General features: G+C 41.1%; 2 protein-coding genes across 2 annotated transcripts; one reads left to right on the top strand and one right to left on the bottom strand.

The window, feature by feature from the left end:
• Positions 1-29,949: 29,949 nt before the first annotated feature.
• UBAP1 (ubiquitin associated protein 1) lies at positions 29,950-81,987 on the top strand. The gene is made up of 7 exons (XM_065878794.1): positions 29,950-30,133; positions 57,817-57,857; positions 65,404-65,528; positions 70,892-71,815; positions 78,843-79,025; positions 80,123-80,224; positions 80,837-81,987. Exons 2-7 carry the CDS (start codon positions 57,824-57,826, stop codon positions 80,975-80,977), a joined length of 1,509 nt encoding a protein of 502 aa, XP_065734866.1. The 5' UTR covers positions 29,950-30,133; positions 57,817-57,823; the 3' UTR covers positions 80,978-81,987.
• Positions 81,988-83,247: 1,260 nt separating this feature from the next.
• On the bottom strand, positions 83,248-143,795 carry KIF24 (kinesin family member 24). Its single transcript, XM_065879374.1, has 13 exons — positions 143,603-143,795; positions 123,823-124,470; positions 120,582-120,771; positions 115,455-115,552; positions 111,446-111,661; positions 108,329-108,416; positions 100,639-100,760; positions 99,708-99,813; positions 93,966-94,037; positions 92,143-92,252; positions 85,948-88,152; positions 84,511-84,604; positions 83,248-83,983 (listed from the first exon to the last, which is right to left on the bottom strand). Exons 2-13 carry the CDS (start codon positions 124,443-124,445, stop codon positions 83,843-83,845), a joined length of 4,065 nt encoding a protein of 1,354 aa, XP_065735446.1. The 5' UTR covers positions 124,446-124,470; positions 143,603-143,795; the 3' UTR covers positions 83,248-83,842.
• Positions 143,796-144,179: the final 384 nt, after the last annotated feature.

Below are 144,179 nucleotides of genomic sequence, written 5' to 3'. Positions count from 1 at the left end.
GGGTGGGGGCTAGAGGAAGAGACAAAGGATGAAACATGATTCAGGAAATTGTAAAAGAGGAAGATGAGAAACCCTAGTGCTTCTGGGAAGGAATGTCAAGATGTACCCCTTTGCCCAAGTGATTCAAAGAGCCTTTCACCCTCCTCCCTCTCTCCCTTCGTTCTTTCCTCCCTCCTTCCATTCTTTTTCTTTTTAGCAGTCTGGCTGTACAGGGATTAAAAAATGCTGGGGATTTAATTTCTCTAATTACTTGGAAGACCATCTGTGCCCTTCTTTGACACATAAGCCCCTGCTCTGGTGAAGGGACTGCCTGCTAATCCGGCCAGTCCTCTTCTCCAGACTTCCTTACTCCCCATTCCCTACCATCTGGCTATGGGATCACTTTTGTCAGAGAGTAGGGCTGGGAGATGGAGCTCTAGGCAGAAATCCTTCCCATCCAGCTGTGCCCCAATACCCTGGGCATTGGCAAACATCAGGGGACCATTTGACATCCTCCCACTCTTGGCCACCAACCAATATCCAAGAGCTGCATCTGGGTGGAAACCGACTCTGGCTGAAGGAGTGTTTTTTTCCTCTCTCCATAGAGACTTCTGCACATTTATCTCCCTTTTGCAGACCTGACTTCAGTTGAAGCCTGAGTCATCAGGGTGAGCAAGGAAATATCTTTTCTGCACTCAAATGCAGGTTAATGACATTTTCTGCACTCAAATGCAGGTTAAAATTGATTCTCTATAATGAAAAATCATGAGCAAAAATGAATTTTTCAGATTCCTATTTAGAATGACACTGATTGTGGGCTGTTTGGGAAGAGGAGAAAGTTGGTTTAAATTATTGCTGTTTTTTTTTTTTTTTTTGCCATTGAGCAGCAAACTCCTTTCGACTTCATCTACTCCTCCCTACTCTCCCAAGAATATGGGAAAGAAAGAAAATAGCTAAAGATGAGGGCAAGAGGAGTAGAAAATGAAGTTTCCTCAAAGGGTGGCCCACTTTTCTTAACAAATTCTCTTTCTTGTATCTCACTGTTCACTCTACCCAGCCATTTCTCCGACTGATCTGCAGCCTACCTCCCCACACCCAGCCTTCTGGAGCCCCCTTCTTTACTTGAATAAGCCAAGTCCCTTGGTTCAGGGCTGGTCCTGGCACAAAGTCCATTATGTGGGACCTTGCTTTTCCCTCTGTCTGGATTTTACAGAAACTTCATACTGTTTCTTTTATAGAAACGTCATCCTGTTTCTGAGTGTGACGTGTCCAGGGAATCAGCTGTGAGCTCAAGAGGTTAGAGCCCTGGTCCAGGAAGATCCCACATGCCGTGCGGAGCCGGTTTTCGAGGAACCACCATACTGTTTTCCATCGTGGCTGCACGACTTTAATATTTGCAAGGGGTTCAGGCAGATGAGGGTCGAGAGAACACACACCCACAAGGGCCAGGTCCATCAGCATGCCCGTGGCCACAGGAGCCTGTGGGCAGAGCTGGGCTTGGAGTAATAAAGTGATAAACTACGAAGACTGGCTCCTGTGTGATGGGAAGAACCCCTCCTCTTGCTCTCCTACTCCAGTTACCTCTGGTGGCCCCAGAGATCTGGAGCCTCTGAAATGCTGAATGTAATCAAAAGCAACCAAAACATCGCCACATTAAAGCCTTGCTTAGAACATAGTAAGCATTTGAAAAATGGCTAATATTATGTATTTCATTACACCATGCTTTATTTTTTCTTCATCTTCTAATCAATGACAGAAGAAACAAAGAAAATAGGAGGCCACTCACTTCCAAGAGAGCCCTGGATGCTCTGCAACCCTGTTAGCTAAGATATCCAAGCTACTCAGGACACCCAGAGCAAGTAATTACTTCTTTCTACTGATGGGAAAACTGAGAAGGAGTAGAAATTTAATCTTCTACCCAGTGGAATAGCATGCTGTAACAGAAAGAGCATGGGATTTGAAAGTAGGGTTTTGACCTGAGTTCAAATGCTGTTTATGCTGCCTAATTTGTTCATGGTGTTGGACAAATTCCATCACATCTTTGAGTCTTTCTGAGAGATATTAATACCTATCACACAGGGTTATTGTGAGGAGTAAACAAGATGATGTATTTGTATGCCAAGCACATCTAAGTAGTGGTGGAATCTATTGCTTTTGCCAATTCCAGTATTTACTTTCCCTTATTCTAGTAGCATATTTTGATTTTTCTTTGGAGAGCTCCCTTTCCCCCACTGCACACTCTAATGGTGGATCTGGCAGTCAAGGTGCCCTTCTGCCCAGGACAAGTGGGCTTATGACCCAACTTAGGCTAGCCAGACCCTTGATTCCTGTAAAGTGAACCCTTTGCAGAGTGAAACAGAGATGAAAAATGGTTGGATTTGATTCTTCCCAGGTGTCATCTACATCCTTGGAGCCACCTGGTTCTTGTCTTTTCTAAGGCCTGGTGGTCCAGCTGTTCTTTCAAGATTGTGAGCACCCCGTGTCCTTCCAATGACTTCCTTTTTCTATATCATATTAGCCAGAGACAGTTTCTGTTACTAGCAACCTCGGAACCCTAATTGCTGCACAGATGTTAGGTAAATGTTAGTTCTCTCTTATCTGCTTGCCTCCTCCCAGCAATCCCCCGTACTCTCATGTCCTCCTCACATACAGAATATTCCAATGCTTCAGGACAACCTAAACAGTGGACTTTTGTTGTACTTAGACTGGAATTAGGTCTAGACCATTGACTAGACCATTGATTCAGTTGATGTTACCAATCCATCAGCAATTCCTTTTTTTTTTTTGCCATACGCGGGCCTCTCACTGTTGTGGCCTCTCCCATTGTGGAGCACAGGCTCCGGACGCACAGCGGCCGTGGCTCACGGGCCCAGCCGCTCCACGGCATGTGGGATCCTCCCGGATCGGGGCACAAACCCGTGTCCCCTGCATCGGCAGGCAGACTCTCAACCACTGCGCCACCAGGGAAGCCCCATCAGCAATTCTTATCAGTTCTACATTTAAAATCTGCAGGATCAAAAATAAAATAAAATCAAATAAAATCTGCAGGATCTGATCACCTTCAACTCTTTACTACTTCACTAGCATAAGCTACCATCATCTCTCGCCAAGACTACTGTAATCATTTCCTAAGTGCTCTCCATGTTCTCATTCTTGCCCATTACGATCCATTCACCACCTGGAAGTCAATGTGATCTTTTAAAATTATAAGTTAGATCATGCCACATCCAGCTCTCAACTTTCCAACGATTTCCCATCATGTTTTGAATAGCACCAAAGTCTTTCCGTGACCTTTCAAGACTCTCTATGATCTGGCTCCTGGCCACTTCTTCGATCTCATTCCCTTCCACTCTCATCCTTGCTTACTGCTCTTCACCAACACCGGCCTTGTGCCCTTTGAGCATGCCAAGCTTGTTCTTGTCTTCGACATTTGCACCTGCTGTTCCCTAGGTGTCCCCCTTCTCATGAATTTGCATGGTCCTCTGCTCTCTTCCTCGCACAGAGTGGAGGCACAAAAGATAGATACTTGTTGAATTAATGAATGGAGTTCTGATATATCAATAAAATGGAATACTCTGAAACTGTTGGAAAAGAATAAGGTAGAATGTGCTAATATGGAATGACCTCTAAGATATAATGTAAAGTAATAAAAAAGAAAGAAAAAATATACAGTACATTGTGTGTAATAGGCTTCCTCCTGGTAAAAAGATGTACTTACGGAAATTTACATAAGAAATTGATAACATCACTCTACTATCTACGAGGGAGACTTTTCACTGCATATCCTTTTGTTCTACTTAATTTTTAAAATCATATTCACGATAAAATTGCTTCTTCAATAAAAACTAGTAATTACAAAAATTAGTAGTGAACTAGAGAAAAGAAAATATTTAATAAACCTAGGACAGAAATTGTTATAATTTGGTACCATTAAATTTTGTAATATCTTTTTTTTTTTTTTTTTGGTCTGCTTGAGTTCATAGTGCTAACTGTAATAAAACGTGTTGACATATAGTGTTCCTTCACTTTTTTTTCTCTCACAACTTTTAATTTATCTAGATATGGTGAAAAATTAATGTACAGTGATAACCTAGGTCAAAAATAAATTTAATCAGGAATGCTCTTCAGACACTTGCATATTTTTATAGTATTTTAATTTAATTATTTTGTTTAATTTAAAAATTTTAAATTTAATTTTGTAATGATTTTATGAAAGGAGTAATTACTTTAGGAACTGATAAACATTTCTCTTGAAACTTCTTTAGATATTAGTCAATGATTTTTCCCCTTTCAATTCAATTTTTTTTTCAATTCAGCTTTTTATGCTGAAGTATTTTAAGGTAATCTAGACATTCCTAAATCTCTTTTCTTGCATCCCCAAACGATCTAATTCTCAGTTTCTATTCACATTTCTCCAGTTGTACCAAAAATGACTTATACAGGTGGTCTCTCCAAAGTAGAATCCAATCACAGATCAGATTGCAAATCTTTGAATCTGGTTGTTATGTCCCTTAAGGCTTTTTAAATCTATGAGAGTATTTTTTTAAAATAAACTTTATTTTTTAGAGCATTTTTATGTTCATGGCAAAACTGGGCAGAAAGTACAGAGAGTTGCTATGTAGGCCCTGCCCCTCCACATGCACTGCCTCTTCAACTTTCGACCTCCCACACTGGAGAAGTTTTCTCTTTTTTAATTTGATAAACAATATATAACATAAACTTTGCCTTTTTAACCATTTTAAAGTATATTTTTCTTTTCTTTCTTTTTTTTCCCCCCTTTGTTTAAATGACACTGGCTAGCTAAAGAACCCAGGCCAGGTTTCCTGTAGAATGTTCCACTTTCTAAATTATTCTGATGGCTTCCTTGAGCTGTCATTAAATTTGGTCTTCTATTTCCTGTAAGTGGGAGTTAGATTTAAAGGCTTGATTAGTTCAAGTTAAACACTTTTAACCAAAATACATCATGGGTGATATTGTATATTGCCTCCCTGTCACCTCCCTGGTTTGTCCCACCATTAATGAAAGTAAGACTTACCTCAATCACTGGACTGAGGAAGTGACAACTTGATCCCTTCACTTGAAAATTACATTTTTCTTCTCCTTACCATCAGAGTGGGGTTGCTTTGGACATGCAAAGGTACAGTTCCCTATCAACCACTCACTAATGATTAGCACCAATTAATAAACTTTGCCTGAATTAATAATATGATTAAGTACTGGGAAATGATGGTTTTTCAACTACTTTCTTTTTATATACCTTTATTAGCAAGCCATCTTTGATATAGCAGAATATTCTCTCATTACTTGGGCAATTTAGTTTCAGTGAAATACCTGGAAAGGTAGGATAAATGTTTAATTCTTTCTGTTTAATTTGTAGCTGCTTCAAATGATAAAAGTACTTTTCTTCTGGCTTTATCTCTTTGGATTTCATTTTGGATTTTTAAAGATTCATTATGTTTCATTCAATAACAATCATTATATTTTCAGTTCTCAAATTGACCTAGCTTTGGCCAATAGGAACTCCTTCAAGATCAACTCCTGTGGGACTTCCCTGGTGGTCCAGTGGTTAAGAATCTGCCTGCCAATGCAGGGGACATGGGTTCAATCCCTGGTCCGGGAAGAGCCCACGTGCTGCCAAGCAACTAAGCCCGCGAGCAGCAACTACTGAGCCCAAGCGCCACAACTACTGAAGCCTGTGCACCACAAGGAAGAGTAGCCCCTGCTCGCTGCAACTAGAGAAAGCCTGTGTGCAGCAACGAAGGCCCAGCACAGCCAAAAACAACAACAAAAAATTAACTACTGTGAGCTCTTTTTTTTAAATAAATTTATTTATTTAGGCTGTGTTGGGTCTTCATTGTTGCATGTGGGCTTTCTCTACTTGCGGCGAGCGGGGGCTACTCTTTGCTGCAGTGCACAGGCTTCTCTTTGCGGTGGCTTCTCTTGTTGTGGAGCATGGGATCTAGGCACGTGGGCTTCAGTAGTTGTGGCTCGAGGGCTATAGAGTGCAGGCTCAGTAGTTGTGGTGCACAGGCTTAGTTTCTCCATGGCATGGGGGATCTTCCTGGACCAAGGATCAAACCCGTGTCCCCTGCACTGGCAGGTGGATTCTTAATCAGTGCGCCACCAGGGAAGTCCCAACTCCTGTGAACTTTTTTTTTTTTTTTTTTTTTTGCGGTACACGGGCCTCTCACTGTTGTGGCCTTTCCCGTTGCGGAGTACAGGCTCTGGATGCGCAGGCTCAGCGGCCATGGCTCACAGACCCAGCCGCTCCGCGGCGAACCCGCGTCCCCTGCATTGGCAGGCGGACTCTCAACCACTGCGCCACCAGGGAAGCCCTCCTGTGAACTTTTGATATAACTTCATTGATATTTGAAAACTTCCTTGATTTTCCATGTAACATGTCCTAAGCTCACCTTGTAACCTCCCTGACACAGGAATGTAATCCACTATTTTTCTCTGTGTTAATATGCTCTTTAAACATATTTATAATTGCTACATTGCAGTCTTTGTTGGTGAAATCGGACATTTGGTCACTCTCATAGGCAGTTTCTGTTCCCTGATTTTTTCTTTTTTTGGCTCTTTCTGACTATCTCTCTGACTACACTCTGCTATTAAACTCTGCTAACTGTCTGCTGATTACTCTATTTTCCACAATGCTCGGGCATAGATTGCTTCACAGAGCAATCCAGTCAAATTTGGGCTCCTTTGAAGGGATAGTTCCTGAGGTCAGTGTCTGAGATTTGTTCTTAGCCAGGAAGGATATTTGCAGTTATCTCTTTTCCTATTTCTCTCTGGCATAGTAGCTGGTTTATATCTGAGCCTATTGTCAAAGAATCTATCTCCTCGTAGTTGTCTTTTGCCACAACTTCCACTGGTTTTGCGAGCACCCTTAGGATTGAGTTTCTCCATAGTTGGTTGCAAATGAAGGGATTAGAACTCACTTATATGTTATAAACTACTGTTCTATGGTGTGCTTCTCCCCTGGTCAAAATCTGTGAGCCACATCTCTGGTGCTGGATGTGGACACAGTGGTGCACTTCTTTCTGAGTGACAACCCCACTTTCAGAGCTGAGCGCTCTGTGGATGAGGGGAAGAAGCAGGCCTGGGTCTCCTTGGCTTGCCTCTCTGCCTGAGACCCCTGCCCATGAGCCACAAGAGCAATCAGTATCCCTATCTGCACCATGAGCAGTGAGTGGGGGCTGGGGATTATAAAGGAATCCCACACCTCTTGGCTGGCCTCACCCAGAATATAGCCTCAGCAACAGGTAGCTGGGGGCAGAATGAGAAACGCTGATGTATTGTCCCTTCCAAGAAATAGCCCTCTGACTGAGAGCACCTTGGGTTCTCGACTGTACAGTCTGGAGTAGAGTTTCTGTCTCACTGAGTTGGGAGGAAGGGGACAGAGAGTGAGGTTCTTGGTTCAAACACCACAGACTGTGACCACTCTTACTGAGTTTTAGTAGATTTTTTTTGAATAAATATTTCTTCATTTGCTTTATGCTCTTAGGGCCATAACCAAATACTTTAAGTTTTTTAAAAATAATTTTCACCAGCTGCTACTGAGATCCTCATGCTCTCATGCCAGAAGTGGAACCTCTAGATCATTTACATTTAATGTAAGTACTGATATGGTTTAAACATACCGTACTGTAATTCGTCTTCTACTTGTCCTGTGTGTTCTTTGTCCTTCCTCTTCTCTTCCTCTTGCTCTTCCCCCTCCCTCCTCCTCCTTCCTTTTTCTCCTCTTGTTCTCTGTATTGTTATTGCGATATATTTTATTCTATATATGTTATAAACTACAAAATACATTCCTATATTTTTCATTTAAAGAGTCAATTATCTCAAATATATTTTAAAATGAGATATCTTTTGTTTGTATCTACATATTTACCATTTCTGGCTCTCTTTTTCCCTTTATGTAGATCTAAATTTCCATCTGGTATCATCATACTTCTAACTAAAGAATTTTCTTTAACAGTTTTGGTATTATAGATCTGAAGGTGATAAAATTTCTCAGCTTTTTTTTTAATGTACGTTTCAAGTGTATAGCATCACAGTTCAACACCTGTATATACCACTAAGCCTATTACCCTCCATCATCATACAGTTAACCACCTTCTTCCTTTTAGCCCACTCCCCAACCCCATCCCCTCTGGTAACCAGTAATCTGATCTCTGTATCTATGAGTTTGTTTTTGTTTTATTTTGTTCTGTCTGTTTGGTTTCTTTTTTTTAGATTCCACAGGTAAGTGCAATCATATGATATATGTCTTTCACCTTCTGATTTATCTTAATTAGCATAATACCTTCAGGATCCATCCATGTTGCCACAGATGGCAGGATTTCATTTATTTTTATGGCTGAGTAGTATTCCACATCTTCTTTATCCATTCATCCATCAATGGACACTTGTGGCTGTTTCCATATCTTGGCTATTGTAAATAATACTGCAATGAACGCAGGGGTGCAATATCTTTTCAAATTAGTGTTTTTGTGTTCTTCAGATAAATACTCAGAAGTGGAATTGCTGTATCATATAGTAGTTCTAGTCTTAATTTTTTGAGGAATCTCCATACTGTTCCACAGTGACTGCACCAATTTACCGTCCCACCAACAGTATATGAGGGTGAAATCTCTCAGCTTCTGTTTGTTTTTAAAAAGTCTTTATTTTTCCTTCATTTTTAAAATTAATTTTTAAATTTAAAAAAATTTGGAAAACACAGATAACATAAAACTGATCATCTTAACCATTTAAAATTTTTTAAAATTAATTCTTATTGGAGTACGGTTGATTTACAATGTTCTGTTGAAAATTTTAAATTTTTAAGCAGGTAAAATACATATAACATAAAACTTACTATCTTAACCATTTTTAATTGTACAGTTCATTAGTGTTACGTATATTCATGTTGTTGTATAACCAGTTTCCAGAACTTTTTCATCTTGCAAAACTGAAACTCCATTTTCTCATTCCCGCCAGCCCCTGCCAGCCATCATTCTACTTTCTGTCTCTATGAATTTGACTACTCTAGATACTTCATGTAAGTGGAATCATAAAATGTTTGTCCTTTTGTGACTGGTTTATTTTACTTACCATAGTGTCTTCAAGGTTTATCCATGTTGCAGCATGTGTCAGAATTTCCCTTTTTTTTTTGGCTGCACTGTGAGACTTGTGGGATCTTAGTTCCCTGACCAGGGATTGAACCTGGGCCCTTGGCAGTGAAAGCACAGAATTCTAACCACTGGATTGCCAGGCAATTCCCAGAATTGCCTTTTAAGGCTGAATAATATTCCATCATATGTATAATCATTTTTCAGTGTGCTATTTTTACTTCATTAAAATAAAAATTATTTATTTATTTGGCTATGCCAGGTCTTAGTTGTGGTGGGCGGGATCTTTTAGTTGAAGCATGTGGGATCCAGTTCCCTGACCAGGGATTGAACCTGAGCCCCCTGCATTGGGAGTGCAGAATCTTAACCACTGGACCACCCGGGAAGTCCCTTTCCTTCAATTTTGATGGATATTTTTTGTGAGTAGAGAATTATGGGTTGCCACTAAATGCTTCATCAATGTCATTCCATTGTCTGGCTTACATAATTTCAGATGAGAAGTCTTTGACCTTTCTTATATTTATTCCTGTGGATTTTCTTTTTCTTTTCTTTTCTTTCTTTTTCTTTTTTCTGATTGCCTTTAAGATTTTTGTCTATATTACTCTTTTTCAGTAATATACTTTGGTGTGGTTTGTCTTTATCCTGATTAGGATTTATTGAACTTTCTAGATCTGTATATAAATGGTTTTTCTGAAAAAGTGAGAAAATGTGGACATTATATATTCAAAAAAATTCCCCAACTCCTCCTTCTGGTACTCCAATTACACATATGTTAGAACACTAGATATTGTCTCACAGAGCAGTGAGATTGTTCACTTTTTTTTCTAGTCTTTTTTTCCCTTGTATTTTATTCTGTATAGTTTCTATTGCTATGACTTCAATTTCACTGATCTTTCCTTTTTATGGTATCTAATCTGCTATTAAGATCATCCAGTTAAAATTTTCTTTTTGAATATTGTAGTTTTCATGTCTAGAACATTTTGTTTTTCTTTTACGTCTTCCATCTCTCTCCATTATGTTCAAACTTTTCTTTAAATGTTTGAGCATATTTAAAATATTTATAATAATTCTTCTAAAGTTCTTGCCTGTTAATTCCACCATCTCTGTTTCTAATGATTGATTTTTTAAATTGAAGTATAGTTGATTTACCGTGTTGTTTAATTTCTGCTGTACAGCAAAGTGATTCAGTTATATATACATATACATTTTTTATATTCTTTTCCATTATGATTTATCACAGGATATTGAATATAGTTCCCTGTGCTATACAGTAAGACCTTGTTGTTTATCTATTCTATACATACTAGTTTGCATCTGCTAACCCCAAATTCCTACTCCACCCTTCTCTCACCTCCCCTCTCCCTTGGCAACCACTAGTCTGTTCTATGTGTCTGTGAGTCTGTTTCTGTTTCTTAGATAAATTCATTTGTGTCATATTTTAGATTCTGCATATAGGTGATATCGTATGCTATTTGTCTTTCTCTTTCTGACTTACTTCATTTAGTATGATAATCTCTAGGTCCATCCATGTTGCAGCAAATGGCATTATTTCATTCTTTTTTATGGCTGAGTAGTATTCTGTTGTATATATGTACCACATCTTCTTTCTCCATTCATCTGTCAATGGACATTTAGGTTTTTTTCACATCTTGGCTATTGTGAACAGTGTTGCTGTGAACACAGGGGTGCAGTTATCTTTTGAAATTATAGTTTTGTCCAGATATATGCCCAGGAGTGGGACTACTGGGTCATATGGCAACTCTATTTTAGTTTTTTGAGGAACCACCATACTGTTTTCCATAGTGGCTGCACCAACTTACATTCCCACCAACAGTGTTGAAGGGTTCCCTTTTCTCTACACCCTCTCCAGCATTTGTTATTGTAGACTTTTCAATGATGGCCATTCTGACTGGTATGAGGTGGTATCTCACTGTAGTTTCTCTTTTTTTTTTTTTGGCGTGTTGGGTCTTTGTTGCTGCACGTGGGCTTTTCTCTAGTTGTGATGAGTGGGGGGTCACTCTTCATTGTGATGCTTGGGCTTCCCATTGCGGTGGCTTCTCTTCTTGCAGAGCACGGGCTCTAGGTGCGTTGGCTTCAGTAGTTGTGGTACGTGGGCTCAGTAGTTGTGGCTCACAAGCTCTAGATCACAGGCTCAGCAGTTGTGGTGCAACGAGCTTTGTTGCTCCGTGGCATGTGGGATCTTCCCAGACTAGGGCTCGAACCCATGTCCCCTGCATTGGCAGGTGGATTCTTAACCACTGCACCACCAGAAGTCCCAATCTCATTGTAGTTTTAATTTGTATTTCTCTAATAATTAGTGGCGTTGAGCATCTTTTCATGTGCCTGTTGGCCATCTGTTTATCTTCTTTGGAGAAATGTCTATTTAGGTCTTCTGCCCTTTTTTTTTTTTTTTTGGCCACATGCACCACGTGGCACGCAAGATCTCAGTTCCCCAACCAGGGATCGAACCCAGGCCCCCTGCAGTGGAAGAGCAGAGTCCCAACCACTGGACTGCCAGGGAAGTCCCAGGCCATTTTTAAAAATATATTTATTTAATTAATTAATTTATTTTGGCTGCGCCGGGTCTTCATTGTGGCACGCAGGACCTTTTAGTTGCAGCATGCGGGCTTATTAGTTGTGGCATGTGGACTTAGTTGCAGCATGCATGTGGGATCTAGTTCCCCGACCAGGGATCGAACCCAGGACTCCTGCATTAAGAGCATGGAGTCTTACCCACTGGACCACCAGGGACGTCTTTTTGATTGGACTAATGGCTGATTTTTTTTCTCCCGGTTCTGGGTCACACTTTTCTGCTTCTTTGCATGTTTTGCATCTTTAAAAATTTCATGCCAAAGATTGTGAATGTTACATTGTTGAGAGTCTGGATTTTTTTTTCCCCTTCATATAGCATTGACTCTTGTTTTGGCTTGCTATTAAATTACTTTCAGATAAGCTTGATCCTTTCAAGGCTTATTTTTAACATTTGTTGGGAAAGGTCTAGAGCAGCTTTTGCTCTAGGGCTTGTTCAGTCCCACTTTAAGGTGAGATCCTCTGGGGCTCTCTACTAAATTCCGCAGGTTTTCAATGGGTTCTCTCCTCTCTGGTTGGAAACTGAACTTCCTTCAGCCCTGTGTGACCTCTGGGAATTGTTCAGCCAACAGTTCTCTTATAGTCTGACAAAGACTCTCTTTGATTAAACTCTAGCCAGGCTCCTCTGAGCTCTCTTATTCATGGACTCAATTTTGGCCTATAAAATCTATAGACTCTCAGCACAAATTATTTTGTTCAGTCCCCTTCCCCGACATTAAAAGTCTTACACAAACACTAACATTGTTTCTAACAGCTCAAGAGTGCATCCTTAGAATAATTCGCCTTAAAGTGCCCGAGAAAGCTCAAAGTTACCAGAGGAATTTGTTTTATCCAACACCTGACAATAGGCCCTTGACCGCTCTTTCTTAGAGCATGTGTTTCAGGAAAGGGGACCCCTTCCAGGGCCCGAGAGTGGGGTCTTGTCTAACACTCAGAAATGAATTGTCTGAGGAGACACACGTGCTAAGAAAGCAAGAGACTTTACTGGGAAGGGGCGCCCGGGCAGAGAGCAGCAGGGGAAGGGAAACCAGGAGGACTGCTCTGCCACCTGGCTCACAGTCTTGGGTTTTATGGTGATGGGATTAGTTTCCAGCTTGTCTCTGGCCAATCATTCTGTCTCAGGGTCCTTCCTGGTGGTGCAGGCAGCCGCTCAGCCAAGATGGATTCCAGCAAGGAGGATTCTGGGAGGTTGGTAGACCATGTGGACTGGCGTCTCCTCTCTCCCTTTGACCTTTCCAGAATTCTTCCAATTGGTGGTGGCTTGTTAGTTCCTTACCAGGACCTCCTATTCTAAGATAACTTAAAATACTACTACCCTGCCTGGCCAGGGAGGGCGGGTTTTAGTTAGTGTTTCCCCTAACACATGTACTAAAAAGGGCTTACAATTATGAGTCTTTCTTCTGTCCTTTTGAGATGTATCTATATCTTTTATAACCCCAAAGTGTCTTTCTCAAGGGCTGAAAGCTATTCCTTTGAAATGTAATCATCAGGATAGATAAGGCTCTCCCAGGCTCTGTTGAAGGATAGACTTAGATAATTGCCAGCTAACAGACACAGCTGACTTAACTGGCATTTACCCTGACCAGGCCTTTGTAATTTTTTAACTCCCTTAGTCTTTTCAGGCCTCTACCTTTCTCCCTGCCTACTCCCTCATTCTCTCCCAGTCACCCCTGTACCAATCAAAGTTAAGCTTGGTTCATGCTGGACTCCCTTCCCTGTTGCAACAGTATGTTACAGATGAAAATTTGTCCTTCCCACTTTAGCTAGCATCTGGCTTTGTTTATCTTTGACAAGGTATTTATCTAGCCTTACAGAGTTTCACCCTAGTCACACGCAGCTTAGTGTGTATTCAACATCAGATTCAATGGGGCCACTATGTATATTTCTGGGTCTCCTTTTCCATGGTGCTTCTGATGGTTAAGTCCTCCCATCTGGCCTCTTATTATTTTGGGATCCTGATGAAACCGTGCACCTCAGATTGGGACTTGAACCGATGTGCCAGGACTTGAACCTTGCCAAAACCTGTAGTCTTCCAACTGAGACCACACACCTGGTTTCAGGACTTAATGAAGCTCAGGTTCTTGATGTCTCATTGCAGAAAGAATTCAGTGAGAGACAAAGTGATAGGTAAGGAGTAAATTTATTTAGAGAGAAACACACTCCACAGACAGAGTGTGGGCCATCTCAGAAGGTGAGAAAGGCACCAGGGTATGGGGCTGTCAGTTTTTATAGGAGTGGGTAATTTCATAGGCTAATGAGTGGGAGGAATATTCCAGCTATTTTAGGAAGGGGTGGGGATTTCCAGGAATTGGGCCACAGCCCACGTTTTGATCATTATGGTCGGTCTTGGAACTGTCATGGCGCCTGTTGGTGTGTCATTTAGCTTGCTGATGTAAGTGTATACTGAGGCTCAAGGTCTAGTGGAAAAAGTTGACTTGTCTGCCATCTTGGACCCAGTTGGTTCTAATCAGTTTATGTCATGTCTTCGGGTTATGTCATTCTTTCAAAAGTTGTGCTCTGCCTCCTTCCCTCCTGTTTCACTACCATTCCTATTGCTACCAAGGAGCCCTGTTCTGAAAATACAGAAGTAGCCACCACTAAGCTTCTCAGTGATGCCAATGCCCCTTTCCCCAGAGCATTTCTCAGGGTCCTCCTGTGGAATGGTCATTCGGTGAGTTTTCTGGTTTTTACATGCTATATCCACTTCAACCTTCCTCTTCTCTGAGCCTTCGATCCCTACTTGCACCATCTCCCATGGCGGTTCTGACATTTCTACTTCATATACATAGCTTTCTGCAAGAACCTTCCTAGCAACATGTTAGCACTGTCTCTCAGAGTCCTTGTCAGGGTGTTAAAGCCTGTGTCCTAGGAAATGCTCCCATATTGATAACCTCTCCCTCATCTAAATTTAGGTTCAACTTCTCCCAACATAGATGCAGCCTCAGAATTCTCAAAATGCATTCCCATTTATATTCTCCTGGCTTCTGTCAGATCATATTAGTTATGTTCTCCAGCTCTTTTAGGCTCCTTTACTCCCTTGTCAGGTCCTGGACATTTGTGTTGTTACTTAATCCCAGTTATTGGTCTAATGGCCAGGTTGGGATGTTGGGGTAGATCCAGATGGGGAGGCACATTTGTAGTAAGGCAGAGATTTCTGCATCATTTTCAAGCAATGGGGAGAACTAATCTTTAAGGAGTGGGTAACTTATAAAGGCCCAGAGGTACAGGGGTAACTGGAGGTTCAAGAGGTACAGGCAATTAGATTTTACCATCCTATGCCTCCGATTTCCACTCCTCAATCAGGACTCTAACCTGGGTGTAGTCAATTTGCCATGGTTGAGATTTCAATTCTCTGGAATTCCTGAAAATCTTTTTTTTTCGCTGTACGTGGGCCTCTCACTGTTGTGGCCTCTCCCGTTGCAGAGCACAGGCTCCGGACGCGCAGGCTCAGCAGCCATGGTTCACGGGCCCAGCCACTCCGCGGCATGTGGGATCCTCCCAGACCGGGGCACGAACCCGCGTCCTCTGCATCAGCAGGCGGACTCTCAACCACTGCGCCACCAAGGAAGCCTTGAAAATCTTATAATTAAGTCCTCGGCCTGATCCTGATCCTCAAGTTTTTTCTGCCCTCTGGCTACAGGAGATGATAGTCTCTTTATAGGTGGCCAAGAAGACCCTTTGACTTTCACACTTAACCTTTATAGTCTTTCTCCAAAGTATTTATTACTCTCAGTGACAAACATCCTATTCTCAAATGCCTGGTACATTGTTCTCCCCCACCCCCCATGTATTCCTTTCCTCAGGCAAAAACATTCCAATTTAGTATTGGTGAAAATTTTTTTTAAATTTATTTAATTTTTGGCTGCGTTGGGTCTTCATTGCTGCGCGCCAGCTTTCTCTAGTTGTGGTGCGCGGGCTTCTCATTGCGGTGGCTTCTCTGGTTGCGGAGCACGGGCTCTAGGCATGCGGGCTTCAGTAGTTGTGGCTCGCAGGCTCTAGAGCACAGGCTCAGTAGTTGTGGTACATGGGCCTAGCTGCTCCGCGGCATGTGGGATTTTCCCCGACCACGGCTCGAACCCGTGTCTGCTGCATTGGCAGGCAGATTCTTAACCACTGCGCCACAAGGGAAGCCCCACTATTAGTGAAAAATTTAACAACTGCATTACTACCACAGGCTACACAATGCTGCACCTACCACTAGTGATGGAATCCTCATTGCCAACAGGCTGGTGAGTGATCCATCTCTGAAATCCCATTTTAGAGTTTGCTTTCTTGGCTCACTCCTGGCACCAATTATTGTCAATCAGCTTCCCCAGGAAGCAGAAAGTTGAATCGTGGAAGCTTATTGGAGAAAGCTCTTGGGTTCATTGTGGGAGAGTGAAGGAAGCAAGGCTGGGCAGAATTTAGGCTGCAATGTATTCACAAAAAAGCTTCAGTCTATTCCAGGCAGAGCACTGGAGCTAGGATGGCCCTGTGGAATTGTCCCTATTTGTGTTAGGGGAAACACTGACTGAAACCGCCTGCCCTGGCCAGGCAAAGACAGTAACAGTTTGCATGAGTTATTTTACGACAGGAGATCCTGGGAAGGAACGTGGAACTAAGAAGCCACCACCAATCAGAAGAATTCTGGAAAGGTCAAAAGGACAGAGGAGATGCCCGTCCACATGGCCTACCAACCTCCCAGAATCCTCCTCGCTGGAATCCATCTTGGTTGAGTGGCTGCCCTCACCACCAGGAAGGACCCTGAGACAGAATGATTGGCCAGAGACAAGCCGGAAACTAATCCCATCACCATAAAACCCAAGACTGCAAGCCAGGTGACAGAGCAGTCCTCCTGGTTTCCCTTCCCCTGCTGCTCTCTGCCCGGGCGCCCCTTCCCAGTAAAGTCTCTTGCTTTGTTAGCACGTGTGTCTCCTCAGACAATTCATTTCTGAGTGTTAGACAAGACCCCACTCTCAGGCCCTGGAAGGGATCCCCCTTCCTGCAACATCTGAAGCCAGGGTAACAAGGCCTTTATTACGAGGCCCTTGCACCAATCAGTCTTTGAATGTGGGCTGCCCTGGGGAAGAAGGCATGATTTTAAATGAACCTCAGGTAAGGTTGTATGGGGAGCTTAACTGCAAACTATCAGTCATTAACACTGCTAGCAGCTGGGAGAATGAATGTTTCAGTTTTGAAGGGTGGAGATATGGGGAGCACACCAAAACAGTCCTAAAATATACTTCCTATTCTTTGAACCATTTACAGTGGGAAAGTATTCGTGCGTTTTGTGTAATAAAAAATGTTCAAAGGCATTTTAAAATAAGCAAGCAAAAAGAAATTAGAAATTAACCATAATCTTTCCACTGATTTAACCACTGTAAATATTTTGGCATATGTCCTTTCAGAATTTCAGATTCAAAATTATATTGTGCATGTGTGTACAATGTTACCAAAAAAATGAAACCATATTGTATACATTGCTAGTAGCTCTTTTTAAACTTAGTAATGTTTTAGAATAATCTTTTCATATTTACATACTCTAACATCCTTTTTTAGACTTTATTTTTTAGAACAGTTTTAGATTTACAGAAACAAATTGAGTAGATAGTGCAGCGTTCCCATATTCCCCCAGCTCCACTATTATTTCCCCTACTATCAATTTTTTTAAAATTAATTAATTAATTTTTGGCTGCGTTGGGTCTTTGTTGCTGCGCGCAGGCGTTCTTTAGTTGTGGTGAGTGGGGGCTACTCTTCGTTGCAGTGCGCAGACTTATTGCAGGGGCTTCTCTTGTTGCGGAGCACGGGCTCTAGACACGCGGGCTTCAGTAGTTGTGGCTTGCGGGCTCTAGAGCACAGGCTCAGTAGTGGTGCATGGGCTTAGTTGCTCCACGGCATGTAGGACCTTCCCGGACCAGGGCTCAAACCCGTGTCCCCTGCATTGGCAGGTGGATTCTTAACCACTGCGCCACCAGGGAAGCCCTCCCCTACTATCAATATTAACACGCTGCATTAGCGTGGTACATCTGTTACAATTAGTGAATCAATATTGAAGCACTATTACTGGCTAAAGTCCATAGTTTACATTAAGGTTCATTCTTTGTACAGTTGTGTGGATTTTGACAGACCCATGTCATGTATTCACCATTACAGTATCCTACAGACACGGGCCTAATAATGCTATGTATTTCCCCTATTCATCCCCTTTCTCCAAGCCCTGGAAACCACTGATCTTACTTTGTCTAATTCTGTCTTTTATAACATCCTTTTTGATGGCTGCATAACATTGTCTCATGTGGATTTGTCCAACTTACCCTCTATTAAGGGACTCTGATGTTACCGAAAGCTCTGCCTCTTTGTACATGGTGCCGAATCAAATCTTGGAGACAGTTTTCTTCTGGTTGGTTGTTTTTTTGTTTTTGGCCGCGCCGCATGGCATGTGGGATCTTAGTTCCCCAACCAGGATAGAAGCTGCGTCCCCTGCATTAGAAGCACAGCGTCTTAACCACTGGACTGCCAGGGAAGTCCCAGACAGAGTTTTGGGTGAAGTAGAGAAGGATAGCTTTATTGCTTTGCCAGGCAAAGGGAGACACAATGGACTTCTGCCTCAAAAAACTGTGTGTCCCAACCCGGGAGGATTTGATTGAGGGTTTTATGACAATGGTTCAAAGGTGGGGTCTCTGACAAGATTAGGGCATGAGCAGGGCTTGCATGCCCTTAATCTCATCTCAGGTGGTCAGGTCTGCTAATCTTTTTTCCATTGCGGAGCACAGGCTCCGGACGCGCAGGCTCAGCGGCCATGGCTCACGGGCCCAGCCGCTCCACGGCATGTGGGATCTTCCCGGACTGGGGCACGAACCCACATCCACTGCATCGGCAGGCGGACTCTCAACCACTGCGCCACCAGGGAAGCCCACGTCTGCTAATCTTGATGAGCTTCTCTGGTCCCTTTAATCTTGCCTCAGGTGGTTTCTTGGCTGCTCCTCCCTTGATTAGCAACTTTTCGAATCTGCCCTCAGGAATCCAGGGAAGGTCGTTGAGGTTGGAGTCTTGCTTACAAGAAACAGGGGACAAAAGGGCCTCTGTGCCTGGGAGCCCCACCGCTCAGTTTCACTGATTTTGTTACATGACTTAAAGACTAGAATGATAACACCAAACCTTGGATTCACACAGCAGCAAATCAAATTTTGCCAACCTTGGGCACATGATTGATTCACTTGCCCACATACTCACACTTAACTGTGTGTACTGATGTTTCATAATCTTTGGGCAAAGGAGCCTTTTAGATCTCACACACTATCTTGGAAACCAAAGAAAACATCTGGCATTCACTCTGATGGAAGAACCAAAGCAAAGCTGTAAACACCATCTGTCAATTTTGCCTTCCAAAGGAGCCTTTACAAATTTCTGGAGGTTTGCTTTGCCAAATCTTTGTCACAGTTAGCAGCACCAAAAACAAAATCATTGAGGTTTCTAATGATATTCTGGGTCAGGAGGCTGGGCTCCCAGAGCTTTCTGTCGCGCAGGTGCACATCCATATAGGCTACCTCTACTCTGCTTCATAGGTGCCTATATCTACCTCCTCAAGCCAGTCAGCTATGCATGGATGTGCATTTTGTCCTCTGCACAGAAGTACCTGGCTGAAGATCCAGAGAGCTGAAATTCAGCTGCATTCAGCCTGCCAAATTGTCAACCTTGGCATTGCATCCACTCAGAGAGGGTGACTTTTTCCATCTTACACAAAGGCACAGTTTAGTTTAGTTGCCGGCCTTGTCCTTGAGCTTGCTGAAATTAACTCTGTTGTAGACTGTCTGTCTACATGTTTGTCTTCCTCCAAAAAAAAAATTTTTTTTTTTTTTGGCTTGCAGGATCTTAGTTCCCCGACCAGGGATTGAACCTAGGCCACAGTAGTGAAAGCGCTGGGTCCTAACCACTGGACCTCCAGGGACTTTCCCAAAGGTTCTTTTTCTTTTTTTGCAGTACGCGGGCTTCTCACTGTTGTGGCCTCTCCCGTTGCAGAGCACAGGCTCCAGACGTGCAGGCTCAGCGGCCATGGCTCACGGGCCCTGCCACTCCGCGGCATGTGGGATCTTCCCGGACCAGGGCATGAACCCGTGTCCCCTGCATCGGCAGGCGGACTCTCAACCACTGCGCCACCAGGGAAGCCCCCCAAAGATTCTTGATGACTGAAAACTGGTCTTATTTAATCTTTGTTCCCATTGCAGTGCAGGGTTTGGTTTATAGTTGACATCAGTGCATTAGCTAAATGATTACTAGGGACAGACACTTTTAGCTCAGTGCCAGGACAGTCTACCTATACCATTAAGATTTTGTAAATAAAATTAATTAATTATATTTTACTATTACTATTTACTTTTACTCTTTTACAGAATGACTCTTCCCATACCTCCTGCTGTGTTTTTACTAGGTTTTCTCCTGTTTTTCACATTCATCTCTCTTACTGATTCTGTGAACTACACAATAACTTTTTTTTTTCGGTACGTGGGCCTCTCACTGTTGTGGCCTCTCCCATTGCGGAGCACAGGCTCCGGACACGCAGGCTCAGCGGCCATGGCTCACGGGCCCAGCTGCTCCGTGGCATGTGGGATCTTCCCAGACCGGGGCATGAACCTGCGCGCGTCCCCTGCATCAGCAGGCAGACTCTCAACCACTGCGTCACCAGGGAAGCCCCACAATAACTTTTTGAAGTTGGTCATTACATTGTCATTCTCAAACCAATTCTCTGTTTTTCTCCTGAAAACTACATTTCCCAGCTCCTTTGCCAACTGAATACTAGCTAGATTCACTGCCAGCTAGGCACTGACAGGAGAGGGAGGAAGGGAGAAGTCAGGGTGGTTCTTCCTCTTTCTTATAACTGTGGGAGCATTTTCCAGCAGGGCCTGCTGTCTTCTACACGGTTTCTATTTCCCTTCTCCCTTCTTTCCAGGTCCTGCTGCCCATACACCTCCAGACAAGTCCTGCTCCCTCCAGAGACACAGTTGATATTTTGGTGTGTATCCTTTCAGGTTTTTATCTATGCATTTTATTTACTTGTTTATGTTTGGCGTTGGGCCTTCGTTGGTGTGTGCAGGCTTTCTCTAGTTGTGGCGAGCGGGGCTACTCTTTTTTACAGTGTGCGGGCTTCTCATTGCAGTGGCTTCTCTTGTTGCGGAGCGTGGGCTCTAGGCATGCAGGCTTCAGTAGTTGTGGCATATGGGCTCTAGAGTGCAGACTCAGTAGTTGTGGCGCACGGGCTTTCTTGCTCCACAGCTTCTTGGACCAGGGATTGAACCTATGTCCCCTGCATTGGCAGGCGGATTCTTTTTTTTTTTTTTAATTAATTTATTTTATTTTTGGCTGCATTGCTGTGCGCGGGCTTTCTCTAGTTGCGGCGAGAGGGGGCTACTCTTCATTGCGGTGCACGGGCTTCTCATTGTGGTGGCTTCTCTTGTTGTGGAGCACGGGCTCTAGGCACGCGGGCTTCGGTAGTTGTGGCACACGGGCTCAGTAGTTGTGGCTTGTGGGCTGTAGAGTGCAGGCTCAGTAGTTGTGGCACATGGGCTTAGTTGCTTCGCGGCATGTGGGATCTTCACGGACCAGGGCTCGAACCCGTGTCCCCTGCAGTGGCAGGCAGATTCTTAACTGCTGCGCCACCAGGGAAGTCCCTATCTATGCATTTTAATGTCTATCTATATGTACTTTTAATTTTTCAAAAATGAATACAATAGCATTGTTCTGCAATTTGCTTTTTTATTCCACAATATATTGTGATAGTCACTGCCAAATTGCTCTACAAAAATTTTTCACCAATTTATACTGTCATCAGGAGTGTATACTCACCATAGTGAAATATCACCTCACACATGTCAGAATGGCTATCATCAAAAAGAACACAAATGGGACTTCCCTGGTGGTGCAGTGGTTAAGACTCTGTGTTCCCAATGCAGGGAGCCCGGGTTCGATTCCTGGTCATGGAACTAGATCCCACATGCATGCCTCAACTAAGAGTTCTAGGGCCACAACTAAGGACCCCATGTGCTAAAACTGAGGAGCTGACAAGCTGCAACTAAAGAGCCCACCTGCTGCAACTAAGACCCAGTGCAACTAAATAAATATTTTTTAAAAAGAACACAAATAGGGCTTCCCTGGTGGCACAGTGGTTGAGAGTCCACCTGCCGATGCAGGAGACATGGGTTCGTGCCCCAGTCCAGGAAGATCCCACATGCCGTGGAGTGGCTGTCCCCGTGAGCCATGGCTGCTGAGCCTACGCATCCGGAGCCTGTGCTCCGCAACGGGAGAGGCCACAACAGTGAGAGGCCCGTGTACCGCAAAAAAAAAAAGAACACAAATAAATGTTTGTGAGGATGTAGAGAACACTTGTACTCTGTTGGTGGGACTGTAAATTGGTGCAGCCACTATGGAAAACAGCATGGAGGTTTTCTCAAAAAACTAAAAATGGAACTATCATATGACCCAGTAATTCCACTCTTGGGTATGTATCAGAAAAAAATGAAAACACTCATTTGAAAAGATACATGCACCCCAATGTTCGTGGCAACACTATTTCCAATTAGTAAATTGTCATGAAAACAACCTAAGTGTCTATCAACAGATGAAAGGTTAAAGAAGATGTGGTATACATACACAATGGAATGCTACTCAGCCATAAAAAAGAATGAAATTTTGCCATTTGCAGCAACATTGATGGACTTGGAGGACCTAATGCTAAGTGAAATAAGTCAAACAGAGAAAGATAAATACTTTATGATATCATTTACATATGGAATCTAAAAAATACAGTGAATATAACATAAAAGAAGCAGACATGGATACAGAGAAAAAACCAGTGGTTACCAGTGGAGAATGGGGGAGGGGCAACATAGGGGTGAGGCAGTGGGAAGTACAAACTACTTGATGTAAGACAGGCTCAAGGATGTACTGTACAACACATGGAATATAGCCAATATTTTGTAATAATTGTAAATGGGAAGTAACCTTTAGAAACTGTATAAAAATTTTTTTAAAGATACAAAAAAAAAAGTGTATAAGAATGCTTATTTCTCCATCCATGCCAGCTTTGGATGTAATTAATCCTTTTAGCTCTTGCCAATCTGTTAGGTGAAACATGGGGCCTTGTTTCACTTTAAAAATGACCAGTGATACAGAAACAGAGTTATAGACATGGAGAACAAACAAATGGTTGCTAGAGGGGAGGAGAGTAGGGGGAGGAAATAAGCAGGTGAGGGAGATTAAGAGGTACAAACTTCCAGCTGCAAAATAAATGATTTATGGGGTTGAAATATACAGTGTGGGGAATATAGTCAACAACTATGTAATATCTTTGTAAGATAACATATTGTAACTAGACTTACTGTGGTGATCATTTTGAAATGTATAGAAATGCCAAACCACTATGCTGTGTAACAGGAACTAACATAGTGTTGTAGGTCAAATATTTCAAAAACAAACAAACTCATAGAAAAAGAGATTTGTGGCTACCATAGATAAGGGTGTGGGAAGGGGGAATTGGATGAAGGCGGTCAAAAGGTACAAACTTCCAGGTAGAACATAAATAAGTACTAGGATGTAATGTACAACATGATGAATACAATGAACACTGCTGTATGTTGTATGTGAAAGTTGTGTAGAGTAAGTTCTAAGAGCTTCATCACACACACGGAATTTTTTTTCTATTTCTTTAATTTTATATCTATATGAAGTGATGGATGTTCACTAAACTTGTGATAATCAGTTCATTATATACGTAAGTCAAATCATTATGCTGCACACCTTAAACTTACACAGTGCTGTATGTCGACTATAGCTCAAAAAAACTGGGGGAAATAAAGCATGCAGTAGAGCTAGATTTGGCCCATGACCATAGTCTGCCAACCAGAAGAGCTGAAAACTTTTAATGAACAGATAAATGGGACTTTCCTGGTGGTGCAGTGGTTAAGAATCCACCTGCCAATGCAGGGGACACGGGTTCCAACCCTGGTCCATGAAGATCCCACATGCCACGGAGCAACTAAGCCCGTGCACCACAACTACTGAGCCTGAGCTCTAGAGCCCGCGAGTCACAACTACTGAGTCCACGTGCCACAAATACTGAAGCCTGCGCACCTAGATCCTGTGCTCCACAACAAGAGAAGCCACGACAATGAGAAGCCCGCGCACCGCAAGGAAGAGTAGCCCCTGCTCACTGCAGCTAGAGAAAGCCCGCGCACAGCAACGAAGACCCAACACAGCCAAAAATAAATTAAAAAAAAAAAAAAGAATCCACCTGCCAATGCAGGGGACACGGGTTCGAGCTCTGGTCTGGGAAGATCCCACATGCTTCGGAGCAACTAAGTCTGTGTGCCACAATTACTGAAGCTCGCATGCCTAGAGCCCGTGCTCCGCAGCAAGAGAAGCCACTGCAATGAGAAGTCCGTGCACCGCATCAAAGAGTAGCCCCTGCTCGCCGCAACTAGAGAAAGCCTGTGCGCAGCAACGAAGACCCAACACAGCCAAAACTAATAAATAAGTAAATTAATTAATTTTAAAAACAGATAAATGGCTTATAACCTATTTCAAACTAAAAAAAAAATCAGTGATATGGGCCATCTTTTCATATGTTCACTAGGTATTTGTGTTTCTTCTTTAGTGATTGCCTCTTAACAAGTTACACCCATATGTTTCTATTGAATCATTCTATTTTTCTTACTGATTTGTAGGGACTCTTTGTATGTGGGGAAAATTAACCCTTTTCCTATTATATAGGTCACAGATATTTTCTACCAGTTTATCTTTTCACTTTGTGTAGGGGGTCTTTTGCCATTATCAAATCTGTCAATCATTTCCTTTATGCGTTCTGAATTTGACGTCATGATTAGAAAAGTTCTTCCCAATGCATGATTCAAAAAATATTTTTCTATATTCTCTTCTAATATTTTAGAATGTGTGTGTGTGTGTGTGTGTGTGTGTGTGTGTGTGTGTGTGTGTGTTTATATTTTCATCCTTTTGGAATTTGAAATCATCTTTATCCATTCATGGTCATCAGGATAATTGTATCTTCATATGATGGTCATCACATAGGTCTTACAATCAGAAGGAACTCCAGAGGTCACCCAGAGTCCTTGAGCTTCTGGGGAAGGGCAGAGGGTTTCAACCTGACCTCCAAGATTGTAAGGACTCATCCAGACTTTTCTCTTGAATTTCCCAGGAGGAAAGATGTCAGTAATTTTATTTACAGCTTTAGAATTGTTAAACCCAAGCCAAGACTTGTCCCCCTTGTCTCTCCAGCCTTATCTCCCTCTGTTCTTCTACATATACCCTTTGCTCTACTTATTAAATCTGGATTTCCTGGAACTTTCCTGCATCCATGCCTTTGCTCAAACTGCTTTGTTCTCATTGATTTGGGCACGCTTTGTTCTACCTGTCTGTTAAGGCCTAACTTAACTGCTTCAGCTCTCCATGAAGTCTTCTTTGATTTCTCAAGTCTGCCTGAATTCTCTCTCTTCTCTACCCCTAAGGCAGGAAAAGTGCTACCTAGGAAACTCAGGTTATTTTCTGCCAGGTACCATCATTATCTGTACACCTGTCTGATTTCCTTACTTAACCTTCTTTGGAGCATCTTTATAGACTCATGGTGCCTGGCATATAGTAGGATTTAGTCCATGTTGGATGGCTAAATGAATGAAAGATTCTAGGGCTGCTTGTATGTGTTTCCTGTGCCTCGTTTTAAATACCCCAAAGCCTAGTGTATGAAGGGAGGGAGAAAAAAGAGGAAAAGTGGGAGAAGCACAAACTGGTGCTCCTTGCCTGGAGAGCTGCTTCTAGGCCAGCAGGTATGCTGGCACTGGGAGGGAAAGACACAGGGCAGGGAAAGTAGAGGACTGGCACCCTGTTCACCATCTTCTGGCCCCAGGTGAGCCAGCACTGGGATTCATGTGTGGAAACTGACAAGTATGAGTCATTCCTAGGAAGATGAAGAACTATTTGTTTTTCTAAGAAATATCCTCACTTCCTTTCCATTTCTCTTTTTAAAAATATTTTTTAAAAATTAAAAATGTTGAAGTATAGTTGATTTACAATGTTGTGTTAATTTCTTCTGTACAGACAAGTGATTCAGTTATACATATATATACATTCTTTTTTGGGTAATATTCTTTTCCATTATGGTTTATCATAGTATACTGAACATAGTTCTCTGTGCCTTTCCATTTCCTAAGGATGAGTTGTCTCCATGGGGGTTGGAGGGACGTGGCAGGCTGGCCCAGTAGTAGGTGGTCAGCAACTTGGTCCCCACTTAAAGCAAGAAGGCAGAGAAGGAAAAATTACTAGATCAGGAGACCTAGGCTTATGAGGAACCTCAGGAAGTCCCTGCCTGATGGGGGAGGTTTGTCTCTGGCCTCAGGGAGTCCTACTCTGAGAGGAGGCACAGGCCCAGTCCTCCAAAGAGTTTTCCTTCCTAATCCTCCCTGGCACCACAGTTCCTGATTCCTTTTCTACTTCTCTGGCCACCACTTTTCCATCTCTCTGCTTTGTCTTCCCATGCCATATTTGTCAGTGTTCCAAAGGGTCGTATCCCCAGAAATTTGAATTAATCTGATTTTTCATTCTTGTAGCCATACCTGCAAAAATTTGACTCAGGTCAAAAACTTTAAAGTCATCCTTGAGTCTTCTCATTTTCTCACACTGTGTATCTAATCTGTGAGCAGATTCTTACAGCTTTATCTTCAAAACCTACCCAGAACCCAACCATTTCTTATCACCTTCACTACTACTACTTCTCAGTCTACAGCACTATCATTTCCTGTCTGGATTACTGCAATAACCTCCAAGTGGTCTTTCTTCTTCTGCCCTTGCCCTTCTTTAGCTATGCTCAGTGTAGTCACTACAGTGATCCTGCTAAAAATTTAGATCATTTTCCTTCTCTGCCAAAACTCTCACTTAGAGTAAAAGTCAAAGTCCTTAAAATGATCTACAAAACCCTGTATGATTTAGCCCCCTGTTACCTCTGGGCTTTCACCTGCCTTATTCTCTTCATTGCTCACTCATAAGCCATACCTGGCTGCTTACTGATCCTAGAACATAGAAGGTGAGCTTTCATCTCAGGGTGTTTGTACTTTCTGTTCCCTTGGCCTGGCATTTTGTTCTCCTAGGTATCTGCATGACTCATGTCCTCACTTCCTTCAGGTCTTTTCTCAGATGTCATCTTTCCCTGGCCATCCTTTATAAATTTCAACCCTGGATACTTTCTATCTCCTTTCCTTGCTTTATTCTTCTTTGTAAAACCTGTCACCACTATTATTATTTTCCTCTAGAAGGTAAGATTTGTGAGAGCAGGTTTTTTTTTGGGGGGGTGTATTTTTATATACTGCTGTATCCCTAGTGCATAGAAGAGTGTCTGGTACACTGCAGGCACTCGATTAGTACTTGCTGGATAAATGAATGACACATTTATTTGTTCAAGGAGTACCACTATGTTATACCTGTGTACTCCTTATCTCTTTCCTGATTTCCAAGCTCACATTTCCTCCTGAGCATCTCTGCAGAAAATCTGTCATCATCTTAATCTCAGTTTGGCCAGCTAGACTCATTATTATCTCCCCTAGTGCTTCAGTAAACCTTAGGCCTTATTTCTGTGAATAAGACACTTCCAAAACTTGGCTCTTTCTTCTTTGTGATTTCTCCCTCCATATAGCAGGTCTCTAAATCTTGTTGAGTCCATTTCCTAAGTCTTGCTCCAGCTTATCTCCTAGTCTCCATTCCCACTGTCTATGCTTTAGTTCAGGTGTAAGTCTTTTACTCAGTGTAGAAGTCTACAAGGTAGTCTCCAATCCATTTTATTCACTGCTACCATTTTAATTCTCCTGATGAAGAGATTTACTTAGATACTGCTCTCTCCACAAACCTTCTGTGGCTGCCCATTATCTGTTGAATTAAGTAGGAAAGCAGTCCAAAAGTGATGATTTGCTATTCTCTGTTCAGTTTATTTTTTTAACATGTATTTTTTAAAATGTTTTATTTATTTATTTACTTACTTACTTATGGCTACATTTGGTCTTCATTGCTGCGCGTAGGCTTTCTCTAGTTGCAGGAGCGGGGGCTACTCTTTGTTGTGGTGCGTGGGCTTCTCATTGTGGTGGCTTCTCTTGTTGAGGAGCATGGGCTCTAGGCGCGTGGCCTCTAGTAGTTGTGGTGCATGGGCTTCAGTAGTTGTGGCTCATGGGCTCTAGAGAGCAGGTTCAGTAGTTGCGGCGCACAGGCTTAGTTGCTCCGGGGCATGTGGGATCTTCCTGGACCAGGGCTCAAATCCGTGTCCCCTGCATTGGCAGGCAGATTCTTAACCACTGCGCCACCAGGGAAGTCCCTTAATATGTATTTTTATTTATTTATTTATTTTGGCTGCGCTGGGTCTTCGTTGCAGCACGTGGGATCTTCCTTGTGGCATGTGGGATTTTTGTTTGTTTGTTTGTTTTGCGGTACGCGGGCCTCTCACTGTTGTTCTCCCGTTTTGCGGAGCACAGGCTCCGGATGCGCAGGCTCAGTGGCCATGGCTCATGGGCCCAGCTGCTCCGCGGCATGTGAGATCCTCCCGGACTGGGGCACGAACCCGCGTCCCTGCATCGGCAGGCGGACTCTAAACCACTGCACCACCAGGGAAGCCCGGAATCTTTTTTTAGTTGCGGCATGCGGGCTCATAGTTGCGGCATGCAAACTCTTAGTTGCAGCATGCATGTGGGATCTAGTTCCCCGACCAGGGATTGAACCCTGGGCACCTGCACAGGGAGCACAGAGTGTTACCCACTGGATCACCAGGGAAGTCCCTCTCTGTTCATTTTAACTGCCCCCTTCTGGAATGCCCACTTTCTCTCATTGTGGATTAAAACTGCTGCACTCTTCAAAATACAATTAATCTTCTCTGGAGTTCTGGAGAGAAAACAGGGCTAGAGAATTAGACACCAGAGTGTACACATTCTTTACTACAGTACCAAGAAAGTATAGAGATGTAAATCTCTCCTAATCCTTTAGCCAAAGGTCAATTTTTCCAGAGCAACTGATGTCATCATCACCCTGACTTTTTCTAGAGTTACTGTTTATGCTTCTATTTTTCCCACCAGTTAGGAACTTCTGGGAACAATGACATATCTCATTCAGTTATGAACCTCAATGCACTTGATTCTAGGAGACATCCAATAAGTACAGAAGGCAGTAAAGGTTTGGGATTGGATTACCTGGTTTAAACCCGTTGAATGTCAGAACTGGAGGGAGATTTAGAGGTCACCTTTCAACCCATTCATTGTGTTGCTGAAATTCGGCCTCTGTTCACTGGTGCCTAATAGAAACATGGAGACAGTTTTGTGTGAAGTAGAAAAGAACAGCTTTATTGCTTTGCCAGGCAAAGGGGGTCACAGTGGGCTAATGCCCTCAAGACTGTGTGTCCCGCCCTGGAGGAGGTAGTGAGGAGTCTTACAGTGTTCAAGGAGCAGGGAGTGGTCAGCTCGTGGACATTCTTCTGATTGGTTGGTGATGAGGTAATCAGGAGTGCATCATCAACCTTCTGGTTTCAACTGGTCTGGGGTCTACATGCTTGTGGGCAGCCTACAGTTAACTTCTTCCACCTGGTGGGGGCAGGGGTTCAGTATCTGCAAAACAGCTCAAAGGACATAGTTCAGAATATTATCTATAGTCCTTCAGGAAGAACTAAAGGTCCTTGACTTTGTTTAATGGCTAAAGTATTATTATTGTGTCTTGCTTGACTGTTTTTCTTTCTTTCTGCATTTTTTTCAGTTCTCTGATTAAATTTATTCTTCGACTAAATTTTTTTTTACAGACAAAAGGCAGGCAGAGGATATGGGTGGGGGTCTGTTCTGGTAAGGCCTCATAGGGTCGTGCTCCCTTACAATTTGTAAATGGGGAAAGTGAGGCCCAGAAAGGGTAGGACTTTGTACCAAGTCAATGACCCAGGACCAGAAGCCAGACATCCTGATTTCCAAGTGGGTCTCCTTGGTAAGCCTTTGTGCTTCCCTTCGAGATTCAAGTCTCTCGGACTCCCACCTGGGCCCCTTCTCCAACCCTTACGCATTACCCTCTCAGTGACTCTCACCTTTCCTCCCTCCCCTTGGGTGTGCCGGGTTCACTGGTTCCAACAGCGACGCTCTGAAACCTAGCCATGTTCAGCCCTTGTGGAGATTAGTCACGTCACCGTTGACTCCTCCCATTGGCTCGAGGGATGGAGCGCGGCGCTATGACGTCACACGCCCAAAGGGGAGGAGCGGTGAGGGGAAGGAGGAGGGAAGTGGGGCTTCAACATGGCGGCTGTGGCAGTGGCGGTGGCTACGGTGACGGCCTGGCCTCGGGAGAGCAGAGTTGGAGGTGGTGGTCTTCGCTCTCCCTAGGGGCCTTCAGGAGCTCAGCGGGGACCGAGCCTGGGAGGCCGGTCGGCGGCAGCACCTTTCGGCTTCTGGGACAGCGGCGCCAGCGTTCAGGTGAGGGGGCCTCCCGCTGGGGGAGGGGGAGAGGGGCGGAGTTGGGGGAGGGAGCAGGTACCGGGAGACGGATGGGGGAGGGATAGGGAGGAAGCTGGAGGCTGAGTGGAATAAGAGGAGCGGCAGCTCAGGGGGTGTGAAGGCGAAGGGGCCAGAGACGGGTGACTTGGGGAGGATTCTGGGAGAAGGGTCGGCGTGAGGAGACCAGAGTTGAAGGGGCGGAGGGCAGATGGGACGCGGGAAAATAAATGAGTTCGGATTAAGGGGACTAATACTCTACTGGAAAATAGGCGCAGTAGACATCTGTGTGGCTGGAGCGAAAGCTCGGTGGGAATTAGAGGATGTTGGGGAGAGGGACCCAGGTTTTAGTAAAGGTTAGTGATGGGGACGACTTGAGGGTGAGCTGGGGACGTGAGATACAGATTTAGTTTTCCCTGAGGCGAATAGGTTAGGGGGAAAGGGAGGAGACCAGATCCGGGGCGAGTGATCTTTGGGGATATATTTGGCCTTGCCTGGTCTTCTCCAGGTATGTTAATCTTGCTTCTTTTGTTTGTTTCTCGGGTGGAGACTTATCTGTACAGTCCCCCTGGGCTTCATAAACAGCCCCTAATCTTCCTTGTGGATCATTAATTTACAGTTCATTTATTTGATCTCTATCAGCGATCTCTGACCTTTGTGTTGTCGCCACGTTTTTGTTTCCAGACAGTTTCTTAAAAGTGTGGCTAGGCAAAAAAATACATTTTATATTAAACTGAAATAAAATTTTGAGAGTTTTTAGACACCACGGAGTGTTGCAAAACCAGATTTGGTAATTTAGTTATCTATTAAATAGCTTCTGTTCTAACTCACCTTACTAGGGCTTCTTTCTTTCCTCAGTTCTAATTATTAGAATTTGAGAATTTGGATAGATATGATGGATGTTTCTCTTTAGAATTTTGTCAGATTTGATGATGTGAAAAACGGGGCACTTAGTCTTTAGTGATACACAGCTCTTTCTAGTTAATGTCCCAAACTAGTTAAACTGAAAGTTTCTGTATTATTTTGTAGCAAAGAATGTAAAATGTCTGAAGTCTAAAAGAATTACATTGTCTGCATTAACCTACTTTTTAAAGTGGGATTTTATAAATTAAATTTTTGTTTCTAATCCATCCTATTCTTTGTTACTTATTTATTCAACGTTTATTGACTGCCAAATGTGTGTTGCATTAATAAGTCATAATTATGGAAATGGGAAAATTAATATTTCTCTAGTGAGAATATCATTGCACAGCCTCATTGGAAGAAAAAGTGTTTTTTGGAAATGAAGACTAAGGAAGTCTTATAAAATTATGTAAATATAAGAACTTACTGAATTTTTCTTTTGTTTAGTATTTGACTCATTATTTCATCATGACATACTTTATGTATATCTGAAAGATTTTATTTTTCTTTTTAATTTTGAAGAAGACAGTAACAGTATCCTAATATGATAACATTAGGTCTGTGAACAATTCTTATCAGTAGTTTTTAGTTCCCATTTCTCAGGCTGGCAAACATCACTTTATCTTGGGTGACTTTTCTTTGATATCTTGACTGTGGTAAGGTATTTAAAATGAGGATTCCTGAAGTTTAATTCAGTGACTAAAATTCTCTGAAGTTTTTCAGCATTATAAATGTATCTTCATTACCTCAGAGTGTAGTTGTCAGTATTATACATTTTTCCTGTTATTTAATTATATTGTTGAATGTTTTGAGGTTTTTTTATATGTAGATTATTTTAAGTATAAACATTTTCCCCACAGAGCAACCAAAACCAAAACCAGACCATCAGTTTATCATTAACCAGGTAATTTTCTTCAGACAGTCTTTCTCAAGAAATGCAAAAGGTAGCATACAGTACCTTAAATTAGGTATTAAATAAGCTTCTTCTTGGAGTCAAGAAAACCTTGAGTTGAAGCTTAGAAATAACTGGATTTAGTTTCCCACATAGCATGGGAATCCTTGCATCTGTATCACGAAGATAAGTGAAAAATCTATCCTCTTTTCCAGAATCTAATTCGTTATAGGAAAGAGCCTTTCAGTCAGAGAAAGATGTAAGCAGGGTGTTGCTCTTCTAACCTGTAGGACACAATTTCTTGTAATATTGGAAAATAATTTGAATGTAAGAATAATATTTTCCTATGAATTGAGAATTATAATTTCAGATTTAAAAAATTTTAGGTGAGGGCAGCTAGATTTACAAAGGGATATGTGCTAAAATTGGGTCTATATTAATGAGCTAGGCATTGTTAAACACTTTACATAATCTCACTTAATCCTTACAATTCGTTTAGGTAAGCAGGTCGTGAGAGGCATGCTTTTTAGGTGTTGAGGAAACTGAGGATTAGTAAAGTTGAGTAACGTAACCAAGGTTACTAAATTTGTCCAATTTCAATGCCTTTACTGCATCTGTTACATCATTTTTCCCCACTTAGATGGTCACAGGGCCATTTAATTCCTATCAAGTAAATTTAAAGTATAAGCATGAGTTTTAAAGTAATACCATTTTAAACTACTTGTTCTCACTGAAATAGTAGTGTAACTGGAATGATAAATAGTTCATTACAATTTTAGTCACTTAATATATCATCAGTATTCTAGGAGGAAGTAAATACCTGAATATTTTGTACTTTACAAAATAAACTGGATAAGCTGGATAAGGGGCTAAAAGTTTTTATACTTGTATTGCTGAGTCAGGTTGGACCTGCTTCAGCAAGGGCCAAAATTTGTATTTGGCAGTAATCCTCATGTGTTCTCAGAATTTTGGGTTGGTCATTGTCAGTTGCTTAATGCTTACCAAACACTTCCAGTGTTTGAGTCACTGAATTGGCTCATGGTAATTGTGAATCTTGTGGTTTACTGAGTCAAGAGCCAGCAGTGTGTGTGTTTTGGTTGTTTCATTTCCTCCCCAACACTTAATATTGTCAGAGTTTAAAATTTTTTTCTTATCTCTTGGGTTTGAAATAGGATCTACTGTGTTTGTATTACCATTTCCCAAAGTTGAGCATCCTTTTTGTATGTTCATTGGCCATTTGTGCTTCTGTGATGTGTATATTCAAGTTCTCTGCCTATTTTTGAGTTTTCTCTTTTTCTTATTGATTTTTAAGAGTTCTTTATTTATTTTGTATACTAATTATTTGTTAGTTGATGGTTTGCAAATATCCTCTCCCAATTTGTGACTTGTCTTATCTCTTCATAGTCTTTTGATGAGAAAAGTTCATAATTTTAATGAACTGAACTTTTCAGTCTTTTATGCTTTTTATATCATATTTAGGAAATCCTCTTCTACTAGGCATGCTGTTTTAATAAATACAAGAGTATACGTGTCTGTACGTGGCATCTAATGTGACATTTAGTACCAATATTTGCTTGATTAGAAAGGCCAACTTCTCAAGAGTTGTGTTTGTATTGTCTTTGGAGTTACAGGGCCAGACTTTTAAAAAAAAATAAGTTTATTTATTTATTTATTTAGTTTTGGCTGCATTGGGTCTTCGTTGCTGTGCATAGTTGCGGTGAGTGGGGACTACTCTTTGTTGTGGGTGCGTGGGCTTCTCATTGTGGTTGCTTCTCTTGTTGCAGAGCACGGGCCTTAGGCTCGTGGACTCAGTAGTTGTGGTGCACAGGCCTAGTTATTCTGCAGCACGTGGGATCTTCCCAGACCAGGGATCGAACCTGTGTCCCCTGAATTGGCAGGCGGATTCTTAACCACTGCGCTGCCAGGGAAGTCCTGGGCCAGAGGGTTTTAAAAGCAGCTTGAGTTGTGCCTTATACACAGGTTACATATATTTCCCCAAACTGGGAAACTAACAGATTTGTGAATGATGTATGCATTTTACAAAATGATAATAATGTGGTATGACGGTGAGAGAGTTTTCTTGTGCGCACAATTCATGAGTCACTCATTCTGAGCAGTTAGGATTTCTACTAAAATATGTTCAGAAAGATTTTTTGATATCTAGTCCTGTCTAGTGTGGGCTTTATCAGGAATAATTGTGGGGCTTCCCTGGTGGTGCAGTGGTTGGGAGTCTGCCTGCTGATGCAGTGGACACGGGTTTGTGCCCCGGTCCGGGAGGATCCCGCATGCCGCGGAGCGGCTGGGCTCCTGAGCCATGGCTGCTGGGCCTGTGCGTCCGGAGCCTGTGCTCCGCAACGGGAGAGGCCGCAACAGTGAGAGGGCCGCGTACCGCCAAAAAAAAGAATAATTGTGGTTTGTGAGAGAGCTGACGTGGAAACATTTTGGAAGAGTTTTTTTGTTTTTATTTTCAAGTAATACAATATTATATAATTAGGATAAAATTAGGTGGAATGTAATTACATTAAGTAAAAAGGAGAAATATGTAAATTGTCATGGTTAAACAACAACTTTGGACTTCCGTGGTGGTGCAGTGGTTAAGAATTCGCCTGCCAATGCAGAGGCCACAGGTTCAAGCCCTGGTCTGGGAAGATCCCACAGGCTGCAGAACAACTAAGCCTGTGAGCCACAGCTACTGAGCCTGTGCTCTAGAGCCCGCGAGCCACAACTACTGAAGCCTGCGTGCCTAGAGCCCATGCTCTGCAACAAGCGAAGCCACTGTGATGAGAAGCCCGTGCACCACAACAAAGAGTAGCCCCCTCTTGCCACAACTAGAGAAAGCCCGCACGCAGCAATGACGACCCAAAGCAGCCAAAAATAAATAAAATAAATAAATTAATTTAAAAAAACCCCAAAACAAAACAAAACAAAACAACAACAACTTGTTCCTGTGTGTGGGGGGGTGTTTTTTGGGTTTTTTTGCTCATATGTTATTTAAATTAAATTAGATATTTAAAAGAATGAAATACTCTTCTTAGTATTGGAGAAACTACATCTGTTTAAAGTTATGATGGGGAATACCCTAGTGGTCCAGTGGTTAGGACTCCGATCTTTCACTGCCAAGGGAGCAGGTTCAATCCCTGGTCAGGGAACTAAGATCCTGCAAACCACGTGGTGTGGCCAAAAAAAAAAAAAAATTATGATGAACATTGCAAACTGACTAGAACATATGTGAGGGAGGATATAGTTTTTCTGTTTTGTTTTTTAAACTCCCTGCCCAGTTCTTTGGACTGTGTGGCTCCTATCCACCATTAAACCCTTATCTCTTAGGTTATTTTTATAAAAATCTTGAGCGATTTGATTTACTCTGTCATGTATTAAAGCCTCTGAAAACTTTTTTCTTTTTTTCATGAGAAGACTATGGAGTACTTGAACTTTGGGAACTGTTCTTCTAAGCAGTTGAATGTTCTGTTCCTGGCAAAGATCATGTTGAAATATAAAACATCCACCAGACTTTAATTATACTGTGAATACTGTATAGTGATATACAGTACACCCTTGGTATTTGTGAAAGATATGTCCCTAAAGTTTTGAGAATCCTTGCATAAATACCATACTTTAGAATGTCTCTCATAGCTTATAGAAGAGTATAATGGAAAATTTTTAGTTACCATCAGATTTGATGGGTAAATAGAAGAGAACAACAAAGTTAGAGATTTTGATGCTAAACTCAGCCTTCAGCTACCTTTAACTCCCAATCTTTTGCTGTTTGTCACTGCTGGCTGGCCTATCCCCAGCCTCTTTTTTTTTTTTTTGCGGTACACGGGCCTCTCACCGCTGTGGCCTCTCCCGCCGCAAAGCACAGGCTCTGGACGCGCAGGCCCAGCGGCCACGGCCCATGGGCCCAGCCGCTCCGCAGCATGTGGGATCTTCCCGGACCGGGGCTCGAATCTGTGTCCCCTGCATTGGCAGACAGATTCGTAACCACTGAGCCACCAGGGAAGTCCCTCAATAGTAAAATTTTGAATTTACTATAACATGAGGTTGATTTGGGACCTTTTTATGAGATGTTTTCTTAATATATTATAAGCTTTTTAATTAACGTCTTTTGCCAGGAGAGATTATATTGTAATGGACAGAACTCTGGACAGTGAGTTGAAAGATCTAAAGTTCTAGTTCTGGCTTCCCATTTAAAACTAACCATCTCTTTCAGACTTGAACTTTTTAGTTTGTAGAATGGGGGTACCTGCTTATATCTCCTAGCATGTGAGGTTCATATAAGATGATGTATGTGATGGTCTTTTCAAAAGTACCTAAGACTTTAACATATAGTTTTGAAAATTATAAAGTTTTTAACATATACTTTGTTAGAAGCATAATACTTTTCCACTGTTAGCTAACATTCTTATTTTTCTAAAGCTGATATACTGCATTTTATTCAGGAATTCTCAGTAACTTTTATTTATTTTTTTATGCTTAATGTTTGTCTTTTTCCATTAGAATTAATTTTAATGAGGGATTTTGTCCTGTTATAGTTGCCACTTAGAGAAGTGCCAAGCAATAATTGTAGGTACACCTTAAACAGATGTTGAGTGAATGAGGCATGAAGCCTGAGAAATTGCCTTTTGCTGTGACCAGGCAGGGATAGTTTTTCAAGTGAACAAAATTTGATTGGGAACCAGCAAGTGGGGAACAAAAATGTAATTATTTAGGGAATTCTCTGCTGGTGCAGTGGTTAAGAATCTGCCTGCAACGCAGGGGACACAAGTTTGAGCCCTGGTCCAGGAAGATCCCACATGCTGTGGAGCAGCTAAGCCCATGTGCCACAGCTACTGAGCCTGCGCTTTAGAGCCCATAAGCCACAACTACTGAGCCTGCGTGCTACAACTACTGAGGCCCGCGTGCCTACAGTCCATGCTCCACAACAAAGACAAGCCACCACAGTGAGAAACCTGTGCACCGCAGTGAGAAGCCCGAGCACCACAAGGAAGAGTAGCCCGCACTCGCCGCAACTAGAGAAAGCCCATGCACAACAATGAAGACCCAACGCAGCCAAAAATAAATAAATTTAAAAAAAGAAAAAAAAAAAAGAATTCTCCCTTTCACCCAAAATGTGCACACACACACACACACACAATTAAAAAAAATTATTTAGCTAGTTTTTCAATTGGGGGAAAAGAATAAAAGCCAGATAACATCTCTCTTCACTGTAGAATTCTATTTGCATATTCCTGTGTTTTCTTTCTTTTTTTTTTTTTTTTTTTATTATTTTTTGGCTGCGTTGGGTCTTCCTTGCTGCATGTGGGCTTTCTCTAGTTGCAGCGAGCAGGGGCTACTCTTCATTGCAGTTCGCAGGCTTCTCATTGCGGTGGCTTCTCTTGTTGCAGAGCAGGGGCTCTAGGTGTGCAGGCATCAGTAGTTGCAGCACGCGGGCTCAGTAGTTGTGGCTCGTGGGCTCTAGAGTGCAGGCTCAGTAGTTGTGGTGCACAGGCCTAGTTGCTCTGTGGCATGTGGGATCTTCCCGGACCAGGGATCGAACCCGTGTCCCCTGCATTGGCAGGTGGATTCTTAACCACTTGCTACCCAGGAAGTCCCAACCTTTTTTTAATTTTTATTTTTAATCTTTAACCTTTATAGAGGGTTTCCTATTTGATCTTCAGGGACTCACTTATAAGTCAATGTAAAAAATGAATGGGTTTCTTATTATGGGTGACGGTCTCTTGGTACCAGCTTTCTTTATTCTTTAGAGTACATACAAGCCATTGAAGTGGGGAACTACTCTTACTAAAATAAGATTTGGTTTAGGAAGGTGAGGAGGTCCCAGTAGACAGTGGTAACTGTTGCTTGTGTTATCTTATTTTGTCCTTATAATAACCCTTTTGATTTACTTCATATTAACATTTCTTATATTATTAATCTTTGCTTTTACTTATAAGAAGAATGTGTTTGTTGAGTTTTGTTATTAGAGATATATTACAACCCGTTTTGATAGATACTTGTACAACAACTAAGATTTGTTGAAAGGTCTGCCATGTGCTTTTTGTTTTCCTTTATTAGAAATCATTTCATAATAAAATATGAAGTTATAAAATATAGAAGAAGAATTCTTTTGTATGTGTATTGTATGTACCTTTAGCTTTAGAAGTAGAGCTCTTAAGACAATTGCCAATAACCTTATTATGTTAATTGCTACATTCGGTAATCTGAAGCAGATCTTTTAGTGGATAATTTTCAAAGGATGAGGAGCCTTTGTTGATTTTGTTTCCGAGACTCTAACCACACAGATATCTTTTCTATAACATTTCCTATCCTAATTTCCCATTTTCTAAAAGGCTTGTCTTTTATGCTTTTTCTTTTTTTGAACCCAGGCCGAATATTGGTCTTTGAACAGGGGGAGTAAATTCTCTCATATTGATTATGTTTATAAATCTATTTAGTTTTATTCTTATTCTACGTTTTCTGTTTACCCTCCTTCTTTCTTGCTTTTTAAAATCTTTTTCTTCCTTTTGATTAATTTTCTATATTTGACTTCTTTGCTTTAGTTATTTGAAAGTTGCTCATCCTATTCCTTTTTTTATGTTGGTTGCTGTTAAAATTTTTATATGTAATTTTAAAATTTATTTATTTATTTGGCTGTTCTGGGTCTTAGTTGCTGCATGCAGAATCTTCGTTGTGGTGTATGGTATCTTTAGTTGTGTCATGCGAACTCTTGAGTTGTGGCATGTGGGATCCAGTTCCCTGATCAGGGATCGAACATGGGTCCCCTGCATTGGGAGCGTGGAGTATCAGCCACTGGACACCAGGGAAGTCCAATGTATATAATTTTTATACATAAAATCCATATGTCCTGTATATGTAATCTCTACAATAAGACAAGTTTGTTTTACTTCCTCCTCTCTCCCAAATTTCTCCCATTTTCAGGTCATCTCAGATTTTACTTCCAGATCACTTATTTACTTTTATGTTAGGAGTTGCCTTGGACTACGTATATTTTGCTGATTTATTTGCCCACTGCTTTTTCTGATGTTTTCCATTTCTCCTACTTTAGATTAATTTTATGCTTTGGTAAACTATATCTCCGAATTCTTTTTTCAGGAAGGAATCAATGAAGAGTGAATTTTCAGTCTTTAGATCTTAAAATGTTTTCATTTTGCTCCCTTATTTGGATACTAGGGCTCTAATTTTACAACTATCCTTAATCAGATTTTTGAAGATAATTGCTCCATAATTTTATAGCCTCTGTTGTTGATAGTGAGTTCTTGAAGCTAGTCTTATTCTCTTTCCTTTGTATATATCCACTTTCTATCTGGAAGCTGTTTGTTGTTCAGACTTTTAAAAATCTGGTGATGATCTAAATTTTTGTGATGTGTCTAGATTTCAGTTTTTACCAGTGCATTTTGCTTGGTACTCACCTCTTCTAGTTTCAAGACTGTGTTATTTATTTATTTAGCTCTTAGAGGTTTTATTTCTCTTTTTCCGTACTCTCAGTTCTCTCCTGAAAGTTCTGTTAGACCAATTTGAGAACTGCTTAAAACTATTGATCCTGAGCCTGAAACACTTTCACCATGGCATATTTTTTCCACCTTCTAAACTCGTCTGTATTTAGGGCTGGATTTTTAAAAATAGCTTTATTAAGGTATAGTTCACATATCACAAAATTCAGTCATTAAAAATGTACAGTTCAAAAAAAAAAGTGTACAGTTGAGTGTTTTTTTAGTATTCACAGTGTGGTGAAACCGCCACTACAGTCTGTTGAAAATGTTCCAGAGCATTTTCAGTACCCTAAAAAGAAACCTCATGTCCATTAGCATTCACTCCCTATTCCACTCTCCCCACAGCCCCTAGCAACCACTTATTTACTTTCTGTTTCTGGATTTGCCTATTTTAGACATTTCACATAAATGGAAATATGTAGTCTTTTGTGACTTGCTTCTTTCATTTAGCATGTTTTCTGTGTTCAACCATGCCATTTTTTTCCCCATAAGTTTATTTATTTTATTTATTTATTTTTGGCTGCGTTGGGTCTTCGTTGCTGCGCACGGGCTTTCCCTAGTTGCAGCGAGCGGGGGCCACTCTTCATTGTGGTGCGTGGGCTTACAGTGGCTTCTGTTGTTGAGGAGCATGGGGTCTAGGTGTGTGGGTTTCAGTAGTTGTGGCATGCAGGCTCAGTAGTTGTGGCACATAGGTTTAGTTGCTCTGCGGCATGTGGGATCTTCCCGGACCAAGGCTCGAACCTGTGTCCCCTGCACTGGCAGGCACATTCTTAACTACTGCACCACCAGGGAAGCCCCATGCCATTGTTTTTTACTGCCAAATAATATTCCATTGTATGTATGTATCATGTTTTTTTTGTCAGTTGATGGACAGTTGGGTTGTTTCCACTTTGTCTGTGTGGATGTATGTTTTCATTTCTCTCAAGGATTAACATCTTAAATTTCAAACAGTCTAGTTTGAACTGATAACCGACTTAACTTCAATATCATACAAAGACTCTGATCCTGTATGGTTTTGTACTACCCCCTTTAAACGTTGTTGTCACAAATTGCAACTTATGTGCAACATGGATGAACCTGGAGGGCATTATGGTAAGTGAAATAAGCCAGGCATAGAAACACAATAGCATAGATCTTTTTTTTTTGGTTGCGTTGGGTCTTCATTGCTGCGGGTGGGCTTTCTCTAGTTGCGGCGAGTGGTGGCTACTCTTCATTGAGGTGTGCTGGCTTCTCATTGCAGTGGCTTCTCTTGTTGCAAAGCATGGGCTCTAGGCACGTGGGCTTCAGTAGTTGCAGCACGTGGGCTCAGTAGTTGCGGCACGTGGGCTCTAGGGCACGCAGGCTTCAGTAGTTGTGGTGTGTGGGCTCTAGAGCGCAGGCTTAGCAGTTGTGGCGCATGGGCTTAGTTGCTCTGCGGCATGTGGGATCTTCACAGACCAGGGCTCAAACCCGTGTTCTCTGCATAGGTGGATTCTTAAGCACTGTGCCACCAGGGAAGTCCAGTAACATAGATTTATAATAATTTTGTGCATTAAAGAAAATCTGTACTAAATAAAAAGGGGAGTTGGAAACCAAAAACAATACTAGCTGTTAGCCCATTTATTCTTTTTTTAAAATAAATTTATTTATTTATTTATTTTTGGCTGCGTTGGGTCTTTGTTGCTGTGTGCAGGCTTTCTCTAGTTGCGGGGAGTGGGGGCTACTCTTCGCTGTGGTGCACAGGCCTCTCATTGCAGTGGCTTCTCTTGTTGTGGAGCACAGGTTCTAGGTGCACAAGCTTCAGTAGTTGTGGCACGTGGGCTCAGTAGCTGTGGCCTGCCGGCTCTAGAGTGCGGGCTCAGTAGTTGTGGCTCACGGGCTTAGTTGCTCCACGGCATGTGGGATCTTCCCAGACCAGGGCTCAAACCTGTGTCCCTTGCATTGGCAGGCAGATTCTTAACCACTGTGCCACCAGGGAAGTCCTAGCCCATTTATTCTCAGCAAAGGTCTTTATTTCTTCCTGAGGCTTTGAGTTACTGTGGTATTCTGCTATTTCAGCCTGAAGGACTTTTAACATTTCTTGTAAGCAGCAAACTCTCTCAGGTTTATTTATCTGAGAATGTTTCAGTTTCTCCCTCATTAAAAAAAAAAAATTATCTATTTTTTTTGGGCTGTGTCGGGGTCCGAGTTGCAGCATGTGGGATCTTTCATTGCAGTGCGAGGGCTCTTTGTTGCAATGCGTGGGCTTCTCTCTAGTTCTGGTGTACAGGCTCAGTAGTTGTGGCACGTGGGCTCTCTGGTTGTGGCACATGGGCTCCAGAGCACATGGACTCTGTAGCTGTGGTGCAGGCTCCAGAGCACGTGGGCTCTGTAGTTGTGGCGTGCAGTCTCCAGAGCGTAGGGCTCTGTAGTTGTGGCATGTGGGCTCTGTAGTTGTGGTGGGCAGGCTTAGTTGCCCTGTGGCATGTGGGATCCTAGTTCCCTGACCAGGGATCGAACCTGTCCCCTTCATTGGAAGGGGATTCTTAACCACTGGACCACCAGGGGAGTCCCCCTCCCTCATTTTTTGTTTTTTTAATTAATTTATTTTTGGTTGCATTGGGTCTTCCTTGCTGTGCGTGGTCTTTCTCTAGCTGTCGCAAGTGAGGGCTACTCTTCTTCATGGTGTGCGGGCTTCTCATTGCGGTGGCTTCTCTTGTTCAGAGCACGGCCTCTAGGTGTGCAGGCTTCAGTAGTTGTGGCATGAGGGCTCAGAAATTGTGGCTCATGGGCTCTAGAGCACAGGCTCAGTAGTTGTGGCGTACAGGCTTAGTTGCTCCGTAGCATGTGGGATCTTCCTGGACCAGGGCTCAAACCCGTGTCCCCTCCGTTGGCAGATTGATTCCTAACCACTGTGCCACCAGGAAAGTCCCTCTCCGTCATTTTTGAAGGACAGTTTTTGCCAGATACAGTATTCTTGGTTGACAGTTTTTTTTTCTTTTGGTAATTTAAATATGTCATCCTCCTGTCTTCTGTCCTCCATAGTTTCTGATTAGAAATTGACTGTTAATCTGTTGAGGCTCCCTTGTAAATGATGAGTTGCTTCTCTTGCTTTTAATGATTCATTCTTTTTTTTCAACAGCGTTTGCTTATAATGTGTCTTGGTTTGAATCTCTTTGAGTTTATCCTACTTGGAGTTCATTGAGCTTCTTGGATTTGTAGATTCATGTCTTTCATCAAATCTGGGAAGATTTTGGCCATTATTTTTTATTTAATTATTTATTTATTTAATTATTTTTTTTGTGGTACACGGGCCTCTCACTGTTGCGGCTTCTCCCATTGTGGAGCACAGGCTCTGGACGCATAGGCTCAGCGGCCATGGCTCACGGGCCTAGCCACTCCACGGCATGTGGGATCTTGCCATACCGGGGCATGAACCCGTGTCCCCTGTATCGGCAGGCAGACTCTCAACCACTGCGCCACCAGGGAAGCCCTTGGCCGTTATTTTTTAAAATAGTCTTTCTGCCCTTTTCTCTTTTCTGGGACTCCTGTAATGTGGATGTTGATATGCTTAATGACATTCCACAGGTCTTTTAGGCTCAGTTTGCTTTTCTTGATTCTTTTTTCTTTCTTTGTAGACATTGCTCTATATTCAAGTTTGCTGATTCTTCGTTTTGTCTGCTCAGATCTGCTGTCATACCCATCTAGTGAACTTTTTGTTTCAGTTAGTATATTTTTAGCTCCAGTATTAAAACTACTGAAGTATAGAAAGTTGAACATGAAAGCCTTCTTTTACCTTCTTCCAGAACTAACCATTGTTAACAGTTTGGTATGAATCCTTTCTGATTTTTGTGTACATACAAAAAGCCATGCAAATATATGTGCTTGTTGAGGTTTTTTAAAGCTTTTTATTTTCATACAATTTCACATTTACCGAAAACTTACAATAATAGTACAGAGTTCCTGTATACCTTCTATTGAGATTACCTACATGTTTCATATTTTTGTTATGTTCTTCACTCATTCTCCTTTCCTATCATCCATCTGTCCTCTATTTGTATTTACATATACATATTATTTTTTTCATAATTGCTTGAAAGTAAGTTGGGGACTTCCTGGTGGCGCAGTGGTTGAGAATCCGCCTGCCAATGCAGGGGACATGAGTTCAATCCCTGGTCCGGGGAGAGCCCATATGCTGCAGAGCAACCAAGCCTGTACGTCACAACTGCTGAGCCCACGTGCCACAACTACTGAAGCCCATGTGCCTAGAGCCCGTGCTCCACAACAAGAGAAGCCACCACAATGAGAAGCCTGTGCACTGCAATGAAGAGTAGCCCCTGCTTGCTGCAACTAGAGAAAGCCTGTGCACAGCAACGAAGATGTAACAGCCAAAAATAAATAAGTTAACAAAAAAAAAAGAAAAAAAAAAGAAAAGTAAGTTGAAGACACAGTACCCTATTACTGCTTTACAGTGCGTGCTTCCTAAAAATAAGAACATTCTCTTACATAGCCACATACTAATGATCAAAATCAGGAAATTAACTGTTGTTGAATCACCCATTGTCCAGCAGCATTCTTACAGCAAAAGAACATCCTGGATCATGCATTACATTTAGTGGTTTTGTAGTTTTAATTGCCTTTCATCTGAAACAGTTTCTTAGTCTTTGTCTTATGACTTTGACATATTTGTAGAGTACAGACCATTTTATAGAATGTCTCTCAAGATGGGTTTGTTTGATATTTCTTCGTGATTAGATTCAGGTTGTTTGATACTTCCTCATGATAGTTTCACTTTTGGCAGGAATACCACAGAATTGATGTGTTCTCAGTGTATCATATATGGAGGTGTCAGTTTGTTCCATTACTGGTAATGTTAATTTTGATCACTTGGTTAAGGTGGTGTCTGCCAAGATAAAGTACTGTTTTCTCCACCATACTTAATAAAAAATATATTGTGGGGAGATACTCTGAGACTATGTACATATCCCGTTACCCTTGTGGAACTTGAACCCACTTGTTTTAGCATCTACTGATACTGATTCTTCAGATTATTGATATGATGGTCACCAATTATGAGTTAGGTTTAATTCACAGTTTTAGAAAATTAAAATGTGATTATTCTGCAGCCTCTTTCATTTTACACTATAGCAGTAGCATCTTTTTATTTCTTTATTTTAGAAAGTTCCAAACTTATAAATGTAGATCTAGCCATAACAGCTGTCAATCTGCCTTTCTTCCTCCCCCTCTCCCTCCCTTCCTCTTTTTCTTTCTTTCTTTCTTTTTAATAAATTTCAGGTGTACAACATAGTGATTTACAATTTTTAGAGGTTATACTCCATTTATAGTTATTATAACAATCTTATTTCATATACATGCCCTCTTCCCAGTTATTTTGGAGCAAATCTCAGTCATATCATTCCATCTGTAAATATATTTTTGTGTATCCCTGAAAGATAGGAATTATAAAAAAACTGTAATACCATTGTCCTACCTTAAATTTTAACTTATTTAATATTATCAGATATCCAGTTAGTGTTCATATTTTCCCAATTGTTTTGACTTTTTTCTTCAGTGTGTTCGGATTGGGATCCAAATAAGATCTGTATGTTGTGATTGCTTTATTTATTTAAATAATATTTTTTAAAATTTTAATTTAATTAATTTATTTGGTTGAGCCAGGTCTTAGTTGTGGCTCGCCGGCTCCTTAGTTGCAGCACATGGGCTCCTTAGTTTTGGCATGCAAACTCTTAGTTGCGGCATGCATGTGGGATCTAGTTCCTTGACCAGGGATTGAACCTGGGCCCCGTGCATTGGGAGAGCAGAGTCTTAACCACTCTACCACCACAGAAGTCCGTGTGATTGCTTTAGATTTATTGCTTATGCTCTTTTTTAACTTATAGATTCCCTCCTTTCTATTTTTCTTCTTTTTTTCTTTGAAATTCTGTGTTGAAGGAAACAGTTTTTTCCTGAAAAGTGTCTTACAGCTAGGAGTTTGCTGTTTAATTCAATTTACTACTATTTCAATTAGAATTTAGTGTCTATATATAAATATAAGTATACAAATATATGAGGTTTGTTTCTTATTTTCCTTTTTTTCTCCTTCCTTTGTCAAATTTTGGTATCAGTATTATGCTAATCTCATATGGTAACTTGGAAATTTGGCAACATTAATTCAATAGGTACTTACTGAGCACTATTTACAGACACTATGCTTGGTGAAATGGTGAACAAAACCAAAGTGGTTCTTGTACTCATAGTGCTTAAAGCCTAGTGGGGAAAGCTAGGCAATAAATAAACCCTGTATAAAACTACAAAGTGCAAAGCTGTGTTTGTTTCCATTTTATGTGTTGGAATAATTTAAGTAAAATAGGAATAATTTGTTGCTTAAAGACTTGCTAGAACTTTAAATAAAATCATCTATTCTGATGCTTATATTTACATAAAATTATTTTATTTGCCTGTGAAATTACTTAGCAACCCTTACCTTCTCCCCTCAGATCCTTGATATTCTGTGAAGTTGTGCCATTTTTATATTGTTTGTTCCCTGGTATTGCACAGTGTTCCCCTGGGGGTATGAGTTCTCAAGTTTGGTGAGCAAGGCTCTGTTACTTCTTTGTTTCTATGGGAGAAAAATCATTGAGATTTCACATGACTGAAACAGTCAGAATGATGCAATCCACTGAGTGTGAAGACTCTTGAAAAGACAGAAAAATTATGTTTTTGATTACTTCTCTCAGGTCAGATTAATAGCCTCTGGTATGATAATTAGCTTTTTTGTATTTTAAATTGATCAATTATTTTGTATTGGCTTCTAGTAGAGTGAAATTGTTTTATTAGTGTCAAATAGTAAGCGTTTTCTTCTCCTTCAAAAAACATGGGTGTGGACTGTGTATACCTACTGAGTCATAGATTCAACAAGTAATTACATGTGTTTATGTGCCCTCATAACTAAGAATATGAAGTCTTGTGATATCTTTCTTATATATATTACTATAAAAACGATTGAAGTACTTAGTTATAAAAGAATGTGTCTAGACCCTTAAAGGTTTTGCAAAGATTGTCAGAGGTAATTTACTCCAGACCTCTCTTTTTACAGAAGAAGCCGTGACTTTTTTTTTTCTTCTTCTTCTTCTTTCTTTGAAAGGTTTTGACTGGCTCTAAGCCATACCAAATTGATGAAAGAAGTGAGACTAGAGCCTAAGTTTTTAACTGTCCAGAGTGCTCTTTTCTCGCTTGTATTCTGCCATAAGTTGTGATGTGGTTTTTGAAAGAGTTGGGAAGGAGATGATAGTTTTGGTTCAGCAATTTCTTGAAATTATTTTTTCCCAGTTAATGTTTATTAATAGTTTAAAAAATTAAGTTGGATAGGTTTATGGCTTTATTTCCTCTTGGGATGTTGTGCTCTTACTTGCTGAACTCTAAATTACATTAAAGGGAGTGTTAAGTGAATTTTAATGAATTGGTTAAGATATTGACTTGAAATTTTTAATTGGCTAATGCTTTATGTCATGACTCCCAATTCTAGCTTTTAGCTAGTCAGTACTTTCCTGTTCTTACATTATGTTAGCCTCACAGGCCTTTCCATTTCATACTATTTATTGGTAACTACAGGAAATCATTGTTTAACTTTTTTAAGGGCATTGTTTTGTCTAGTTTCATTCCCAAGTTACGTATTAGTTAGCGATATAAAATTATCATATTTTCAGAAAGTTTGAGAGGGCAAGAAGATATAAAAAGGCCACCTCTGCTAAAGATTAGACATTGTGCTTGGAGGAGGAGGATTAAGAGGAGCCCAGAGTCCAGGAAAATCCTTGTTTGGATTTTTCTTGACCCATTTTGGAATTAACTAGAGTTCTTAACTGCAGTTCTGATAAAATCACATTGGGTCAGTAACTTGCCTTGACACTATTATATTATCTTTTTTATGTACTACTTGTTGCTTTTTAAATTTTAGTGAGGTGATATTTAACTATAACCAGTTTTTATTAAACTGTGAAATGAACTTTGCATTCAGTCACTATTTGCTTGTTTTAAAGCCTTTAGTATACTATATGGTTAGTAGCTTTGGTAAAAACCTCATTTGCAAGAGAAATTAGTGAGAAACCTTGTACAGTACCAGAATTTGACTTTAAAAATAACCTTTTGTTTTCAAAGTTTTTCATGAGGCAAGCATTTTGTTGGATTTTAAGTCTCAGAAAGTTGTTTTTGCCCACTAGCTTTCTGTATAGAGTGAAATAGTTTTTATGTACTTGGGCAGTTGTGCACTGTTACTGTACTTTTGTTTGTTTGGAATTTATTTTGGTATGGAAGTGTGAGGTGAGCATCCAACTTTACTTTTTTCTAGGTGGCTACTCAGCTGTCTCATCACTTCACAGATTTTAAATGGCACTTTATTTAAAAAAATATTTATTTATTTGGTTGCTCCAGGTCTTACTTGCGGCACGCAGGATCTAGTTCCCTGACCGGGTATCGAACCTGGGTCCCCTGCACTGGGAGCGTGGAGTCTTAACTGCTGGACCACCAGGGAAGTCCCTTAAATGGCACTTTAAATGTCTACATTTGGGGTATTTTTAGGGATTTCTACTCTGTTCCATTGATCTGTTTATGTGCCAGTACAGCACAGCTTTAAGTGTTGTATTTTGTAATGAGTATTTTAATATCTGATAGGCTATTCTCCCTTTATTATTTTCTTTGGAATTTTCTTGGCTACTGTTAATTGTTATTTCCATATGACCTTTAGAGTCAGCTTGTCTAGTTAAAAAAATGAAAACAGAAGACTCCAGTTTTCATTTGCATCATGCCAAATTAATATAGCAACTTAGGAAGAATTGATCTTAATGATGTTGTGTGTCCTAGCCAAGATTATTATATATTTTTCTGCAATTGTATAAGTCTTCTTTTGTGTCTTGGTAGCTTTAGTTTTCTTCCGTTACATCTTAGTTTATTCCTACTTCTTATCTCCTGTGGTATATCATGCTTCCTTTATACTTCTTATCTGGTCATTGTATATATGAAGGGTATTTGTTTCAGAATATTCATTTGTAATTAAACACCTTTTTGTATTATATTTGTAATAGTTTTTCAGTTTTTGGTCTTCCTTGGGAAAGTCTATCTTCTGACATTTTATACTTTTTACTTCTTTCATCTGATGTTAAATAAAGCAATTGTGATAATGGACATCTTTGTCTTGTTCCTGTGCTTAGTGGAATCTTTGTATAGTTTCCCCATTAGTCAGCATTCTCTGGCTTTGGTATTGAGAGGGATGATTTTTGTTATTGTTTTAACCTTATGTTAAGGACATGGCTATATGATTTTTCTTCTTAGATCTATTAATATATGGTGAATTATATCAACAGATTCCTAATGTTGAACTATCCTGTATTCATGGAATAAATCCCACTTGGACATGATGTATTCCTATAATGTACTACTAAATTTGTGTTTTTTATTTTGAGGATTTTTAAATCTGTATTTATACATGAGATTTTTCTGTAGTTTTTTTCTTTTATGGCATCATATTCTTACTTTAAAAAAATTAGAAACCTTCCTTCTTTTCTTATGTTTTAGAACCATGAAAATCTCATTGGACTAAGGTTTCTTTTGGGTGGCGAGAGCTCTTTGATAATTTTTTTCTCTTTCCTCTTTGGTTATAGGTCTGGTTAACATTTCTCCCTCTTCTATGGTCAGTTTTGATAGTTAATATTTTTCTAGAAGATAATCCATTTTATCCAGGTTCTCAAATGTATTTGACAGAAGGGGAACAAAGCAATGACTTGGGATTATTTTAATTTCCTCTATTATTTTGTATACATATCCACCCCCCCCGCCCCCTTTTAAAATTAAGTTAGCTGGATGGTTATAATTTTCCAAAGAACCAGCTCTTGGGTTTATTTATTAGTTGATCTGTTTTTCTGATTTTTTTTTTTTGCGGTACGTGGGCCTCTCACTGTTGTGGCCTCTCCCGTTGAGGAGCACAGGCTCCGGATGCGCAGGCTCAGCGGCCATGGCTCACGGGCCCAGCCGCTCCGTGGCATGTGGGATCCTCCCAGACCGGGGCATGAACCCGTGTCCCCTGCATCGGCAGGCGGACTCTCAACCACTGCGCAACCAGGGAAGCCCCATAAATTTTATTTATTTTTGGCTGCATTGGGTCTTCGTTGCTGCGCGTGGGCTTTCTCTAGTTGCGGCGAGCGGGCTTCTCATTGCAGTGACTTCTCTTGTCGCAAAGCATGGGCTCAAGGAGCGCAGGCTTCAGTAGTTGTGGCACATGGGCTCAGTAGTTGTGGCTTGCGGGCTTATTTGCTCTTGGAATGAGGGATCTTCCGAGACCAGGGATCGAACCCGTGTCCCCTGCATTGGCAGGCAGATTCTTAACCACTGTACCACCAGGGATGTCCCTAAAGACATCTTTAAGACGTTACTGTGTAAATGTTATCACTTAACCTGAATACTGAATATTTAATTTGGAAACATGAATATTTTTCCTTCATTTTATTATACCATTATAGATTTATGGTATGTTTAGAGTTGGCTGATTATTCAGTCTACTACGCTTATCATACCCATGAAGAAACTGAGGCTCCAAAATGTCTCTTGAGACCTGAGAGAGAAGAAAGCTTTTTGTCAATGAGTATAGTATAGTCTAGTATTGACATTTTCGTGGCATTTACATGTGTGATTTTTTTTTTCTTTTTTCTTTTGGCTGTGCCACATGGCTTTGACATTTTAATGGCATCTATGTGTGTGATTTTGTTTTCTTTGGCCATGCCACAGGGCTTGTGGGGTCTTGGCTCCCCGACCAGGGATTGAACCCGCGCCCTTGGCAGTGAAAGCTTGGGGTCCCAACCACTGAGTCCCAACCACTGGACTATGCCAGGGAATTCCCTACATGTGTGATTTTTGTCATATATATGTTGTATGGGTGTTAACTTGGTTTTCAGACTTGAAATTTGATGATTTCCAAAGCCATCTTTCTCTGTAGATTGGAGAATTTCCAGGATTAATTTGCATCTTGGGAAATTCCTGATTACAGTTCACATTGTGTGTGTTTGGGATAGCTTACTGAGTTGTTAAATTGCTGTTTTGTATTGGGAAGATGTTTGTAGTGTGTAATTTAATGATGATACGAGAAAGGGAAGAAAGAAAATTAGAACATTAATATTAAATTGCCCTTGGGCTTTCTCTTCCCCTTACGAAGCTGCGTGGGCCTTGCTTACATGTTTTCATTCTCCTGGTCTCCTACCCTTACTTCCTTTCCGCTACCCTCCTCACCTTTCCCTTTTTTCATTCCTTACTCTATCTCTTCTGCCTCTTGCATTCTAACTCCTTCTCTCCCTGCAGTTCTATTCTTGTTACCTATTTCCCCATCTCTCTTTGTTCTTAGATGTCTTTAATCAGTGATTCAAAATTTTTAGTTGTCCGGTTTTCTTCCTGTAGCATATGAACTAAAGTGGCACTGAACCAGCAAAATAAAACATTGCTTTTAATTCTTGGTTGCTTCAGGGAGTTCTACACTTTATTAGTGTAAAGTTTATGAATGAAAAATGTGTGTACGGGGCTTCCCTGGTGGCACAGTGGTTGAGAGTCCGCCTGCCGATGCAGGGGACATGGGTTCGTGCCCCGGTCCGGGAAGATCCCACATGCCGTGGAGCGGTTGGGCCCGTGAGCCATGGCTGCTGAGCCTGCACGTCCGGAGCCTGTGGTACGCAACGGGAGAGGCCACAACAGTGAGAGGCCTGCATACCGCAAAAAAAAAAAAAAAGTGTGTTATTGTTAGTAGAAGCATTTATATTTAATAGAAGCATTTATATTTATTTTAGTGGAAATTTATGATGCTTAAGATTTTTTTTCTCACGTGAGCATTTGTAATTTTACATTTGGGGCAAATACATTTTTTTCAGTCTTGTTTTGTGTACATTTGTTACTTAGGAAAAGCAACTTGTAAAAACATTTTAAAACTTATTTCCCATCACTTACATGCTTTTAATGAACACTCTTTGTGCCATCACAACCTATTTTCTGAATTTTCCATAATTTAATCATTTTCATGATTGAACATTTAGATTATAGGAAAGTATTATAAAATAAGTATTTACAATGAAATAAAATATAGGAAGTTTATGTGGAAGCTCATACACACACATCACACACACACACACACACACACACACACACACACACACACACACACACACCCCACACTTAAGTTTGCTCAGATGTTCCAAGAAAAAAAAGTTGACCCTAAGTAGCTATTAAAATGCTTTTTTTTTTTTTTTGGTACGCGGGTCCCCCACTGTTGTGGCCTCTCCTGTTACGGAGCACAGCCTCCAGACGCGCAGGCTCAGTGGCCATGGCTCACGGGCCCAGCCGCTGCGCGGCATGTGGGATCTTCCCGGACCGGGGCACGAACCCGTGTACCCTGCATTGGCAGGCGGATTCTCAACCGCTGCACCACCAGGGAAGCCCTAAAATGCTTTTGATACTTCAGAGATAGTGAAGTGTTACTGCATAGCAGACATTAGAAAAATCTTTAAGTGACCAAATATGGATGGATTTCTCATATTCTTATGGTTTGTGGAAAATATAATAGGAGTTGCATTCAGTGAACTATTTTAATATTTAAAGAAAACCCCTAGATAATCTACATTTTATCAGCTCTATTGAGGCATAATTTTAAAGAATTTTCACCTGTTTTTTAGTAATAAGGGGTACTGTGTTTTAATTTTCATTTATTAGTCTTTTCAACAAATTTTGTTTTGTTGCTGATAATATGCATGTTTCTTTTTTTAATTTAATTTTATTATTTATTTTTGGTTGTGTTGGGTCTTCGTTGCTGCACGCAGGCTTTCTCTAGTTGAGGTGAGCGGGGGCTACTCTTCGCTGTGGTGCGCATGCTTCTCTTGTTGCGGAGCATGGGCTCTAGATGCGCAGGTTTCAGTAGTTGTGGCATATGGGCTTAGTTGCTCCTCAGCATGTGGGACCTTCCTGGACCAGGGATCAAACCCGCGTCCCCTGCATTGGTAGGTGGATTCTTAACCACTGCACCACCAGGGAAGTCCCAATATGCATGTTTTAATGGGGTAGGGTGTAGTTATTGATTTGCATTTCCCTGACTAGTGAAAAATGTGTTGAACATCTCATGTGCTTCTTAGTCATTTGTGTATCTTTGGAGAATTGACTATTCAGATTATTTTGCCAACTTTCTAATTGGATGTCTTTTTATTATTGAATTGTAGAGTTATTTATATATTCTAGATACAAGTCCCTCAGATAGATAATTTTCAATATTTTCTCCCTTTCTGTGGGTTTTCTTTGGTTGAGGCTTTTTTTAAAAAGCCATTAAAAATTCATTTAAATTTGATTGATATATATACACTAATATGTATAAAATGAATAATAAGAACCTGCTATATAAAAAAACAAAATAAAATTCAAAACTCTTCGAGGGAAAAAAAATTCATTTAAATTTGGTGGAACTTCTTTAAAACATTCCTGATGTTAGCTTGTTCACAGAATTATTTATTAAATCAGAGTCCCCCCCAAAAAAAAGAAATCAGAGCCTCTCCCAAGCCATTTACTTCTCAAAAACAGCTGCTGCTTCAAACAGCTGATATCCCACAATATCAATAAATATTAGGAACACAGAGATGAAAACACTGATTTCCTGCACCTGTCTGTGAGCGTATTCCCAGGTCTCATTGCTGGATGCTTAGATTCTGCTTCTTTCAACAGAGATTTAGAAAAAATACATTTCTGGTCTGTACCTCTGTGGGAAGATTGAGGCTGCCAAGAATCTTGCTTCTGGGTTTAATAGTTTCCCTGTATTGTTGTGGTTTATGTACATTATGATGACTCTGAATCCTGTAAGAGTCTATGAAATGTCTTCTATACATAGAAGAAAGTTAAATCATTTTCAGTGTGGTTTGTTGGTTCTTTGAAAATTGATGATCCATATACTTTAAAATTTTAGCTCTCCATTAACTAGTAGAATATCAACCAGAATGTTTCATCCCAGCATCATGCTGGAAAACTGAAACTTTTAAAGTAAAGCATTAAAGAAATTATAAAATTAATACTTGTTTGCCATACAGTGTTCAGAAACTGTAGAAAAATTTTATGAATTATTCCCAGTGCTACCACTTAGAGGTAGCCACTGTAAATATGTTTAATGTATTTCCTTCCGATGTTTTTCTTTTCACAAATTAAAAAACGTCTTGTTTCTTTTAAAATCTGTGAATACTTACTTTTTCCATAATACTTTTTTTCCTTAAAGGGGTTGAGTACAACCTTTGTCTTCTACTCAGTGTTGTGGTTAAGTCCATAGCAGTTAACTAACCAGTAACTCTCTGTGACTAATGGAAATGGCACAGTAATTGTTCGCTGTTGCCACTTAAAACTATACTTGAATGACATTTGCTGGCTATTAGGCCTTAATATAGGGTCACCTACACTACCTACAATGTGGCGTCACTGGACGTCAGGACAAATATATGCTCTTGCTACTGTTATAGTATGACTTTCTAACCAATGTAGGACAGATAAGTTGGTATGTGAAATAAGCTACGGAAATGCCTCTGTGAAGTGGCCTTGGCAAAGTTAGAATCAAGAATGGGCTATTGGAAGTGGTTTGTTTTGTTTGTTTGGTAGCTGCTTCCCCCCCACCCCCACTAAAGAGTTAATTTATTATCCTTCAGATTGTAAAAATTAATGAATAAATTTCTCTTTTACCAATGACTGAAATTATTACTTATTTCACTCATAATAGCCATTATGAAAGTGAAAAAATGTCATTCATCTTTCTCTTTCCCTTCCTCTGTACCTAAATAATCATTCTTTAGTTTGCATACCTTATCAAATTCAGAGCTACTTTTTTTTTTTGGTAACAGGTTTATTGATATAATTCATATCTCATACAATTCAACCATTTAAGAATACAATTCAACAGTGTTTAGTATATTCACAGAGTTTTGGGACTATCACCACAGTCAGTTTTAGAACATTTTCATCACCCCATAGAGAAATTTGGTTCCTGCTAGCCATGGTGACTGCATTGTAAAAACGGTTTTAGCCTTGCTCTTTGCGAAGTTTAAAAGGTATTTTACCAGTTAAAGACATAGTGTTAAAATAATGTTAATTGAATTTGTAATTTTCAACTTGTGTTTCATTCTTTCTTTCTAAAGGAGCCTAAGCTAAGAGAGAGATAAACCCATTTACTTGCACTTAAAATTTTTTTTTTGCTTTTAAATTGGGAAGAAATCCATTGTTAGAAACCATACTTCACTGTAGAAAACCCTTGTCATCAGGCAGAAAGCATACTAATAGAGTTTGGTACAGCCATATAATATGTTATTTTGAATTTTGGCATTTTAAAAATGAAACTTTATTCTACTTCTAGTGGAGTAGCTTAAAATATTACTAGTGTTATTCAGTGATTCTATTTTATCTAATTTCAATATGATGGGTATATATATACACTTTTTAAAAATTTGAAGGTATAATTTGCACAAAGTAAAATTTACCCTGTTTTCAGTTCTGTGATTTGTGACAAATGCATATAGTCCTGTAACCATTAGTGCAATCAAATATAGAAGTTTCAATAACTTCAAAAAATTCCCACATTCCCTTTTATATAGTCAGTTCCTTCCCCCACTATTAGTGTCCAGTAGCTAGATTACTTTTTTGTTCTTGTAGTTTTGCCTATTCTGGAATATTGTAAATGGAATCCTATTCCATACATATATGTATGTAACCTTTTGAGTTTGGTTTCTTTCACTTACCATAATGCATTTGAGATTCATCCAAGTTGTTGTAGTGTATCAGCATATCACATACTGTCCACCCATTTAAAGTGTACAATCCAGTGGCTTTTAGTATATTCACAGAGTTGTGCAGTCATCACCATAATCACATTTAGAATATTTTCATCACCCCAAAAAGAAACCCTGTATCTCTTAGCCATAATTTCCCCATCCCCCTGAGTTAACTTTTATATACGGTGCAAGGTATGGATTGAGGTTTATTTTTTGCATACAAATGTCTGGCATCATTTGTTGAGAAGACTATCCTTTCCCCTTTGAATTGCCTTGCACCTTTGTTGAAAATCAGTTAACTATATGCATATGGGTCTATTTCTTTTTTTATTTTCACTGTCATTATTTTAATTTCATTTTGAACAAAAAATCCACTTGTTGCATACTTCACAGCATGCAGCTCTTCTGATCTACACATGTCTGGGTCAGTTTGAATTCTTTTCTCAGTGAAGTACAGCCTAAAGCACTTGTGTGCTTGGTCGTTACGGTACATCTTCGGGACATTTTTTTCATATGGGTCTATTTCTGTACTCTGTTCTGTTGGTCTGTGTGATATATTTATGCCATTTCCATACTGTCTTAATTACTCTAATAGTAAGTCTTGAAGTTAGGTGGTAAGTTCTCCAGCTTTGTTCTTTTTCAAAATTGTTTTGGCTATTGTTTCCTTTGTTTTAAAATCAACTTGTCAGTTTCTTAAAATCCTGTACAGATTTAATTATTTTGAATACTTTTCACATGATAGGTGCAATATACTCGCCTTCTTTAAAAAAAACTTACAGTGGAACATACAGGCATACCTCAGAGATATTGTGGGTTCAGTTCCAGACCACTGAAGTAAAACGAATATCACAATAAAGCAAGTCATGCAAGGTTTTTTGGTTGCCCAGTGCATGTAGAAGTTATGTTCTGGTGAGGGGACTAAGATCCTATATGCTGGGTGGGGGGGTGGGCAACTAAGCCCGAGGGCCACAACTACTGAGCACGTGGGCCACAGCTAGAGAGCTTGTGTGCCGCAACTACAGAGCCCACGAGCCACAACTAGAGAGAGGCCTGCGTGCCACAATGAATTTCCCACATGCTGCAACTAAGACCTGATGCAGCCAAAAAAAAAAAAAAAGGTTATAGCTAAAAAATGTCATAACAATTATAATAGTAACATCGAAGGCCATTGATCACCATGACAAATATAATTATAATGAAAAAGTTTGAAATATTGTGAGAATTACCTAAATGAGACACAGACACGAGGTGAGCAAATGCTGTTGGAAAGATGGCGCCTTAGGCCTCAGACTTGCTCAATGCAAGGTTGAGCATACCTTCAATTTGCGCAGTAAAGTGAAGTGCAATAAAATGAGGTATGCCTGTAGATCATTTTAAGTATAATGCCTTGCATTGTACTGTAGGTAATACAGGCTAGTAGAGACCATACTATATATTCGTTATATGCTTATGTCTCAGGCAAGTTAAAGGTCTAAACATCATATCAAGGGAAATAAACTTTTAGGTTGAAGATCTCAGATTGTCTTTGCAAGAAAAGGACTTTGTACCTACTCAAAGTGCAAAGATAATACTAAACTAGATGTGTGGTTTTATGGGTTTTTCTTCCTTCCTGTTTTGGATTCTTTTTTTTTTTTTTTGGCCACACCACACGGCTTGTGGGATCTCAGTTCCCCGACCAGGAATTAAACCCGGCCTGGCAGTGAAAGCTCCGAGTCCTAACCACTGGATTGCCAGGGAATTCCCCTTTTTTGAAATTGTATACAAAATTAAAACAGTACAGAAGTTGTATGTCATTGATTCCCTAATTCAGAAATGTCAGTCTTACAGTTACATTTGTCAGTAAAAGGTCTATATTTACATACTGAATAAAATGGGATATATAGAAAATCTTGACAGAACTACAAATATTGACATTAGTAGCTTATATCAGGAAGATAAATGTTTAGTAATTTTTTTTGACAGTTTGTGTATAAATTGGTCAGTGGCCAGTTTGCTGTTCTAATGTTTTTTTTTCCAGAACATGCAGATTCAGAAATGTTTTTTTTCTGGAAAAGTGGTTTCTCCCCCTTTCTGCTTTCTTTTTTGAGACTTTGGGACTGAGAAGTTTGAGGGTTATGTCAGTCCTGGAACCTTTTAGTCTTCTGGTTTCTTTTTGTAGTCTCAATTTTCTTTTTTTAAGCTATTTATTGATTGATTGGCTGCATTGGGTCTTTGTTGCTGCCTGCGGCTTTCTCTAGTTGCGGTGGGTGGAAACTACCCTTTGTTGCAGTGCACGGGCTTCTCATTGCAGTGGCTTCTCTTGTTGAGGAGCATGGGCTCTAGGCACGAGGGCTTCGGTAGTTGCGGTGTGTGGGCTCAGTAGTTGTGCTGCACGAGCTCAATAGTTGTGGCTTGTGGGCTCTAGAGCGCAGGCTCAGTAGTTGTGGCGCACAGGCTTAGTTGCTCCGCAGCATGTGGGGTCTTCCCGGACCAGGGGTCGAACCCGCGTCCTCTGCATTGGCAGGCGGGTTCTTAACCACCTCGCAACCAGGGAAATCCTCAATTTTCTTATAATGGTTTGTTTGTATCCCCTCAAGGCATAATGCACCTAAGAAATATTTCTTTGTTTTTCAGGTTCTAAATGGCTTCTAAGAAGTTGGGTGCAGATTTTCATGGTAAGTGGACTGTTAGATATCATGGTTTAAGTTTTGATCTGATCAGAGAATTTGAAATCAGATTAAGTAAGTGTCCCTTTTTATTTATTTAAATGAGCGGCTTGAGGAAAATAAAGTTGTACAACAATGTAACATTCATTCCATAGGACTTCACATAACTTTAATGTGAAGTTCAAATGGATAAACTTTAGAGTATCTCTGTATTTATTGTACTTGAAACTGCTGGAGGTGGATAGGGAGCCTGCCTATTTTTGTTGTTTTTCAGCAGTATTTTGAAGTAGTTACCATTCCTTTTCTTATTCTGGTCCATCTCTTCTCCATCAGGTGTGAAAAATCCATCTCTTCTCCATCAGATGTGAAAAATTCTAAGCCTTTAGTTAACGTTTTATGACGTTTTGGTTTAGGTTTTCTCCCCCCATAAAAAGAAATGATTTACTACAAATAAGACATGATTAGCAGATCAGTATATTCCAGAAGTATCAGTAGTAGTAATTACAATTTTGCGTTTGAAACTAATAGTTTATCATCTTTTTCTAAGATATGGCCTTCCAAAATGGAGTACATTAATAAACTTTTATTATCTGCATTTGATAGGAATGGAGGTGCCTAAGAAGTTAAAATTAGACCCTCTTTTTGTACAAAGATAAGAATTAAACATCAGAAATATCCAGACAACACAATTATTTTAAAAGGGGTTTTAAAACTAATGTTCCATTTTAAAAATCATGTCATTGTAAGAATGATTTGTTAGACTGCGTGGCAACATGTATTGTTATACTCTTCTGATCTACAAATGGTTACTCGATAATATCACTTTTCTGAGTCAGGGTGGTGCAGCAGTTCCTTGGTTTTTAACTTGCTTGTATATTTTTATACAACAGCTTTAATATTTTGAACTGCCACTGTGCATATACTTACATACATTGCTTGCGTATGTTTTGTTAAATTCTTTTGGAATTAAGTCATTCAGACTCTGGAATTTGCATTCTGTATAACCTGTCAGGCATCAGATCTTCAGGTAAGCTATCTCCTGTTGTTTAAGGATTATTACAGGTCTCTTTCAAAGTCTTCAAATGATTTAGAGAGGCAGATCTGTAGTTGCCTCTGATCACTTTCTCAAGGGAAAAGAGAGGACAGAGCCAAGGAGAGAGGAAAGACCTAGGGAGAGAAAAGAGCAAAAATGAAAAACTTAAATTTATAATCTTATTTCAAAAGATATGTTTTCTATCTTGAATCTTTAGAAACTCCTTTTTGATTGGAGTGAAAATAAGTTGGACCCCAGTTTATATGTTCCAGCTCAACAATCCAGAGAGAAGATTATAATTCTGAAGTTACCTGATCAATGATGACTTATTTTTTTAGGACTTCCTCCATCTCTTTACATTCCTAACCAAAATTTTATTGTTTAAATGAAATGCTCTACCTGAGTAAAATTTGAGAAGGATTTTCTCTTTCTCTCTTTGGCTGCTTCTGCTTTAATTTGCTAAGCTCCTACTTGAATTTCAGTGGCTTTAGTTGGGCTGTTAGAATAACGAATCTTATTTTTAGATATCATGTAGTTTAAGGAATAGAAATTAAAGGGAATAGGTGGAGAATATTTAATAGGCAATCTTGTAGGCATCTGCATGCAGGAAATCAAATTCAGCCTGGCCTTACAAGGCTGAAATTAGAAAGCCAGGAAACTGAGGCTACTACTCCCTCCATCTTTCACTGCTTTTCTCTGCAGATGTGCTCCATTTTTATTCTTCTGTTTATAGACTTGCTTTCTTGGCCTACTTGTGTAGAGTGCACAGGGCCAAAAATGGCCACCCCAGTTATGGTGCTTCTTGCTTGATCATATAGTGGCTAGCATCATATAGCTGAAGTTTTTGTATCTTTTGGTCAAGGGCATATCTGACGGGAACATTTTAGTTTATGAGTCTCTGGGTTGGTTCCCCCTAAGTTAGGTATTATCTGACTCGGGGCTATATATATATATAAATATATATATATATATATATAGAGAGAGAGAGAGAGAGAGAGAGGGAGAGAGAGATTGATTGATTCTAGGGCACTTGGGGTGTGGACAAGGAGGTGACAACTGCTCTCATGACTGGATATGAAAATGCTTTTTTTTCTATTTAAATACTTGGGCTGACTATATCTTATGCTGTGCTGTCTTAGCACTAGTATTTGATTTTTCTTCAAGTTCATTCTTTTCAACTGAGGTTGAACTTCTTCCACTGTCATTAATAACCACATACCCCTAAATAATAGAATAAGAAATACAAACAGTTACTTTTCAAAGGCCTTTAAAAATATTGTCCTTATATCATGCAAATTGTAAACCTTTGGCTTAAAGCACACCTTTCTGAATGTCAATTCTCTTTAATTTTTGACTCATTTTCCACTTGTTTAATCTAAGAAAAAAGTTATTTTCCAGAAGTGACTTTTAAAGGATTTTTTAAAATGTTTCAACAAACAGATAAGTTACTCTTTTAATATCTGGAAAAATGCCCTGATATTCTAATTTGGGAAAAAAATAAGTCTCTGTAATTGGACTTAATAAAACTAAACTCCCTCCTTTGAAATGCCAAGCTGTCATATTTATGACCATTTAGCTAACTTCTGGAAAGGTTTATTTATCTCTTGGTTTAATTTCTACAAAGATATTGAAATACTTTTTCTATTGAGTGATAGAAAAAGGTGTTTTATTTTAGATTGTTTTATTTCTTATTTTTATTATTGTTTTTTAATTTTTTTGGCCACACTGTGCGGCATATGGGATCTTAGTTCCCTGACCAGGGATCGAACCCGTGCCCCCTGCAGTGGAAGTGCGGAGTCTTAACCCCTGTACTGCTGGGGAAATCCCAATCTGTTATTGCTTTTTAAGTACAGAGTAATGTAGAGAAGTCAGCCATCATTTAATCATTGTTCTCCTGTATGTCATATGCTGCCCATCCCCCTTCTTTTAAGACTTTCTTTTGTTTGCAACATTTTAACTATGATGTACCTTGGTTTGATTTTCTATGTATTTATCCTGCTTGGAGTTAGCTAAACTTCTTGGATCTGTTAGTTGATGTCTTTTACTACTTTTGAAAATTTGCAGCCATAATCTCTTCTCACATTTCTTTTGCTCCATGTCTCTCTCTTATCCTTTTGAGACTCTAATCACATATGCATAGGCTGTTTGATATTGTCCCAGAGATCTCTTAAGGCTCTGTTCCATTTTTTTTTTCTTTTTTTCTCTTTGTGTTTCAGTTCTTTCAATTTCTTTTGACTTAATTTCAAGTTCTTTGATTCTTTCATCTTACGAGTATTGTCTTCTGATTAGCATAGCCTGGCTTATGAACTATCAAAAAATTTTTTCTATGATACTTCAGTTTTCATTTTTAGTGTTTCCATTTGTCTCTTTCTATTTCCATCTCTCTGTTGAAATTCCCCATCTGCTCACACATGTTCACCTATTCCATTAGATCCTTTAACATATTTATTATAGTTATTTTAAAGTTCTCTGATAATTCCAGTATCTTGGCTATCCCTGAATTTGGGTCTGATGACTGTTTCTTCTCTTGTTGATGGATCACATTTTCTTCCTTTTTTGTGTGTCTTTTTTTAAATTTAATGCCAGATACTGCATATTAAAAAGCTGATTTTGTAGGTTATCTTGTTTTTTTGTTAGGACATGAGTAACATTTTCTTTTGACTTCACATCCTATATTGATATCTGTATAATTGTGTGTGTGTGTGTGTGTGTGTGTGTGTGTATGCGTGTGTCTCGCTCTATTTATCTATTGATGTAATTTTGCAAGTGTTACCTGACTTACAGCTTTAAGGTAATGATAGTCATGGGATTGCAATTTTCAGTTAATTTTAAGTTTGATCTGTTTTATTCTTCTTTTTCAAAAACCTCAATTTGAACGCACAGTAAAATCTGAATTAAGCATAATCCAGTTGCTACCCTCTATTAGGAATTTCTCTCCCCACATGGAATTACCTTTTTTCAGAAAAACAGGCAGGTCACAAGATCATAAACATTATCAGCAATTTAGAAAGAAAGGAAACAGAATGAAACCTTCCCAGAATTTATCCTGAGTCATTACACGTTCAGCCCAGTTCCTTCCACCATAGCATAATGGCAAGCAGTGTGCAGAACCTGACTTCAAGGAACTGTCACAGCCATCAGAGATGTACTTTCTTTTTTCTAAATGGAACTGAGGAAAATGGGCTCAGACATCTTAGAAAGATTTTCAGTAATAAAGACTGAAACTAAAAGGTACTTGGGGGTGAGCCAGAAGATTGTTAACCACAGTGCTTAATTCTCTGGGCCATGTGGTTGAGTTTTTATTGAATCTGTTTAAAAAATAAAATGTATTGAGAAATAAGAGAAATTGATGTCTTTAAATAGATATTCTGATATATTGGATAAAAATGAATAGTTCCTAAGGCATAGTTGGTTATATTTGCAAAAATGTTCTTTTTAATCCTCACAGCAACATCATTCATTGTACTTATGGTAGTCTCTGGCCATCATTCAAAAAGTTGCTTTTCTTGTTGCCGCCTCTTAAATGCCTTTTGCCCTTTAGCCCTACCCCCTCCTCCCAATAATCACAAAACTGTTTACTCATTCCTGGTTAACAGAGCTTAAAGCGGGGAGGGGGAAGGTTAGAAGATGTGCTAAGTCACCTTGGCATTGGCTTTGTTAGTGAAATGAAACTGCTTTTTAAAGCAGTTACCTGTAATTGGTGCTAATGAAGGGAAACAGCAGTTGTTTCAAGGTGTTCTACTTGATCTGGTCTGTCTCTAAGCCAGGGCCCAGTTCCATTTATAGAATATAAATTGTCAGTGTATACAACACTGTCATAGTTTCCTAACTGAAAGGTAGGCAAGGAAACTGAACACCCTTCTTGAAAGATATTATCATTTGGCTCAGATATCTCAAGTATAGTACTTTTTAACAGATGGTTTTCTCCCCTCAACTCCCCATTACCAATCTATAATAGAAGTATTCATTTAAGAAAATTTTGTTAGTATTAATGTGGATAGGTTTTCTTAGATTTGTATATCATATATGCATATAAGTATTATTATAGATAGGATTTTTCTAATATGTGTGCGTTATATAATTAACCTACTTTGAATGTATACTTAAACTTTTCTTAAACAAAAGACTTAATTTTGTGATTATTAACTTGACTGTAAATCTTTCCAATGCTTCCTAGAAAATGCTAGTTCCAGCTTTGTTTCCAGTTAATCGGGGCACTAGCTGAAGTTACACTCTAACTTTCAGTAACTTTTGAGCACTTGTTTCCGTGGAAGACAGATAAAAGTTCTCTACAATTAAAAAGAGCATTGCTTTTGATCTCTGTAATATAAAGCATTTTATAAGTGGCAGAAAGTTTTAGTGTTATAACCAGAGTTTTGTTGGCAAGCTGTGATGGTACCTGATACTTTTTTTTGGTACCTCTGGTACATTTTTGTGACTTTCTGCAGAACCTTAGAAATGTGCTTACATCTTGCATGAGTACTCTGTTAAAACATTTTCAGGACTAGCTTTGCCATTTTAGGTAAATCATTTTGAATTTTAATAAATACTAATTGAATGTGAGTTAGTGTGAGAGTTAAATACAAGAGAAGTGTAAGACCGTGTCTTCTTTATTTATTCTCATTGAGCAAATATCATCTGCTGGATGTTATGCTGAGCTTGGGGGGGTGTGGATAGGAATTTGATCAAATCCTTGATCAAAGTCTCTGGTGCAGGGTGGGGAGTAGTATAAGGAAACAAACTATTAACAATACAGAATGGTGAGACCTATTCTGAGACTGAGAAGGGAGTTGTTCTTAAGCTCATTCTTAAAGGTAAGACATAATTAATCAAGTAAATAAGGGTGGGAATGTGACAGGCATTGCCAGCTGAGAGAACACTTACAAAGGTATGACCAACTTGGAAACTTCGCTAGGGTGTTAACAGTTATGGTTATGCCTCAGAAAAATAATTAAATTGAACACAGTTGTAGATTTAATTTGCTAGCTGAGTGAGATAGTTAAAATGTTTTAATTCTAGCTAGAAGTTATATGGGAACGAGGCAGACGCCCTCCCCCAGGAGTGGGAGAGGGGGCCTATTATTCTTTCTTTTGGAGGATTTCAGGTATATCAGAGCAATATCTACCTTGGGAAATGGGAATGATGACAAGATTACAAGTATATCTTGACCTTGCTTGGTAAGTCTTGAAATCTATAGAGTTCTTAAAAGGAATAGAAATCTCTTTATGGAAGAAGTGTAATTGTCTTATTCTGGACATGAGCACTCAAGAAAATATACTAGTGTGAGACCCAGAAGTAAGCCTTATTTTACTAGCTGCTAATACTCAAAAAGCAAAATTTATTTTATGAACTATGTTTCATTCTCCCTGATGCTTCTGCCAGTTAAGTTAGCCCCAAACCTGGTCCAGAAAAGAAATCATGACCTGATTTGGAGTGTATACCTAGTGAGAGTCACATACAAGAACCATTCTCATTTTTGTCTGACCCTATAAATTGATGATAATGTCCCGATCTTTCTGTATTACGCATCTGTGATGGGCAGAGAACATTTAGGGAGTTAAAGCAGTTCAGTTGTGTATGGTTTGTGTCTCCTGATAATCCTGGTCTGATTCCCATGGTCTTGTCTGGTTTTCCTTTTTTCCATAAGTGCTGTACTTCTTAAATATTTCCATATCTCTAGAATGTAGCTTAAAAAAAAATCTAGAGTAGTTCTTTGTGTTAATTAAAAAATTATTCTTACTAAAGAAATCCTAATCAAGGAGGTTCTTTTGTGAAGATTCTATCATCAATTCATCAGTATTTAATAAGTGCCTAATATGTACCAGGAAGTGCTGAGGTTTTGAGACTACATCAGTGAATAAAACAGACTTAAATAGTTACCTGCAGGGAGCTTATATTCCACTGGGCAAGACAGACAATAAAGATAATTAAAAGGCAAATTACATATATGTTAGAAGGTAATAAGTGCTATGGAGAAAAGATAGATGATAATGTGGGATTACTGCGGTGAGGGTGTGGTAGTAATTTTAAATAGGGTGGTCCGGGTAAGCCTCACTTAGAAAGTGCCATTTGAGCAAAGACTTGAAGGAGGTGAAGGAGTAAGCCATGTGAATATCTGAGGGAAGAACATTCCAGATAGAGGAAGCAGCCAGTGCAGAATATTTGAAGTAGTTTTGACCATGTCATGGTTGAGGAACAGAGGATCACTATGACTTAGTTCAGTGAGCCAGGAATTGAGGGCAAGACAGGTAATGGGCGTTGGGGAGGACTTTTAGGCTACTGTGAGTACTTTGGCTTTTATGCTAAGTATAATTGAATATAAACCCTAATAAGATCAAGTAACCTCAAATAGGAGTCCTTATTAGAGATCTAGGGTCAGGAGAAGGTAAGCAGTCAGAGAAGGAACTCTGTAACTTCTAGTCTTAGGATAGCATAAATTAATGTTGTATCCTAGATGTAAGATTATACCAAAACAAATAATAAGTTCTTTGCTGATATTTTGTACTTTATTTTTGATTGTAGGGACTTTCAGTTACCTTGATGATGTCCCATTTAAGATAGGAGACAAATTCAAAACACCAGCTAAAGTTGGTCTACCTATTGGCTTCTCCTTGCCTGATTGTTTGCAGGTTGTCAGAGAAGTACAGGTAAGTGGTAATTTTTAGTTAAAGTTTAGTACATTTAACATTTTAAGGAGTAAGAATTTGCTGTATAGTGAAATAGAAAAAAAAAAATTCTCCTGTCTCTTATTTGTGTTTCTGATAGCTCCTGTTATCGCTTGGCTCACACTGTCTCACTCACACACAGGCGTGCGTACACACACACGCACATTTATATATGTTTATATATCTGTTACAGATCTTGTGTAATCTGATAGATTGTATGTTCCTGGGATTCTGTGCCTTGTCCAAAACAAATCCCCATTGCTCATCTGACTTGCTTCTTCCCCTCTTTCCTTCTCTCTATTAATGTCCTCATTACCTTCTTGGTCACTCAAGTTACATAGTATTTTCTCTCTGCTGTGTCTTCCCTTTGCCATTCAGTTTATCCTTACCTTATTTTTTCACCTGGGCTATTTCAGTAGCCTCTTTAATGGGCTCCTCTGCTTACAGCATTTTCCTTCTATTTTTCATATTGTTTCTAGAATAATATTCCTGAATTTAAAAACTTACAGTGATTCACCAACCTTACTGAATCAAGTCTAGACATAAGGTTATGGTCGAGTACCTTAGCTCATCATCTCCTCTATATTCCCTCCAAACCAGGATACTATAGCAATTTGTTGAATGTACTGTGTGTATTACCTGTCTTTACCATGCTTTTCTCATGAGTTGTTATCCCCACTTGAAATATTCTTGTCTTTCTCACCATACTAAAAGCTGTCTGCTTGTTAAAAATTTATCTATTCTAGACTGCACTTAAATGCCGTCTCCTCAGTAGCTTCTTTTTCAACCCTTGCATCTTTAAAGCTCAGTTATTTATAAATGTATAAAATTACATCTTGAAAGCAGCAAATAGCGCCATGTTACGTGACTTCCTACACACTTATTGACTGCCTGCTTTTGAGTGACGCTCTGCTAGGGTTGAGGATAGAGATAAATGCCTTAACCACTTTCCTCAAGGAGCTTACAGTTTAGGGAAGGAGTTACATGGAAAAACAGAAAGGTACGCTACTCACCCAAACACTTCTTCCTGTGACTCTAGATTTTTTTAAATACAACTTCCTGGCAAAGAAGGGGGATTTACTAAGGCATTACCATGTTACTCTAAAATGTATTCTTTGAAAAAAAAAAAAAATTGGGAATTCCCTGGTGGTCCAGTGGAAAGGATACCGTGTTTTCACTGCCAAGGGCCCGGGTTCGATCCCTGGTTGGAGAACTAAGATCCCACAAGCCAGGCAGCGTGGCCAAAAAAAAAATAATAATGAAAAAATAAATAAAATAAAATAAAATGTATTCTTTGTTTTACCTTCCAGTCTTTTTTAGGGAATAATCGTAGTGGGAGAACTTCAGTTATATTTTTTAAATAAAAGTTTTATTGATATAATTCACATACCATAAAATTTTCCCTTTTAAAGTATGCAGATAAATTTTTTTTTAGTGTATTCACAGTTGCATAACTATCATTACCATCTCATTCCAGAATATTTTCATCACCCTGAAAAGAGACCCAGTGTCCATTAGCAGTCACTCCCTATTTTCCCCTTCTCCCAGCCCCTGGCAACCACTAAATCTACTTTCTGTCTCTCTGAATTTGCCTATTCTGGAATATCATATAAGTGGAATAATACAATATTTAGTCTTTTATATATAACTATTCATAAATATATATGTGACTGGTTTATTTTACTTCAGTGTTTTCAAGTTTTATCCATATTGTATGAATGAAACATTAGTACTTCATTCATTATTATGGCTGAATAATTCCATTGTATTGATATATACCACAGTTTGTATATCCATTCAGCCAGGGATCGAACCCACGCCCCCTACAGTGGAAGCGTGGAGTCTTAAAACCACTGGACCACCAGGGAAGTCCCCAATTGATAGACATTTTTGATGGTTTCTAATTTTTTGGCTTTAGGAATAATGCTGCTGTGAACTTTTTTTTTTGGCTGCATTGGGTCTTCATTGCTGCGTGTGGGCTTTCTCTAGTTGTGGCAAGCCAGAGCTACTCCTCCTTGCGGTGCGTGGGCTTCTCATCGCGGTGGCTTCTGTTGTTGCAGAGCATGGGCTCTAGGCGAGCGGGCTTCCGTAGTTGCAGCACATGGGCTCAGTAGTTGTGGCGAGCGGGCTTATTTGCTCCGTGGCATGTGGGATCTTCCCGGACCAGGGATCGAACCCGTGTCCCCTGCATTGGCGGGCATATTCTTAACCACTGCGCCACCAGGGAAATCCGTGTTGTGAACATTTGTCTACAGGTTTTTGTGCAGACATATGCTTTCAGCTTTCTTGGGTATATACATAGGAGTGGAATTGCTGGGTCATGTATTAACTATGTTTAACCTTTTGAGGAATTGCCAGACTAATTTCCAAAATGGCTGCACCATTTTACAATCCTACCTACACTGCATGAAGTTTCCAGTTCCTCTACATCCTTGCCAACTTTTGTTATCATCTGTCTTTTTAGTTATTTATATACATCCTAATGGGTGTGCAGTGGTCTTACGGTTTTTGTTTTTGGTTTTTTGGCCGCGTGGCATTTGGGATCCTAGTTGCCAGACCAGGGTTTGAACCCACGCCCCCTGCAGTGGAAGCATGGCATCTTAACCACTGGACCGCCAGGGAATTACCTCTCTTATGGCGGTTTTGATGTACATTTCTCTAGCTACTAATAATGTTGACTATCTTAGATGTTTTTGAATACTGAATCGGTACTCCTTTTGTGTATGGAGACTTTATTGGGCCAGAAGAGATAGAGATTTCCCTTATGAAGTTTTACCTTGTTCTGTTTCCTTGGTGGCTTTTTTATTGGCAGCAACAAATATTCAGTGAATACCACTCTGTGTGCAGAATACTGCTAGCAATATGATTTAAATAACACCTCCATTTTATTTCAGTAGTCCTCATATTATTTGCTGCCTCATTGATTCATTCAGAAGGCTTGTTTGGAATCCCACATCGTTGCTGTTAATAGGCTTTGCTGGGAATTTTCTGTTTGATCAGTGTGATGCACTAATGGGTGCCTGGTACTGTGCCTGTCATACTCATCACACCCACTAATAACAAAAGAGGAGATCAAGGCTCCAAGCTCCATTCCTGTGTGGGCTGGCTGCAGTGTTTTTGTTCTCTAATTGCAGATAGCTTCCTTAAACTTTGACTGCCTAGGGTCTCCAGTGGGGGATTTGGCTGTGGTATTGGTGTGGTGTTGGCGCTGGCTCCCTCTCTATCCAGAGAAGAGTCAGACCTAGAGCCCTAGACAGCTTGAAGCTTCCTGTAACTTTTTCATATTTGCCCTTGCATGACAATACAAACTTGAGATTTCAGATTAAAAATCATCAAAGTGAGCCAGTAAAACATACATAAACCTTTGCACCCAGGTCCGGAAAGTTTTCACCGAAATGGTGGTAGTGGCCACAGTAGTGGAGGGTGGCCTTTAGTGTCACGGTTTAGAGCAGACTCTGGTTCAGCGATTCATGGGCTGGAATTGCCGTGTAATAGCTGTGTAATCTTGTACATCTTTTAAGGTTTTTATAAGGATTAAGTAAAATAATGCATTTATAATGCTTATTCTGGTTCCTGGTACTCCATAAATGTTAGATGATGTTATTATTTATTATTGTACACTCAAAAATCACACTCTTTTTCACTGTAATATTTCTGCTGTTTTTTCCTTTCTGTTTTTTCTTATGTTCCAAGTATTCTACATTACTTTGGTAATTACAAAAAAACAAAGTACTAAAGAGGAAAGAAATTTACACTTGTTTTTGGGAGTAAAACTTCAGAGATCTGTGTTTACAGGCAGTGGGAAGTTGGTCACAGCCTCAGTTTTTGATGGAGGAAACCAGTTGCATAATTGGATTTCCTCCACAGTTAGAAGCAGCAACCTTTGCCCATTGCTATTTTCTCACTATTCAGTTAGTGGTAGAAAGGAAGCCCTGTGATCCCCCAAGTGTCTTTTTGGGGCCCAGTAACTGGCTCAGGGTGTGTAAGTGAACTTCTTGACATGTGCGTTTCCAGGCTTCTTTTGTGTTGTTTGAAGCTGAAAGGTTTAGGGATGACCTGAGGCACTTTATTATGTTTCTTCTACTCTAAAACTCTAGGCCTACCGTGGCTCTAGGTCATGGTAGGCCTCCTTTCTCTTCCTTTCTCCTCTTTTACTCTTATTGTGCCTCCAGCCTTGAATGTGCACACATTGTTTAGCTTTTACTCTTTTCCACAGTGGCTGCGCCAGTTTACACTGCCACCAACAGTGTGTATGAAGGCTCCCTTTTCTCCCCATCCTCTCCAACACTTGTTATTTCTTGCCTTTTTGATAATAGCCATTTCGCTGGGCGTGAGGCGATATCTTATTGTGGCTTTGATTTGCATTTCCCTAATAATTAGTGATGTTGAACACTCTTCATGTGCCTCTTGGCCATCTGTATGGCTTCTTTGGAAGAATGTCTATTCAGATCCTCTGGCCATTTTTTAATCAGGTGGTTTGCTTTTTGTTGAGTTTGCATCATAAAATCTTAATTTGGTTATGTCTAGATTTCTTAATAAGCAGTTTTTCTACATTTAGAGTACAGTCTGTTCACTGTAATTTGGTAGTGGTTTAGAGCATAGAATCTGTTGTCAGACTGCCTGGGTTCAGATCCAGGCTCTACCGCTTAACAGCTTTATGACCTTGAGCATAGCCCCTGTAATGTTGAAAAAATCTAGAGAACTAATATATAAAAAGTGCTTAGAATCATGCATGGCACCTTGTAAGTGCTTCTTAAATACTAGGGGCTGTTGTTTTTATTGAGTGCGGGATCTATTTAGGGCATTGTGTTAGATAATGGAGGCCTTAAGAGGGTCTAAAGCCCAGTTGCTGCCCACAAGAGGCTTGTGATAGTGTTGGGGAAATGTTTAGAGGAAGACTAAAGCTACTTGTGGTCACATGTGCTCAGCATCAAATGATAGAGACAGACAGTATGTAAGAGTTCAGAGGAAGGAATGGGCCATCAGGAAAGCTTTATAGAGGAGGCAGCTGAGTTCTGCCTGAGCCACCAATGAAGAATTCTAAGAAGGGAAATGGCCTGAGGGGAGAGAAGCAAGGGAAGTGGCAAGGTACATTTGGCCTGGTATGTAGGATTAGAGGTGATGGGAGCCCCTTCTAGTTAATTTCTAGAAGTAACCAGGGAGCATAGTTTGATTAAATCAAGTAAGATTAGGAAGTCTTAGTTTTCCTGAGTGGGGATCCTCCCATACACCTTAATAAATGCTGCCTTGCCAGGGTGAGGAAGAAGTGAATTGGGTGGAGGAATTGGGTGGGGGAGGGGCAGCCACCTGGGTTCACACTTCCTTTCTCTGATATATCTTTGCAGTATGACTTCTCTTTGGAAAAGAAAACCATTGAGTGGGCTGAAGATATTAAGAAAATCCAAGAAGCCCAGTGGGAAGCAGAGCGCAAGGCTGAGGAAGCAGAAGCTAAGGTGAATTCTAAGAGTGGCCCAGAGGGTGACAGCAAAATGAGCTTCTCCAAGACTCACGGTACAGCCACAATGCCACCTCCTATCAATCCCATCCTTGCCAGCTTACAGCACAACAGCATCCTCACCCCGACTCGGGTCAGCAGCAGTGCCACAAAACAGAAAGTTCTCAGCCCACCCCACACAAAGGCAGATTTCAATCCTGCTGACTTTGAGTGTGAAGAAGACCCATTTGATAATTTGGAGTTAAAAACTATTGATGAGAAGGAAGAGCTGAGAAACATTCTGGTAGGAACCAGTGGACCCATTATGGCCCAGTTATTGGACAGTAACTTGCCTAGAGGTGGCTCTGGGTCCGTGTTACAGGATGAGGAGGTCCTGGCATCCCTGGAGCGGGCAACCCTAGATTTCAAGCCTCTTCACAAACCCAATGGCTTTATAACCTTACCACAGTTGGGCAACTGTGAAAAGATGTCGCTGTCTTCCAAAGTGTCCCTCCCCCCGATCCCTGCAGTAAGCAATATCAAGTCCCTGTCCTTCCCCAAACTTGACTCTGATGACAGCAGTCAGAAGACAGCCAAGATGGCAAGCACTTTCCATAGCACATCCTGCCTCCGCAGTGGCACGTTCTGGAATTCCCTAAAGCCTTCCACCCAAAGCAGTGCCAGTGAGCTCAATGGGCATCATGCTCTTGGGCTTTCAGCTTTGAACTTGGACAGTGGCACAGAGGTGCCAACCCTCACCCATTCCCAGATGCCTTCCCTCTCTGTTTTGTCTGTGTGCACAGAAGAATCATCACCTCCAAATACCTGTCCCACGGTAAGCCTTTTATAAATTTATTTATTTATTTTTGGTTGCGTTGGGTCTTCATTGCTGCGGGCAGGCTTTCTCTAGTTGTGGTGAGCCGGGGCTACTCTTCATTGCGGTGCGCGGGCTTCTCATTGTGGTGGCTTCTCTTGTTGCGGAGCATGGGCTCTAGGCACGCAGGCTTCAGTAGTTGTGGCACACGGCCTCAGTAGCTGTGGCTCGTGGGCTCTAGGGCTTAGTAGTTGTGGCACACGGGCTTAGTTGCTCCACGGCACGTGGGATCTTCCCGGACCAGGAATCAAATCCATGTCCCCTGCATTGGCAGGCGGGATCTTAACCACTGTGCCACCAGGGAAGTCCCACGGTAAGCCTTTTAAATCCCCCTGAATTAAAGCTCCACAGATTTCTGAATTCTACCCAGCAGTTGCCACCCTCACATTCTTCTTTGCAAGGTTTAGGGCAGGATGGGGCATGACCAAATTGACCTTGCTTACATTAAGTATATGTAGTTCTGTTTATTTTTCTGAGGACAGAGATTATTAGCTTTGCATCTAACCTGGTTAATGTTGGCTTGTTCCTCCCTGCATCTTTTTGGTCTTTTCCTTCAAAAAGATAATGTGTATCATGTGAATGATGTTTTCCTGCCTAATCAATTTGTTCTTTTCCGTGCTGCCATGTCTTGTGTTTGCATTTTTTAAAGGCTTGCTTTCTTTGTACCTTTTTACTTTTTCCTATAAGCTTTCTTAATTTTTTTATGGTTGCTTGGTATTCCTCCTTTTATCTTCTCCCTACCTCCCTCTCCTTCCTCTTTCCATCTCATTCTGCCTTGAAGTTTGGCTCTTTTGTGTTTGACTAATTTGGGGTTATGTTTCTTCAAACTGGGCGGTACTTTAGTAACTGGGGCATAATTTGTATTGGAAGTTTCAGCAAAAGATAGAAATTTGTCATTTTTAAACCTATAGGTTTTAATCCTGCAATTACTTTTTTTTTTTACTACTAAGAATTGTGCAGTTTTCTCCAAAGGGAGGGAGAGGGGAAGGTTTGGAAGTCAGATTTAGTGTTGAAGGGTGGATTGATACGAAAGTTGTAATTGGTATCATCTTGAAGAAAATCTGATTTGTCACACAAGAGAGATGCATACATATACAGGGAGGTTACTTTATGTGGTTGTTTCAGCCCCACAGAACAATTGCATTATAGAATAGAAATCACAGAAGACCAAGAACCTTTTGCTACACCAGTTCAGATTTTTTAAATGACAGCATATCAAGACAGTATTTAGAGCCAGAAAGGAGCCTGATTGTATTAGTGGGAAATCTCTGAGAGACCATAATAAGCCTGCTATTAGCTGGTAGAAAAGATGATCCTTGGCCTGCCTTACAAAGAGTGCAAGTTCCCAGCAGTGACATTCTTGGTAAATGATTTTCTCTGTGTGAGTGCTTCCATTGTCAGAGCTTACTGCTGCCCGTAAACTTCCATGGACTGTGGCCCAGAGAAAGTAAATAGAGTGCATGACATCTCCTAGGGTGGACCTTATCCTAATTCCTCCTGGTTTGTGGTTGGACTTTGGTCAGCAGGATACTCCTCTTCTCTTTGTGACTCATTGTGTGCTTTAGAGGAATTAAAAGCACTCTGAAAGGTTCCCCCGCCCCCACCGACTTAGAGTGTCAGTGGAAACCATGCTTCACCCTGGCCTGGGGACTGACTGCCTTTGCGGGGCAAATATAAACAGAGTTGGAGTTCTGATAATCTTTTTTTTTTTTGCGGTATGTGGGCCTCTCACCGTTCGTTGTGGCCTCTCCCGTTGTGGAGCACGGGCTCCGGACGCGCAGGCTCAGTGGCCATGGCTCACGGGCCCAGCTGCTCTGCTGCATGCGGGATGCAGGATCTTCCCGGACCGGGGCACGAACCCGTGTCCCCTGCATCGGCAGGTGGACTCTCAACCACTGCGCCACCAGGGAAGCCCAGAGTTCTGGTGATCTTTTAAGGAAGTCATGACCCTTACCTCCAGGGAGCAAAGCCTAGTTCCCATCCTGGTTTCTATCCTTAGTGCGAGTCTTTGAGGCCCACGGTAGGAGCTTCCCAGTGAGAGAAGCACTTCTCTCCAAGATAGGGACTTGAGGCAGGTGGGTGGTGATGGTGGTCAGCTGGACTGTATACATCCTTCAAATAGGAACTCCTAGGGAAGTGTTCCTGGAATTTGGTTCTTGTCGGCTATTTCAGGCCCAGTGTTTGGGTCTCATTTTTTAGATTTTGATTTCATGTTTCACTGTTTTATATAAACTAATCTTAGAAGTTGAGAACTCCATGGGATCATGTTAAGAGGAACAATCTTGTGATGTGCCCTTATTCTGTGTCCAGCATAGACCTGCCTGACCTAGCACCAGGGCCTCTTCCCACTGCCCCTCAACCCTTCAAGGGGTCTTGCTCTGCTCACAGGTTAGGCTCATTCTGCCATTGGGTTCTCTTTCTCCGGCTATGGATATATATTTCCCACTCTTTCAGTTACTTTAGCAAAATATTTGCCTTTTTCCTTACACTTCTGAGTTCTCAATTTACTAATTTTGGCCAAGAAGCATACGAGTAGTGCCAGTTTGCTTTTAAATTGTATTCTAAATAATTTTCATTACATACAATCTCTTAGCTTTTCGGTGTTTGAATCTGTTGATCGTTTCTTATGTTGCCATTGCTTTAATACTTACAGTAGAGTCCTTCTCCATCTCTAGATTTGAAAAATGAGGGACTTCCCTACCAGTCCAGTGGTTAGGACTTGGTGCTTTCACTGCTGTGGCCCCAGGTTCGATCCCTGGTTGGGGAACTAAGATCCCACAAGCCATGTGGTACAGCCAAAAAAAGAAGAAAAAGAAAAGAAATAGGAAGCCTCAAAAAAGAAATAAACAAATGAAAAAATTTTTAATAAAAATAAAAAATGAATTTATTTTTATCAAAGTACTACAAGCATATTTTAATGAAATCAAGTAGCATTTAAAAGGCTTGTATTGAAAAACAGTAGCTCCCTGCCTCACCTCTCCCCAGTTCCAGTTTTGCTTCCCATAGTCAGGCACTTTTGACCTTTAAACTGTTTATGCTGGGATTTATCTATTTCTGAATTAGATGCTTACATTTTTCTAAATTTATCAATTTTACACAGGTTTATACTTCCTGTTGCAGTAGTTGAGGATTTAGCTCTGATAATAGCCCCTCTTCTACCTTCTTCCTGTATCTCCCATCATATTTATATCACAAATTTCGGTTCAGTTAATGTTATTGTTCATATTATTATGATTGGGTAAATATTTATTACTGAGTTCAGTAATAAATAAATGGTATACTCTGGTGATGATGATGATTTTTTTGGTAGCTTTTTGTTTCTCTAGTTTAACTGCCCCATTAAAAAAGTCTGCATGGTTTCTTTGTGCCTGTTGCTAATTTTGTCCAAATGCTCCAAAAGAGCTGCCAAAGACCTAATGATAATTTTCTTGTTCAAATATATTCAAGCATGTTGGTCAACCTGTCTGATTTTGTCTTTTTTTTGGGGGGGGGGGGTTCTTTGTTGCTGCGTGTGGGCTTTCTCTACCTGTGATGAGCGAGAGCTACTCTTCATTGCGGCACGTGGGCTTCTCAGTGCAGGGGCTTCTCGTTGCGGAGCACGGGCTCTAGGCACACGGGCTTCAGTAGTTGCTGCGCACGGGCTCAGTAGTTGTGGTGTGCAGGTTTCAGTAGTTGTGGCTTGTGGGCTCCAGAACGCAAGCTCAGTAGTTGTGGCGCGTGGGCTTAGTTGCTCCACAGCATGTGGGATCTTCCCAGACCAGGGATCAAACCCGTGTCCCCTGTGTTGGCAGGCAGATTCTTAACGACTGCGCCACCAGGGAAGTCCTATTTTTGAGTCCTTGAATATCTAAAAATGTCTTAATTTTACCCTCACATGTGAATAATACTTTGGATTTAGATTTTAGTTGGAGGTCATTTTTCTTCAAGAATTTTTAAGACATTGCTCCCTTAAAAAAAAAAATTCAAATTTAAGTATAAGCTCCACTGATTTCTAGCAATACAGTGCTATTCTGATTTCTTCCCCTACTCCCACAGGCTTTCTTTTCTTCATTTCTGGAGATTAGAAATTTACCAGTGATGGGCTTTGTTCATTCATTGTGCTTGGCCCTCCTGGATCCAAAGGCTCAGCTCAGTTTTCAAAATCTGGTTGATGTGGTTCGTTGCTTTGTATTTTCTTTTTTGTATTTTCTATCTCTTTGACTTTATGTTTTACTTTCTGAGATATATCCTTGCCTGTGTATAACCCTTTTTTTTTTTTTTAATCTCATAATCTTTTAAATAAAATTTTTACTTTATTTTAAATTTCCAAGTGCTTTGTCTTTTCCCTCTTCTGGTTTGGTCTTATGTTGGTGGCTTTGGCTTTCTATTCACATTTAAGAGTGAGGCACTAAAATAAAACAATCAAAACGGAGAATGTGTATGTTGGGGTGTGCTTGCTGATCATGAAGATTCACTATAGGTTGAAGGTTAGTTGGCTTTGAGGGGAGCTCTGCAAAACATCAACATGTGAAGGTCTTGGGGGCTATTAAAATTTATCTAGAGAGTTCTGCTTGAATGCTAAAGAAGGTGGGGAATGCTGGTGTAGTTACTTAGTCCCTTTTGGTTCTTGCACCTCACTCTGCCATATGCTGTGCTTGGTATCCTTAGTCCTTTTTGGCTCACGTTTTCTAGAGACTTAACGTTCTGCCTCCTGCAAAGGTTAGGTGGGGAAGGTCTGCCTGAGGGTTTTCTGCTCTGATCACTGCCTTCGTCTCTTGCCATATCCCAACAGTTCCACCTTCTAAAATTTCATTGAAATATATTGTCCTCTGCTGTTCCCTCTTTTTCTTTGACCTTAAAGGTTAATAGTTTTAATTGTTTTATTATCATTTTAGTGGGTTTTGAAGGGGAGGAGAATCAGTGTCAACTTACTGTGTTAAATGAAAATCCCCCCTTTGAAATCCTAATAGAGCTCCACTTACTCAGTAACTGTTGATTAGGGGTAAGTTTCAAGCTCAAAGCCAGGCCTTAGGCATCTAGAAATGCATGTGACATGGTAACTAACCTCTAGGAGCTCATACTGTGTGTAATAAGTACTGTGCCAGCAGTGTGACCAAAATGCTGTTTGGCTATTGGTATTCTCAAGCCCATGTACAGCCTGCCCCTGAAAAGAGAGAGACAATCTTGGGGCCTGCAAAGTGGCCAGAGGGTGTGATGCAGTTCCCATGCCCTGTCGTGACTCCTGTAACCTAATGACTGAGCCCCACGATTGGACTGCCTGGACTATGCTGTGGGTGAGAGATGGTTAAGCAGAAACTACTGGCTTTTAGGCCTGTAGAATCTTCTTGGTTTTTCCCAGCTGACTTGGAGGAGAGCATCTGGTTATAGCTATATAATTTGTTTTTAATATTTTATTTTTAGTTTTTTAATAATATATTTAAAAATATTTGTTTGTTTTTGGCCGCGTTGGGTCTTCATTGCTGCGCACGGGCTTTCTCTAGTTGCGGCAAGCAGGGGCTACTCTTCATTGTGGTGCGCGGGCTTCTCATTGCTGTGGCTTCTCTTGTTGTGTAGCACGGGCTCTAGGCACGTGGGCTTCAGTAGTTGTGGAGCGTGGGCTTCAGTAGCTGTGCCTCGTGGGCTCTGGTGCACAGGCTCAGTAGTTGTGGCGCACAGGCTTAGTTGCTCAGCAGCATGTGGGATCTTCCCGGACCAGGGCTCGAACCTGTGTCCCCTGCATTGGCAGGCGGATTTCAAACCACTGCACCACCAGGGAAGTCCCGAGCTACATAATTTTTTTTTCTTTTTTTTTCTGCGGCACGCAGGCCTCTCACTGCTGTGGCCTCTCCCGTTGCGGAGCACAGGCTCCGGACGCGCAGGCCCAGCAGCCACGGCTCACGGGCCCAGTCGCTCCGCGGCATGTGGGAACCTCCGGGACCGGGGCACGAACCCGTGTCCCCTGCATCGGCAGGCGGACTCCCAACCACTGCGCCACCAGGGAAGCCCCCCGAGCTATATAATTTTGAACATGCTTTTAGGATAGCAGGCTCCTTTCCCTCCTCCCTCCCCCACCCCGGCCCCCTGCAAAAAAAAAAAGAAATAAAGAAAATTTTGTTGAAAACCTTTCCCTGGTTCTTCAGAGCTGGGCCAAGCTGTCAAACAGCTTGTGACCTTGTTCCCATGGTGGTTCTGTCTTTTGGCCTGGGAGTGAGCTGCCTTTTTGCCTTGGGGCTGACTCATTATCAGAAGTGGTGGGAGGATTTAATCCTGGGAATCTGTCCACCAGTCAGGCTGGGGTTAGTAAGGTCCAGTAGCAGCAGGGCCCTAGAGACCACAGTCCAGTCCTTGAGGGCACAGCCTGGAGTGGGTAGTAGTCCTTCAGTCTTGGCTCCGTACAACAGCGGCTATTGCAGGGAATCAAAGCACAGTGCATGGTGTGGGGCAGAGATGGGAGTGCCCTCAGAGCACGGGAGCCCTGAGCTGGCCAAGTGTGGGAATTGCGCTGGCAGTCTCTGCCCAGCCAGCGATAGTAGAAGCGAGGATGGACACATTACTGGCAGAGTCAGTCCAGAGTGGGGGTGTTTAAGGTTACTGATCCCTTTAGGACTCAGATACGGCAGCCTAGGAAAGGGATAAAGGAGCCCTGGAGAGAAATAACAGCAGCCAGCGTGGGCATCAGTCCCGAATGTAGTTTTCAGAACTTCTTTCTCCACCTCAGGCCCAGGGGCATGGAAGGCCATGTGGCTCTTGTGGTGCTTCCTCGCTCTGCAGGGTGGGATGAAGGCAGAGGACAGCCACAGTTGCAGGTGTCTTCCCAGTTTTTCTCTCCCTCAGCTGGAGCTCCCCTACCACTCTTCCGTCTTCTTCAGGATGTCTGGCCAGAAACCTGGTCCTTGCTTGCAGGCAGGTTGCTTGACTGGGAGGTTTCATTAGGTCAGAGACGACAAGCCCCTGGATTGGGCTACATGTCTTTCTTCTTGCCTTAATCCTTTTGTTTCTCCACCACCAGGTCACACCTCCTAATCTCTCAATGTCACAAGTGCCCAACACTCCCAGCTGTCCCCAGGCTTACTCTGAACTGCAGACGCTGTCCCCCAGTGAGCGGCATTGTGTGGAGACGGTGGTCAGCATGGGCTACTCATATGAGTGTGTCTTGAAAGCCATGAAGAAGAAAGGAGAGAATATTGAGCAGGTGAGCGGTTAGTCAGCCGTGGGGCAGGGCGGGGGTAGGAGAGAGGTCCCACATCTCTGGAGCTGGAATAGTGTCTTGCCTTTATCCTAGTCTCTCAGACTCACAGCACCATTGTCTTTTCCTGTGACTTGAGGAACTCAGGGTGCTTTGTTGGGCAAACCAGCAGCCTCAGCAGCAGTGCTTTGCAGCAGCTTCTTTGGGGGCTGCTCTGAGACCTAGGCTGAAGGAGAGCTTTGAGAGTATTGGAGTTGTTGACTGTTACCCAGTTATCCCCTTCTCTGCCTCTCCTGAGACAGCATTCTAGGCTTGAGGTACGGTCAGATGTCTTCTTCCAGAAATGTTTATCCTGTCAGGACTGCCCAGGGAGTTCCAAAATAGGGTACTGGAGTCCTAAACCTTGGGGGCACTTTCTGACTTGGGTGGTTTCTTAGAAGAATATCTTGGGACTTCCCTGGTGGCGCAGTGGTTAAGAATCCACCTGCCAGTGCAGGGGACACGGGTTCGAGCCCCGGTCCGGGAAGATCCCCCATGCCGTGGAGCAACTAAGCCTGTGCGCCACAACTACTGAGCCTGTGCTGTAGAGCCCATGAGCCACGAGTACTGAGCCCACGTGCCACAACTACTGAAGCCCATATGCCTAGAGCTCGTGCTCTGTGACAAGAAGCCACTGCAGTGAGAAGCCCGCACACCACAACTAGGGAGAAAGCCTGTGCGCAGCAGTGAAGACCCAGTGCAGCCAATGATGATAATGATGCTAATAATAATAAATAAATAAATTTAGAAAAAAGAAAAATCACCATTTAAAAAAAAATGAACATCCTGCCCAGGCTGTGGAATTGACATCAGCTGGGAGATGTGAGTCAGCTGTGACAGGAACTCCTTTGAAAAATGGCTATGCATGTTTAGAAGGGTGTACCTATCAGCAAGTAGTCACTGAGGTACTGCTGTGTTGGACACAATTCAAGGCACAAAATCAAGTCCTATCTAGGATCTAATAGCCAGGGTGGGGAGCAGATGTCACACTTGTTGGTTTGTGTAAGACTTTTGGGAAGCACAGACGAGTGGCAATAGGTGCTTAAACCTTTCTCTTTTCTTAGATTCTCGACTATCTCTTTGCACATGGACAGCTCTGTGAGAAGGGCTTTGACCCTCTTTTAGTGGAAGAGGCTCTGGAAATGCAGCAGTGTTCAGAGGAAAAGGTAGGAACCTTCATGCTTCACGGGAACCCTCTGGAAAGAAGGGACAAAGTAGTCTGTCTTGGGGGTCATCCTGGACTACAACCTTCATCCCTTCCAGTGACTGTAGGCAGAGGTAGTTGAAGCACAGAATCTCCCATGTCCAGACAGGCATTTGGCTAGTTTGGCTCAGATGAAGTATCGGGTTGAAGACTATCTAGAATCCCAGGGAAGAGACGGGAAAAATGACCTGGGCAAAAAGCCATATTTTTGGATGTTGGGGGAGATTGCCAGTCACTTCACCTAGGCTGCTAGCCAGAGAGCAGCCATTTCTGGGTTCAGTATCCTGCTGGGTGGGAACACAGATGTGGATGGTGGGACCTGAGTGAAGGTCAGCAAGGTTTGGGACTGGGCATGGCTCCTGATGGACGATTGGCCATGGCATCAACCTGTCTTCCTCCACGGCCTTGCTTCCTCTACGGCCCTCCTCTGCTTGCTAGGGGACCTCAGAGAGGCTCATGAGGCTCTGGCAAAGAACGCTCCCCCAAGCAGCCCCCTTACACACATATTCTTCCACTCAGCTGTGCTGTGTGGCTGGACCCCTTTCTTGAGTCTGTATTCTCTTATTTCCCTTAGATGATGGAGTTTCTTCAGTTAATGAGCAAATTTAAGGAAATGGGCTTTGAACTGAAAGATATTAAGGAAGTTCTGCTATTACACAACAATGACCAGGACAATGCTTTGGAAGACCTCATGGCTCGGGCGGGAGCCAGCTGAGACCAGGCCCTGCCTAGGCCCTGCCACGGAGCCCCCCGCCCCGCCCCCCGCTGAAGGCCCTGAGGAGACCACCTGTGGGGAAGAAGGGGCACGCTTCCGGATTTTCTTTTGGGGGTGGAAGGTCAGGTGTAGAGACTGTGTTTGCCAAGTCTCTATGAGCCTAGGTCCTGAGATGGGGAGAAAGTGGGGAAGATTTGGGCGTGCATATGCCCCCGGAACTGTCCCGGCTCCTTCCACAGTAAAAGTATTTGTATTCTGAGAAGTGTCCTTCCCACCTTGGCCATTCAGAGAGACTTCTCTGGTCTTTCTGGGGTCTGTATGGCCTCAGCCGAAACCTGTCCCAGCTGCCAAAAGGAGTTGGGGAGAAGGAGGTGGGAGGGCCAGACTCAGTGCTGCTCTGGGGCTAGATGTTTCCCTTCTCTGCAAGGGTGGACTGACCTCTAATCCAAGTTGAGTGCAATTGAAAGGTTCTTCCAGGGTTTTGTTTTTTTCCCCTTTTAACGATGTCACTTAGTGTTAACACTGGTTCTGCAATGTCTCTGAGGTGCAAAGAATGCCCTTTTCCCCTTGGGGCCCTGAGTTTGCCTTTTCTGCCAGGCAGTTACCATACTTCCCTGCCCCAGCCTGTTTCTTTTGGCCTGGTTTGGACCACAGTCTTCTGCTACCCGAGATTTTAGGGCCCCCTGCTCTAGAAAACAGTTGTCAGTTTAAGAAGTCATTGGCCCCTTCTCAGCACATCAAGTGGGGAAGAAAGAGGCTGTGATTTAGTCACCCAGCACTAACTCCACCTCAGTTCTCCCTGGAGAACAGCCTCTCCCTCCAGCCCCTTGCTCTAGGATGACACAATGAATAACACCTAGTCATAGAAATCAGTCTTTGGTTTGTTTTGTATCATGTTGTACATCATTAAAGATCTAAATACAAAGGATATACAGTCTTGATGAATCTAAAGTAATTTGCTAACTATTTTGATTTTTCAGAGAGAACTACTAATAAAAATCTAAAAGGTATATCCTGCTGTGATAACTTCTTTATTGCCAAGGACTGTTATACTGCTGGGTGGAGGTGAGTGAGTGGTAAAGGGATTTGCTGGGGATGGAACAGGAGCTAACCATTTTCTGTCATTTCAGTACTTTCTTCCAACTCTTAGGCCCATGGGACCCAGGAGCTGGCCCCCCCCCCAGTCTGCCCTGGTTTTCGGTTTGTAAAGGCAGGTGTAGACAAGGGTCTGTTTAAACTTGACCTAGCCCAGTCTCTGGGTCAAGGACATAGACATATGCCTTCCTGCAAGACTGACTGTGGCGGTGAGACAGGCTGGGCCTTCAGGGGAATCACTCAGAAATGAGGAACAAGCCCCTTGTCCTCTGAGCAGCATCACGCATAATTACGTGTTCCACAGGCAGGACTGGGATTCAGACTGCTTTATTAGCTCTCAGTAGTGCTGATGTATCTGATGGAACTAGATTTATCCCTAGAGTTTCTTGTCCTTATACTTAATACTGCCCCACAGTCCCTCCTGTGCTCTTGGCTTGGATGGGTCTCTAATTTTTTTTTAGTGATCACGTGAGGAGCGGGTACAGAACCTTTGGGCTGGGAAGCACCAAGCTGGAAAGAGGCTGCCCTCTGGTGGTCAGGTCAGGCATGGCCATTGTCTCAGAAAGCCCCTCTTCTGGCCTTTAAAATTAATTAAACCCTTCTTTTAAAACCTGTAAAAGTTATCCTTTACCTGTAGGAAATCAAAGTTTCATACCAAAATGGTGCCAGGGCCAAGGGCTTTGACATGAATTTCAACTTGATCCAGGGTGGCCTTGGTTAAGTGGGCCACCTGGAGGCCACTTGGTATTTCTTAAGCTTCTTTCTGCTAAAAAGATACAGAAAGAACTCACATGAAGGTGTGCGTGTATGTGTGTAGAACTGCTTTACTCCTCCCTTCTTTCACTCTCATCTCACACTACTGACCAGAGCACTCAGTGCCAAGACCCTGAACACAGGCCATTGAGGGGGGAGTAGATGGCCAGGGCAGTCCCGGATGAGGGTGAGGCTAGGAGACAGACTTGCCTGAGATAACTGCAGCTCTTCCACTATTCCGTGAGGGCGTGGGGGTGAGGATTCACAGACAGGAGCCAGAGCATGACGCAGGTGGATGGTCCCAGCACAAGGTAGAGATTGGAAAAGAATAATGCAGTGACGCGAGCACCCTCTTCTGTCTAAATACTGGATTGCAGGGAGGGAGGGGAACTGGAAGCATAAAGCCTGTCCCACATCTGCTGCTATTAAAGACATCAAGGTTTATTCATTTTACATTTTCAAAAGCTAACTAAAGTCCCAAATCAATCTCCAAGGGCTGATAGGGCAGAGCTCACCCTCCCCCACCCCACTAGCACCAATGTTTTCATTTTTGACCAAGTCCTGGAGAAAGGCACAGAATCCAGCTGATAAAACCTCTGGGCTCAGCATGTTATCTTCCCTAGCTTGTGACCTCAACACAACCTCTAGGTTACCACTGACCATCCCCCCCATCCACTGATACCCAAATTTAGAAACATCTACAGCGTTATTAGACCTAACTGTATTTCCTCAGACAAGGGGTCAGTAAAGGCAAATCCTTCTCCAGCCCCAAAGAAAAGGGAGGGGCCTATTAAGTTTTTCAGGCTGATCTGTCCTTCCTTACAGATGCTCCTGTGCTTAGAATTGAGGGACAGATGCTTGGCCCTGAGAGAGGGGCTGGGGCCCAGCCAAGGCCACATGTGGCTAGGGAGAGGCTAGCATGGGCAGGACCAGGGAGTGGGTTCTGATATCTGTAGGGGGACCTGGCAGAGGCCCTCCAGCTCTTGAGAGCCCAGCCACCACATACTGGATCTTGTTCTAAGACACCGCTCTCCCCTCAGGGGCCGCAGCTGGCCTGTGGCAGGCCAGGTATAGCTGCAGCTGGCTCCTCAGACTCTGGATGCACTTGGACTTCAGAGCCATGATTTCATCTAACTGGGTCACAAAATCTTCAAAATCCTGGAAAGGAAACAAAGGACAAGTGGAGCTTTTGCTGTTGCTGCCAGATCAGCTTTTCTAGTCCCTTCTCTTGTGTGAAGATTTCAGAGCCCAGGCCCTTCCTCCAGCTGGAAAATCTGGACAGTCACCATGGCACAGTGTGGGACCACTTTTCTACGCAGAGAGGTATTTCGCAGGGCAGAAGGGTGGTTTTGTAGAAGTACCTCTGGTCTGCATAAGGCAAGTAAGTCACTGTTACCATCACAGGGAGGGGCACCAACAAGCCACTAGGAGGACAGAATGGCAAAGAACAGAGGCTGGAAACATTTTGGCCTGGGAATGGGGAGTGTAGCACCATCTCCCACCTGTCCTTGCACGCCCTCAAGCCAACTCAGAGGGGTGGCAAGAGCAGGTCCAAGGCCTCAACAAGGTTAGAGTGTGACAGCAGACCCTTTCTGTACACACAGCTACATCAAAAAAGGATGACTGTCAAACTAGCTGCAGGCTAATTCCCAACAACCCCTGAGAGTCCGGCCAAGACCACTTACATTAGGAGCCAGCTGGCTCATCAGGGTCTCCTCCTTGAAGCCCAGCTTGGCCATTTCATCCAGCTGTTCCTGGTGTGCTCGGATGAGTACCTGCCTGGGAACCAGAGGGGATGCTGTGGTCCTCCGGGCCTCCCGTCTCTCCTGGGCAGCTTTCTGGAAGTGAGCCTCATTTCCAGGCCAGGAGCTGCTTCTGCCCAAAGAGGCCGAGGCTGTGACCAGGACCACCTCCCCAGCACCTCCTGCCCCTCACCCATTCTTTTCAGGCCTTGTCAAGGGGCTAGGGGGATACAAATGAGATTCTGAGAAGAGATGGGCTTCTGGAGCAGCGCCCTGCCTCCAGATACACTGAGGCACAGGGCTGGATGCTGCTTCTGCACAGGAGCTGCCCACATCTTCCCTGCAAGAAAGCTCAAGGCTGTGCCACTGCAGCTGGCACACTTGGCACAAGGTAGAGCCAGCCACCTAGCCTGCTGTGATTTCTACTTTCTTCGGGGAGTTCAGGGACCAAAGCAAGGGGGTTTGAGCTAGAAGCTGGAGGATCTGCCTTCTGTCAGAAGAATCCAGCTAATAAAACCTCTGGGCTCAGCATGTTATCTTCCCTAGCTTGTGACCTCCAACCTCTAGGTTACCACTGACCATCCCCCCATCCTCTGTTCCCCAAATTTAGAAACATCTACAGGGTCATTAGACCTGACTGTGTCAGACTCCACTGATGGATAGAGACCACGGAAACAGCAAGACTGTCTACCTTGTAGAGGTGCACATCCCTACACGCCCTTCTCTTTGCCCAAGGCCCAGGCCTGAGCCCCAGCGAGCAGCAGGCAGATGGTCTGCCCAGGTATCAGGAGCCCTAGCAGAGGGCCGCAGCCTCACATAGGAAGCATCTGTTCCCACAGGCCTGCCCTGCCTTCCTGCTCCTGGGCCTCTGACGCTGCTAGACCTCTTGCCCTCCTTTCTCTCACATTCTCAAAGGCTCTCTCATTCTGCTGTACCATCCACAGCCTCCTTTGGGGAAAGCAGCACAAATCACCAGCCCCTGTTTTTTACCTTCACCATCTTGGAAGGTGACCAGCCAGCCTTGGCTCTGGGGTCACAAGGCTGCTGCTGCTGTGTCCCTGGGGAGCATTTCCAGGAGCACAGGCCCAACAGAATGAAGAAGAGGATTCTGATCTCACCATAGGTCTTAGGCTTACTTATAGGGTCAGATCCTCCCTTCTTTCACTCACATCCCACCTACCCTACCTGGCAGGCCTGCTCCAATATATTTTATTCCTGCTGTTCATGTCAGATGCATCTAGGCAGGCTCCCTTGATAAGGTGGACAAAAAGCCTTTCTCTGAGCCAACCACAGCCATTCCCAGAACAGACAAAACATTCAGCTGTAGTGGGAGTAGGGGTGCCAAAGGGGCTCAAGTCTAGGTAGGAAAGTCCAACTTACTGTGCGTGCCCCAGGATGGGCTGACGGAGTGTCCTGCCAGTCTTGGGAGAGCCTAGCCTTGCTAAGTACCTTGGGATTGGCCTGCGTTTGAGCCACGCGATGTCCTCATTGTAGCAAGACAGCTTGATGGGGTCTGTGGACAAATCCAGCTCCTGCCAGCCAAGCCCTGTCAGGTGCTTTCTCTCCTGGGCCCAGGGCTGGTCAGCCACATCACTACTTCCTGTTTGGGGGGTGAGTGTAGGCCCAGAGTGGGGTCCCCCAGTATGTATGGTGAGGCAGGGTTTTTCTGGGAAACCCTGGGAGCAGCCCAGCTCTGTCTCAGCATCGCCATCATAGTGCCCCTGGGAGAAGAGTGCAGTCTCTCTGCTTTGACAGGGCTCCCCCAGGTCAGCCTCCCTGTTGGGCAGCTTGTCAGGTGGGTGCTGATGGATGGGTGACAGGGACAGAGCTGGAAGATCACCCCCAGGCTTACTGTCAGGGGGAGATGATGAGAGCCACAGGTGCTCAGTTGCTGAAGACATTGGCAGGTCTGCCTCTTGATCACCGGATGACACTGTGTGGCCCACAGCTGGCCCCCCTGTGTCTGCTGCCACTAGACTGTGTGCAGCTCCATCCCGGGCCGACTGCTCCAAGGGAGGAGAGCCCTCATCATCTGGGCTCTCCAGGAGAGACACGGTGAGGGGAGCCATCAGTCCAGAAGCATGCTCAGAGCGTGTGCCTAGTTCCCCTCTAGAGTCTTCTCCTTGGAAAGGGTTACCGTTTTTCATTGTTCCGGTCACCACAGTTGGGCTATCTTCACTGACTTCTCTCAGAGGTGTGCTCACTGTGTCTCTTTGGTCTGGGGATCCAGGAACTGTGATGTGGGATAGTGAGAAAGTGCAACCATCTTCCTCCAGGGATGGTGAGCTGCCCTCAGCCTGCCGAGGAACCTCATTTTTGAAGGCATCCTGTCTGAGGTCAAAGGCTGGGCTGCCCCCCCTTTTCTGGTTATATACAAAGTCTACCTGTGAGCAGTAAGGCTTCTCTGCCAGGTTTTCTCCAGGAGGAGGCCCTGAGGAGGTGGAGTCCTCCTCTCTGCTCCGGTCCAAGGGCACCTGACTTGGGCTGTGGCCGTGATCAAGTGCTATCCTGTGGCTTGCGGGGTCCCTGGAGTATATCCAGCTTCCAGTTAGACCCTTCTCGTCACCTTCTGTCCTGGGGCTAAAACACAGACTCTGCCGCCTTTCGGCTACCTGTTCCTCAGGACCTTGCTCCCTCTGATGAAGGAAGAACGAGCCTTCGCTACTCTCCAGGGTCTTTCCCTGCTTTGTGGTCCTCTGACAGGAAACATGTGAAAAAGAATCTTCACTGAAATCGCTGTCATCAAGGTCCTCAGCTTGGGCTCCATCATGGCTCTCACAACAAGAGTGGAAGGGAGGAGGGGTGTCATTCTGGAGCTGCCCCTCTGGAGGCCGGGACTGGCATAAAAACCTTTCCAGTGGTTGGTGCTTTAACTTCTGTTGGAGGAGAGGTGGCTGCTGGAACTGCTGGTGATAGAAGCGCAAATGTTCTTCCCTCTCCTTCTGATGTGGAGGGATGTCTGTCCAAGCTTCAGAGGCAGGCCTAGTAGGTGTGCCCCCCTTGCTGCCCTGACTGTACTCTACTAAGTGATGGACGTTGCCAAAGGAGAGTTCAACTCGTGACACAAGCTGCTTTTGCACTGGCTGCACAGTCTGCACTTTCTTGCACCGGGAGGGCAGCTTACCACGGACTGCTTCTTCTCCTGGGCCAGGGGCCCTGCTTCCCCACCCGAGGGCAGTTTTGTTGCCGATTGGATTCTTCTCAGAGCATGATGCAGCTGATTCTTCTGCCCTTTTTTTGGCTAAATGTCCAGGCCGCATGGTTCCTTTGATAGAGCTAGTTTGAATGACCCACTCTTGGGGAGGACTCCCTCTAGAGCCACCCCTTTTACCAGGAGCCTTAGGTACAGAAGCAAAAGGGATATTGGCTGGGTGACTGGCCAGAGGATGGGCCTTCGTTCTCGTGGAGTCAGGTGCCACTGTGAGTGACTGTTGGAGCCCCAGCTTGACTTTTTTGGGAGAACACTTGTCCCCTGGCAGGGCCACAGGAGAGCTCTGAATTCGTTTTGGAGAAGAGTTTCCAGATGTTCGATTTCGACTGCTAGCTGAAGTGCAACATTTAATGCCTTTCTTTAGTTCTTTGACCCTGTAAACGACCATTTTATGTTAAATGTGCATTCTTGCATGTTCTGTAACTTCTTTCCTATAGCTTTCAGGGAAAACAAAAACCAAAGAAAACTATTACAAGGACTGGGAATTACTTTTTTTTTTTTTTTTTTTGCGGTACGCGGGCCCCTCACTGTTGTGGCCTCTCCCATTGCGGAGCACAGGCTCAGCGGCCATGGCTCACGAGCCCAGCCGCTCCACGGCACGTGGGATCTTCCCAGACCGGGGCACAAACCCGTGTCCCCTGCATCGGCAGGTGGACTCTCAACCACTGCGCCACCAGGGAAGCCCCTGGGAATTAGTTTTTTATCTGGGAGAGAATTGGAGGAAATGGGGAGATTCTATTTCAGCATGAAATACCTCTCTTTACCTGAACAAAGAAGACCAGTGTCTTCTCTCAGGATAGTAGTGTGCATCCAGTATTCCATGATCAGGAGAGTTTTGGAAATACCACAGTCCCATGTGAGGGCCAGGCCAGAGGAGCTAGTCTCAGAACTATGCCCACGCAGGGCCCATGCCACGTTTCCTGAAGATCGGCCAACTCAGGAGCCTAGTGTCTACCCCTTACCCAGTCTTCCATAATCAGAGTCTTCTTTTCCCTGCAACCACCTCCTTTCAGGCTTCTCTGAGAAAATGAGTTCCCTCGAACCTGCTGGGCACTTCAAGAAGCAAAAGCCCTCTGGAAATAAGCAGGCTTGTGCTAATTCCATTAAGGAAAAAATGACCTGTCTATTCACAGGGTTTCTCAACCTTAGCAGTAGTGGTGTTTGGGGTCAGATAATTCTGTGTTGTGGGGAGCTGTCCTGTGGAGTGTTTAGCAACCTCCTTGGCTTCTACCCGAGATCCCAGCAGCATTTCTCCCCAGTCAGAACAATCAAAATTGTCTCCAGACATTGCCAAATGTCCCCTAGGAGGCAAAATCGCACCGTAGATAGAGAAATAGAGAACCATGCTCTATTTTACAAGGGAATTTTAGAGAGCATGGAAAAATCCAGAATTAAGTCTCTGCTAGGATTCAGTTGCCAAGATCAGAGTCTCTCACTCTGTGGTATCTAAAACAAAATACAAACAGTGTAAGAATTTGGATTTACAAGGAGACATCAAGTAAAATGTGACTCTCCAGTAGTTTGTTCATAGATTCTGCGTTGAAATCCCCTAGGTGGGAGCAGTACTTCTGCCTGGGAGCTCCCAGAAAATGTCTTTTCCATTGTTTTGATTTTAATCCACTCAATAGTAGCCAAATGACCCCTCTGGCCATTACTGAAGACCAATATAGTAAACCTGACACTGAGACTTGACTTAAATCTTCCTTTTAGGTCTGAGAGGCAAGGCAAGCAGATAACACAGTAAGCAAAGAGACATAGGATGTGACTAAAGACACGTGAATTGTGTCCCTGGGCCTTTGCTGAGGTATTGCAGTAGGGCATACATCCACGGAATGGGTTGAGAGGTCCCACAGCAAGTCTAGATGGTTCCAAATTACTTCCTGTTATAAAAATCTGAGCTATTAGTTTTGTTAAAAGAGAAACACCAAAATTTCCTCCTAGCAGTCATAGTAAATAATTCTAGAAACCTGAGGGTGCCAGAAAAAATCTTACAGATAATTTTTGGTCATTGATGCTAAAGGCTTCCAGTGTACTCTACCTTTTACCAAAATCACTCCTGTTACTGAGTTCTCTTCTGATACACCTGTTAGGGGTCCAGCTGGAACTTTATTTTTGGACTATTTAGCAACATTCTTCTAGTATGTGCAGAGGTGAAAATTTTAAATCAAAGGAAAATTTTAAATAAGCAATAAAATCATCCTCTTCCTGTGTGTGTATGGATTGTTACCAACAATTAATTTAAACACATAAAACAAATGACTCATATTTATTTTCAATAATTTGTCAGACTGCTTTAAATGGAAGAGATTATTTCTATTATACTTATTCTATTTTTTAACCAAAATTATTTCAAATAATTTCTCAATCGTACTCAATGCATCCTCTCTGAGAAAGGGTTACTTTCATCCTCCGTTACTGAGGCACTGAGAGGAAAGTCTTGTTCTCTGCTCCTTAGTGATGTTCTTACTTCAAGTACTTGATATGTCTGTGATTTGGGGAGTGAATGGGGTTATGAAACAAGATTGACTTAGGGTTAATAATTGTTGAAGTTGGGTAATGGATACATGGGGGGAAAGAACCTGAAGCCATACTGGTTTTTGGGGAACAATTTTGGATCATCCCATGTCTTCTATCTGATCTCAGTCTTCGCTGTCTTCTAGTAGTGCTAGGGTGCTGGCATTAGGAAACCATGCAACAAGAAAACCTCCTCGAGGAAACTTATGCGTATTATAGGCATACTTCATTTTATTGTGCTTTGCTTTTTGGATAGTGCGTTTTTTTTTTAACGAATTGAAGGTTGGTAGCAACCCTGCATAGAGTCTATTGGTGCCATTTTTCCAACAGTCTATTGGTGCCATTTTCCCAACAAATCTATTGGTGCCATTTTTCCAACAGCATTATTTTAAAATTAAGGTATGTATATATATATATTTTTAAATCACTTTACTGTGATCTTTGATCTATCGTGGTGGCCTGGAACCAAACCTGCAATATCTCCACAGTATGCCTGTAATATTACTATTGTTAAAGTTAACATATAATGAGTGTTCACTATTTGCCAGGTGTGGTGCTAAGCCCTTCAAACATATTGCATCAGTGATTCCACATAACTGTTATATGAGATAGGTGCTATCATTATCCCTGTTCACATTAAGGAAATTGGGGCCCAGAGAAGTTGCAAATTTGTCCAAGACCACTCAGCTAGCTAGTGGCAGAGGCAGGGTATTGGCCCAGATAGTCTAACTCCAGAGTCCACTCTGGTAGCCACTTTGTAAATGATCTCTCCTATTTAAATGAGATAAGGTACACAGAGAACCTCACTCAAGCCCCCAAGCCCAGGAGGAGCTCCTCCTTTCATTCACAAATATTTATTACACATCTACTAGGTACCAAGTACTGTCTGGGCAGGAGAGATACAGTGGAGAAAAAGATAAGGTTCCTGTTCTCACGGAACTTAGATGGTAGCTTCTCTTTCCTTCCCAATGAGTTTCATTAAATGCTATGGATACTAAAGATTCTTCAACAGTAATTAAAAAACAACAACAACAGGTTCCTCTCAAATAGTCTGTTAACTTTGGAGATGGATTCTTGGGAGACTGAAGAGGAGGTGTTGTAAGACAGGACCAGCAGCAAAGCAGCCAGAGGAAAGAATGATAATGAGAGCATTTTCATACGTGAAGCAGACACATGACCCCAGGGTAAGAGATGGGAGGGACCCTGGCAGATACCAAAGTCACTAGAGCCCTGACTTGGCAATAAGAGGTGCTAGTTCTGCCACCAACTCCCAGTGAGCCCGATTAAAGTTTCCACCCTTTTCTGGGCCTCAGTTTCTATAACACAAGGTTGGTCTCTTCTGGACCTACACAGCTCTGGGTACTTCTGCCTTGACAAGTAATAGGTATTCTATCCCTAATAATTAGAGCTGAGGCTAGCAGGAAGAAAACCTCACTAAGGCTTCTACTCTGGAGAAATATTTCATCTCCCGCTAGCCATTTAAACGCCACTGATGGGGAATTCCCTGGCAGTCCGGTGGTTAAGACTCCACGCTTCCAATGCAGGGGATGCGGGTTTGATCCCTGGTTGGGGAACTAAGATCCCACATGCCACGCAGCGTGGCCGGAAAAAAAAAAAAAAAGCCACTGATGGAGTCGTCTCCTAAACAAAGGAGCGTGTCACCTTCCTCTTGTCACATTCACGCTTGTAAAATGGCAGGGCCTCCTAGGTCACATTCTTCAAATGACCAATTGCACATTCCCCTGGCAGTAGATTACTGTCCCAAGAACAGGCTTGTGGAGCTCAAGGTCAGATCCTTGTGTGTGTATCACACACATACACACACGACCCGCCACCTGAGGGGGACTCACCGGTCAGCATAGCGCAAGGTATTCAGAGTGTGTTCGGTGGCCACATGGCTTGGCGAGATGTTGGCGATCATGCAGGTTTTGGCATTGCCAATGAAAGAGTCCTTCAGAACCTGTTTGAAACAGAAGGCAGGTCAATGAAGTCAACTAACCAAGGGCCTACTGACTACTTACTGTGTGCAGGACACTGGGCCACAGGCACCCTCACCCCCTTCTATGAAAAGGTAATTCACAAAAGGAGAAACACAGTCAATAAACAAAAGGTACCCACTTCACCACTAATCAAAGAAATGCAAACAAACCATTTTAAAAAACTAAAATGTTTGCACCTATAAGATTAAGACTCATACTACCCTGCTCTGCTGAGGGTCTAGGGAAAGGGCGCTCTTGTACACTGCTACACTGCCTGTATACCGTGTAGCATGAATTGGTACATGCCTTTGGGAGGGCAGTTTGGCAATATGGTAAAAATTTGGTAAAAAATGTTCACACTCTTGGTTTGGCAATCACACTTCCAGGACTTTATCCTAAAGAGATAATAATTGCTCAATTGATCCCCCCCAAAAAAAGTATACCCAGGATATTCATTACCTTATTATAATAGTAAAATTTGGAAAATCTACAAGTCTATAAACAGGTAACAAACTAAATAATTGTAAACTGCATACAACCATAAAAGATAATTATGTATATATGTACTTAGGTACCTGGAAAGATCTAAAACTTATGTTTGAGTGAAAAAGTATATTATTCTGTAAGTGGATCCATGTGTGGAATTATTTTTTTAATTAAATAGGACACAATTTCTGGGGATGGAGGACATGTTTTGAAAAATAACAAAGCCAATGTCAGAATCAGGACTAACCACCTATAAGAAGGGTTTCCTGGATCCCTGGTTGAAATCATGTTTGAGAAGAAACAATCTAACCCAATTCTGACTAGTAAGGAGCTATGTTATTATAGGTTCTGCCCCAGGTCCTGTGGGGCTGCCGATCTAGCTGCACAGGGTGAAAATCCCTCCCAGAATACAAAGATCCTCACCTAGACTGCCTTCTATCTAGTCTGTCCCTACTGTGCATAGGATTTGGTGCAGAAGGGAACCAGGGGCACCCATAACTGTCTTCACAGCTGTTTGTACCTAGGCAGACCCCTCCGTGGGCCACTCTTCTGCAGCCATTACAGATGCACACTTATTGGCGTTTCCCATTAATAAAGAAGCACATTTTCGTGACAGAAAAATGGAAGAAAAAAATTACCTATGGTTCTACCACTCAAAATAATCAGCGAACATATGCATAATTTCTGTGTAGTTTTTTTCTTCTCATTTAATATTTTTAAACTATAGATCTTGGTCATCTTTCCTGTCAGGACATGTCAAAAGTCTATCTCATTCTTTTTAACTGCAGCTATTATTTTTTGTCTTGAAACACTGGTCTAAGTCTTACAACTAAGAAAGTACCAAGTACAGCTGCACTACCATCCCCTTCAAAGGCTCAGAGACTCCACTAAATCAACAAGGTTTCTTTACATTAGAAATAAGCAGAAAGCTGTTGGATGGTGACCACTGCTGCCCCACAGGGAGCCTGGCTGCTTCGTAGTGCAGGTATCCCTGCCCGAGGACGCCTCTTTCTTCTCCAAGACTGAGAGCTCCTGGAAGGAATGTGACTCCTCCCCCTCCTCTCTCTGCCCCTCCCTTCCCCCTCCCCCCCCCCCCACTCCAGGGAGCATCACGCCTTGCTGGCAGTGGATGCTCTGCTGAAGGAATAAATGAATAGAAGGAGGAACACATGCGTGAACCAGAACTCAAAGCTCATATATAACTTTACCTGAGTTAACTTGCTTTGCCTGAAAGGAGTGTGAGTGTGTTCCTGATCCAATGCACGGATACATTCCTTCAGCTGCAAAGTGGTAGAATAATAAGCACATCAAATATCACATGCAAAGTAAGAATAACAGATCATATTTTTCTTAAGTAAATCACAGTCATGCAATTCCCAAAAGGAAGTCAAAATGCCGTGCTAGTTTCTGGTTCAACAAGAAAAATCAAGCTAGACTGGGAAACATCATCCTGTGCTAGCTGTGCCTAGTTAAGGGCCCCCCCCCCCCCCCCCCCCCCCCCGCAATTTAAAGGCTGTGATCCTAGAATTAGCCCTGATAGTGTAGAACAGACAAACCCAGGGACATTCCCACAGGTCCCAGAGTTCAGCTTACATGGTGGCAGTTCTGGCTTGCCAGCTCCCTTTCTCTCCTCTTCTCACACTCTTCCCAACTACAAGATGCACTTAAATAGAAAGATACTATACTACTCCCCCGCCTGCCTGCTCACACATGCACACCTGTAGGTATGGACTCAAGTGCAGATTCAAGTTGTCTGGATGGGACAGGAGGAATTCTAGAGTCAGAGCTGGGAAGGAACTGAGAAATCATCTAGGTCTACCTCCTCATTTAAAAACAAGGGGGGACTGTGGCCCAAAGGCAAGGGCATGTCACTTGCTCCTGGGCAGAGCCCCTCAAAGAAGTGCTCATTGGATATCACTAGTGCTAGCAGAAACCTGCATATGTAGATCTCTAGGGGCAACATGCCCATCAGAAAGAGCAGGGGTTGAGGGGACAGGATCAGGGAGGAGAGATCTTCTATTTCTGAGTCCTGCATCTCCGCTAAGCGGCAGTAAATGAGAAGAAAGGCAGGGAAAAGAATGGAAGGAATCCCTTGGCAGTGCCAGTTCTGGGAGTTCACCAAGAACAGGTAATTAGCTTTGAGAGTCTGCTGTGGCTGTTCTTGGCAGCAGCTACAGATGCCCACAACTAACCCCTCTCTATCTAAGAAGCTGCCGGGTTATAAGAAGGTATAAGGGAATTTCCTCTTTTATTACAAATCAGTCCAATATCCCCAAACTTTAGCACTGGGAAGATTCTCTAGAAGGGACAAGCAGGTACCCAAACCTGGTCCCTGAGTTACACCTGCCCCTTATGTACTCAAATCCAAGTGTGGCTATCAATCTCTATGAGCCTTTGGGTCCCTTTAGCCTTGAATCAGAATGGAAAGTAGACTTTAGTAAACTCTAAGGGAAAACCAAGAGAAGTACCCAGGAAAGAAAAAGGGGCACCTCTGTGCACCTCACAAAGCACAAGATTTTGATCCTATTCTATAAGGCTTGTTCTCAGGCCCCTTTACATGCTATGGCCCATGTGAGACAGACACAGTCAAGCCCCAGAGGGTTCTCCAACTTCACAGGTACTACTTGGGTTTCTTGGTTAATTCCTGGACCATAAATTTAAATATGAGAATCAAAGATTTCTAGCTAGAGGCTGTGGACCCTTGGCCAATTCACTTAACCTGAGCTTCAGAATCCTGATCCATAAAGTGGGAATAAGAGAACCTGCTTTGTTGTAAAGAGTAAACTGACTAGCATATAGTGCATGCTCAAGTATATTGGTTCTGGGGCTCCTTGGAGAAATGGTTGATTCCAGGGCTAGGGCAGGGAAGAGTGTGTGACACCTTATAGTGCCAAAAGACAAGGAGCTGCTCAAAAAATGATGGGGGCATGTCAAAAGGATACAGAAACCAACTTGAAAGAACTCCCAATGGCCATCTGGGATAATCTGAGCAAGAAAATAAATAATGATAGAAATGGATTCTAATTTAGCAAATAAAAGAAATATCCATTTACTATTATAACTAAATAACCAAATAAATAAAGAGAAAAAACAGCTCTTTCTTACAGTAGCATTCTAACTAATTAATGTAGAGTGATGAACATAGAAAATCCCATCAGGTAAACACCACAGTAATAATTGTTGCAGGTAAGAATCATCAATGGATACTAAAATTAGGCAGCAAAAGTGTGATGTAAACAGGATATTTGCATAGTTTCAAAGTATCTCTCCATAAGATACTTATTACAAAGGGAATAATCATAACTACAGTGGAGTAACCTAGCACAAACCGCCTTAACTCAGTGATCAAGTTTAACATCACCAGTAATAAGACATATTGACTGATACAATACACTGAGAAGTGTACAACTTCTGTGGTATTCTTGCTAAAAATTCATTATCTCAATCTAATAATGAGAAAACATTACACAAACACAAATTCAGAGACATTCTGCAAAATAACTGGCCAGCATTCTTCAAAGGTGTTAAGGTCGAAATTGACAAAAACTGAGGAGACTACAGACCCATGATAACTAAATGTAACATAGAATCCTGGACCCGAAAAAGAACATTAGTGGGACTGTTGATGAAATTCAAACAAGGTCTGTAGATAGTTAATAGTATTATATCAATGTTCATTTCCTGATTTAGATTACTATAGTTATGTAAGATGTTAACATTAGGAAGGCTGGGTGAAGGAATGCTACATGTTTATTTCTGTAACTTTTTTAAAATCTAAAATTATTCAAAAATTTTAAACGATAATAAAAAGATGCTGATTCTCTCACCTCTCTCAGCCTCCCAATTTATCCCTCATGAGGCCTGGAGATAATGTGTCTAGCTGGAGATTTCAGTTCTGATCAAAAGGACTTAAATACTGTGGAGGGGCACAAGACAGGACTATGCATCTATAAGAAGGAATGAGGGTCTCTGTACACAGCCATGGAGTGAGCTCCAGGATACTGTTAAGTGAAAAAAGTAAAGTGTTTACAGTATGCTACCTTTTATTTTTTTCCCTCCTGAGAAAGGGGTGAATACAAACATATATATTGGTAGAAAATCATTATCTAAGGGGAGGGAGGTAACAGGATTGAGAGGACAGGGTTGAACACTAGAGTTTTCTGAATGTGGCTTATTTTATAACTTTAACTCAATACAAAATTGGTAAGCTTAAACACACAGAGAAGAATTATTTAAAGTGACTTTGCAACACAGTATTATGACTGTACATCCCTAGTGGGATACAATTTAAGGGTAAAAAGGAAACTGCAAAGAAATCTTAATCTGAATTCAGTAATCATATTATGAGTAATATTAACATGATTTGGGTATACATATATATTGAAATAGAGCAAATAAATTATATTAATGTTGTTAGGAACTAAGAATTTTAGCATAAGAGAAAAGGGAGAGAAATACAAATTTTAAAAAGTTAAGCAAAAATCCTGCAGTCTTAATTTTGAATTAATTTATTAGTATGAATCCCTGATATACTTTTACCTTTAAAAAAAAATATCTAGGGCTTCCCTGGTGGCGCAGTGGTTAGGAATCTGCCTGCCAATGCAGGGGACACGGGTTCGAGCCCTGGTCCGGGAGGATCCCACATGCCAGGGAGCGGCTGACCTCGTGCGCCACGGTTGCTGAGCCTGCACACTGGAGCCCACGAGCCACAAGTACTGAAGCACACGCGCCTAGAGGCCCAGCTGCGCAACGAAGAGTAGCCCCTGCTTGAGGCAACTAGAGAAAGCCGCGCGCAGCAACAAAGACCCAATGCAGCCAAAAAAAAAAAATTTCCAAGCTCTGTCCACCAAAAAGGCCTAGTAGCGAGGACTAACAGTGGTAGTAAGTACCACTAGCACTCTAAATGGTCTCTAAATACCATTTCCCTCTAAAAACCAAGGCTTGTTGAAGAAATGGCTGATTCAAGGTCTGGGGAAAGAAATGTACAAGATGAGCCTACAACATCTTGTCATACCAGAAAGCCAGAGACTAGTAGGAACATATTTGAAAAGACTCCCACTGGCCAAAAATGTGTAATTTAAGAAGAAAAAGAAAAAAAGATGACAATGTTTATAATAATATGAAAACAAACAAAAAAATAAACAACAACAACAAACTCATGGTCATGTTTAGGTTACCAGGACATCAACTCATTCTGAAAACTGGTGAGTGAAGGCAAAATATCAAGCATTTATCTTGCCTCCGTTGTATGAATTATATTTCAGGATAATCAGATAGTTGGGGGAAAGTTCTTTCCAGTTAATAAATACAGAAGGAATATTAGAATTAGAATATCATCATTTTGGAATCCCTAATGAAACAACGGATAAAGGTAATAATGCTCATTGACAGCTGCTAAAACCATAAGGTGAAAAAGGTTGATGGGAAACATAGTAATGGAGGAATTAGAGTGATAACACTTCAAAATCACAAAAAGAGATAATCAGACATTCTGTACCTCCTGATGTGTTCCTATAGAAAGTCTAAGAACTACTCATGAATTATTCTTGCCAAAAAAACAGAACTTAAATCTGATCAAGCCTCTAGATCAGCATTTTCCCAATCGAAATATGTGAGCCACAAATACAAACCATATATGTAATTTTATTATAATAGCCATATTAAAAAGAAATATAACCATATTAAAAAGAGATAAAACTAGTATGTATAAAATAGAGAACTAATAAGAACCTGCTGTAGCACAGGGAACTCTACTTGATTTCGCTGTACAGTAGCAACTAACACAACATCGTAAGACAACTATACCCCAATAAAAAAAAGAGAGAAAAAAAAAAAAAAAACAGATGAAATTATATATTAAACATATAATCTTAATTGTATATTATATTAATCTTAATTATATATTTTAGTTAATCTGACACATCCGATAATATTTTAGCATGTAATCAGTATGAAAAAATATTAATGATATCTTACATGCTTCAATGTGTAATTTACACTTAGAGCACATCTCAATTCAGACTAGCCACATTTCAAGTACCCAACAGCCACATGTGGCTTAGTGGCTCCCATTTTGGACAGCACAAATATAAATCTTAACCACTTTATAGAAAATAGAGGATAGAGTACCATGTTAAACATCAACATGGAATGCAGATAGCCTAATCCAGAATGTAGGAAATCTCATATGTCAAGTGACTGAGTTTTCTTCAACAAATACATTAATATTAAAAAAAGAGAGAGAAAAAAAAAAAAGAGAGAGAGAGGGGAAGAACTGATATGGCATGAAAGAGGAATATCAACCAAAAGCAATCCGAGGATCTTGTTTGTATCTTGATTTGAATAAATCAACTGTAAAATGACATTTATGGGAGAACTGGTAGAATTATAACACTTACTGGATAACAGGTATCATTAAATAATTATTTCTTTAGGTGTGCAATGGTATTATGTTATATTAAAAAATGAGAGTCCTTATCTCTGAAATACATCATTAAATATTTGTGGAAGAAATGACATGATGACAGGATTTGTTTTAAAATAATCCAACCAGGAGAAGGAAAGGGTTGGTTAGATTTTTCACATGTTGAAGCTGGGAGACAAGTATTTGGGAGATCATTATACTATTTATTCTACTATTATATGTTTGAAAAAATAATTTTAAGACTTGATGAGAGGGATAAAGTGTACCTAAGTTAACCATTCAAGCAACTGCAGAAATACTTCTCTGCTCCTAATTGTCAGGGATTGACCAGAGGAAGAGAAGGCAGGGAGAGAAAGAAGAGTTGTCGAGAACTGCCAAGAATCTGATTGGGCACCCTTCGTCTCCGTCTCCAACCTTGGAATTCCACTGCCTTATTCCACCCCACCCTCACCTACTTTGGCTGCATGTAAAGAGGGGCAAAATCTCTCAAGAATGATTTTTAGATTAAAGGTTTTGAACAACTTACAGCCAGAAGACTCTGGTTTATTTCCGCACCTTCCATCTTTGTCTGTCTATCTGAGTCTCTGGCATCTGCTGCTCTTTCACTGCCAGCCAAGTCAATAAAGGAGATCCTAGAGAAAAGACACAGCAGGGATGACTTCTTTGGGGCTTTGGTTTATTTTTACATCAGCCAGCATTTTGTGAACCCAGCAAGAAATCAGCACTGACCCATCCTCAGGAAAGTAAAAGATATTACTGTCAGCTTTCCAAAAGTATTGCAAGATTCTAATCTGTCAGTTACTGCTGGCACTGTTCACTTAGACCCTTCTGTTGGTTTTAATCATTTGTGAGAAAGTATGACTGAAATTAATTAAACATTCTTCCCATAAGGCTAAATGACCACAATGCAAATCACTTAGGTGACCACTTAGATAATTAAATAGAAACTTCCGTGGGCTGCTTTCCAGCAAACCCCCCCTCCCTGTAAAAAAAAAAAAACTCATTACTCAGAGGTGAGATAGGTTCATCCATCACTGTGGCAGAGTTTGCTAAGATAGCATCAGAAAGGCAATGAATGTACCCAGTTGTCTTATGGCTTCTTTCAGGAAGGATGGATTAATTTTCTTTCTTTCTTTTTTCTTTTTTTTTGCCTGTAAGCTCTCTGAGATGCATTTCCTACTATTCCTCTGCTGATACTGTTTTTCACGTTAGAAGCAATCAATGTCCCTTTTAATAACTTAGGGTTGACCAACAATAGGTCATTACTTCATGGTTAATCAACTGATGGCACTTTAGTACAATGATTTATTTCAGAGTTAATAACTCTACTGTGTATCCCTGTAAGATATAAATAAAGAACTCCACAGTGGCAGGATGTCCTGTTGTTGACAACACATATTTCAAAGTCACATTATGGAAAGGCACACAATGCGATTCCCTGTGTATTTCCAGCTCACCTGCCAAATGTCCTCTTGGCTGAATCTTTGATCTGAATTTGGATGATAGCATGAGAGCGGGAGGAGTCTGCATTAACTCCAGTGGCCCCAGTGCTGCGCTCCTTGCTACCCTTCAAGATCACCTGAAAATAAAATCCACAGGGTGACTTCTGCAAAGAGTAAACAAAGCCCTCTGGCTCCTAAGAGTTGGCTGAGAGCAGTAGAGACCAGACATATAGCTTTGTCAGTAGACTGCAGTCTTTTCCCTCTATGAGGAAAGCTGCCTAAACTCTAAATCATACAGAATAAGTACCCAAGAGCAATGAAAACAATGTGGAATACTAATCTTGGGGGAGAACATTCAATAGCTCAAGAGCTAATTTACTTCTTGATCTCATATACTCTTTTTAATATCTTTGATGGATTTATCCTGACTAAAATCCCCAGGGCATAACTTGGCTCCAAAGTAAGGTCCCATCATACCCATCTGTTGTAGTAACCGAAGCAAAGAACAGAAATGTGCATCACAGAATGAATGATCACATCCACCTGTTCCACCACGATGCAGTCATAAAGGAGACCAGGACTGATGTGTGGGAACATGGAAGTGATGAGGGTGGGAGGAAGGGAGACGCAAGAGGGAAGAGATATGGGAACATATGTATATGTATAACTGATTCACTTTGTTATAAAGCAGAAACTAACACACCATTGTAAAGCAATTATACTCCAATAAAGATGTAAAAAAATATATATATATCCTGCCCTGATTTGGGGGAGTGTTGATTATTGAGAATCAAAAAGGTGAAGAACTTTTTTTTTTTTTTTTTTTTTTCTTTTTTTTTTTTTTCATGCTGTACGCGGGCCTCTCACCGCTGCGGCCTCTCCCGCTGCGGAGCACAGGCTCCAGACGCGCAGGCCCAGCGGCCATGGCTCACGGGCCCAGCCGCTCCACGGCACGTGGGATCCTCCCGGACCAGGGCACGAACCCGCGTCCCCTGCATCAGCAGGCGGACTCCCAACCACTGCGCCACCAGGGAAGCCCAAAAAGGTGAAGAACTTTAAAAATATTTGACAGAATCCTCACAGTAGCCTAAGGTGAGGTAAGTATGATTATTATGCCCAATTTACAGCTGAGGAATAAATTCAAAGGTTGATTTGCTCACAAACAGCAGTGGCAGAACCAAATTCCACATCTAGTATGTCTGATTCCAAAGCCCATGTAGCTTCTACTACACTGTGGGGCACTTAGGACAAATTCATCTATTTTGCAGTGAATTAGACTAAGAAAGTCCTATTTAATTTTTTTCTCAATCTCTCAGAAGTTTAATTTTTATCATATTGAACATAGCTACAGTTTCCAGATTAAAGAGTCCAAAAGTTGACAAAGTCAAACTCTCAACAATAGTCCATAAAATATCTTAACAAACAGGGGTAGGTACTTTTTAAAAAAATTAACTAATAATAAATTCCTCCATGGCCTAAGCAATAGGCCATGGGTCTCTAAAGATTATCAGTGAGATTCAGAATTGTATTTTAGAATCAAATTTTAAATGCACTCATTTTGTATATAGCTTGCTTAAAGTTTAAAGGGACTATCTGATGAATCCTTTTGTAAAGAGCAGAAATTGTTAATTTACAAAACTGGATTATCAACTGCATGGATAGCATGTTGCTGCTAATCAGAAATCAGAAGAATTAGAGCAGTAATCCCTTATACTGGGTGGGGCAACTGCCCCCCCCAAAAAAAAGCACTGATAACTAAACCTGGATGCTGGCTAGGTCACTTAAGGCCAAATCTATGACTGAACCATCTAGTTTGTCTGGCTATCTATTTATCTATCTATCTAACCACCCATCCATCCATGCCTCGCTGCAAGGCTTGCCGGATCTTAGTTCCCCAGCCAGGGATTGAACTCGGGGCCACTGCAGTGAAAGCACAAAGTCCTAATCACTGGACCGCCAGAGAATTCCCATGAACTATCTAGTTTAAATGCACTTCCTCATCCTGGCCTTTCTCTATCACTCTGATTTCATACTTTCATAGATTACAATGCAATGATGAGGGATTATTTTAGATTTGTATTAGTCTTTTTTATCAAACTTCTTTTTCATTAGAAAAGAAAGACATGCTTACTGGGGAAAACTTAGAAAATACAGCAAAAATATAAAGAAGAAAATATATACCTTCCATAACCCCAGAGTTAACAAGATTCTGGTGCATTTCCTCCCAGGGTTTTAGGGGTCTCAGAGCTCTTTTGATATATATATATATGTCTTTTACAAACCCCATGAAGAGACAGGGGAGATCTTTTTTTTTTTTTTTTTTTTTTTTTTTTTTTTATGCGTTACGCGGGCCTCTCACTGTTGTGGCCTCTCCCGTTGCGGAGGACAGGCTCCGGACGCGCAGGCTCAGCGGCCATGGCTCACGGGCCCAGCCGCTCCGCGGCATGTGGGATCTTCCCAGACCGGGGCACGAACCCGTGTCCCCTGCATCGGCAGGCGGACTCTCAACCACTGCGCCACCAGGGAAGCCCCAGGGGAGATCTTTTAAATGCCTACATTTGTGAATTGTGTAAGCAATATGCTTGATGGATAAAGGAACAATCACAGAGAAGTTAAGTGGCTTATCCAAGGTCACAAAGGCAGAATATGGTCAGGCTAGGGATAGAAGCCAGGCACCCTCTGCCACATGTAATCAATGATGCTACTTCTGCTGGAATATGATGAGAGCTCAGAGAGGCCTTAAGGCCATACCTAGTCAGGAACTGTGGATACTGACAGGAAGCTCAAGGGGTGACCTTGTGGTTCATCCCCAGGGGAGTCAAGAAAGACTGTCTTCTGAGGTTCTATTATAGAGTTTTATACTTGGCTTTTCATTGTGCCATGATGTACTAGATACCTGTGAGTGCATCTCAGAAAATCTAACATGTTGAGGTGACTTTTCCTGACTAAATGCCTTTTAGAGAAAACATGAAGGAATTTTTGGTCCATGGTCCAGTTTCCTCAGCTTCAGTAACAGTCTGTCACCATGTTTTTCAGAAACTGTGGTATAAAGCAGCTGAGCTCTGAGGAGTAAAAATGAGGCAGTCTGTGAAGATCATTAGATAGACTTTTGTAAATGACATACAACTCAAGTGTAGCAGTTAAGAGTGAAATCTGAAGTTAGACTGGGTTTACATGCCAGCTCTGACAATACGGTTGTTTAAACTTTTGCATTGTGAGAACTTTTACAAATCACTTAACTTTTCAGGGCCTCAGTTTCTTATCTATAAAATGGTAATTTCATAGGTTACTGTTGAGGACTAAAAGAGAGGACTAAAAGAGATAATACGTAGTATGTAAAGCACTTAGTACTACGACTGGCACATTATATGTTCTCAATAAATATTAATTAAAGAAAATATACTGGGCTTCCCTGGTGGCACAGTGGTTGAGAACTTGCCTGCCAAGGCAGGGGACACGGGTTCGAACCCTGGTCTGGGAAGATCCCACATGCTGTGGAGCAACTAGGCCCGTGAGCCACAACTACTGAGCCTGCACATCTGGAGCCTGTGTTCCACAACAAGAGAGGCCGCAAATAGTGAGAGGCCTGCGCACCGCGATGAAGAGTGGCCCCGGCTCGCCGCAACTAGAGAAAGCCCTCGCACAGAAACGAAGACTTAACACAGCCAAAAATAATAAATTAATTAATTAATTAAAAAAAGAGAAAGTATACTAAAGAACTAACATCTCTTTCTTTTTTTAATGTATTTATTTATTTTTGGCTGCATTGGGTCTTCGTTGCTGGGCACGTGCTTTCTCTACTTGCGGTGAGCAGGGGCTACGTTTGTTGCGGTGCGCAGGCTTCTTACTGCGGTGGCTTCTCTTGTTGTGGAGCACAGGCTCTAGGTGTGCAGGCTTCGGTAGTTCTGGCTCACGGGCTCTAGAGCGCAGGCTCGGTAGTTGTGGCACATGGGCTTAACTGCTCCGCAGCCTGTGGGATCTTCCTGGACCAGGGATCAAACCCGTGTCCCCTGCATTGGCAGGCGGACTGTGCCACATGGGAAGTCCCAAGAACATCTTTGTGTAAACTTCCAAAACTTAAACTATTTCTTTTAAAAAATGTAGGGACTTCCCTGGTGGTCCAGTGATTAAGACTCGGTGCTTCCAGTGCAGGGAGCATGGCTTCGATCCTTTGTCAGGGAACTAAGATCCACACAGCAGGAAGCGAAGCTTCATCTGCCACTTCCCATCACTCACATTACGCATTATCACCTGAACCATCCTCCCCCCACCCCCCATCCCACCCATCCATGGAAAAACTCTTCCATGAAAGTGGTCCCTGGTGCCAAAAAGGTTGCGGACCGCTGCTTTAGACAAATCATGTTATGTGAGTAGTAAAATGGGGACCTGCTACAATAGAAAGTAGAGACAACTATGGAATTCTGTGGCACTGGGAAATATTCAGGGACTTTTTTTTTTTTTGTGGGGGTTACGCAGGCCTCTCACTGTTGCGGCCTCTCCCGTTGTGGAGCACAGGCTCCGGACGCGCAGGCTCAGCGGCCATGGCACATGGGCCTAGCCACTCCGCAGCATGTGGAATCTTCCTGGACTGGGGCACGAACCCGTGTCCCCCGCATCAGCAGGTGGACTCCCAACCACTGTGCCACCAGGGAAGCCCCAGGGACTTATTAATAAGAATAATAGACATGACAAATTTAACTAGCATCACAGTAAGCATTATATGTATATTATCTCATTTCCTTCTCTGTCACACAATCCAATCGTCTGCTAACATCCACATATTTCGGGCTCAGAAAGGTAAAGGATGTGCTCAAGGACACACGGCACTGACACCCAGCTCCATGCAGACTTTAATCACGAAGCTTCCTGCACAAATACCAAAGACAGGCTATGAGCACTTCAGTAGGGTAGGCACTGTGTATAGACTAAGTCTCTATCACCGGCATACAACTGAGGCTTATCTAGGGGAAGCTCTTACTCTGTGGGCCTCTGCTACCAACTACAGCCAAGGCAATGTTAAAACACGAAGCAGACTTATTAGAAGTTCAGGAATGGATACCTATAAGTACATGAACTGTCTGTAGGAATGACTTAAAAGCCCAAAAAACTCTACAAGGGAAAAAATGTCCATCATTTGCCTGACAAGCAAAACCTTGATTCCAAATCTGGTTGCATCAGCAAGTCCTCTGTAAAGGCAGGGAAGTCCTGGTCCCTGCATTGGTAAGACCGGGTAATAAAATACACCTGGAAGGAGAAACCTCTTGGAGGAAGGACAATCCTGTGTGAAAAATGAAGCTGCCTGTTGTGCAGGAAGGTAACAAGTAGCCATGCCTGAGTGAGCCTGAGAGTGATCTGCGATGGTGACATACATGAAGATGACACCTGAGGGTGACACTTGAGCAAACACATAGGTGATACCTGAGTGAGCGTGAATGGTGACATCTGAGAGAGAGTGAAAGTGTGACACCTGAGTTGGCAAGTGCTGTTGTTTCAAGTCAGTAAATGTTTATGAGGGTAACCATGTCAGATATCCATAATTTATATCAACTTTCCACCTTGATCTCAGCTGGCTTTCTTCTTGTACAACCTCGTATGTATTACAGACTGAGGGTATCAATGGCAATAATATGTCCACTAACAAGAAACTTCTGCTTGTCTTAGAAAACACACCGTAGGATAGAGCAGTGCCATAAACTCTTCCAGGGTGAGAGTGATTTGACACCAGATTGCCCACTAACATAGTTATGACCCATAGCCAAGGAAAAGGGACTTCTTTTTAGTGTTTGATCCTTTCCCATTCAATTGGTCTAATTTCCAAGGACAACAGCATCATGAGGACCAACTCTCCTGAAACTCCCAGCCAAATGAAGGAATGACTAGGGGAGGCAGTGGCAAGAGGACCACAGGGAATAGGTGTGTGAGAAACAATTTCCTCAGGACTCTGCAGTGGAGGGAGCTCTGGACAGGTTAAGAATGGTCAACAGCCTCAGAAGAACCCTTCAACATGTCCCACACACCTTTGTTCTGTGCCTGCCTTTGCAGTCACTAGAAAGGGGCTCTTGGCTCTTAGGTGCCTGTCTAGAACAGCCACACTAAGGTGCCATCCTTGAATTTTGGGTACCAGGATTCAGGAAGCTGATAATCACATAAATACAAGGTTCCAGCCCTTAAACAAAATTTACCTAATTGTCCCAAGAAAAAGAAACTGTTAGAGGGCTTCCCTGGTGGCGCAGTGGTTGAGAGTCCGCCTGCCGATGCAGGGGACACGGGTTCATGACCCGGTCCAGGAAGATCCCACATGCCGAGGAGCGGCTGGGCCCGTGAGCCATGGCCGCTGAGCCTGCGCGTCCGGAGCCTGTGCTCCACAACGGGAGAGGCCACAACAGTGAGAGGCCCGTGTACCGCAAAAAAAAAGAAACTGTTAGAAAAAGACACGTATTAATGGTGGGCCACCTCACCATTTCACACACCCAAGTCCCTGGAGGGATGTACTGTGAAGCTGTTCTAAAGGTGGGTATTGTCAAGTACCCAGCCTGTCCTTCGAGCCCTCTCCCTTTGACTCTAGCCAGGCTTGTTGGATATACTAGCATGACTATGATGGCTGCATGTTAGAATAACCTTGGGAGCTTTTAAAATAATACCCATCTTCATACATTGCTGGTGGGAATATAAAATGGTGCAGCCACTTTAGAAAACAGTTTGGCAGTTCCCCAAAAAGTGACTCAGTAATTCCACTCCTAGGCATATACTCAAGAAAACTGAAAACATACATCCATACAAAAACCTGTACCTGAATGTTCATAGCAGCATTATTCATAATAGCCAAAAGGTTGAAACAACCCACATGCCCATCAACTGATGAATAAAATATGGCATATACATACAACACAATATTATTCCGCCATAAAAAGGGATGAAATACTGATACATTCAACAACATGGATGAACCTTGAAAACATTACGCTAAGTGAAAGAATGCAGAGACAAAATGTTGCATATTGTGTGATTACATTTATACGATATGGCCAGAATAGGTAAATCCAAAGAGACAGAAATTAGTGGTTGTCAGGCACCAGGCACAGGGGAAATAAAGAGCAACTGTTAATGGTACAGGGTCTCATTTTGGTGTGACGAAAATGTTCTGGAATTTGATAGTGGTGATAGCTGTACAACTTTCTGAAAATACTAAAAAAAAATCACTAAATTACACATTTTAAAAGGGTGAAAAAAGCAGATTTTAAAATACCTTTGGAATGATACACAAAAAACTAAAAAATATATTAGTTGCCTCAGGAAAAGGGAATGGAAGGAATATTTTCATTGTACTTTCTGAATTTTGAATCCATGTGAAGGTATTACCCATTAAAATTTTTACTGAAAATAGAATATTTCTCTCCAGCAGCCTTTACCAGAGCCCACTACCTAAAAATACACATTAGCAGCTTTTGAAACTGGCTCAGAAGTATCCTCTCATGCATTAGGCTCTCCCACATGCCTTACTTCCCACTATCAAGGCACTGAGACAACAACCTTGTAGAGAAAGGAGCCAACCTCTCAGAGGAGGATTCATATTTTATAAGTGTGAAATGGTATGTTTGTCATCGCCCTTTGCCTAAACCTGAGTCCATTATTTAGGAGATAGCAAAATGAAGTCTTCCCTAGTACTTAGGCTGCTACAGTGGGGTAGTAAAGGAGGAAGAATTACCTCTAAGAGAAGCTCCACACTATCCACCTGAAGTTCTCGCAGTCCCACTATCTGTACCACATGCTTGCTATCTTCTCTTGCGAAGAGCCTGTGGATGCAAGAACATGGTTGGTTTGGCAGAGCTTCAGTAACAGACTCCCCAGAACCCAACCCACCACTCCCCATTAAGTAGCAGTTTTGCTGTTTGTGTGGGATCAATACGCATTCTCCTCACCACCCCCCACACCTCCTGATTCCAGCCCCAGGCTTCAGAGGCAGTCTTTGATTGTTTTAAACAAATCAGCATCTTTGGCTACAATGAATAGAATGAGCATTTAAGCCAGACCTATGCCAATCAATGGATGGTGTATTCCTGGCTACAGTGATTGGTTCAGGAGTGGATATGGGATCTTCGCTGGTCCCATCAAAATAAAGTCCTAGTCTCTGGTTGTTAGGTGCTCTCTTTTTCTCTCTAGAAGTGAAAGCATGTGGCCCTGGGAGCAGTGGCAGCCATTCTACATCCACAAAAGAGACAGTTTTGGAATGATGTTAATACCATGGAAGGTAGAGCGGAGAGATGCAAAGAAACCGGGTCTCTATAACATCACTGAACTGCTAGAGTATAAAGACCCTAAGGCTTGACTGTCCTCTAGGCTTTCTAGTTATACGAGCCAATGGCTTCCCTAAATGCATAAGCCAGTAAGAGTGGGGTCTTATTTTACTAAATACTTGCAACATAAGGAGTCCTGATACATTTTCTAAGGAAGCAAGGAAGAGCTGGTGTTGCACCTGAAAGTCTCAGGCCTGCGTGTAACAAAATGAATGGTTACAGTCTACTATCATCACTGAACCAGATCTACCAAGGGGCATGTATTGAATCTATCAAAGACTCTAAGATTATTTTCTCCCTTAATAAGATACTGATTGCCAAATAAAATAAAATAAAATTAAAGTAAAGTAAAATAAAATAATGGAATTTCACTTCACAGCCAAAAAAATATTTTCTCAAAAAATTTTTTTCTCCATCTAAACCTTACCCCAAGTTTCCAAATTTTTACAGAAGGATAGGAAAACAGCCTCACCAATGCCCTTGATCTCTCAGAAGACAACTCTATTGGAACAGTTAGGCTTCTGGAATAAAAGAAAGATCTAGCTTTCAGAGCCTTCACATCACTCCTGAACATACTTCCCAGGCCCCAGAAAAGTTCCTAATGAATAGCCTAAAATGCACTGCTGTATTTTTAAATCATAGAAGCAAGAAGTATATTTTTATCACTTTTTATGCAAAGGTAAAGACAACTTATCTTCTACTTTAAAGTGTTAATTTTAAGATCTTTAAACTTTGGTTTCTAGTTTAAGAGGTAGACTGAGCACATATACTTCTATCTACCTTTGACAAAGCCCCTCTTATAGAAAATATATTTTATTTTTAAAACAATAGGATAAGTCATAACAGCTCTAGGCAAACAAGAAAGAGTATTATCAGTGGAGCAGGACATTTCAGAAGTCTCAGAAAGGCAGGAAATAAAGAGATATTAGACAATTAACCAGAGACATAAAAAAAAAAAAAATCCCACAGCTCAAGACACTTGCAGAATAAGTGTGGGTATTCCCTAGTGAGCCCTAGAGAAACTTGAAACCCAGGAGTTAGCATATTCCCATCCCCTTGGTTATAATTAAAGAATGTAGAAATAACAGGACAGTATATTGGGGTCATTCATTAAAGAACTGCACTCAAAAACAGCTGGATATCCTGACTGTCCCTTCACACAAAGAAACAAAACGCGCGCACACGCGCACACACACACACACACACACACACAGAAAACAGTGGCTTTTATTTTCATGCTAACTGTTCTTTAAAGGAAGTGGCCATTCTGACTGGAAAGGGCTCCTAATAAGGGTATTGAGGCTTGAAAGAGAAGCTGTGATGGAGCTAACTTGAGGCTTCAAAACCAACACAGAGAGAGTAGAAAAGAAAAGCAAGTCTTCCCCAAAGCAACCCCAAAGTAGCACCCTTCTTTATCTGGCAATTGTGTCATGACTGAACCCCCAACACCTGTACATTCTCTGAATTGTGGCATACTGAAGGTCCCTTTTGTTGAAATAGTCCATAGGATGGTGGCCTGCCTAAGCCCACTCCAGTGACTTCTCCAGTTATGCTACTCAATACTCTAGTGCCCCTCTATGACGGGGGCCGCCCTATCAATGCTCTCCATGAACCAGAGCTGCTCCTCCACCCCTACTCCCCATTCCAGTGCTTTCCTGGAGCACATGAAACTTGCACGACCTTTTGGACAGCTCTGTAGGGGCTTAGATATCTTTGCTGGGGGCTAGTCTCTTTCACTGATTTGGTTTCCCCAGACTTCCACCATGCTCAGCCTCAACTCACTCCTCTTCACCTGGTGTGGCTGCTCCCAACATGTCTCAGGTCTGGTTAATTCTGTCCTGACAACCTCTTATCCTTCCACTTCCCCTGTTCCCTCTCTCTCCTCCCTGTTCTCCCAGTCAGTTGATACCTCCACAACTTTGTGGCCTCCTACTCAGTTAAAATCATCTGTTTCAACCTAAACAAAACTTTATGCCAGAAAAATACAATAGGGATTTAAAATCAGTTACTGAATGAATACATTTCCAAAGTATTGTATTATGTGGCAAGGGCAATAGGTTAAGCCTTATAAGAGTTAATGTGAAGAAAAGATTTTCTTTTCTTTTTACTGATATCAGAAAACTATCATTAAGTTTACCCTAAGATTATTGAGAAGAAAAACAAGAGGAAGTAGGAAACATAGTTCTTCCAGTGCAATAATAGGTCAAAAGAATAGGAAGGGATTTAAGTATATGTTGCTTTCCTGACTTCCTGAAATTATAATCTTTTTCACAGACCAAAATAAAAGGGATATAGTTTTCTGATGAGCATTAGGATATTGATCACTTAAAAAATACTAATGGAAGGCTAATTTATATTCTTCTTTAGCTGAACTGACAGTTTAAAAAAAATATGCATCTGATTCAGGAGACTCATTTCACAAAAGGGCATTAGTGTACCAAAGCCTCTGATTAAATCCCATGATTCAGTGGGACTCTGGCTTAAAACAATAAAGAACAGATTTACAGTTTCCTACTCATATCCAATACCTTTTTCTTCTATTTAGGAGGTCATAAAGCTGTCCACAGTAGATTTCATAGAAGCTGATCCACACAAAACAGTGCCTTCTTGGCTGGGACACTTCTAGTTGTCTGAAGATATCTTTGGCAGCCAGAGCATACAGTCCTGGGTTCTGATGAGTTCCTATCATGGTATAGGTCTTTCCGGCACCTGTCTGTCCATATGCGAAGCAAGTGGCATTGCCTCTGGGGGAAGAATCATTTGTATTTACTTTTAAATATTAAGAGAAATGCTAATCTACACACAGATTTTTTTTTTTTTTTTTTTTTTTTTTTGTGGTATGCGGGCTTCTCACTGCTATGGCCTCTCCCGTTGCGGGGCACAGGCTCCGGACGCACAGGCTCAGCGGCTCTGCGGCATGTGGGATCCTCCCGGACCGGGGCACGAACCCGTGTCCCCTGCATCAGCAGGCGGACTCTCAACCACTGCGCCACCAGGGGAGCCCTACACACAGATTTTTAAATGACAAAAGTCAGGTGGAAAAAGAATCCTTGACAAAATTCAGCTAGAAAATATAGAGCCCTTTAAGGAGAAGAGGGCTTTACATTATAAAAACAAGGGAGGAGGAAAAAAATTCTCAAAGCAGTACGTGAGATTTTTTTACTAGGAATTTTTTATGGAACTGGTAAGACCATAAGACAACTCTAGAAAATAAGGAAACAAAGACCTCATGTTAGGTGCTTTAGAGGATCCTAGAGAAAAAAAAATTGTGTTAATCCTGAAAGATAAGTTTGGTGAAAGAAGTAATTGAGAATTAAATACAATAAATAATAGAAGATCATACGATAAATAGGATGGTAGTGACCACTCATGAATACTAAGGAAGTTTAGACAGAGGTAAAATCAATTTAAGTAAAATATTTGAAGGACTCAGAAAAGAGATCTTAGGGCCTCAGTTTTCACTTTCATTGATAAATTACTGGACTACTTGATTTCCAAGATCCCTTCTAGCCCTGATGTCCTATGATTCTAAGTGGGAGTCACTATTCTTGCATGTGGATACATGCATGTACACACAACCTGTATGAGTGTGAAAAAATGCAAAATAAGAGATGGACAGAAGAGTTGGGAGGCCAACCTGCCAGCCAAAGTATGTTTTAGGAGGAGATGAGGCCAAGATTACCTGAGTACTGTGAGGTCCTACGTATTATGTAGCTCTAGTACTATGTAGTACTAAGTAGAGAGTGAACATAATGTTATGCAGTCAGTAGCTATTGCAGACTATTGAACAGGAATCACATGGATTAATGATAAAAGTAGCTACTTGCAGCAAGAAAAAAATTCTATGTATGGACACAGGGGAGGGAGGCTGGAGGTGGGCAGAGAGAAGAATACATAGAAGGACATGAAGCCAGATAGAAACCAAAGAAAGAATGATATGACAAGAGCAAAGTAACCATGGAAGTGTGAGAATCAAGAGATGGGAGCTAATCAGATTTAAGCTGTTAAGAAGCAGAGACCGGTTTACTCCTTGTGTTTTAAACCATGGCTCTCAGCCGTGTGGGCACTAGAATACACTGGCAGACACAGTTAGGAAAAGAATTACAAGAGGAAAATTTGAACACACCGAAGAAGAGCTAGCAAAATGAGAATAATAAAGAATAATATCCACCTTATCTTCTGAACATTTTCGTGATGAACTTTTAAAAAAAAAAAAACAGATGAAGAAAGCTCTTATTACACTTTACAAGAACTAACCTAATAATTTCACCTAACTTGCAATTCTCTTTTTACTAATGTCTTAACATTCTAACTTATTTTAGAAACTTGCTCTCTAAAAAAGCACTCCCTAAATTTGGTGCATAGGAATTGAACCTGAAAGAGATTTCACTTTTTAAAAAAATTTATTTTAATTAATTTATTTATTTTGGCTGCACTGGGTCTTAGTTGCGGCATGAGGGATCTTTTACTTGTAGCATGCAGACTTCTTAGTTGCAGCAATGTGGACTTCTTAGTTGTGGCATGCGGTCTTCTTAGTTGCAGCATGCAAACTCTTAGTTGTGGCATGCAAACTCTTAGCTGCAGCATGTGTGCAGGATCTAGTTCCCCGACCAGGGATCAAACCCAGGCTCCCGCTGTTGCAAGTGTGGAGTCTTACCCACTGGACCACCAGGGAAGTCCCCAGAGACTTCAGTTTAACCTGCTCATGGAAAAAAAAAAAAGTAACTTCTACACAACAACAATAAAGACAACACAGGGATTTCCCTGGTGGCGCAGTGGTTAAGAATCCACCTGCCAATGCAGGGGACATGGGTTTGATCCCTGGTCCAGGAAGATCCCACATGCCATAGAGCAACTAAGCCTGTGCGCCACAACTACTGAGCCTGAACTTTAGAGCCCACGAGCCACAACTACTGAAGCCCGTGTGCCCTAGAGCCCACGCGCTGCAAAAAGAGAAGCCACCGCAATGAGAAGCCCGCGCACTACAACGAAGAGTAGACCTCTCCCGCTGCAACTAAAGAAAGCCAGAGGGCAGCAATGAAGACCCAACACAGCCAAAAACAAATAAAAATTAAAAAAAAAAATTAGGGACTTCCCTGGTGGTTCAGTGGTTAAGAATCCGCCTGCCAATGCAGGGGACACGGGTTTGAGCCCTGGTCTGGGAAGATCCCACATGCCGCGGAGCAACTAAGTCCATGTGCCACAACTACTGAAGCCCGTGTGCCACAACAACTGAATCCTGTGAGCCTAGAGCCCATGCTCTAGGGGAAGCCCTAGAGAAGAGAAGCCACTGCAATGAGAAGCCCGTGCACTGCAACAAAGAGTAGCCCTCACTCGCTGCAACTAGAGAAAGCCTGCGCGTAGCAATGAAGACCCAATGCAGCCAAAAATAAATAAAAATAAATTTATAAAAAAAAACATCATTATGCTATGCAAAAGGAGCCAGGCATAAGATATATATTGTAATGATTCTATTTCTATGACATTCTAGAACAGGCAAAACTAATCTATAGTGACAGAAAGCAAGTCAGTGGTTATATAAGACCTGGGGGTGAAGGTGGGAGGATTAACTAAAAAGGGACACAAGAGAACTTTCTGGGGCGATGGAAATGTTCTATATCTTGTTCCAGGTATTGGTAACTTGGATACGTGCAACTATCAAAACTCATCAAACCTGAGTACTTCTTAAGATCTGTGCATCTTAATGTATGTAAATTATACCTCAACTTTTTTGTTATAAAAGTTATTTTAAATAATAAAAGTAAAAATACTCTGAAATCAGTTACTCTAGCAGGCTGTTCAACATTTTCTACCTGTACCTGACTACATTTTAAATATACAAGAGGCCCCTAGTACCTACTCTGTCCCATTTAATGTTTATGTGTGAATAATTATTTTAAAATTAAAATGAAACTATAGCTAGAATACATAATTCCTATTATCAAAAGTTCAGACTAACTACAACCATTTACACCTTCTTATTCTGAGGACTTTGATAAAATAATATTGTTGACAGGGACTTCCCTGGTGGTGCAGTAGATAAAACTCTGTGCTCCCAATGCAGGGGGCCCAGGTTCAACCCCTGGTCAGGGAACTAGATCCCATGTGCATGCCATAACTAAGAGTTCGCATGCCGCAAATAAGGAGTCCATGTGCTGCAACTAACGAGCCAGTGAGCTGCAACTAAGGAGGCTGCCTGATGCAACTAAGACCCGGTGCAACCAAAAAAAAAATAAATTAAAAAAAAATATATATATATATATATATTGTTGACAGCTTATATTTTTCCACTAAGCACAGAGAATCAATATCATCAGTATAAATGGAAATTTTGCTGAATATTTCTAAATGCTTTGTGAATCCTATAAATAGAGACACTGAATTTTCCAGAAGAGTCTAATTTAAATTCATTAGGTCAAAACACAATTTCATGTTTAATTCAAAATAATTGAAAAACATAAGTAACATTTATAAAGAAATAAAATTTATGGAAAATAGAAAATAAAAGGCAGGAGGAGCAAATAATATCTATCGTACCCATTGAAAATATGCTGAATGAGTGGGTGAGTAGTTTTCATGTATACATCTTGATTGGTGCACGCCTCATCAAAGACTTCATCAAAATAAAAAACATGCTGAAAAAGAAATTTGGTTTTTATAGAAAGAGACACTTTCTTGATTTTCTTCATCACTATTCTAGTTAACACACGATAACAGCGCAAATACATTTTTAACTAATAGTAATTGTCTATGACAAACTTAAGAGATAATAAGCAATCATTAACTGTCAAATGACAGGGCCTTCTTTTACTTGAGATCTCTGTAGACATGTTCTCACAATGTAAAAACTAAACCACACAATTTTTGTTCTCTCTTAAGGGAAGTAAATTAAAGAGTCCAACAGTGAGCCAATCTTCCTTAGGTCTAGGAGAGGAACTGAATTCTATGGAAATTATCCTCATAGCCCACCTAGAGCCAGCATATTTGAAATTTGGGGGGAATTCTAGAGGAAGATCTTTATTCCATAGGTTACAAAGCTTAATTTATAATTCCATAAATATTTATTGCTCAGCTGGTAGCATGTATATTGCAGTAGGCACTTCAAGGGGCCCAAAGAAACAGACATTACCCTACCATTACCCTACTCCACAACCTAAAGATGTTAATCCGGACAAGTATACAAATGACCACAAGGTAGAAAAAATTTGAGAGATAAAGCACATGTGGAGTTCAAAAGAAAAACATAATCTCTCTGACTGGGAAAGACATTCTGAAAAAGCTTGTACTAAGAAAGGGCCATGGGGGAAGAAGAGGAATTTAAGAGGTAGGGACTGAGGCAGGGAAGGTATTCTGGGCACAGGGGAAACATGAGCAAAGAGTCAAAGCAGGAAAGCACAAAGAATCTTTAGGGGACAGGGAGGATTCAATGTGTTTGACATATAGGATCTTGGCAGATAGAAAAGTGAAATAGAAGGTGAGAATAATGAGTTAGGACTATGTTGTAGGGGTCTTGGGACACCAGCCTAAAGGGAAGGGGTAGAATGCTTATATTTAATTCAGTAAAAGTGGAAAGACAAAAAACTGTGCAAAGGAGAGGGATGACCTGAGCCATTTTATTGGAAGACTAATATGGCTTAATACTGTGACTGGATTGGAAACAGGAACACTAGTAATTCAGTGGTGAGGTTAAGAAGGGTCTAAATTAGACAATGACAATGGAAATAAAAAGGAAATGGATGCATAAGAAATTTGGCAATGACTGGTTGTGACAGCTGGGGAGAGAAAGGAGTCCAAGATGACTCCCAAATGAAAAACCATGGTAATCTGAAAGAGATAGGAAATCCCATTAAATTGGGTCTGGAAAGCATTGCTTCAGCAGCCGTAATAATTTCCATAATTTAGAGGATCACTATGTTGGCAGCCCAACTATATCTGAGTAAGAAATCCTAATAATTTCAAGTGTGATTGTAGCATCATAATGGCAGTCCACACATAATGAATGAGAGATGAGGCCCTATCTTCTGCTACCTTCTGGGCCTGCTCTAAATATTCAGTTAAGAAAAAATTTTATGGGCAAGTCTGGAAAAGTGGACTTGACCCCACTTGTCGTGGGTCACCGTACCCCAAATTCAATTCTGTTTCATGTACCATTACATTACATTAGAATGGAAATTTGTTAGGTCATCTGAAAAGAAATTGGGTCCACAAAGTCAAATTTATCAATTAGAAAAAATTTCCAGGGAATTTTCTGGAGGTCCAGTGGCTAGGACTCCACGCTTCTACTGCAGGGGGCACGGGTTCAATCCCCAGTCAGGGAATTAAGATCCCGCAAGCCACACGGCATGACCAAAAAAAAGAAAGAAAGAATAAAAAATCTCCAAAAGTTAGGAATTGAGAAAAAAAATGAATCTGTGCAGCATGATAAAGAGATCTGTGAACATTTAGTGCTCTGAAAAATATGATTGATTTTAAGAACAGTTAAATGTTTCTGTTTTAGGTCGATCATAGGTAGATGGGGGTTCATTATACTTTTGATTAAGCTTGAAAATGGCAATAATAAAGAGTAAAATATATTTCTAAAATCTGACTTTAATGGACATGATTTATATCTAACTCATAACTGGTCTTTAAGCAAGGAGACAAATCCATTCTTTGCTCAAACATCACTGTAGGTTTTTATAGTTAAGTATGAAGTCAAAAGCATTTTTGACATTTCTCAGGAAAATAAAAAAATGAACGGAAGTAAATGTGGATATACATTTTTGGGGGGTTTTCTTTTATTTCGTGAGTATATGGCTATTCTTCTCTTTCTATAAGTGCTCTTGAGTAAACACCTTTGAAAGCATGTATTGACTAAAGGAATGAGTATCTTTCCTTCCAATAGGATTTAAGTACTGATTTTCCCAGTAATTTTGTATGAATCTTTCATGAAAGATATGTAAACATATAAGATTACTATTATAATTCATGTCCATCACATATGCTTTCATTTGATCATATTTTATCAATGAAGTTGGATTAACATTCACTTTAGGCAGTTCCCTGGTGGCCTACTGGTTAGGATTTGGACTTTCACTGCCGTGGCCTGGGTTCAATTCCTGGTCAGGGAATTGAGATCCTGCAAGCAGTGCAGCGCGGTCAAAAAAAAAACAACTCACTTTAGCTTTGATATGATCAGAGTTGCATAGTTTATTTTTTAAAGAAGTTTTTAAAAAAGTTATTAGTGTCTTTAGAGAATATCTCTGGAAAAAAACACTTAAGTAATACTGGTTGTCTTCAAGGAGGAAATGGGACTAGAGACACTCTTCATTGCATACTGTTTTGATTTTGAAATAGGTAAATCTATCCTATTCAAAAGTTCTTACTTTTTTTTTTTATAAGAGTAACACTGCTGATTGCATAAAAAGATTTTAAACATGGATAACAACAGATAAGAAAATCAAATTATCTGTAAATCTTACTACCACTAGAGATGGCCACTATTGACTTTGATATATTTCAGTACCATCTTTTTTTCTCTATATTTTTTTCTTTAAGAAATTGGAATGAAACACATACAGATATGTCTCCTTGTTTTTTCACTTATTACGTTGATATCCTAAAATTTAATGGTAAGTAGGACAGCACACTATATGTATATGATCACATAAGTAACAAAAGAAGATTTGAAAGGGTAAGATGTTTAATTAAAGGACACATAAACCTATTTGAATTCCTGAATAAGTTTAAAAATAAAACCCAAAGAATCTAGTATCAATAGTTATTTGCTATGTTTGCTATGAACCTCCCTTTTCTTCTTTCTAATTAAGAAAAAGGGGGAGAAAAAAGGCCTCTCAACACATATATTATAAGCGTTGACAGGTAAGGACTTTGACCTATGAGAGCGAAGGTCCAAAGTTCAAACAGCAGAGAAAGTGCTAAGGAAACTATGGGTATTCAATAAGTATTGACCAATGGCAATGACAAAGAAGTAAGGTTATTGTGTTTTGAGATAATGGAAAAATACAAAAGATAAGATGATGCCTCCTTGAGGGAATTACTGTGACAGAAGCATCATTAAGGCAGTCTTGGGTAGATGGTGATTGGATAGGGCTATTACCATGGCTATAAGTAGCCATGGAACTGGATAGTATTACAACTAATTGGTCATTTGGACCACCTTCAATATAAATACCTCCCACCTAGACCTAATAGACTGTGCATTGACCAGCAATCAATAAGGCTGTTAAAGTGACTGGGCTGGTTATACAGTGGCCTAGTAATTTAGCGCCCATAGAAAGACACAGTAGATTGCTTTGAATGTTACTGTGAAAGCCAATTTTGGTAAGCAAAGAAAAAAAGAACAATGCAAGTGTTAAAGAGGGGAGAGTATTAACAATTTGACATCAGTGTTAAAGGATTTATTCCAGTAGAGTAATATCTCAGCTGACTAAGGTGAATTGCTTGCACACCAGACTACTCACCACTTTTTTTTTTCTTTCTACCTGTCACTGGGTTTTGTTTTGTTTTTGTGCACCACATGGCTTGCAGGATCTCAGTTCCCTGACCAGGGAATGAACCCAGGCCACGGCAGTGAAAAACACCAAATCCTAACCACTAGACCACCAAGGAACTCCCAGTCACTGGGTTTTGAAGCGAGAGAGAGAATAGAATGAACATAATATGAACATGCAGGGAGGCAGATTCAGATAAGAGAAACTCTGAATTCCCAAATCTTAACATCTGGTGGATTATCCCCTGTTTAAGATTATTCATAATTGCTTCATAATTTTAAGAGTACCTAAATTATGGTATCTTCCATCTATGGGGTTTGCTGCTTTTATAGAGACTGAAGGAATTATCGCAAGGGTACCTATCAGCTAGGAATAAATTCCTTTCAGTATCAAACCCTTTGTCCTTGGACTCATCATGATCATTCTGGCAGGGAGTGAACATTTTTTAATGTGTTTGAACTACAGTGTTTTATTTAACCCCTTATATGTTCGATGTAAAACCACATCCCTGGGTTATATTTACTCACTGCAATCTACCTTGTACAAAGTGGCCTGTTCAGGAGCCCAATGTCCACCAAATTAAGCCTAGGCCCAAATACAAGTGAGAATCAAAATAAGCAGTTGGCTGGCAATCTGGGGTCTTTTTGCTCAAAAATATACCCTCCATCATTAAACTCCAGACTCGCACTCAGCAGAATGAGAAGTTCACACTGTGAGAGACAGGAGAGAACTGAGACTATGTGACTATCTCATAGTCGCTCTGGTGCATAGGCTCAGTGACTGGCCCTGCTTACCACCAGTTCATTATTTAAACTCTTTTTATTCCTTCATTCGCTCTTTTCTGACTGAATATGTGTAATTAAGTTCACATAAAGCATGTTAAAAAAAATAAAAATTAAAAAAAAAAAAAAAAAAGCATGTTAAGTGACTGAATGATGCAACTCTATTGCACAAGAGTGGAGGAGTTACATTTTTGTATCCCACACTGCACTATATTTTTTAAAAATGAAGGCTAAGGTTTATCAATGATTTAATGCAATGTCACATCAGGAATGAATGCCAGCACCCAAACCCAGAACTGGATTTCAGAATTTGTACTGCTACTCAAACAAAAAACAGAAAATTGACACTTGATAATGTTAGTTCCAAACATGGAAGGAAAGCATCATACCTGCAGAATATATTGGGTGAGGTCAACTGCTTCTTTCTTCTCATGAACAAGTAGAGTTTCTTTGTCTTCTACAGTAATAATATTAATTTCTCCACGACGTACCTCCCTCATGCCCAGAGGGCGTTTTCGAACACAAACTCTGATTTTCTCCATCTCATTCCAAGGATTCTCTTTCTCTGAGGTGTTCTGGCTGATATATAAGTGGGCTTTAATTTTTAATAATACGATAAAACTACTTAAGAGGTCAAAGTATCAGTACATTTTGTTACATATTAGATGTAATACACGCACACACACATATACACACAATATGTTGCATACTGAAGTGTTGACACTGAGTTCTTTTATTCGCTATAAATCCTCCTAATTACTTCTATCTCCCTCTCTACTCCACCCCACCCAAAAGCAGGTTTCTTGCTTCCTTTCAATCTAGTTATTATTGTACATTTACTGTTTTCTGGACCATTCAATCTAATTTCTTTTTTTAATCCTACCTGGGTTTATTAAATACCTTGAATTTGGTGGTAGGTTTCAATGTATTTTCCCCATTTCTCCCAGGTATATTCTGGTACTCCCTTTGTCTTGTTTTCTTGCATCCTCTTTTTGCCTACCCTGATATATATTTATTTGTTAGAACATGATCCTATATTTCCTCTTCCCTTTATGACTGGTGCTAACTCACCACTGGTGCTAATTCACCACTAATTCATCTTTCTGTTCAGATACATTTCTTCTCTGGCTGACTTCAGTGAACTCATCAACCTTAACACCCAGAATATTGAGGCAATATTCCTTGGGTTAGGAACATGCTGTGAAGCACTGGAAGCTCAGCTCAGTGCTCTGTGATGACCTAGATGGGTGGGATGGGGGGTGAGGGTGGGAGGAAGGTCCAAGAGGGAGGGGATACAGGTATACATATAGCTGATTCACTTCATTGTACAGCAGAAACTAACACAACATTATAAAGCAATTATACACCAATTTAAAAAAAAAAAGACTACTCAAGCCCTTTGAAGCATGTTTTGTTTTTTTAACCAATGTAGAGTAGACGTCTAAAAAAATGTACCATTTTGACAGTAAGTGTGGCAAAATCTTGACAATCATTGAAAGTGAATGATGGGCATGTGGGGGCTCACTGTTCTATTTTCTCTTCTTTTGCATATGTTAGATTTTTTTATAAGGAAAGAACAATTTTTTTTCTTTTTTGGCCATGCTGCATGGCTTGCAGATCTTAGTTCCCCAACCAGGGACTGAACCCTGGGCCAGCAGTGAAAGCGCTGAGTCCTAACCACTGGACCGCCAAGGAATTCCCCAGGGGGGGAAAAAAAAAGTTTTAATGTATTCTAAAACGCTCTGGTTTCACTGCTCAACCTTCCTTAGAAGAAATAAAATATATCTGTCTGACATGCAGAGTTAATACATCTAGAGTTAGGTCTGTTCAAGATCTTAAATAAGTCAGGGCAGCCAGTTATCTAAACGCCTTAGACTTTTATTAAAGTTCTCAGTCCAGTAATTTATTTTGAACTTACCTGATTTGAGGTGTCCAAAGAGAATGCTCTTTGGACAGGGATGACTCACTAATAGGAAGCCTTAAGTTGGTGAGGGAGTTTCTCAGGGTTCTGAAACTCTGGCTCCTACTTAGGGTTTGGGTGAGAAGACAATATTGAGAATTATTGGGGAAAATGTTCTTTCTTACCTCTATTTCTCTAATATAATAAGGAATGGGAAGAGTATGATAATAATGATATAAAGTGAGAAAGCTCAATTGAATAGCTTTCGTTCTGGGTTTGCCACGTACAAACCTCTGTGAGAGCGCCTATCTCACTACATGGTTGCCTGTCTTCCCACTTACCCTGCCCCCTATGAGTCTGAGAGTCTCCAGATATCCTAATTATCTTTATATCTAGGATCAGGGCAAGCAGAGGTGGTACTTTATATTTGCCAAATAAATAAAACAGCAATATTTAAACTAAAATATCCATTCTATCTAAATAAATAATGCAAAGTCACATCTTTATTCTATTTATAAATAATTTCAATTTAGATTTTTATGTGTTTTTCAGTAAAAGACTAACATTCAAGAAACTATTTGTTCTTTCACCACTGAGCTAACCAATAGGACAGCAACAATCCTGGCATTGATGATCATAGAACAATCTAGTCCTTTGACAACTGAAAGAAGAAAACAGTACTATATGCTCTGTGCTTTGCTAAACCAAACCAAAAAAAAATTTTTTTTTCTTCCAAAAACACTATCGAATTCACTTATGTATTTCAAATTACTAAAGGCATTTTTACCTTTAAAATTGGGTCTTCTATTTTTTTTAGAATAAAAGAACTAGTTGGTTATGAAATCCTCTGAAACCTTAGCCAATATAAGACCAGAGGTAAATACTTTGTTTTAAGGTATGAATAATAGCCTTTATTTTTTTTTTAAAAAGTGGCTTAAGAATGTATTTTATTTCTCCACAACTCACCATCTATAACTTTTAAAATAACAAAACAAACAATACACATTATTTTTAAAAGAATATATTTTCTATCATATACCAAGGCTGGTATTAGGGATTACTTGATATTTCACCTCTTAGGGCCCTTATTTCAAATCCTAACTCAAAGCACTGTCACTCTGACAACCAAACTCTAAACTCCATCAAAAGGGTCTTACTCTTTGAAATGACCAAAATCATCTGTCCTTCCAGGGCTGAAATTGTAGAAAGCACTCAAAATCAGGACCATATTTCAATATGTGCAGGTAAATCAATTGCTCCAAAGACCTATTTAATTCAACTAGTCGAATTAAACAGCTGTTTTTAACTAAGCTTCATGCCTTCTGGCTGAAGTGAATTTGATAGCCTTAAAAAAAAATCCTGTGGATTGTGTAATTTTTTTTTTCACTGCAGAGGCTAGTTAACTACTGATATTTTACCTTCATGGATGCATTAGATGTATTATGTTACATGCACTATAATAATAAAAATATGTCTGCTATAGGAATAATAGCAGACCCTGGTAAGTAACAGCTGCTTGATGCATATGAACAATATCATCTCCCAGCTGGAAAGTCCAAATTCTTCATTAATTTCGCCCTATCAAGTTACTTCCATTATCACCGCAGAAGCTGTTCACTATCGTTTTCTGTAAATATGGAATAGTTGGTCTCCTCTGGTCATGGAGAAGCCTGCCCTTGCCTAAGGTTACCCTCCCTCCAAAATTAAAAAAGAAAAAAATAAGTTATTACCTGATATAGGAATGAGGGATTCCATAGTTATACCCTGAAATATGAGAGACTCTTTGTATAACGGGACTATCACAATCTCCCTGTATTGGAGAAAAGTGATTTGATGAAAAGAGTGAAGTGTTAGTTTCTTCTTGTAGGTAGGAATCAGCAGCTGTGGCATTCAGAGTTCTTGTTTTTGTACAGTACTGGGAATCATCTGGTAGCAAATGCTCTAGTACTTTTAGGTAACTAGACTTCTGTTCACTTGCAGATAAATGTGATAAATTGCACAGTTCAAACTGATTGTTGCTGGTAGTTCTGTCTTTGTTGTCAGCAGGAGACTCAAAATGCAGTTGCCTTCGAGGGCCAGATCTAGATTTCTGAGGCTTGATGCACAGACTGCTTGTCTGTAGAGGATACTCTGGGCTACTGACTTCTTTATCTTCTTCCTGCATAATCTTAATGATTTTGATAAGTTGGAAGAGACGTTTGCGGTCGTTCATGTCATGGACTCCCAATCTGCAATAGTCCTTCATTGTAACATTGGCTAATTCATCTATTTTCTGAAGGCCAAGGGCAGTAAAATGAGGATAATACTGTGCTAGTTCAGCTTCACAAAGACATTCATATAACCAGGATGTCATTTTTGTGAATGGGTTTCTATAAACTCTGAAGAGAAAAAAAAAATTCATTCACTTGAAATATAGTATATGTAATACAATTATTCCTTTAAAAAATGAAAACCACAAAAGAAACATCCAGAAAAATCCATTCTAGCATACCAGGTTTTCAATAAATATATTTTTCTTCTAAAATGATTAAACAGCATAGTGCATAAAGATGCTTATAATGCATTTGTAGTAACAGATGTAATTTGTCCATCTGCTTAATAAAAAGAGACTTTCAATTGTGTATACACACAGGTACATGCACACACACATAACACAAGTCACTTACTTATTTCTAGGGAGTTCCTTCCAACCTTGCAATGTCTACTTAACATATACCACAAACTACTAAAACCTTGTTCCCAACTGCTGATTGTTACAGGACTAATTTTAGATGTTCAACTTAATGTCAAGGCATGTTGCACAACTGTTTCCCATGATTAATGAACAAAGGTTAAGAGCTCTTTCAGAATGGAAAGCAGAATTAAATAGTGGACCACAGAGGATCATAAATGAATATAACTCAGAGGAAATCACATTTGTGTTCGCTGAGTATTGGCAGAAGTTAGTTGAATAAAGAGGTAAAAACATGATTAATTTAGAACCTACTAATTCAGGATTTCAGATTATTCTAAAAGGTAGCTGGTTGTAGATGTCCATCTATACAGAACATAAATAAAAGAATTCACCTAGGGGGACTTCCCTGGTGGCACAGTGGTTAAGACTGTGCTCCCAATGCAGGGGACCTGGGTTTGATCCCTGGTCAGGGAACTAGATCCCACACGCATGCCACAACTAAAAGTTTCGCATGCCACAACTAAGGAGCCCGCCTGCCACAACTAAGACCCAGTGTAACCAAATTAATTAATTTATTAATTAAAAAAAAGAATTTACCTAGGCAATTAATACTATGGTCAAGATTTTAAATGGTTATACAGTAAAATCCTTAAAAAAATTTAACACCAAGCTATTTAGTTAAATACTAACAAATGATGTGGTAATGACACGTAATCCTGGACTACTCCCTGATGAGTTAATCCCTGTTAATCACTGTTAACAGTTAATCACTGTTAATCAAGTTTAAGAGAATATTCAAAAGTAAGTAAACTACATTTTCTCTTTAAAATTTTTTAAAAATAATTCAGAGTTTTGGGGGCCTTCCCTGGTGGCGCAGTGGTTGAGAATCTGCCTGCCAATGCAGGGGAAACGGGTTTGAGCCCTGGTCCAGGAAGATCCCACAGGCCGCGGAGCAACTAAGCCCATGTGCCACAACTACTGAGCCTGTGCTCTAGAGTCCACCAGCCACAACTACAGAAGCCTGCGCGCCTAGAGCCCGTGCTCTGCAACAAGAGAAGGCACCGCAATGAGAAGCCCGTGCGCTGCAACGAAGAGTAGGCTCTGCTAGCCACAACTAAAGAAAGCCCATGCGCAGCAATGAAGACCCAATGCAGTCAAAAATAAATAAATAAATAAATTTATTTATTAAAAAAATAATAATTCAGAGTTTTCAAAATTCTATTAGTTAGTTCTTGGTAAAGCTTTTCTGTTTTTCATTTTAATTTATACTTTATCTTCACTCTAGGAAAAACAGAGAAAGAGGTCAGGGCCAGGTAAAAGTGATGATTAAAGGACCTTGTGTTGGGACTTCCCTGGTGGCACAGTGGGTAAGACTCTGCACTGCCAATGAAAGGGGCCCGGGTTCGATCCCTGGTCAAGGAACTAGATCCCACATGCCTGCCGCAACGAAGAGTTCGCATGCCACAACTAAGGAGTCCATGTGTTGCAACTAAGGAGCCCACAAGCCACAACTAAGGAGCCCGCCTGCCACAACTAAGACCCCATGCAACCAAATAAGTAATTTTTTTTTTTTAAAAAAAGGACCCTGTGTAATAAATGTTGGAGGAAATGCTACTTAGGCTAAAGAAAAGGCCAAAGGGGCTAATAAGTAACACATTCTAAACTCATCCTGCCCTTTTCCATTTGTGGTAGATTAAAAAAAAGAAAGTCACAAATTCTTTGCAGGTCCTTCCATCAAGAGATGGAATTTATTTCTCCTGTTGCATCTAGGCTGGCTATTTTTTAAAATTAATTAATTAATTAATTTATGGCTGTGCTGGGTCTTCGTTTCTGTGGGAGGGCTTTCTCTAGTTGTGGCAAGCAGCGGCCACTCTTCATCACGGTGCGCAGGCCTCTCACTGTCGCGGCCTCTCTTGTTGCGGAGCACAGGCTCCAGACGCGCAGGCTCAGTAATTGTGGCTCACGGACCCAGTTGCTCCGTGGCATGTAGGATCTTCCCAGACCGGGCTCGAATCCGTGTCCCCTGCATTGGCAGGCAGATTCTCAACCACTGCTCCACCAGGGAAGCCTCTAGGCTGGCTTTGTCACATGTTTTGGCCAATACAATGTGGTGGAAATGACACTATGTGACTTCCATGCCTAGTCCTCGAGAGCCCTTGCAGCTTCTACTGTTCTCTAGGGACTTTTCTGCTGTCATGTGAAGAAACCCAGCCAACAGCCATATTCAAAGCCAGACATATTAGAGAAGCCATCTGAGACTATTTACCCCAGTGGCGCCACCAGATGACAGCAGCCATATGATGGTCCCAGGTGAGACCAGAAATGTGAGCAAATAAAACAGTAATTGTTTCAAGCCACTAAGTTTTGGGGTAGTTTACTACACAGCAGTAGGTAACTGCAACACTGACAGCTTCTATGCCTTTTTAAATGCTGTATCTTTGCCTGAAATGTTCCCAACTCCCTCTGCCTACTAAAATGAGCCATGTCCATTCTTTCAAGAGAGCTCAATAGCTTCCCTTCACCTCCATGAAGCCTTCTTTCTTATCTCAGCCTCTTCTACCATTTTACCACCAAGCACCCTACGCAGTAGTTAAACCAGGCCACCAATCAATCCCTTTACTACAGTGTCTTCTACCTGGAATACCTGTTTTTCCTTGGAAAAACCCTATTTACATTTTTCTTCTGTGAGGCATGCCCTAGCAAGGGATAACTGGTATTTACTCTGTGCTTCAGTAATAACAATAATAGCAGCTGGTATGTACTGAGCATTTATTATGTACTAAACATTGTTCTAAGCACTTTGTTAACCTCTAAACAATCCTATAAAATAAATGTGTGACCTTCAGCAAGTTACTTATTTAACATCTCTGAAACTCATTCTTCTCAACTGTAAAATGGAAATACAATAGTCCCCACAGTTTCTAGGGTTAGGATTCAATGAGAAAATACTTGTAATAATCCAAGTATTAATCAGCAATAATGCCCAGTATGTACGTAGTACCCAATAAGTGTTGGTAGCTATCACTACTGAGATTGTTATTTCTGTATTACTATTTTTTTTTTTTTTTTTTTTTTTGTTTTTGCGGTACGTGGGCCTCTCACTGTTGTGGCCTCTCCCGTCGTGGAGCACAGGCTCTGGACGCGCAGGCTCAGCGGCCATGGCTCACGGGTCCAGCCGCTCTGAGGCATGTGGGATCTTCCCGGACCCGGGCACGAACCCGTGTCCCCTGCATCGGCAGGCGGACTCTCAACCACTGTGCCACCAGGGAAGCCCTCTGTATTACTATTACTGTATTACTGCTACTCACCCAGAACCTAGAAAAGAATAAGCCTTCAATGTTTTGGTGTTTTAAGTTATTTCTAAAAAGTTATATTCCCTACTTGGCTCAGCCTAACCTAGGGGAAGAGGTTAAGTGCTATGCAGACTTCTCAATTTCCACAGGCTGTACAAGATCCTGTATTTCACATACTTATTCCCTCAGTGACATACCCAACATTTCCCAATCCAACTCTGATAATCAAGGCTTCTATTGCATCCCTTAATCAGTACCTTCAAGACCAACATATTTATATTGTGATGCTTGGATATCCCATAATATCACAGGAGGGGAAGATACCGGAGTTAGCAGTAATCTGGACATGCAGATTATAGCAGCCAACAGCATGCTTCTAAATAAACTGGCAGCATAGTACCTTTCTGAGCCCTATAGTTAGCCTATGTTCTTTTGTTTTAAAATTGGATATGCTTCCTATATATAAAATAGATAACTAATAAGGACCTACTGTATAGCACAGGGAACTCTACTCAGTACTCTGTAATGACCTATATGGGAAAAGAATCTAAAAAAGAGTAGATATATGTGTAAGTATAACTGATTCACTTTGCTGTACAGTAGAAACTAACACAACCATTGTAAATCAACTATACTCCAATAAAAATTTTTTTTTAATTAGATATGCTTCTTTGTACCACATTTCATTTCACAAAGGTCCAGCCCCTCTCTTCTTCTGGGATAATCATTGGAATCACTCCAGGAACTTTAAAAAATATAGATACCTGAGCCCATCCCAGATCCATAAGAAAACAAAACAAAAAAACCCTCCCAGATCTTGAGGGGGAACAGACGTAAGAACACTGAAAAGGTTTCCCCAGGTGATTATGATTGTACTGCATTGATATATCTATCAAAATTACAAATGCAAATACACTGACCTAGCAATTCCACTTCTAGGAACATATCCTATAGATACTACGTACAAGTATAAAATGATATAGGTACAAAATTATTCATTGCTGCACTTTATATAATAGCAAAGAAATGGAATAGAGACTGGTTAAATAAATTATGGTACTCCATTAAACATAATACTATGTAGCAACTATAAAGAATAAACTCTCAAAATATTACTGAAGAGAAAGAAATCTCTACAATATATTAAGCGACTAAAACAAGGTACAGAACAGTTTGTATAGTAAAGGTATCATTTGTTAAAGAGAAAGAGATAATTGATCTATAATAGATCTATACATTCGCTTATCAGGCATAAAATATCTTTGACAGGATGCACAAGAAAGTAATAATACTGGTGTGGGGGGACTAGTTGGTGGAAGGTAAGCATAGGAAGGAGACTACTTATGCCAATAAATGTGGTAGTTATTATTACCTTTCCTATTGTTATTTCTATTTCACTGCTGTCTCCATCACCCAGAGCAAGACCTAGAAGAGCTGTTTTGTAAATTGTGAAACTATGTAACTATATTACTGATTTTAAAAAATATATTTTTAATTTTATCTACTTCCATTCTTCCCAATCTCCCCAAATTGATCTGATACAACTACTTGTTACTATTTTGGTGTTTTTCCCTCTAGCCTTTTTAAAAAATATATGGTTGATGTACAATATTATATTAGTTTCAAGTGTATGACATAATGATTTGACATTTGTATAAGTTATGAAACGATTACCATGATAAGTCCAGTAACCATCTATCCTCAAAGTTCTTACAATATTATTGACCATATTCCTTACGCTGTATACTATATCCCCATGACTACTTTATTATATAACCAGGTCTCTATCTCTCAGTCCCTTTCACTTATTTCGTCCACCTCCCCCCCACCTCCCAGCCTTTTTTTTAAGTGCACTATTTTTACACTGTATTAAACACTGTACTCATAACTATACTGAAATCTACTTTTCTATTTAATTTAAGCATTTTCATACCTGTTTGTTATAGCCATTAAAAACAATCCACACTATTATAATGTTTGCTGAATAGATGAATTACCCCAGGGAGATGTGATTTCTCTCTTCCAGCTATAGTGTTTTAATTGTAAAACTTACAGGGTATGTATTACAGACTTATATTTTTTATTTTTTAATTTATTGCCAGCCTTGTTCCAGAGACGATAAGGTGGCTCTGCCTTATACTATAGTGAGCTTTTTTTTTTTTTATAGTGAGAATTCTTAAAGAGAAAAGGAATACGATCCCACCCAGCCTAGCACTGTGCTAGCAACAAATATTTGTCAAATGAACAGAATCTGCTTAGATAGGACACAGGACAAAAGGTTCTACCATTTCTACTTTTTACCTAAGGCAACTAAATGATTAAAAGACTCCATTAAGGGACTTCCGTGGCGGTCCAGTGGTTAAGACTTCACCTTCCAATGCAGGGGGTGTGGGTTTGATCCCTGCTTGGGGAGCTAAGATCCCACATGCCTCATGGCCAAAAAACCAAAACATAAAACAGAAGCAATATTGTAACAAATTCAATAAAGACTTTAAAAATGGTCCACATCAAAAAATATAAAGAATACTCCATTAAGCCCGCTTATGTGGCTATGGAGCCATTTTTTCTATTTCCTAACTCTCTACAAGACCCATCATCCAAGGTAATGGACACAATCTCAGAGTCCTTACAACCAAGAAGAGCCTAATATATACAATGTCTTTACCAATATCACCCTGAATACTTCATATAGGTCAAAGAAGCATTTTATATAGGGATTTCCCTTGTGGTGCAGTAGTTAAGAATCCGCCTGCCAATGCAGGGGACATGGGTTCGATCCCTGGTCCGGGAAGATCCCACATGCTGTGAAGCAACAAAGCCCATGTGTCCTGGAGCCCACGTGCCGCAACTACTGAAGCCAGCATGCCTAGAGCCCGTGCTCCACAACAGGAGAAGCCACCGCAATGAGAAGCCCTCACACCACAAGCTCGCCACAACTAGAGAAAGCCTGCGCACAGCAACAAAGACCCAACACAGCCAAAAATAAATAAATAAAAATAAATACCCTGTTAAAAAAAAAAAAACATTTTATATAACAAGGCCAATCCCATTATTTCAGCTGATGGTCATACTACCTTAATGATCTGATGAAACTAAAATTTACTAAGTTTTATTTTATGCCAAGCGCTATGCTTAAGTACTTTACATAAACTATTTTATTTAGTCTGGTTATACCAGAATTCTATTTTAAAAACCCTGTTGGGGCTTCCCTGGTGGCACAGTGGTTAAGTGTCCTGTTTTGTGTTGGCTTAATCTGGCAACCCTATATTAGAATCAAGTTCCACATTTGGGGCAAAAATACTTCATAGGTGTTATCATGTGCTTCATAATACATCACATCAGAATACATACAAATGTCTGCAAATTGCAGACTGATTTCCTTCATTGTAAAGTTCTCTCATCAACCAATCAATCCAATGGTTTCATCCTCTGTTGATCACTACCTGCCTCAATTATTTCACTGGGGTTGCAAAATGGTGATTTTCTGAATCTATCATTCTTTGTGGAATTTTCCTACAAAGAAAAACTTTCTGTCAACAACTAGGGCTCTTTGATTATCCAAAGTAGAGTTTGCACATGAAGGCGGGCATAAAAGTATTCTTTCTTTTAATTTCTAATTTTCAGAGTTAAGTTGTAGTAGTGCCCTAGTTATTTTGGATGGTGTCCAATGAGTTCTTTTGGGGTTTTGCTTTTGCTTTTTTTTGAGGGGGCGAGGCAGGTTCAAATTCATTATTAATTCATGGGTTTTATATATTTCATGTGTTTCTATCAATTGCCTTAGTCTTTGAGAGATTCATCTTGTATATTTCCTGGCCAAAACCTAAAATCAGCTTTCTTCCAAGAAACACATATCTCTGTTTTAGAAGTAGCTGCCCTTTGTCCCACATCCAGCTAAAGGTTACATATTCCTGGCAAGTCTTAAGCAGAGAGGGCCTGGGCATTAGGGAAAGAGGGGATAGAATAAGCACAACCACACCGGCCCTTCTCTTCCCTTTGGAGATCAGGAATAACGCTATACAGCTACAAGTAGCTAATCCAGGAAAGTCACTACTCACTTCATATTTGAGTTACTGAATAGTATTTCTAGATCAAGTTCTGACTTCAGTGTCAACCCCAAACAATTAGTTGTGGCTTCTGGGAGGCTTTATTAAGAAGGACATTGAGGCATTTACAATCACTAATAGAATACAGGATGAGAATTTGGGGGGCTGGGGAGGGCAAGTCATTTCCATTTTATCTCTTGCAGCCCTCCCTACATACTGGAGTTAAGCATTTACAATTGACATCTTTGTCGCACTGTGACTATAAGGATGTCAATAGAGTTCCTCAACATAAAGGTGATAGGATATAATAACCACTAAGAAGCAGAATGACCGGACAATGGAATATAAATAAAAATTTTTAGTAAATTAAGTATTTCAAATATTTTAAGAAATCTGATTTCAAATGTCCCCTATTAATAGTTCATAAAAATTCAGATAAAAATGACAAAGGGGTAAAGAAAGAGTTAGAGGTCAAGATGGATGATTGTTGATTTTGTTTAGTATTGGAGAATTCCTATTATATTAGCTATAACTTTACTGGGTAACCTACAGCAGAAAGGGTAAATATGCAGCCTACAAATACACAACACAAATACCAATCTGTGCTGCTTCTCTCCCCTCCTGTACAAATGGTAAATAATCCAAATCTATTTCAATTTTTTCTTTCTTTCTTTCTTTTTTTGGCCGTGCCACACAGCATGCAGGATCTTAGTTCCCTGACCAGGGATGGAACCCATGTTCCCTGCAGTGGAAGCGCTAAGTCCTAACCACTGGACTGCCAGGGAATTCCCTCAATTCTTTCTTATTAAGCCCTGAAATAGCATCAAGATCCCCTTTTGGGTGTGTGTGCACAATAGGGTACAAATCCATGCGTTTTGACAGTTGAATACACCTGTGAAACCACCACCACAATTAAAATACAGAATATTTCCATCGTCCTCAAAAGATTCCTCACGCCTCTTTGCATTCCATCCTTCCCTCTGCCCCTGGCCCTAGGCAACCACTGATCTGTATGATGTTTCTGCCATTATATATAAGTTTGCTTTTCTAAAAGTTTATATAAATGGAATTATACAATATATTCTTTTTTGTATCTGGGTTCTTTCACTTAGCATAATGATTATGAGATTCATCCATAATGCACATATTACGCCCTCATTTTACTTAGGAGGAGAAAGACTGGAATGAATTGAGTTGCCTGCCCAAGGTAACACAGCTATCAAGTGACAGTTCTAAGATTCAAACTTAGGTCTTCTCATGGCTAGTCCCATGTTCTTTGCACTATTCCATGCTGCCTCCTTCAAAAGTAGCTGCAAAGACAGCTCCTTGCCAGCCCCCCTAACAGGCCCTCTATCTACCCTGCTCAACAGAGTGGCTGTCTCCTGCAGATCTGTGCTGCAGCATGGAATCTTTCACAGCTGCCACCACCTGGAAAATGCCCTGCAAATCAGCAAAATCCAATGGAGGCCAGATGGGCAGGTTTTTACATGTAGGGCCCACTCACGTTCAATGCCACTGGTATGCAGAGTGCTCCTTTGTGACAAACCCAGAGGCTGCTAGGTCTCAGCTGTTGGGGTAACAATCAGAAATAGGGTCTTGGAAGAAATCCAGTTGGCAGAAATTCAACTTTCTTATCCTGGTGGCAGAGAAGATAAACTGGAAGGGGAATACATGCAACTTTATACACAATTAAGGAAGTTTATTCAAATTCCAGGATGTGGATAAGATCCAACTATTTAACATGTCCCCTCAAATTTTCCATTCATCCACCTAAACTATGTAACTCTACCCACCTAAACTGCCTGAACCTGAATTTGGAATCAGATAACTCTCAGTCATTTAGCTGTGTAACCTTGGACAAAGTCACTTAGTTTCTCTGAGTTTTATTTCCCTCTCTCAAAGGATGTGATAAAATTATTTATGTAAAACTAGGGCTTCCCTGGTGGCGCAGTGGTTGAGAGTCCGCCTGCCAATACAGGGGACACGGGTTCGTGTCCCGGTCCGGGAAGATCCCACATGCCACGGAGCGGCTGGGCCCGTGAGCCATAGCCGCTGAGCCTGTGCGTCCAGAGCCTGTGCTCTGCAACGGGAGAGGCCACAACAGTGAGAGGCCCGCATACCGCAAAAAAAAAAAAAAAAAAAATTCATGTAAAACTAATTTTAAAATTGTAAAGTACTCCATAAGGATGGAGCTATGCTCTCTTATTCAGCACTGGATCACTGTGCCTGGCATGTAGGAAGTGTTGACTTATTAGAAACAAATAGATAAAACATATTAAAAACTTTTAACACTATTAAAAGATGTTTTCTATTATTCGATTGATGAAAAGTTGAATACCTAACAGAATCTAAAGGTAAGAAATCAGATATACTGAAGTAGATGTACTATACTTGCAAAATATACTGATTAATTAATAGTAATGCTATGTGTAGGCTTCTACTAATGTAATACTGTTTCATCAATGACAATTGTACAAATACTTTTCTCTCCTTCATTGGCATAAATAGTTGACAAAAGTGCCTGGTTACTATATACAATGTGCAAACACTTGATACAAATATTAAGTCATGTGTATGTGTGGTCATTTTAATTGATTTTCTTTTAATCAACTTTACTGAGGTATAATTTACGTATAACAAACTAGAACCATTTTAAGTGTACAGTTCCATAAGTTTTGACAAATATATAACCATGTAACCACCACATTAATCAAAATACAATCAAGACAGTCCCATCAGAAAAGTTCCTAAGGCCCCTTGGCAATCAACCCTCTCCTCCACCCCTGGTCCTAGGTAATCTTTGACTCGCCTTCTGTCGCTATAGATGAGTTGTATTTTCTACAATTTGTCGTAAAATAAAATCATATAGTGTCATTGTTAGTTTAAATCTATTTAACATTTAGTGACTGAAAATTTTGTGATTTTCCTTTCTTAGGCCTTTGGAAAAAAGTTAAAATGATCATACTATTTACCGTAGCTCTTTTTTCACTGACCTAAATGACATCTGCTAATAAAGGAAAAAATTTCTTAAATCAGTCTAATTTAACTGAGAAAAACAAGTAGTGAAACAAATTTGAAGAAAATAACATAATCTACTGTTGCTTGTATAATTGTCAAGATTATTCAATATCTCTAATAAAGGTTTTTGATCACTATAAAAGTAGAAAACTTAAATCTAAGGTCTATATATTCCTTGCCAATCAGAAAAACGGGGGAAAATGGCCCAAGTTCTAAAGCATCCAAGCTATTTTTAGTTTCTCAAATTTATGTGACATTCCCAAAACTTCAATTATCAAAGAGGAAAAGGAAAAAAAGGGTCAATAAATCCCTCTAGGACATCATTAAACTTTAATAACTTTACTGAGATATAATTCACATACCATAACACTCACCCATTTAAAGTGTACAATTCAATAGCTTTTAGTATATTCACAAGGTTGTGCAACCATCACCACAATCCAATTTTAGAACACTTTTATCACTCCAAAAAGAAACACTGTACCATTAAATTCTAGATGTTACACTAGTAACTAACAGAAAAAAGTGCTTTTCCTAAAACATTCACTTCTATAATTATCAAAAACAAAATTAACCATGGAAGAAATTGAGAAAATGTATTGAAGTTTTCTGGGGAAATGTGAGCTGTGGTCAAGAGCTATTAAGAATGCACAGGCTGAGTTATTTTTTACACTCTTCTAGCACAGAATGAAAATTTCAAGAGCTTCAGTTGAATAAATTAGAAGGGCATACCAAACATGTTCTAGGTGGGTGTGATGCCAATAGTTTTCAAGAAGTAATTCAGTATAAGTCTAATAATGCATAAACCAAAGCCAATTTCATTCTATGAAGAATCTTAGGAACTCTACCCTTACTTATTTTATTTTAATTATTATTATTTTTTTTTTTGCGGTACGCGGGCCTCTCACTGTTGTGGCCTCTCCCGTTGTGGAGCACAGGCTCCGGATGCGCAGGCTCAGCGGCCATGGCCCACAGGCCCAGCCGCCCCGTGGCACCCTCCTGGACCGGGGCACGAACCCGCGTCCCCTGCATCGGCAGGCGGACTCCCAACCACTGCGCCACCAGGGAAGCCCCCTTACTTATTTTAAATAAAATAAACCAGCCTGTTTAAAAAAAAGAAAAAAAAGTCTAACTCGTTTGTACATGGATTTCATAGTATCAAATAATCTTTGTTATTTTTATAATGGTTAATTAAATAATTCCTCTTTAAAGGTGTTTATTTTTGTTACAAAAATACAATGAAGAGGAAAGTAAAATGTGGTTTGGGTAACATTTATAGTAGAAAAAAACAAAAGTTGAAAGCATCTGTGTGTCACAGCCTTTTTAAAAGAAAAATATTCAAAGTTATTTCAGAAATAATTCATGTTCCCAAGTTTAAAAAAATCCTCTCCGTTCAACAATAAAATTTCAAATTATTTATGCTGAGCAACCCTGGAAACTAAAAGTTCACAAATGCCAGAAATATCCTGACCATTTGTGAGGTAATTAAAAAAACCACACAGTAAACAGAACTTAAATGTAATTAATCTCACATCAAACCTGACAAATAAAACTTACAAAGTTCTTTAAATGACCATTAAATTTTAAAATAAATATTTCTGCATGGAAAAGCATTTAAAAGGCATTTTTAACAAGTTATTTATAATGTAACTGTAAAAGTGTAATATTTATTTCTAAATATGATTCTATTATGTTAGAGGAAAAGTTCTTAATGGCAGAGAACATATGGTTGCCTAGAAAGAAAATAAGGGGCAGTGAGGCAGGTTATCTTCACTAAGGGGAAAAAGGTGTGGAAGGAGAGAATACAATAAATTAGAGAAGGCAGAGAGTTATGGAGAACTCTCAGAGTAAAGGATCATGGGGCTAAATCAGAAACACTGAAAAACAGTTTGGCATTATCTTACCAAGTTGAGTGTTCATACAGTATACAACCAAGCAACTCAACTCCTAGGTATATACCTCAGAAAAGCTTCTGCATGTGTGCTTCAGGAGGCACATACAAAAAAGTTCACAGAGGGCTTCCCTGGTGGCGCAGTGGTTGAGAGCCCGCCTTCCGATGCAGGGGACACGGGTTCGTGCCCCGGTCCTGGAAGATCCCACATGCCGCGGAGCGCCTGGGCCCGTGAGCCATGGCCGCTGAGGCTGCGCTCCGCAATGGGAGAGGCCACAACAGTGAGAGGCCCGCGTACCGCAAAAAAAAAAAAAAAAAAAAAAAAAAAATCCAGTTTCTGCTTTTCTTGAAAATTAAAGATACAGTTACATTGAGCCTGCAAGATAAAGCAACAACGGATCAAAATTGAGTTATGGCTGATCTCTTTAGAAGAGCATATACTATCCATATGCCATGGTCCCCTGCTCCCGGTTCCTTTATACCCACCAACTTTATTTATTTACTTTAATTGGTTAGCCCTGTGGGCATCAGAGTTTGAGAACTAGGATTTGATCCAACACCTTCATTTTATGTGGTAACTGAGGCTCTGAATGATTAAGTGACTTGCCTAAGGTTACACAGCTTTGATACGCTAAACCTCAGTGGCCTTTTCGAACACCTTACTATTTTCCACTTTCTACTTCCTCAATTATACATGTTTTAAATGAATATACTGCTCCTGAAAGTAAGGGACTACACGGGAAGGTCAGCAGGCATTAGAACATATTATACACTCTCATTAATACAGAGGTAGTATGAAATACAAGGACTAAAATAGCTTCTGATTGCCAAGAAATATTTCTTCAACTGAGTTCCCCTAAACTGTGACAAGGACCACTTAAAAAAATAGGGCTTCCCTGGTGGCACAGTGGTTGAGAATCTGCCTGCCAATGCAGGGAACACGCGTTCGAGCCCTGGTCTGGGAAGATCCCACATGCCGCGGAGCAACTAGGCCCGTGAGCCACAACTACTGAGCCTGTGCGTCTGGAGCCTGTGCTCTGCAACAAGAGAGGCCGCGACAGTGAGAGGCCTGCACACCGCGATGAAAAGTGGCCCCCCTTGCCGCAACTAGAGAAAGCCCTCGCACAGAAACCAAGACCCAAAACAGCCAAAAATAAATAAATAGGGCTTCCCTGGTAGCGCAGTGGTTGAGAGTCTGCCCGCCGATGCAGGGGACACGGGTTCGTGCCCCAGTCCGGGAAGATCCCACATGCCACGGAGCGGCTAGGCCCGTGAGCCATGGCCGCTGAGCCTGCGCGTCTGGAGCCTGTGCTCCGCAACGGGAGAGGCCACAACAGTGAGAGGCCGGCATACCGCAAAATTAACTAATTATTCAAAATATACATATATAACAACTTTATTGAGATATAGTTCACATACCATAGAATTCACCCATTTAAAGTGAATTCAATGGCTTTTAATACATTTACATACTAAACCCCCAACCCATCCAGCCCTAGGCAACCACTAATAATGATCACTTTTTTAAAAAGTCACCGAACCCACTGCAACCATTAGTAACAGATACAATACAAACCCAACATTCTCAATGAATTTGCATTAAGATGTTTGTGTACCCCACATTAGGCATAAGACCCCTAATTAAGAACACAAGAAATGCATTCTTATCAATGAGAGATTATACACTTTTCCTCCAACAAGGGAATTAAGTTATTTCAAACTCTAAGGATTATTCTATCTATAGACCACTGGTCTTAAAAGAAGACAAGGGATACTAGACAGCTGCTTAAAACAACAGCTGCAAAGAATGAGAATATATAATACCTAATGTAATTCTTAAGGCTGGATGTGAATTTGGGGATACAAATCATGTTATACCCAAAAGTAGTTTTTGAAAGATTGTTTCTTTTTGTAACTGAAAAACAAGCTTCACCTTTGTTTATGGTTAAGTAGCTAATGCTTTGCAATTACTGCAATTCCTTTCAAGAGCCCCACTATGACATTTAAAAATTTCTAAGTCTGGTGCAAAACACGGGAGCAATCACCTAAAAATAAGCATAACAAAATTGTTGAACCCAGTTATCTTAAAACAGTTCAAGTATTACCTCTCTAAATATAGAGGTTTAATTTTGAAAGAATTCCCAGGAACAGGTGGTAACCAATATTGGGTTTAAACTCAGTGTTTTATTTTTTAAATCTTGGTCTAATCCAATTGCAGAAGTTGTCATTTTCAGATTTTTTGCCATTTTGCAGTTATAAAATACTTTCAACAAAATATATCTCACATGTTTAATTGGAAAAATAACGATTACAATCAGTTTTTATAAATTATTAAGATGACAGAGATGCTTTTACTCAGGGTTACATCCTCTTGGGAACCGTTGCCACAACGGCACCAGAAATTATTTCTAAAGGAGTGATGCTGAGAAAGCAAAGAACGATTAAAACAACAATTCCATTCACTGGGATCTAAATTATTAATACATAATTAATTATGCTACCTGATTAATCTTCCAAGACTTTTTGTGAGAGATGGACGTTGTCATCACCTCACTTTATACAAATGAAGAAACAAAGGCATAATTTATTAAAAACAACTACATGAATTTGTTTTTGAAAGTGATTAGATATCTATTTGTTGGCTACATAATTCTATACAACTAGTTTTAACCAATCAAATCTCAGCATAAGCAGGTAACTTAAAAGATTATAAGAGGGCTTCCCTGGTGGCGCAGTGGTTGAGAGTCCGCCTGCCGATGCAGGGACACGGGTTCGTGCCCCGGACTGGGAAGATCCCACATGCCGCGGAGCGGCTGGGCCCATAAGCCATGGCCGCTGAGCCTGCGCCTCCGGAGCCTGTACTCCACAACAGGAGAGGCCACAACAGTGAGAGGCCCGCGTACCGCAAAAAAAAAAAAAAAAAAAAAAAAAAAAAGGCTATAAGAGACACAGTACTGCTCCTCATTGCTTGTGAAATCTCAACTAGTCTTTTTGGCCTGGATATTGTGCAATGTTATTAACTGAGTACTTTCAGAATTCCAGTGTAACTTTAGTTCACTTCACAATAAAACTAACAATCTTACAGTTGTCTTGCAGCAAAAACATGCAGGTATCACTATCAAAATGTCCCCATGATTGAGCATCTGAACTACTTGTCAATGACAAAACTCATTAACTCCCCACAAAATCTGTTCCTCCATCTCTTTGTTCCTTGGGGAAGTGAGGGCTGAGGTAGGGTAAGTGACAAAATACCATCTATCCAGTCACTCAGAGCTAAACTGGGAAGCATCCTTAGACTCCTTCTTCTCCTTTAATCCCAAATCTGATCAACAGGTCCAGTCAATTTAATCCTAAATATCTGTCAGATTTCCTCTTTGCTATCCTCATTCCTACTACCACAGCCCTGGTGGTTCCGCCTCAGATGGTAGTTCACCTAGATCATTACATGTCTCTTAACCGTTCTCCCTGCCTCCAGTTTTGCCCCCTCCAAACCATCCTCCGCACTACAGAACCAGGTCATTGTTTTGAAAGCACAGTTATGACCATGCTGCTCCCTTATTTAAAACCTTTCAGTGGCATCCTGTCACCTATCTAAAGGACAAAATCCAAGCTCCTTAGCATGTCCTACAAAGCCTTCTACAGTCTAGCCCATTCCTCTCTCTCCCACCTACTCTTCAGTTTAGTCAGCTTATTATCTCTGTGCATTTATTCACATTGTGCTCTTAAATGGTCTCCTCCAACTCTCATCAAACCTCACTTTACCTGTCTACCTCTTACCCATTGATTAAAACAAAAATGAGTTCTTTTCTGGTCTCCCGAGATGTAGCTGGATTTCCCTTCTATGTTCATATCATACCTTTTGCATATCTCTATCATTGCAGTTACATTCTGTAATAATTATCTATGAGTATGTCTATTTCCTCCATTAGAATATGAACTTGTGGTCAAGGAATGTGTCTTATTGATCTTTTTATCCCTGGAATCTAAAACAATGTCTGGGAATAATAAACATTCCATAATTATTTAACGAATAAATATCCCTACACTATTTTTAGAACTATACAAAAGCATTTGATACCATTTGCAGTCATAGGTGATAGAAACTTTTGTATCAGGGTAGTTTGATTACTCAAGAAAACTAAAGCAGAGTTGGTGGTGCCCTGACTCACTGCCCCTGAGCAAAAAAATGAAGGAAGTTTCTATCACTCAAACGAATTGCTATGGGCAAAGCTATGGTCACAGTTACAACAAAAACCTTTCATCCAGTCATTCAAGAAATAGCTTGAGGGACTTTTAATGAGCTGGGCCCTTTCTAGACATTGAGGAACAAAACAGATAAGGTCACTGCCCTCAAGGTGCTATTATTCTAATGGAAGGAGATAATCAATAATCAAATAAGCAAGATAACTTCTGATGGTGATAAACGTGTTTCTCTGAGTTCTGGGAGCTGCTGTAGCAAATTAATCAAACCTGAGGAGGGGGACGTGGGAACCTCCAATTTGTAGCCAAATCTAAGAGAAGTTGTGGGTATCTGGGGACCTAACTACTTGTGATTGGCATCTGAAGTGGTATGGGAGCAGTCTTGTGGGACTAAGCCCTTAACCTCTGGGACCTGACACTATCTCCAGGTAAACTGTTAGATTGAGTTAAACCGTAGGACACCCAGCTGGTGTCACAGAGAATTGTGGGGACCCCACATATTTGGTTTTTCCCTACACAGGAAAAAGAAAAACTTGTGGAAAACTGAATTTTTCCAGTACGAATGGTACCTATTAGTTTATGCCTATGGAAAAGTGTTCTTGTTTAATAGGATATGAACATCAAAATCCTTGAGACGATATCTCGGAAAGTATACAATGACCACAACACTCGAAGTACAAGAAGTAGAACTCTATTACTCATTTAACAAAATCTGTTGAGGACCTACTCTGAACAAATTATGAATAGGTTTGCTGAGCCAGCGCAGGAAACTGAATTAATTCATCAATTAAACTGAAGGGATCTGAGAAGAGTGGTTCAATCAACCCCTCACTTTACAAACAAAACTGCAGCCCAGAGGAAGAAACTGCTGTTCCTCCTAAACTGGAAGATGAGAGAATCAAGCCCTAGTTTGCCCCCAAGGACATACTATGAATAGCTAAAGATTTTCATTAACAATATAAACCAACAGTTTTTAATGAAATGTTATGTGGGCAGTAGATTAATGTATTATGCTAAGAAAAATGTAATATTTATGTAAAGCCCTTGATATGATATAGTGCTTTGCACAGGGTAGATGCTCAATAATGGTAGCTATTACTTCCAGCTATATGGTCTTTGGAAGGCTGAGTGCATGATGTCTACCTGGCATCAACCGCTTGACTAAATTGATAATAGAGCCACATGACTTCTAATCTAATTCAAACATTTGATTTTCCACATGGAAAACGTGAAATCTAAAAGGGCTAAATGACCTGCAAAGCCAGCCACAGTGAGAGAGACAGAGCCAAGACCAAACCCTGAATCCCCAGTCCGGGTTCCATTACATGCCACAGGTCTAAAGTTTAGCTATAAGGTTATGTTCAAACTTTTATAAGAAGGTAATAAGAACCGAGCTGCTATACCTGACTTTTTTCAATCCTTTCATTAAAGTCATCATTGAGCTATGATTTTGATATAAGAATCAACAAAGCATATTGGGAATATATAGCTTTAGGAGTTAACAACGAAACAACAGTCTTGGTAATGCAGTTCTATCACGGACACCTGATAAATGGATAGGCTACCGGAGCAGCTGTTATATGTGCCGAAGTACAGAGACTACAAGCAGAACAGAAATACAAGAGAGAAAACACTTAAAATGTGACAACAGCTGTGGGTCATTAAGAAACTGAGATCAAGTCTTTTGGCATACAGCAACAACAGAATGGTTTGTTTTAAGCAAAGACCAACCGGGAGTCTAATAAAAACACTGGGAGACCCAGACTAAAAGCCACAATGCGGGAAGAGTTGTAGTAAGCAATCCAAAAGTTTTCCCTTTCACGAAGAGTGGAAAGCCCAACCGTAAACTTTCAGGTCCTTTTGCATATGAGATCAGGATGCCCTCCCCCTTCCCCCATAAAGATAAAAAATAATCTCTGTATGGGAGGGAAAAAGGGGCAGGGCATAGAGGGGAATCCAATTTATTTGTGGTGAATTAAATTCAACTCAACAAATATTTCCTGAAAAACCTACTATGTGTAAAACATTGTGAAAGATGCTTGCCTTGCCTCAAAGACCTCAGAATTATATGGTAGAAGGGAAGAGAATGGGGTTCACGGAAGTACCCAAGGAGGAACAGAAGCTCTCTAAGAGAGGTTCCAGTCAGGGCTATAGGTTCAAAGGGGTAAAGAGGACTTCGAGACTCAGAAAAGGTTACACGGGAGAAGTGAGGGAGAGGGTAGGCGAGTGGGTGAACGTTTGGACCATCGGGAGAGGTCAACTCCCGGTTCCCTCCCAACTGCCCGCCTCCTCACGCGCTTGGCGGGCGCCCTGCGCACCCTCTCCCGCGGGGCAGGCAGCAAGGCTCCCGAGCAGCCCACCCCGCCCCGGTTCTCCCCCGCCATTTCTCACCTCGGAGGCTTCCAAATTCCTCCTCGATCAACCGTGTCTGAAGACAGGAGAAAAAGCTGACAGCAAAGAGCCCCAAGGCGGGCGACCGAGGCGTGCTGTCAGCTCACTAGCTTGAGCCTGCCGCCAGGCCGCACCCCCATGGTAACGCCGCCAAGCGCCGGTTCGAACGCCCGCGCCGACGCCAGCTCGCTGGCAGTCCAGCACCGTTCACCAATGGGCATCCAGGGAACTCGTGGACGTGAGCCGCCTTCTCTTCTAGAAGACCAATCAGGGAACTAATAAAACGGTGGGCGTATCTCTCAATTTCAGTCTTTCGGTCTTTCAACCAATTACTCCACTTAAGTGAAGATCTCGCGATGTTCTAAGCGAGAGAACCTCACCTTTGAGGCGGGTCCAGAATCCTAACGCCCGGAGCTGTTGGTCGCCCAAAGAGCAATGGAGCTCTCCGGATTGGTCGACGTACCCCAGGTCTCCGTTCAAGGCCCGCCTCCTGCCTGCTTCCACTTCGGAAGGTGAGTAAATCTGAGGGAGGGACCACTGGCTTTAGTTCTCCGCGGCGGAACTGAGGCTCGGAGAT

The sequence above is a fragment of the Phocoena phocoena genome, chromosome 6, assembly GCF_963924675.1.
Source record: "Phocoena phocoena chromosome 6, mPhoPho1.1, whole genome shotgun sequence".
NCBI classification, from domain to species: domain Eukaryota; kingdom Metazoa; phylum Chordata; class Mammalia; order Artiodactyla; family Phocoenidae; genus Phocoena; species Phocoena phocoena.
Note: the sequence above shows the minus strand (reverse complement) of the source record. Positions and strands in the feature narration are given on the sequence as shown.

Bases quoted from the DNA above. Each gene is read 5' to 3' on its own strand.
- KIF24 (XM_065879374.1), bottom strand. From the start codon at position 124,445: ATGACATCCTGGTTATATGAATGTCTTTGTGAAGCTGAACTAGCACAG. The intron at 120,772-123,822 runs GTAATAACTTAT...CTTATATATCAG, and splicing joins ATCCCTCATTCCTATATCAG to CCAGAACACCTCAGAGAAAG. The intron at 100,761-108,328 runs GTAATTCTTCCT...TTTTATTTTCAG, and splicing joins GTGTGGAGCTTCTCTTAGAG to GTGATCTTGAAGGGTAGCAA.
- UBAP1 (XM_065878794.1), top strand. From the start codon at position 57,824: ATGGCTTCTAAGAAGTTGGGTGCAGATTTTCATG. The intron at 57,858-65,403 runs GTAAGTGGACTG...TTTTGATTGTAG, and splicing joins GTTGGGTGCAGATTTTCATG to GGACTTTCAGTTACCTTGAT. The intron at 71,816-78,842 runs GTAAGCCTTTTA...CTCCACCACCAG, and splicing joins CTCCAAATACCTGTCCCACG to GTCACACCTCCTAATCTCTC.